Source organism: Ictidomys tridecemlineatus, chromosome 1 (assembly GCF_052094955.1).
Source record: "Ictidomys tridecemlineatus isolate mIctTri1 chromosome 1, mIctTri1.hap1, whole genome shotgun sequence".
Lineage (NCBI taxonomy): Eukaryota > Metazoa > Chordata > Mammalia > Rodentia > Sciuridae > Ictidomys > Ictidomys tridecemlineatus.
In genome coordinates, this window is record NC_135477.1 from 223,809,244 (window position 1) to 223,953,422 (window position 144,179).

Below are 144,179 nucleotides of genomic sequence, written 5' to 3' on the forward strand. Positions count from 1 at the left end.
TTTTCTGATGCAATGTGAAATTTGGCACTGCCACAGTAAAATTGCCAAAGCCTCATAGAAAGCAATATATATGCAAAATTAAAAACATTTATTTAATAAAGTAATTTGGAATTTTCATTTGATTCTGACTTTTGTAGGAGCAAATGTATGCAGTGAGGTCACTCTGTCTAGACAAAGTCGATTTAATTTTCTTACCCCAAATCAAACAAATTACTTATCTATGGATCTGGGTTTATTCCACAATATCCAATATTGTTAGTTGCACCTGGGTGTTTTGATTCCTACAAGCCACATAATTCAACTTCATTCTTACTTTATTGCCCTGATAACTGACCCAACTTCTAGGTTATCTAGAAATTTTACTTACTTCTAGTCATTTAACTTGATCATTTTTGTTTAACATCTGTGTTGATATACTATATTACTTTTAAAAAACAACAACATTGAAATAGATTTATGTAATTTTATTTTACTCATTTGTATCTATCTTATTTTATTGTTTTGTTTTAGTGCTACATGACGGTAGAATCCATTTTGACATAATTATTAAAGCATGTAATATATGTTATAATTCAGTCCTCACTACCTCCCCTTTCCCTCTCCTCCCTGGCTCCCTGCTCCCTTCCCTCTAATCTACTGATATAATTTTAAAATGAGATGAAGTTTTCAGTGATGATAAATATGTTTATAAACATTTATTCAGTCATGGTAAGTTGAATTGCAAAGATCATACTTAAAATGCATTAAGATTACAGACTTTAACATTTTATTAGTTATGTAGATAATTCTGTATTTTAATGATTAAGATTTATTTGCTTATATTACATATGAAAATGTACTAATTTTTCCTAGTTTTCTTATAATACATACAAAAATGTACTATTTTTTCTAATATTTGAAATTATTTTGATGTGTTTTATTGAAGTTGAGAATTTGAAAGTTTTCTCTTTATGGTGAATGACTGTAGAAAGATTTTTTCCACATAAGAAGCTGCTGTCAGTAATTTGTCATTCCATAACATAAAAGTTTAATTTTGAGAGAAAGATTTTCTAAAACTCTTATATGCACACAAGCAAATTTTCTCAATTGTGGTTCATTTCTATCATGAGAGTTTGGGCTGTGTTTGTCCTGTCCCACGTCCACATGACTGATATGTTGGTATTCTTTTCGCTTCTGCTTTTTTTTGGTGTTTCCTAGTATTCTGAAATTAGGTTCATTCCAAATAAGTTGTCATGTACAGTGATTCATTTTATCAGATTTTCAGAGTGCATCCTTCCAAATGCTGAGTAACATAATCAGATTTGAACATTCATGTGACTTTTGATATATATTAGGTTTGATTGATCTTTATCTCAGCAAATGCATGTGTAGATATTTAATTTTGCTGTTTTTTTGGTGCTAGTTGTAATTTACAATTATTATTTTGAAAGTTTAATATTTTAGATCATTATTTTTTTAAAAATATTTTTATTAATTCTTAGTTATATATTTATAGTGGAGTCAATTTTGACATATTTATACAAACACGGAGAATATCTTATTTGTTCACTTTTGTTAGTGTTAGTTTTCCTGTTGGGAGAAAGAAAGAGTAACTGGTAAGATCAACTGAACTTATCTATCCTTAAAGCCTCCACCGGCTCACTGAACATTTGAGTACAACCTTGGGAAAAATAATACTACTGGCAAGTTTCAGCATTAGTCCCTATATGGGTTTAAGTATAATAGAAATTAAAATATACTGAATGCTGCTTCATAATTATGCTATATTAAAGGCTCTCTTTGTGTTTTTTTATAATTGAATAAAAGTGTTTTAAATAGTTAAATTGAAATCTATTTTATTATATACTGAAAATTTGCACTTATATAATTGCAACTATTTATAAGTCTATCTGAAACTCCAAATATTTATTATCAGATTACTATTTTAGTTCGTGAGGTTATCACCTTATCTGGAATTTTGGTATTCAAAGTAAAATATATTCAGTAGACCATAAAATAATCCTGTGGTAGACAATATTTTAATATTTTGCATCCATAAATTTAGAATAAATCTTCATGTTTTTATAAAAAGAGATTTGATAATTGAATCCTAGCCCTTTGTTTCCTAAGTAATATGGTAGTGGTAAGATACAGACAATAGAGAAGTGCACAAAATGAAAATGGGTATTGTTCACTTATTTATTCCAAAAGAGGGCAGCAAAAGTCTGTTTTATATAAACCTTCTGACATGTGCTTATATCTTCTGGTCACTGGTTGTTTTTGAGTAATCCATTCCTGTTTTAAAATCATATATTCCTTCCCTTAAAACTTACAATGAAAAAAAAAAGTACATGACAAATTACATGAATTTTTGTGAAAAATATTTAGAAGAAAATTAAAACCAATCTAATCAAAAGCAGGAAATCTACAACATCAAAGGAGAAAGGTCTCTGAATTGCCATGTTTTTCTTTGTCTCACTTTTATTACATTCAATTAAAATTGGAAAAAAATAAGTGAAATTTTTTCTTTCATTTTTTTCTATGTTCCTGTGACTGAAATACATAATCACTGAAAATTACTGTATCAAATTATAAACAAAGCATCAACATTATTTTCTTCTATAAAATAACTGTGGATTTTTTAATAAAGTAAACATAATTTTAACATAATTTTTGCATTAAAAATAAAGAAAACCTTTTGACAGCAAAATCAGCTATGATTTTAGACAAAATGTATTTAAGTGCATTAAATGACTGGTGTAATGAGAATCCGAAGTAAGCTTGTGTCTGTTCAACTTCATTGTCTTGTGTTTTACCTATAAAAAAATTTCAGTCCTAAACTTGCACCCAAAGAGGAAACTGCATATTTTAAAAAATTATTTCTTATACACACACATTTTTAATACTTCAAACTCCTATTTTTTTTAGCTATTGGAAAAGTTTTTCCTTTTTTTTTTTTTAAAAAAGTAAAATGGCTAATTTAAAAAAACTTGAGCATGCAATTAGATATCTTTCTAATCTTGGGATTGAAACAGAGAAGTGGGAAAATGAGAGCTGTAAAATATCCAAATATCAATGCTTTTGAGCTAACTGAGAACCTGAATTTTACAGTCATTGACTAATACTTTCATGAGGGATTGTGAAAAATAAAGATTGAAGAGGGACAGTATTGAGCTGAAGTATATAGTCTTTGTGATGAGGATACCTTAAGCAGCTGTCCATGATAATGTTTATGAAATGATAAATTTATGGAATATTAACACTTTTTGTTAGTGAGTTAATTTTTTAATTTTTAGTTTCAGAATTTTTTAGAATTATTTTTTCTGTCATAAATAATTGCATATTTGGTTTTTAAACTGATTATGTAAAAATCAATCTATAGACTGAATGCTTCATGCACTGAGCATCCCATGTAAAGTAGTGCATACTATCTAGCACCCAGTCAATACTGTTATTGTTGTTATTATTTCCTTGTAACTATCATCCTTTACCTCAGCATAGAAATTTATTTTCATAAGTCATCTTGTAGAGTGTTTCTAGAGAATGAGGATAACCACAAGTTAGCAGGAGATTTTGCAAAGACTGAAGCACATACAGTTGCAGACAAAAATTCACTGAGCACATGTTATTTGACAGGCACTATACTAAGTACATTCTGTGGATTATATCACTGAATCCACAGAGGAGAAAACTGAAGTTTAATAGTAGAGTGACTTTTTCTTATGATGGAGAAACACTGAACGCCAAAACTTTCAGGTCAACAGAAATTAATTCAATGCAGGCCGTGGAGTTGAGTGGAGCTAAGTGTTCGCCCAGGCTCATCTCTCCAGAGCCTTGCTTCTACCTGGTTTCTTACTCCACTTCAGGTGCTCAGAGCCTTATCACTTTGTTCTTTCTCTTTTTAACACGTGTTCCCAGGAAAGGGACAGAATTTGGTCCTCTACTTTTAATACAAGTTTAAGCTACTATATTACTTCCCCATACTCTGCATTTTAAGGCTTATCTAATGATTGAAGTTTTGTCCTCAGTTAAGACAGTTTCTAAAACCTATCAAAAGATGGGAGACACTTGGTGTTTTGGGCAGTGTGGTCATGGTGGTGAAGTTTGAGGATTTTTGAATCATATATGCAATGAATTCTCAGGTAACAGATAATCATACACTGAGACCTAACAGTCCAGTCTACAGCACATGGTTCATAAAATTTCTTTTGGTACTAGGGATGGAAACCCTGAGCAACACCACCAGCCCTTAAAAAATGATCAAATGGTAAAATGCACATGTGAGCTATCTTACACATGTTGACCAATTTATCCCACGCAGAAGTCCTAAAAACTAGACAATGGTCTTATCTCATTCCTCTCTTATAATAGGGAAACCTGAAGCAGATGACAGGTTCCTCCAGGAAGAGGAACATGATGACACGTGGCAGTCTGACTATGGATTCTGATACTCTTTCAGTCTTCTCTCTCTGCTTCTGTCTTTTCTCAATTTCTCTTTTCCAAAGTTTCATGTCTTTAATATTCTCCAAATCTTACTCTCTGTCTACATTCTCTTTATTCCTTGGTCACGACTACTAATAAGAGTGCATACATTTGAATTTCTTACTGTATTTTCAAGCATTTACCAATAGCACCCCTGACTAATTCTTTTCCACAGTATGTCACCATTGTTATCCTTCTAAAAAATTATTGTCTTGTAATTTTACCTGCTTTAAAACAAGACATTAGCTCATGCCATTGCTTTTAAAATTTACTTTTTTTTGTGGGGGGGGGGGCATTCAAGACCTTCCTGGAAGGGACAAGTTCCTTTTTCCAGCATCAACTTCTGCCTCTTCTCCCATGGTTCCTCTTACACTTCCCTCAGTCCCTGCCTTCTCATGTCTCTGACCCTTGATTATGATGTTTTCTTCTGTGTACTTGTCTCTGTCTGCCTAGATAATGAATTTATCTTCCTATAAGCTTGCAGAAATTTCATGGCTTCTTCCTTAACACATTCAGAAAGAATTAGAGCAATTTCATGACACTTGATGTTTTCTTTTGGTTATCAAATTTTTATTTTGAGAGATTCGATGAAACAAAAATATATAAAACATAAGAAATAGAGAAGCATCATCAGTGAACTGTGGGCCCATCAATCAATTAACGAACCATTGCCATTTCCATAGAAGCTGTCTGGTATACCTCTTCCTTGATATTGAGTTGTCCCCCATCAAACATAGGCATCGTGTTAAATCCAGTCTTTATCTTTCTCTTACATTTAAAAAGAAAGTAACCAGGAATATATGTATCTTTAGACATGTAATGCACATCCTTTCTTGTTTTTGAATTTTAGTAAAATGGTATGTCTGAAGTGTACTGCTATTTATATATATTTTTTTCTCATGTGATGCTGGATTTCTAAGCTTGCTGATGGTACTGCTGATGGGTAGCAGGCAATTTATTTTATTTTGTAACTACTTCACATTTATTTGTGTATTCTCTTAAAGATGAATGCCTTAGTTCTTTTAAGTTCTTAATATCAATCACTCTCCTATAAACTTTTTAAATATTCCATGGATGAATATGTGCATATACATAGATGTGGAATTTCTGGGGTTTTTTTTGGTACAGGGATTGAACTCAGGGGCACTCCACCACTGAGCCACATACCTAGTCCTATTTTGTATTTTATTTAGAGACAGGGTGTCACTGAGTTGCTTAGCAGCTGAGACTGGCTTTGAACTTGTGATGCTCCTGCCTCAGCCTTCCAAGCTGCTGGGATTATAGGCGTGTACCACCAGACCTGGCTGGAATTTCTGGTTTTAAGAAATGTCTATTTAACTTTATAAGAAAGACTATTTCTAAAATGTATGTGTCAATCTACTCCCACCAGTAGTGCGTATTTTCTCTTTGCTGTATATAATTTACATACTGATTCTTCAATGAGCAGTGAATTCTCAAACTGCAGAGCTGAATCTCATTCTCACTATCATTTGTTCAAATGCCTAGCACAAAGCTTGGTAGATAGTGCAGCCTCCCAAGACACTGGGATTATATGTGTGTGTCACACCCAGCACCGTTGGAATTTTGATAGAAATTGCACACTGAATGTGTACATCACTTTAGATAATGTGGACATTTTCATAATAGTAATTCCTCTAATCCATAATGTTAAATTATTAAATATGCAGCAGTTTAAGCACCATTAAGGCAAAAATCAAATAAACAAAGAGAAGAGTAGGAACAGTGAGTAAATAGTTTGTTATTTATTTTTTTCCAGAGGCTTTTTATTTATTTGCCCAGGAAATGATTCCAAAATCATTTAGGCAAACTATAAATTGTGTTTGTCTTCAGAAGGATTGCTTCTTAACATTTATTAATTTACATGGGAAAATCATCAGTATTAAGAATGTTTTGTACCATTTACATACACTATTTTGATTCTAGACAGTTTAATATTCTTACTATCCATCTTTTAAGAAAAGATCTTATTAAATTTTGTGGAATTCTTTGGTGTAAAAGCATGCTTTTTAATTTTTCATATTTTGGTTCCACATCATTTTGGTAAAGGATTAGAAAGAGAAAGTGGACAGCATTTCCAGAGCTTTGTTTTCTAAACACACTTATATAATAATATTAGTATAATACTTTCCCTAAATTCCTTGTGAATTGAAAGATTTTAATATGATTACTCCTTAGACCCATTTAGCTGATGAGGACATGAAGACCTGAGTAAATAATCTGCTGTGTTCATTCTTTGGCTTTTGTGACTCTGATCTGGTTAAGTCCAATGATATTAGTCACCTAAAAAGAATATATATTTTTATTCCTAGATAAATATTTTATTGAGTATTACATAATCACTTCATTATTGAACATCTTCTCTGTCCACAATTACATGATTTTTTTTAAAAAAAATATTGGTTTTCATCTGGCTTATTTACTAGAAAAGTTTTGGGGCCTTTCCTTGTTGATTTTGCAGTCTCTTCTTACTGAGGACATTTTCAATTTCTAAACATTGATTGATATTTTATTTCCTGTTGGTGCTAACATATATAGAATGCATGCCCTCGAAAACAGATTTTGTGATGAAAAGAAATGGGTCACCCTCTGTACTTTGTCAATATACTTTGAACCTAAGTTTCTGAAAAGACTGAAACATCTGACTACCTTATGGAGAACATGCTCCTAGAGAGTCACTAGATTTCTTAGTGAGAAAGAACAAAAGTAAGCTCCATTCACGAAATCACACTAACATGTGAGACTTTATTTTCTACTTGATGTTTTTCATTTTCACTTGGGATTGTCTCTGTTTAATATTTAAATAAATCTAAACACTAGCTTTTGCAAAGGCTAAATTGTGAAATTGAATGCTCCTCACATAGGGGATTTTTAAATGTTTGCAGAGGCATTTTGTCAGCAGTTTTTGTGCTTTTTAAAAAATCAGTGTCTAATGGGATTAAGTGGGATAATCAAATAACAAATTAAGATCTGGATCCATGGTTTGGGTGCCTGTGGAGTACTTCCTTGATGAATATAAATGGAAAGTGTCTCATGTGTAGGGGTGGCAGTCACCATGCTACTGGGTAAGGCATTTCTGCTAAGTCAGCACCTTGGCATGAAATGGAGACTCATATGGAGGGGTGGACTGATATGAGAAGAAACTGACAAGGTTTCAATCTGGGGAAGAGAAAACGTCATGTGATATCTTGAGGAATAGTAAATTAGGAAATAATGAAGAAAACCAAGGACTGCAAATGATCTCGCTGAAATATGTCTTTAGTTTCTTAACAGTCTGCATGTGAACCAACTCTTCGACCAGTGACTTGCATAGTCCCTTGCTTCGGTTTCCTTCCACAGCCTGCCTTTATTTCCTTTCTGTAAAATAGAAATAAATGTTTTCTATTTTATTTTATTTTTAATTTTTAAAATTTGTTTTAATTTTGCAGTGTCCATCTCTGTTTTGTCCTAAGGGTTTCTTTTCACTATTAATTTTTCACTAAAAATTGTACTCACTTTTTCTTTTAATAGAAAAAATAATGTAGATTTGAGACTATTTAAATTATAGGGGCAACAAAGTTCAACTATTATCACCCCAAACCCTTTTTGTATATTGCTTTGTGTGTGTGTATTCAATATATATAATAGTTGTCACAATGTATTTATGAATATATTTTTTCAATAAAATTTATATCAAGCTGACTTTTATGCTTCAATTTTTCAAGAAAGTGTAAAATATTTTACACTTTTAATGTTTTTATCTATTTATTTTAATGTTGTATCTCTCTATCTATCTATTTATTTAGTGTGGTGCTGGGGATCAGACCTAGTGATCTAATATAATTTTAATATAGTTTAATGATTACTTTATTACTAGATATTTTTTCACCTTCCCTAATAATTCTTGTTCTTTAACCTCAAAACATCTAAAGACATGGTTATTCACTAGACTGAACTTACTATTACTAGCTATTTTTTCACCTTCCCTAATAATTCTTGCTTTTTAACCTCAAAACATCTAAAGATATGGTTATTCACTAGACTGCACTTACAAAGGAACTTTCTTTAGCCAGGAGAGGTGTTGCATGCTTGTAATCCCAGCAGCTCAGGAGGCTGAAGCAGGAGGATCTCAAGCTCAAAGACAGTCTCAGCAAAATCCAGAAACTAAGCAACTCAGTGAGACTCTGTCTCTAAATAAAATACAAAATAGGGCTGAGGCTGTGACTCAGTGGTAGAGTGCCCCTAGGTTCAATGCCCAGTCCAAAACAAACAAACAATCAAACAAACAAATAAATAAATAAATAAATAAATAAAAGAAGCTGCCTTTAGATAATATGGTAACAATAAGAAACGCTTTCATAGAAGTATTCCATATTTTTCTGAAATACTCTAAATTCATTTCAGCATTCCTTGTCCTTACCGTCACTTATATAATTGCTTATTTGAAGTTGTTCATTCTTCCTCTGAAATATATATATATATATATATATATATATATATTGCAAATCATTATTTTATTTATATGTATATATACATGTGTATGTATATATATACACATACACATATATAAAATCATTAATATTTTTAAGAAGCATTAATCTACAGATGAACTTTAAAACTTGTTAAGAATGGCTTTCCAATGAATACTGTATATAATGCAATCATGGTAGCCAAATAGTTTAAGTCTTTGTAAAGCTCAGAAAATAATCCTTTGCAGGCAACCTTTCCAGAAAAGTTAGTATATGCCTAAGGCCTGTATTTTCAAGTATATATTTTTGTTTTGAATATTAAGGCTGATAGATTGTAAGAAAGGGCTATAGTTTACAGAAAACAAACAAAATACTTTAACAGGATTTGGTCATATCACAAATTGTAAATTGGATAAAGTCTGGAGAACTGGTACACATTTACATGTATGCTTCTTCTAGAGTTTTACCCATACAAAATTCTATCTTAGTACAATACATGTAATAGAATAGAACAGAGAAGAAAGGAATAGCATAAAATTTGGGAACTGAAGATAAATAGAAATTATTTATCACTACATTCACTGATTAAAGATTCCTGTAAATATCTACCCTCTTGAAATATGTACCAGGACTGTGACTAATTTGGTAAATAAAGTATATCAGGAATGATATTGTAATAAATTCTGATGCCAGAATTTAAAGACCGGTTTATTCAATTTTTTGCTTTTTGAAATGATGTTGCATGCAGTGAGGAGATCTTGCCAGAAACAATGAAGGGCCCATTTAAAGGTAACCGAGGCCCCTCACCTACAGTCATGTAAAATTTCTCAACCTATAGGATCAACTTCTAGACACATGAGTGGTCTATCTTGGAAATGCTTCTCCCAGCCCAGTTGAGTGGTCCTAGGCAATGCCACACATAACAGAGGTGAGCCATCCTTTCAAGCCCTACTCACTTTGCAAAATTAGGAGCCAATAAATGATTGTTTCTTCAGTCACTAAGGATTGGGATGCTTTGTTATGTGACAATGAATAACCAAAACCATGGAGAAATCATACTGTAGAATAAGGTCAGGTAATGCAGGTTTTCATTTTTCATAGTTGTTATTAATCATATTAACCACACAAATTAGTGGGTATTGCTGTGACATTTCCATACAGGCATATATCCTTCTTTGATCATGCCCACCCTCCCTTGTCTTTCCCACTTTCCCATATCTTTCTCCTCTTCCTAGTTCCCTTCCTTGAAATTCTCTGTCCATCTTTCTTATTTACTTTTCATGTATGAGAGAGAACTTGCAATGCTGGTCTTCTGGGTATAGCTTACTTCACTGTACATGATGTCCTCTATTTTCATTCATTTTCCAGTGAATAAAATGATTTCATTCCTTTTAATGGCTGAAAAATTCTCCATTGTGCATACATACATACCACATATTATTTATTTTCTGTTGAAAGACACCTAGACTGATGCCATATCTTATGTTGTGATTATTGCTGCAATAAATGTGGTATGCAGGTATCTCGTTTGTATGCTGTGGTATACACCCAAGAGGCAGGTAGTTGGATCATATGGGAGTTCTACATTCCAATTTTTGAAAAACCTCCATACTGCTCTCCATATTGGCCCTACTTACAGTCCCAAAAACAGTATGTAAGATTCCTTTGTCTCCACCTTCTCACCAGTGTTTGCTATTTTTTGGAATTGGATATAGCCATCCTGACTGGGGTAAGTTTGACTTCCAATGTAGTTTTGGTTTGCATTTTCCTGATGTCCAAAGGTGCTGAGAATTTCTTCATTTATTTATTGTATATATGTACTTCTTCTTTTCAAAAAGTGTCTGTTTAGATCTTTTGGTCAATTATTGATTTGATTGCTTTTTCTTTTCTTGTTAAGATTTTTAAGTTCTTTATGTATTCCAAATATGAATCTTCTATCAGATAAAAAAAATTGGTAAAGATTTTCTTTCATTTTATAGGATGTCTCTTCATTCTTTGCTTGTTTTCTTTGCTGCGCAAAAGCTTTTTAATTTAGTGCAATCCCATTTGTCAATTCTAGCTTTGGATTTCTGAAGTATTGGCATCATATTTAGTAAATTCTTGTCTAGGCAAATATATTGAAGTATCTTCCCTATTTCCCTCTAGTTATTTCAAAGTTTCAAGTATTATATTAAGGTCCTCAATCAATTTTGAGTTTATTTTTGTCCAGATTAAGATATAGGGGTCTAATTTCAATCTTCTACATGAAGATAACCGATTTTCCCAGCACCTTTGTTGAAGAGGCTATCTTTTCTCTAATGTATGTTTTTGGCACCTTTGTCAAGAATAAGATTGCCATAGATGTGTGGGTTTATTTCTGATTCTTTATTTTATCCCATTAGTTTACCTGTTTGTTTTTATGCCAATACCATGCTTCTTTTGTTACTATGAATCTGTAGAATATTTTGAAATCAGACATTGTGATGCCTATAGCCTTGCTCTTTTTTGCTCAGGTTTGCTTTAGCTACTATTGTGTTTTGTTTTTCCTTATGAATTTTAGAATTGCCTTTTCTAGTTCCATGAAAAATACCATTTGCATTTGTTGAGAATAATGCAGGTTTTCTAAATCCATATTAGATATTGTAACTGCATCAGGAAACCTGATTTACATTTTGAAAGTTTTATGCCTGCACTATGCTGACTGGATTGGAAGTGTCATGGTGAAAGAATTCAAGCAGACTTATGGTGAAATAATTCAAGCACATTTATGAAGGTAGTTGTTTGCTGAAAGTTGATATGAGTTGGAAAATATAAAGTACATATGATGGAAAGAGAAAAAAAGTGGATAGACAGGTTTGGCAGGCATACCAGGGATAAAACTGAAGGTATTTGATGATAATTCTACACACAATATTGAGAATGCAAAGATATCTTGCTACTGGGTTTGTGTATTTGTCAGTGTATGCTCTTTGTTTTGGTCTGATTGCCTGGTTATTTAATCCAGGAGATATTGACATTGACTCTTGATGAAAAAGCCTGATAGATCAGAGAGACTTCTCACATAAGCTGAAAAATAGAACATACTGTGTTACAGATCAAATCTGGCTTCTTGGTGGAACATAAGAGGAGAGGAAACAAGAGCTATTTTGCCAGAAGCAAAACCTTACTCAGTGTGGTCCATGGTGCATTTTAGTTGTGTTAACGTATGATGCTAGCAATCAAAACTCTTATGAAAATGTAGGATGTGTGTTTTGGCTATTATTTAAGAGGATTCTCCAGCAATCCAAATAAGAGTTTATAAATAAGACATTGGGATTTGTGTTAAAATAAGGAAATAAATTCTGAATAAACCCAGAGATATTACGTAATTGCTAATAATTGCTAATCTAGATGTTGCTTGCAATTATTTGTTCATTCTTTGAGGAAACCACAGTCATTCAACAAATACTTATTGAATTTTCTGCTCTGTGTGAGGAATTGTGCTTGCCACATGTGCACACGTGTGTGTATGTGTGTACGTATGTGTGTGTGTGTGTATGTATGTGTGTGTGTGTATGTGTGTGTGTGTGTGTGTGTGTGTGTGTATAAATCCAATTCATGTCTACAAGAGTATCATACATTTTTGTTTCACTCAAGGTCCAGCAGGCCTGGGCTTTGTCACACTTGATAAAAACAACATGGATTCTTTCTTCACATCCTATACCTAAATATACCATTAACGAATGAGAATCATTCTCTTTCTGCTAAAGTTCTCATTAACTAAACTTGATAGCTCTTACTACTTAATTGATCTAAAGTTTCATTTTGATAATGGAAAGAGATTGTTCCTACTGATAATCAGCAAAAACTCACGTTTGCAGCTCACAAACTCTGCTAAAACAGCTGAACAATTTCCATCTGATGATCAAGTATCTATCAGTTGGAGTATTTGCAGGGCATTTGGACATTTTAATAAGATTAAATAAAATATTTATTTCAGTTGTAAAGATAGAAAAAAATGGTTATCACTTAGTAATGTCTTCTATTAAAATATTTTTTCAACTTAAATTATATATTGAACGCAGGCCCTTTTTATGCAAGGCAAGCACTCTGCCAGCTGAGCTATATCCCCAGCCCTAAATATGAGTTTTATTTTTAAAAAGATATTGTATTTGGAAAGTACTTATCATTTTAGATCCTACAGAATTGTATAATCTTTCAATGAAAGTATTGCAATGTATTCACCAAAGAAGGATATACAAAATTTTTTAAAAAAATTTATTATCAACTTACATAATACAAATTTAAAAAATGACTACTCTAGCTTATAAATTTAAGATTGTGAGTTCAGAATTTTACTACTAAGTTGATTGGTCATTGTGATCATCTCATTCTAATTACCTTATCAATCTAAGCCACTGTTTGTAGATAATACCACCAGCAAGATTTTTGTTTGCTTTCAAATCAATATTTCAAATGTAAAAATCAGGTCACAAGCAGCAAAACTGATTTGCCTAGATTGTATATAGGATAAGATTTTAAATTTCTATTCGTGATTCAGTTTCTTTATGATTTCTTGTTTCAAATTGACTTCAATTTCGTTTTCCTTTTACCATTTCTGCTGGAGAGATTTGCAGCTTACCATTTCTACTTAAATATCTAAAGTCTTAAATTTCTATACTGTTATGTGGATGTATCTAACAGCATATCAATTCAAATAACTTTTTATTAATCACATTTATTTCTATACTAGAGTTTCTGAATATGATGTTTTTGAGACCTAAGAAATTATTCAGAATATAAACAAGTATTCCTTAATCTGGTTTTTGAAAATACCTCATCAGGAATGCCCATTCATTTATCTGTGTCTCTAAGATATTGATTTTTTTTTTCACTAGTATAAGACTTGCATTATCTAGTCAACTGACATGGGTCACTGAGAAATCAGTACATTAGAACATTTTGCCATTATTGACCTGGAGAAATTTAAAAACAGCATTTAAGAGGTTGTTTGCTTCATATCCTATTAGGGATTCAAAATGTTCATTTCTCTTTATACATGTCCTTGGGTTTCAATTTAGAAAAGAATTTTACTGATGATAATTTGTTTCCTTTCTTTATCTGATTAAAAAATCAATCCTGATGCACTATGGCCTGCATGCCTGCGTGTATATGTAGAGATAACTTTTGCCATGCAAAACAGATGGAATGACAAGTTTGTCTCTAATAGGTATTGCTACCCAAGGAATCTGCTCACATGTAAATGGTCTCTCAACAAGAGTTAGCAATTCTCAGCTTCCACCCAGGCTGAAAGAAAATATAAATATATGCAGAGATGTTTTCTTTTCAATTTTATAATAATATAAGAAGATACAGTGTTAGTTATTAGTAATAAAAAGACCCATTTGGGGGCTGGGGTGGTGGCTCAACATACAGCGCTTGCCTGGCATGTGTGAGGCACTTGGTGTGATCCTCAACACCACGTAAAAACAAATAAACAAATAAAGGTATTGTGTCTGATTACAATTAAAACAAATATTTAAGAAAAAGCCCATTTCACTTCTGATTCTCTTCTTTGTTAATTATATGTATTTCCACAAGAAAAAAGTGATTCTTTGGAATATAACAGTTTACATGTAAATTTACCTGTAGAAATGTGCAAAAAATCTATGTCTATATCCCATTCCAGAACAATGAAATTAGAATGTCTAGGGTGATAAGCTTTGCATCACACCCCAGGTGATTCTAATGGGCAGACAGGTCTAAATACCACTGCCTTAGAATCTTCTTTGAGTTCTCCTTTGCTTAATTTAAATCATGTTTTTCTTGTCTAAGCAAATATCTTTCTTCTCTGGTCTAGAATATTCTGTTTTTTATGCTTGTCTAAATAACTGAAAAAAGACCTACCACCTTCATGTATCTACCTTGCTTTAAAAACTTTAACTCACCGAGTTCTTTTTAACTGAGCATATAAGTATTTGATTTGCATATGAATTTATTTTGCCTCCAGATTGTAGAATTCTTGAGATTAGAAAACCCAATCACTTCTCAAAACAAGAACAAAAACAAACAAATAAAAAGACAAAGACTTAAGCAATCATTAGGATTTTAAAATGTATTTACTAACCCATTGTTTTCCTCCAATTGAAATGACTATTTACAAAGAGTTTTTTTTTTATTTTTTATTTTTTTATTTTTAGGGTGACCAACCACCCCAGTTTGCTTAGAACTGAGGGATTTTCTAGATTAATTTCAATAAATACTTGGCAACACTGTAGATATGGAAGCCATCAAGACATAGCTCTTCAACCCTCAAGAAATTCACAATCTTGTTGACAAAGACTATCTACATTCATCTTGAGACCCTTGTGGCAGTCATGTGATGTGCTCTTTCAAGTGTAAATTAGTGAAGGTGATTTCTAGATTGATCTTTGTGTCCCCCACATGCTCCATAATTAATTCATTTCTGAATTTGATTTTTAAGGTGTTTAGAGAGGTTACTTAGGCAACCATCTGAAATAATTTTGCTGATAAAGACCATTGATCCGAAACAAAGAAATAGTGCCAAGTGACCTGTTGCTATCCTTTAATGATGTATTTCACTCTGTGTTTCTCTCTTACTTGATCTTTTCCAGTGTTTGGTAGAAGCAGGTGGTAACTAAGAAAAAACAATTCTTAAAAGCATAGTTTGTAAAAAGAGCCAAGGAAGAAATGGAAAAGGGTACATAGTTACCACTTTAAATAGTAAACTCTCCAAATTTTCAGATAAGGGGAGTATCAAATATGACTCCTCTCCTTACTACTATGACAAATTCACTTATGCTATTGAACTTCCTTGAACTTGCTTCTCATTTATAAATTTGCAATGGTCATTCTACCTCCTTCGTAAGATTCTTGGAAAGATTAAATGCAGTAATTTGTGAGAAGGATTTAGCAAGATTGCTAGCACAGAGTTAAAACTCAGTGAGTGCATATATATTATTATAGCTGTGATTCTTCTCTGCCTTCTTTTTCTGTCATTATAAAAAAGTGAAAAATATCACTGGGAATATACTTCATTAAATAAGACAAACATATGCACCGTGTTATTATTAGTCTATCTTTACATTCTCTCTGCTTATCTGCCTTCTTTATTGTTTTCTAAATATTATCATTTTTGTATGTGTGTGCTTAACAGATATCAAATAATTAGAAATGATCAGGTATTTTCTATATCTTCACAGTGTTCTTAGAAATGGGAAGCAAAACAACATATTAGTATAATATAAAATAGTCATATGAAAATGGCACTTGAAGGCATTGCATTGTACTAATTTAAAAACACTTAAACTTGGAAAACTGAGGCAACAAGCAGCATTTCATTGTTTCTAATCAAGGAATACCTCCCCTCTTTCAACAAATTAATTACGAAAATGCTTTTCATAATTATATACATACATGTATGCACAACTACATATATATATTTACACACATGTATATATATATATATATATCATATACTCATATATATACACACATCTATAATTTTTTATATTTAAATGCTTAAATTTTAAATTTCATTTTTAATACCATTATAAATAAGCTTGGAAGCAGCAGAGAATGCATAAAATGCCAAAATGCAATAGAACTTTCTTGATACCTTTTGTAAAGACAGAAAGAGATGGGTGTACCCTACCAAATGGGATAGAAGTGCTTGGATACTACCAGGATACATAGACTGTCTGATGTCCAAAACATGGGAACCAGGAGTGCTGACGTGGTTAATGGCAGCTAGCGGGGCAGTGCTGGCCTTCTGAGTCAGGGGTTCTGCTGCTGCTGGCCTCTGCCACAAACTCTATATATTCTATTTCTCTTCTGTCTTGAACTTGGTATGGAAAGCTCCATTCCTTGGATTAACAAAAGGAACCTGAATTAACTATGCTTCAGTTGTCTTATTTTTAAGATGACCTACATAAAAACCAATGCAAACAATACCTTTTAGTGTTCTAGCTATCAGATTTTAGCAGGGTGCTATTTTTGGTAGCAAAAGGCCTTTGACATTGCCTTGGAATTGCCTTCTTTTGTTGCATCAGCCTCAGGTCACTGGAGAAGAATTGAGGCTTTGAGGTTGACAAAGATGAAGAGGTGATTTGTGGGCCAGTGCTCAAAACACAGAACAGGTGTATGTGAGAAAAGCATGCCCCAACCCTAGTCGATGAGATGCGTAGGTACCTCTTTCCTTCAAGGAGCCCAGAATGTTCATGAAGCATGAAAAGCTTTCAATCTGTTTTTGACATCGAAAAAATAGCTTGTCCTAACTCAAGAGTTTCCCTTAACTGCCCAGTTCAGTCTGTCCATTTAGAGTGAAGTGGATAGATAATTGATTGGATTTAATAAACATTGTAGTCGGGGAGATGAAAAATAATTACATTGTGCTATTTAAAATCTCAATGCAGGTAGTTTTTTGTTTGAGGATTTTTGTTTTGTTCTGTTTTGAAAAAATTGAATTGCCATCAGTTTGCTTTGTCAAATACAATTGAGAGCTAAACAAAATCAGAGTTTTTTAAAAATCCTTAGCTTACTGAAACTCTAGGCTGCACAAGAGTTTATGGTATTAAATGAATATCTGTAGCCTCGAATAAAGCAAAAGAGCAGGTGGATTATCTGAGAATAGAGACAATTCCTTTTACTTTTATGAACTAATATTGATAAGTGCTCCACCACAGGAACTGATTGTCTATTAAAGTGTTCTGGCTATCTTTAAGGTCAGTTTCACTTTTGTATAATACAATGAGCTGAGTATTTATAATCATTCACCAAATGGAGAATTTTTCAACTCAATGTGTCCTGTTAGGTTGTTACACAGCTGTTAAGTTCTCTGTTTATTTTTCTATTTCCAAACTCTCTCACCTCATTCTGATGCTTGTCTTTGTATAATGTTTGACTCATTTGTTTCTAGAGACTTTGAACAGAATCAAATGTCTATGCCTTCTTACTGTATTTTAGGAGTATATTTTAAAATGTTCTCATCTGGTTGATTTTTTTCCTTTTGTCTGAATTCAATGATTCTCTATGATGCTGCAGTATACTGTTTCTCTATAATGCAAATATGTACGTTAAGTTTCTGAGTCCTAAGTTTTAAAAAAAAATGTAGTTGTAGATGGACTTGATTTGATTTGATTTGATTTTGATTTTTATGTGGTGCTGAGGATGGAATCCAGTGCCTCACCCATGCTAGGCAAGCACTCTGCCACTCAGCTACAGCTACAGCCCAGCCCTGAATCTTGAATCTTATGGCAGACAGGAACCATTGTATTAAATGCTTCAGCAATACTTGATGAGGCAACTGTATACAATGATTCATTCCCTAAGAGAATTCAGCAATCAGAAGCAGGGGTGAGGATGAGGCCAGGAAAAAATGCTACCTTATTATTTGGAAAGATGAAAGATCATCCAGAAAACTACAACTTGATATTAGATGGATCTCTGTCAAACTTGTTTGAAAGTTAAAGCTTATACTTCTACAATATATGTATTGGTAAGAATTTCAAACAGAAAAATCATTTTTTTAAGCAAAACCCAGACCTCACCAAGGTAAAGAATTTTAAGCCACCAGATTTTTTCTTTTATCTATTCCCCTCTAAACTTTAACTATAGAAACAGTCTCCAGTGATGTGCTAGAATTAGGCAGCATTTCAAAATTATATTTTTTCCAAGAGGTCATTTTGCTGTAACTCCATGCTTTATTTAGGTCTAATTTTATTCTTCCTTCTTTTACAAAGTTGTGGGTTGAATTCAACATGACAGCATGAGTAATGTCCCTTTTAAATTTGTATGAACATATGCAAATTTAGGGAGGAATTATTTATCAGAGAATGATATGTTTAAGTTTTTAATAAAGAAAAAGTTGAATAAGCATAATGAAAAACACTATATAAAGTCAGTGACAAATGTTGGGTGGATCATTTACTGAAGCAAATAATTTCATGTGAAAATTCTAATGCCTCCAGAAATATCATGCATATAGACTTCAATTTCTTCATACTGAAAATAGAGCCACAGATAATAAAAGTCTCATTGACCTTACAGTCAAATTTCTCTTTTGTGATTAAAGAGACATCATTCTACCAATGCATAGTTTTGGTGCTCTTCTGCTCAAATTCAAATTGAAGACCTGAATCATTGGCAAAAGTCAGAAATATTTTCCCGTAGGATCAATGGTCTGATTTGGGCTAAGTTGGTTATATCCATCTGTTTACACAGTTAATGCTTATATGTTTATCAAATATCCCCCCCCCATTTTCTCAAATTCCAATTTTTTCTCTTCCACACATTTCTTGGTTTTTGGATAGAAAGGCAAATGCACCAGAAATTCAATATACTCCAGCAAAAGAGTTTTACTTAAATCTCATGATTATAAACGTAAGTTTCATTGAAACTTACAGTTTGTGAAGAGCTTTTACCCTTCTATCTCTATTCTACCCATTAGACAACTACGATTACTAATTTTTTTAAAATCAGGAATAAGAATTTATATATATATACATATATGCTTGTCATGATTTTGTTTGGCTTAATGTTTTTATTCTGGTTTCTTTACTTCACATTCTAGCAGATATTTCTGTGGCTTAAAATTTGTAAAAATAAAGAAGAGACATTGGTAGTCTATATTTCTGGTACCTGTTGCTTTATTGATACTTTTTTATGCTAAATTTTCTCTTGAAACAGCAGTTTTTCAGAGAACAGTGGGTTGCTTGTTCCTCTTCCAGATCCCTCTGTGAGCCTGGAAAAATGATGTTGATTATTTTTTCTTTTTCTTTTTTTATTATTTATGAATTGATGCAGATTCAAGCTTTTGATTTTCTAATATGAACTTTCCCTATGGTTTTGAATTTACATTTAAAAGCCATATATGAACATTTATTGAAAGCAGTCTTCCAATAACAGTTATTTTCATAATGAAAAGTTTCATTTGAGCTTCAGAATGTTTTTTTTTTAATTTGATGCTTACTCAGAGTTAATATTTTATGAGTTGCCTTTTTATTGTGCATTCTGTAATTTTCATAAAAACCAGTTATACAGTTTCATTTTAATAGCACAATATTTGCTCTCTTGGGTCTGGCTTCTTTGTATGTATTGCAACACCTTCTAATTCTCTGATAGAATTAATAATCATGTTGTGGTAAAATTTTTGCTTTCCTAATCATAAGTCTTTTCCAAGAAGACTACAAGGCTCTTCAGAGTAGAGACACTATCTTACTTGTTTGTAATCCCTAAGAATCCTTTAGTAGTAATAATTGTGGTCTAGAAACAGTGAAGATTGTAGGCAATCAGAAATAAACAAACTTAATTTGGAAAAAGAATCCAGTCATTTTTCTTTTTGAAACAACTCTACTATCAGATTATTTGCATAATTTTTCTCTTCATGTGTTTTGTGACTTTTTCTTTCTCCTTTCTCTGCTTACAAGAAAACGAGTTTGAGCACAGGTAAAGAAAAAAAAATGAGGTGCTACAAGCCCAGGTTCTGGCCTTCTGAGAAGTTCATTATCTCCAGGAGATTACACTCCCTTCCATTCAGATCTTCTATGTCACACAGTCAGAATAGGGACTTAATTGCATAGAAAAGTTTTTTTCTGTTATGAGTTCTCCTTACAACAAAAGAACTTAGGACCAACATTTTCATACATGAGAGAGGGGGGAAAAGACATTCCTAATTCAGTCAGAAGTCATTCTTGGAAGTAAAGTGAAATCTCCAAATTTAGGTTAACTTTTTGAGTCCTATCAGTAATAGTAAGAAGGACTGTTTTGCAAGATACCATGTTAACAATAAAATTGAGCTGCATATTATTGCAAGCAGATTCTTCAGTTAGGATGTAATCTTTCAGGGCAAATTTAGAAGATCTTCTACCTTTAATCACTAACAATGGGCTTAGACTACACCTGGTCAAGACACAAGTCTACACCCAATCAAACTATATTTCAGTATTAAGAGAGATGCTGAAGGGGGAAAAAAGAAGACAATTGGTATTTGCATGCCTAATTTCTACTAATCTACACTGCAGATAGTTAGAGACTTGCAAACTTATGTAGAATACTATTTAAAACCAAATCCAGAATAGTGATCATCTTGCTCTCTGAGGGATGACAGAAGGCAAACATATAAATAATATTTTATGGTAATCTGAGACAGCATAAAATAATGATCTTTCATGATGGCATTTGTGTGATAGATTACATCTATTTATTTTTGTTTGTTTAAAGATGCATAAAATATTTCTTCTATATACTTATTTTTGTTCTGTAAATGGAACCCTAATATACTGCAATGAATTTCCAAATTTTACTTCTTTTGTCAAAAATGACACCTTTTTGGTAGTATAGTCTTAAGATCAGATAGAGTACTTTTATTTTTAATAACTGATATAAAAAAAACCTTGTGAAAATTCTATAAAATCAGTGGATATTATTTCACAATCAAATATATCCTAGCTTTTCTGGTTTTGCTGAATTAAGATTTGCAATTAAGATAGAGATAAACAAAACTTGATGCCTTCCTTTTATTGAAGTAGACTTGACAACACAGGATACATCCTACAATTAGAAACAGCTGCTTTTAATTTTTTTGGCATAAGTTTGAATATCTGTGACATTATTTTCCCGGCTTGCATGTACTGTTAAAGCAATGAAAAATCACTATTGGAAATTAGGCTTATTTTAATAGTCAGTGCAGGAACGTGGAATCAGAAAAGCAGTGAGATATTGTTGCATCTCTTATATAATGACATCTTAAAAATGTAAAAAGTCTAGTATTTAATAATAATACCCATTGGCACTCATTGATTTTGAGAATGACTCTTTGTTACAAAACTAAATTTAAATCTATCTGTGGTGTCTTGACATTAATGGCTGGATGAAACACTCATTCATGACCTTGTTCTGTAATTGACTTAAGTGAACTTATGGATCTAGGTCATAATTTATCATTGGGCACCAGTAAGGTTCAACGTAACCTAAAAGTCAACACAGTGAGTTTGAATATCTGATCTAACAATAATTATGAAGGCACTCTGGCCTTGACAGTGGGTAGATGGAATACCATTGTGCCAGAAAGACTCCTACCCTAGGAATTTGTTGGAACAAAGGAAACATGATGTATTTACTGTGGCCCAGAATGGGGACATGCAGAGCCCAGGACTCAAGGTGTTTCTATTGACTAGACCTTCAAAACCAGGGCCTCTAAGGAGAGACCAAGGGACCTGTTAGAGAAGAAATCTGTACTGGAGAGATCTTCTTAAATGAAGGGGATTCTGAAGAATGCAGAAAGACCCCTGTGTGCAGAAGATCCAGTGTAGAGGAGCATGGAACATCAGTACTGGATCCCAACAACACTGTCCACCAAGGCCTTTCTAGTTTTTATCTATCCTTCTTCCTCTTAGGTACTTCTCCTTAGGTGCAAAGTGGTGGTGAGGTAGAGGAGAACAGGAGAGACACAGGTCTAGGTGAAATAGACCAGAACCTAATTACACCCTCTTTCTCATTACAAGAGTTGAATCAAGAACCGATGATTACAGAAACATGGACTTTTTTTTAATGAGACAAGAAACTTATTGACTTTAATTTGTTGGGAAAATTATATGTGACAATATGGCAAAATTGGGGAAATATTAAAACAAGGAGGAAGAGAAGGACTAATATGTTAGAACTGGTTGGAATGTGTGTTATGGTTTAGATGCAGTGTCCCCCAAAACTCATGTGTGAGATAATACAAGAAGATTTGTAGGAGAAATGATTGGGCTATAACCTTAACCTAACAGGAAATTAATCCCTGAGGGTTTAACTGTGTGGTAACTGGAGGCAGGTGAGCTATGGCTGGAGGAAGTGGAGGTGCTTATTGGAGGCTCATTGGAGGCTATGGGATATATATTTTGCATCTGGAGAGTGGAGACTTTCTCTGCTGCCTGATCAATATGTGATTTTTTTTCCCTCTGCCACACTCTTCTGTCATAATATCCTGCTTCACTTTGAGCCCCAAGGAATAGAGCCAGCCTTCTATGGACTAAGAACTCTGAAATTGTGAGCCCTCAAATAAACTTTTCCTTCCCTAAAATTGTTCTGGTTAGATCTTTTAGTTACAACAGTGAAAAAAGCTGACCAAAACAACATGAAAAGGTAGAAAAAAGTTTATTATGGAGTGCTGGTTTTCAATGAAATGCTTACATTTATAGAGTATCTTACAACATCATGAAAATGTGCAATTATATTGTTTTGTGCTTTTTTGTAGTCATTGGTAAAGTAAATAGGCCAGTGTTGGCCCAGAGTCCCACTGACTTTCCAGGGTAAAAGGAAGAGGAGTTTTCATGTTTGGCTCCTGGGTCATCTCTCTGCACTTCAGTGAACTGCCTAGTCCAAATACCTGTCTTTATTTTCTCCATACTTTTATTCTTTCAAGGTTTACTTACCACATTTGATCAAACACTTAGTATAATGTGTGGCACATAGGAGGCACTCAGTAGATAATTGTTCAACTAATAACTGAATTAACAAATAAACAAATAGAAGAGTGAACATATGATTCTATTGGTCACAGTTAGCACCCCTATAGTTGCACTAACACACATGTCACATATGAAGTTTTCTTCCTAAAGATGGCAATCTGGACCTGACTTTGCCTCTTTAATACCATGGCTTAACAAGCACGATTTTTTTCCAATCATTATTTTGTTTTGTTTGAGGATGTTTGCTTCATTTTACAGGCTAATAGCATGTAAGAATCCATAAATTGAGAGTGTCCAAGTGATTTGCAGTTTTATTCTCCTTGTGGCTCAGTTTAAGAAATCTTGTAAATAGAAACATTAAAGAGGAAATTTGATTTTTTATACTGAGCATGAATCAGAGCCCTCTGTTTTGAATTCCTGTATTTTTTTCCCCTAGAAACAGTTTCCTTTATGATCAGTAATTTAGAAGTATTTGAAAATCTCAAAAAATTTAGCTGGTAGTTTCCTTTTTTACAACGGTACACCCTTGGTGATCTAGAAGATGGCAGTTTTGAAGTCTATGGTTTTCAACATCCCTAATTGACATTTGCTAGGTTTTTTAAATTTAGTTAACTCACTTGCACTAGTCAATGAGTTGATATAAACACTGATTTAATTCTGATTATATATTCAATTGGGACTTGTCATTCTGTGTTGAATTTGTATTTTCACCTCAGTGCCACAAATTTGTGCCAGGTTATGGATTGAAAACAGGAAGAGAATGAATGGGGAGGACTGCACATGTACAGGGTAACTATTACTAGGGAAGCAATTTCTTAGTAAACATTTTTAGTGATATTTTAATTTAAATCAAGGTCATTTTCACAGAGAAATGGTAGCATTGGAATAAATGTATGGTATTTTTATAAATGCAGAAGGAAGCTATGTGGATTATAAGTTTAAACAATAACTTAGCAATACATCTATACTAAGTTTGCAGTTTAAAAGATTGATTATGCTATATTTCCATTATTTTGTGTTACTAAAAGAGTATAGTCATTGACTTTTATCATCACAAGTAGATGAAGTTTATCCTATGCTCATATTTATATAGCTAATGAGTTTATATACTTAACAAAAAGTAGTAAGGGTTTGCTATGGTGTAAAGAGATTTAGTTTTAGTTCTTTCTTATGATACTTATTGTCTACATGATTTGGATACAGTTACTCTCAGTGTGCATCAGTCTCCTGGGAATCATACTGTCTATGTGGAATATTACCAGGTTAGCTTACAAAAAGAGTTTACCAAGTAACTAAAATTCACTATGACCAAAATAGAACTGAGCATCTATGGTGGGTACTTGCCAAATCTGGAAATGATTTTTAAAAAAATAAGGTATAACAATTTAGGATACTAAGATGTCTAGAGACCAGCAAAGTGATTTATTTTATTTCTGTGTTTCTATTCTACTTCTCAAAACCAGTGAGTGAACTCATTTGCAGTTACATTGGTTCTTATAACCATAAGGTATGGAGGTATGTTGATTTCTAAGTATAATAAATTGAATAATAATGGATGTTGGAGGAGGACAATGGTAAAAAAAAACAAATTAGTAAGTAGTTTGTGATTTGCTGGGCAGCATAAAAACATATGCTTTTTGAATGCTAGATATCTGTCATCATGAAGGAGTGCATTTTAGCACAAGGTAAAAATAAATGATACTTCACTATATTAAAATAAATCATTGCTAAAACATCAATAAAGTATCCTGAATTTTTTTCTTTTTTCAAAGTCATCATGATGAAGACAATCTGGCAGCTCAACAAAGAGAACTTCAGTGATTCAGTGTTGACTTCTATATTGATCAAATCAGTGAAACTGAGGATTTCTATGTTATGTTGCTAACAGTGTTTTATATAATTTATAGCAGAAACTTAAGTTTATGACCACCAGCTGGATATTTGATATTAATACTTTTCAAACAATTGATGAAATAATGTCCATGGGAATTAGTAACTCAAGTTATAAAATAAGGAAAAAACCCCAAAGAATTAGTTTCATAATTATTATAAAGTAAAACCATTTCTCTGGGATTGATATTGTACAGAACTGTTGCAAATTAAGTTCATAAATATTAATATATCTGTCTCTTTATATACATATACACACATATGTTATTTTTTATTTCATGTATGCAAAGACAATGTGAATTAATACAGAGCAGCTGCTTAAGTTTTTAAATATTGCATAAGTAGAAAAATAAAAATCTTTAAAACTAGATCTACTGCGTGTGAAATATAAAATAATCTATATTTATTTGAAAGCTACTATGTACAAAATAATGAAGTAGATTTGAAGCCTAGAAACAAGAGGCATAAATTAATATAGCTTTTTTCAAAATAACTAAGGAAACTTAAAAATAAATACAAAGTTGACTTGTTTAAATTGCAAAAAAAGGCTACTAATACCTAACACATATATATGTATATATATACATATATATGTGTGTGTGTGTGTGTTTGTATAGACACACACACACATCTAAACAACAAATTAAAGAATATTTTGCAAGATTAGTTTCACCCCCAGCCCCATACTCTCAAAGGCAGAATCTCTTATAGAACTCTACATACAAATGACCTCATGGTTTCCTGCCCAAATACTTTCCTTACCACCATTGTGTAATAACTTTTTGTTTTTATTAGTACCATTGGAAGGTGAATTTCTGTTCTGGTTTCATTAGTCCCATCCACAGTACCTCTCTTGTTTTCATGAAATTAGTCCTAGAATCTAGGAAGGTTGTAATTAGGGTGCAAGAAAACTTATGACAACTACAGGATAATTTGCAATAAGCTAATTAAAGTGCCAATTTCTTTACATTTTTCTATGGTTTGATATCATGTCAATTCCTTGAGGAAATATTTATCTAAAAACTGGACATAATACACAGTACATCATTTATTCTGCCACAATATTTCAGTATTTCTTTTTAAAAAAATTTTTTTAGTTGTAGATGGACACAATATCTTTCTCTTTCTTTCTTTCTTTCTTTCTTTCTTTCTTTCTTTCTTTCTTTCTTTCTTTCTTTCTTTCTTTCTTTCTTTTATTTTTAGTTGTATATGGACTCAATGCCTTCATTTGTTTTTATGTGGTTCTAGGATCGAACCCAGTGCCTCACACTTGCACGGCAAGTGCTTTACCACTGAGTTACTACTCTAGCCCTGGACACAATATCTTTATTTTATTGATTTTTATGTGATGTTGAGGATTGAACCCAGTGCCTCATATGTGCTATGCAAGCACTGTACCACTGAGCCACAACCTCAGCCCCTCTCTGTTTCTTTTATGACATAAACATTTTGGAAAATGTCTCATCTACATGCATTTTGAACATTTAACTTTCTTATACCTGAAGCAGGGCTTAGTCACATTTGACAGTTTCTAGTGCTATCCCTTCTCACAGGTCCTCCATGTGACTCATTCAACTACCTGTGAGACAGCTAGATCCAGCTGCTTGATTAGCTCTGCCAACCCTCACATCCCACATGGACTGTGCTCGTATGTCACAGTGACCATGTCTGTCACTGCATGATCCTCTGAAACATGTCTGTCACTGCATGGTCCTCTGAAACATCCCTGCTTGCTTTAAATGCACAATGTAAACTCCCCATTGGAAACCTCATTGGATAAATCACTGTGCCCAGTAAAGATGCTGGCCATGAGTCAAGTCTTTGTCTGTGTCTTCTCATGACTCCCCTGACCTTTGCAGGTGTTTTTGTTTGTGTATGTGTTTTGTTTCTTAGTTTCCCCTTCTTATAAGGATATCAGTCACACTGTACTGGTGCCCATCCTGATCACTTCACCTTAATTTAATTATCCCTTTAAAAGCCATGTTTCCAAATATATGAACATATATATTAATATTTTGGCATCCTGAGTGTTAGAGATTCAACATTCAAATTTTGGGGGCACACAAACCCATAACCCCTATCATTTATTGGGTATCTATTGCATAGCAATCTACTATAAGAAAAAAACTTCCCTTTCCCCTCATTTCTATCTATTGTTGTTTTATATATGTATATGCATTTTTATATTCTCAGCGTAGACTCAGATTCTTTACAAGTGAGTTATTTATAATCAAATGAATTTTGTCATTAACTTGTATGCTCAAATTGTTCCAGATTTGGCCTGTGGAAACACATTTAAGATAACTGGCATCATAGATTGGAGTTGTGTCTCAGTGGTAAAGTACTCGACTGGCATGTGTGAGGCACTGGGTTCGATCCTCAGCACCACATAAAAATAAATTAATGTACTGTGTCCATCTACAACTAAAAAAATAGAAAAGAAGATAACTTGTATCATTTTAACATGACCCTCTAATTTATTGCATCATTCTTTATTCTATGAAATGAAAATATATTCTGAATTTATCTCATACTTTCCCTGCCTTTGTACTAGAATCAGTGGTGTCTTGAAGAAGTCTTGATTCATTTTAGCAGTTAATAGAATTTACAAATAAAATCTGGCCTAAATCATGCATTATTAATCACAATATAAAAATATTGTCAAAACATATAAAATTAGATTAATGTTAATACAATTAAATATTGATTAGATAAATGCATATTTTAATAAGGCCAACTTTGTCAAAACCTTGGATTCATGTAGAAAAATGATCTTGATAGATAAACTGTATCTATCATGATAAAAATACTGATAAACAAATTTGGATAGAATAACTTTGGGGTCTTGAGGGATATAGTTTTCAAATGCAAACCTTAAGAACTACAACTCAGAATATTCACTCCATGTATCTAATATATAGAACTAAATAGTATCCTCTTCCTAACTGCTCTCCTTTTCAGGGCTCTGAGTCTTCATATAGATTCCTGATCTGCTTTCTTGGTAAATCAAGTTACAAATGACCTTTAGAGTAATGCACAACAGTCCTGACTAAAATGAGAGAATAAATTCAAATACTGCTCGACGAATAGGGAATACTGCTGACATAAGTTGTTAATAATGAAAAAACCGACCAGCAAAGAAACTCACTGATGTAGGATTTGTCTGAAAGCATATTGATTCTTCAGTACATTAATCCCTTATAGAGAAGAATTAATGTCAAAGAGTGAGTCATGGGCCAAAATATAAGATACTTTCAAATGCATTTTCAGTGCTTACAGTGTGCTCATCTGTGTCAACTCCTGCTTGTTAAACAATTCAGATGCTTTCTGGAACCTGATCCCATGATGCACCAAGAGGAAAAACACTTTTTTGAAGAAACTTCATTCCACTTCACCATTACAAGGCAGAAAAGTACCAATTAGTACCCTGGGAAGAAGTGATTTATCATTAATAAAGCTATCTTAATAGAGAAACACACGTTAAGATTATAAAAGCTTTTATTTATTGTACCAGGCACTGTCCACTTACATTGTCCCATCCAATTTGTACAATTACTATATTAGGCAGCTGTTTCTATTTCCACGTAGTAGTTGTGGAAACTAAGTTCTGGAGGTGCCAAGTAATTTCGTGTTTGCCTGACATCTTTCAAACTAAAATCAATGATTCAAACTAAGAGATGCAGTCTGTGCATTCCACCAGTCAGCATCAGTGCACCTCATAATGTCTGGGTATTTTCCCAGGGAATAAAATGATCAAAACAAATGTACTGTTCTTAAAGGCTTAATTAAGTTGATCTTAATTAATTAAAGATACGTGGCACTATTACCAATGACTTCTGCTTCCAAGAAAATAAAATAGATGTAAACTTTTATCAGTTCTTCTCACAAAGAACAGCTAAAAACCCTGAACATTATATGAAACAAAAACAAGATTCTGAAAAATAAAAAGAAATAGGCAGGTTGGCTGGAGATCTTGGAACCCATGTAACAGCAGAGGCTTTCTCTTTCCCTTTCATATACCAGTTTAGGTTCCAGAAAAACTGCCAACATGATGGAGGGGACTAGGGATTGAAAAAAAAAAGCCTTTGTCCCCAGTGAAAGGCAAGGACAAGGGAGCCCACCAAGAAGAAAAGCTTGTACATAGTAACTGGTCCTCTCTAGCTAATTACCACAGAAAATACTTTAGTTTTACTAGGACTTTCATTATCCCCAGCAACATAGGCCAAATGGGGAACCTAATTGGCCAAATGTTTGGAACAAATGAAAAATAAAAAAAAAAAAAAGTCTTGGCAAGGAAATAAAACTTAAAAAAAAATGAAATCTGAGAACTAAAAAGTGTAATAACCAAAGTAAAAGCATTCTAAGATCAGCTCAAGAGTAAGAAGGACAGGACAGGGAAGAGAATAAGTGAAGTTGAAGATAGAAAATTAGAATCAAGTATGAGAGCTGTAGACTGAAAAAGAAGGTCAAAACCTGAATAGAATCCAAGACCTGTGGGACCCTAAGAGAAGATCTAATTTTCATGTCACTGAAGTTATTGAAGAACAAATAGGGAGAAAGTAAAAGTACTAAAAAAATGCCAGAACACTTCTCAAATTTAGAAAATGGCATAAATTTACAGATTAGAGAAACAGGTTGAACCTGCTTTTGCTGAAAAAAGAGAGAGGTGACATTTTTCCTAAGGATGAGAAAAAATTTGAATGACAATGGATTTCTGATTGAAGATCAAGAAGAAAATGGCATAGTATTTTTAAGTACTAAAATAAAAATACTATCAAACCAGGAATCTGTGTCAGTGAAAATAATATTTAAGCATGAAGAAGATATTTCAGCTCTCTGAGATAAAGGCAAACTCAGACTTTATTGCCAGGAGACATATTCTAAAAAATAAAATAAAACAAAATTTAAAACAAGCTCTCTAAACAAAAGTGAGACAATAAGAAAAATCTTGAAAAATCAGGAGGGAATCAAGAATAATGGAAAGTGCAAATAAATGGTACATATAATAGACTTTCATTCACCTCTTTAATTTTCTAATTATGTTTTTATTTTTATTTTTTTGGTACTGGTGATTAAATACATGGGTGTTGATTCACATTCCCAGTCCTTCTTATTATATATTGCAAGACAGGGTCTTGTTAACTTGCTGAGGCTGGTCTCAAAATTCCAATCCTCCTGCTTCAGTCTCCCCAGTCACTGGGATTACAGGACTGCACCACTGCACATGGCTTCTAACTTATATTTGCTGGTAGAAACAAAACTGTCTGATAACATCATCTGTTAGATTACTCAACAAATATAAAGTATTTTAGACAACTATTTTATAAATAAGTAATAGTTTTGTAAATTAAAGGGAGTTAAATTCATTGCACTTTATTCAAAAGCATACTATATTAATAAAAGTAGACTATGATAAGTTATGTATTTATAATAGAATACCTAGAGCAATCACTAAGAAGGGGATGAAGAGATATACTAAAAAAAAATAGACAAGTAAAAATGGAATACTAAAAATGTTCAAGTAGCCCAAAGGGGGGCAAAAACAAATAAATAAAAACAAAACAAACAAAAATTAAGTGGCAGATTTAAGCACTAGCAAATCAATAATTACATTAACTACAAATGCTCTACAGAGCCAGAGATGGGAAAAATAGGATTAAAAACAAAATGAAACATGACTCAACAATATGATCTCTAAAATAAAATCACTTCATATATAGATTGAAAATTCCTATAGAATTCTCTTTCTAGAAATATGTAGGCAAAAAATGTACGAAGTATTACAGCAAAAAACATTCTCATAAAAATATAATTGCATAGCCTACATAAGAAAGGATAATAGCAATTATCAAGATATTAAAATATTGACTAAAAATAATAAAAAGTTTTGGACAAGGACATTAAATTTTCCTTAATATGGAAAATGAGGAAAAATAAAGAATGAAGTGATGCTTGTAGAATCTCTTTTTAGCAAAATATCCACATCTACTATATAAAAGAAATCTAGCAAAGGGAATATATAATTAAACTTATCCTTATCTATGAAAAAAGGGAGAATAAAAATTTGTTCAAAGAAATGATTATCTCTTTAAGCAAATATCCATGTTACACTGAAAAAAGCATGGATTTTCATTCTGTAAGCCTCATTTATTTTCTCAAAATTAAGACTTCAAGGCAAGGAAATATTGTGAGCATCTAAAGCCCATATTATTAAGTCAAATAGATGTTAAGGAATTGGGATGTTTGCAGTATGGAAAATGACATTTAAAAATGTTTGGACTACTTAAGAGCAAATTGCTGCTACTATTTGCCAATTCTGGGCATTTGAAATAGCTCCTCAGAGTATCTTTGCAATTGGGAAATTTCATTTTAACTTGACGATGTGTAGGTTCAATCTCATTTTAACAATTCCTCAGTATTTAGATGTTCTAATACCCATAAAAAGGGAATTTTTATCCACATGCAAATCAGTTATATAAGAATTTGAACTACCCCCAAGTACATTTAACAGATTTACACAATCTTTTTTTTTAATGTGTCAAATCGGGAAAGCAATAAATCTCTTTGATGAATAAATGATTTGATTTTAATGACCTCTTGAACCATTAGAAGCAGGGGTTTTAAAAATTTTACACAAAAATGTCTTGGATCTCAATTTTTGTGGAATAATTATTAAAAATCAAATAATTAGAGTTCTTTTTACTAAAGTTTTTTAAAAGTGTGAATCACTTTGCCAAAAAAGTAACAGTTTAATAATATAGGTTCACATTCAATCTATATGTAATTCAAGTAAAGCTATTACTTCTTTAAATAGAAATAACAAAGAAATAAGTACCTTTTAACATAATGTGTTGCTTGCTGTTCTTTTTCTATATTAAAAAAATATAAATACAAGTTGCAAATGAAATAAGTACCTTTTAGCGTAACATGTTGTGGGAGTATTTCAATTCCCATCGCTCTGGGTTTTCTCCCTCTTGTTTCTGTTATTGGATTCTTTTTCATCATGTACAAACTGTATCTTATTAATACTTTTCCTTTTTTCATTTTTTATTAACTTGAAGCATTAACATTATCTGTTTAGTATTTTGTTTTTGTTTTATTTTGTTTTAGTGTTTTTCATTGATTTTCTTATTTTTCCTGCTGGAGTTCCAGATTGAAACTTTTAAAAAAAATTGTAGTTTTTAATTTCAGATCTTTATTTTTCTATAAATCTAATAATAGTAAAGCTCATTGTGTGAAAGGCTAGATGAATATCTCAGAAAAAAATAAAAAACTAATTGTGGCCAGTCTTAGCTACTAAAAGAAACATAGCTCATATTTAATGTGATGATTTTTGTTGACTAAATTGTGAGGATTTGGATCATGAAAGTGACAATCACATACTAAATTGTAAGCACCATTTGTTCCTTTGAAGTTTGGCAAAGACGGTAACTTTGTTGAATTTAAGGTCTCACTAACTACATTATAGTTTACATTTTTCTAGAGGCAAAGAACTTTTAAAATACTATTCAAGGATTTCTTAAACACCTTTCAAAGTTTTATGAAATTATTGCCAGAACATTTTTTTGAATAGAATAATTTTTGCAACTTTCAAAAATTCACCATGTGTCATTAATTTGATCGAGAATGTAATACCTGGCTTATTTTTAATAGTGTATGCATTGGAGGTAAGTTCATACCATATAATTAGTTGGTACAATTCCTGAGTTTCTTACAAAGTTTAGACGTTCTTGGAGAGCAGACTGCCTTGCTCTGAATTACTCCTTGATGTATAAGACAGCAGTTTTCAGATTGTGCTAAATGTGAGTTACTCCATTTTGTAAAGCTATTATTTGCCATTAGATACTCCATTTTGAGTTTAAGTGCAGAGGTGGAAGGACTCTATATCTTGTTTGTACAAGAAACAATTACTTTATGCCCAGAACAGCTGTAAGGTACAAATTAATAAATTAGTGGTGCTAATAAAAATGACCACTTGTGAACTTATCAAATTTATCAAAAGCCCATGGATATATGGGTATATGAAATTTATATTAGAAAAACCAGGCCCATTAGATTATCAAGCACACCAGACCACCAAATGAAGTAAACCCCTCACTCAAGACTATAAAAGGAGAAGCACCCCAAGACTGGACATGGTGGCACCATAGCCCTGTTTCTTGGTCTCTCCTCATCATGAGTCTTGCCCAAGAAAATTGCCACAGTGAGGAACCTACCAATCTCTGTCCTTGGGCATCAGTGGAGGACCTTAACCTTGAATAAGTTCCTGTGCTTTGACAACTCTGCATCCTGATGAAGTTTTTCCCCTGTTTGGTAATCTTTTTTTTTTTTTTTTAAGAGAGAGAGAGGAGAGAGAGAGAGAATTTTTTTTTAATATTTATTTTTTAGTTTTCAATGGATACATCTTTGTTTGTATGTGGTGCATAGGGTCGAACCCAGGCCGCACACATGCTAGGCAAGCACACTACCGCTTGAGCCACATCCCCAGCCCATGTTTGGTAATCTTAATGTGACCTCCTAAAGTGACTCTTTGCATCTGTATTTGCTCTCTGTCTTTGCTCTCAGTTCAGACTACTGAACCCCTGAGGTTGTCTTAAACCTTTCTTAGCCTTTATGTAATACACACACACACACACACACACACACACACACACGTACATATATACATATATATTACATTGTATGTAATATAATGTGTATAATTACAGAACTGCCACTGGTGAAATTAAGTGTAGCCTCTGAATTTGTTGCTATTCAATAAATTCTGACAATTTCCCCTTTTTATTCTATTTCACTCTTTCTTGTAATTTATTGATTAAAAAATAAAGCTGGTTAATAAGGAGGTAAAACATCTCTACAATTAAAATTGTAGAACACTGAAAAAAATTGAAGAAATAATAATCTGCTCAATATCATTCCCCAGTGTTCCCCTTTCCTCCCCTCCTCCTTCACCCTGGTGCCTATTCTCTACTTTACTGATTACCCTTTGATTTTCATGAGACCCACTTCTCCACCATTCTTTTCCTCTTCCACCTCTAGCTTCCACATATGAGAGAAAACAGGTGACCCTTGGCTTTCTGAGTTTGACTTATTTCACTAAACAAAATGGTCTCAAGTTCCATCCAGTTTCCTACCAATGACATAATTTCATTTTTTTTTTTGGCTGAATAAAACTCTATTGTATGTATATATATATACTGCCCATGTCCCCTCAGATGGTGGAAACGGCATCCCTCTGCATGGTGTGGGCTGGTGGCAAATAAACCACAGGATATGGAAATAATTTTTTTACAACTCGGGGGTAAGATGGCCCTGTGACCCTAAAAGTCCTGCTTCTGTGATGGAAGGCTAGAGAGCGACAGAATGGGCAAACCCTTTATTTATAGGGGGATTAACAAAGGATTTTTGATAGAATGTTCTTCACCAAATAAGACAGCGGGTGGGTTGGTCAAGCCCCAATGGGTAACGTCCAGGTCCAGACTTCTTTGCCTATCAAAGGTGAAGCCACCTTCATCATGTAGCCCAGACAGCCAGTGTGCAATGCCAGACCAACACCCTCATGGCTCAAGGCTGAGAGAGGATGCTTAATATATCTCATGGGTGGCTCCCCACATATATACACCATATTTTCTTTATTCATTGATGGACATGTAGGCTTTTTCATAGTTTGGCTATTGAGAATTGTGCTGCTATAAACATGGGTATGCATTTGTCACTATAGTATGATGACTTTACTCAGGGGTGGTATAGCTTGAGTCATATGATGGCTCCATTCTTAGTCTTTTGAAAAACCTTAGGTTGAATATTTCTATAAAAATAGAGTTGCTACATAGCTTCAATTATTTGGTTACATGGTTTTATGAAAAAGAAAAGATACATGCTAGATTATCTCTCATAGTTACTAAAAATTAAAAGTTTAACTAATTGAAATTCCAGTGAATTCTTTAAAGTTTAACTGATTAAAACTCCAGTGAATTCTTTTTAAATTGAGAAGAAAGTGTTGAAAATGACTTTTCTTTACCTCTAAATAATTTTTAAAAGTGTTTTTCAAATTGTTTAAAAGTGGCCTTATAAAGTGAAATCAAGTGGAGATTTGAATTTCCTAAAGGAAAAACCTCACATTCTCAATCATGTTGCTGTTCTTTTTTTGTTTGGAGAAGGAGTACTGGGATTGAATTCAGGTGCACTCAACCACTGAGCCACATCTGCAGCCCTATTTTGTATTTTATTTAGAGACAGGGTCTCACTGAGTTGCTTAGCACCTCACTTTTTGCTGAGGCTGGCTTTGCCTCAGCCTTCCAAGCCCCTGGGATTCCAGGTGTGTACTACCATACTGGCTATGCTATTGTATTGGTTCTGCCCAGCTTTTCATATGGAAATGAGCTAGTGCCCTGGTGCCTTCTACTAACTAGTCATCAAACTTTACATTGATAATAGTAACTAATTTTTTTTCCTAAGGTTGCTCATAGTTCAATTTTAAAAATTTAGTTAATAATAATTTTTTTTTTTTTTTTTTTTTTTTTTTTTGTGTGTGTGTGTGGTGCTGGGGATTGAACCCAGGGCCTTGTGCATATGAGCCAAGCACTCTACCAACTGAGCTAAATACTTAATTTATCAAGTCATGTTCATGCCCTGATTTTATATATTTGTATCTATCAATAAACATTGTGATACTTGAAAAAAAATAGTTTGTTTATATCACCAGGGCTTTGGGGTTAGATAGCAGTATTGTTTATGTCTTAGATAAATGGTAGTGATTTTCCTGGGACAAGCCATAAATGTTATCATTGGTGCTACCTGAGTGTATCTTATCATTTATAATCATTGTTATTTCAAAGCATGTGAGGCCAAGTGCAGTGGTGACAAACTTACAAATTCAGACAAGTGAGTCTCAGCTATTTTGTGTATGCATTTTAGAGAGGCAATAATTAAACAGGAAGAAATAAAAAGCGATTAGTTTCATGCTGATTGTGTAAAGATTTCTCAGTTTTCCACCTTAGAATGCTTCCTATAATCTCAAATTTAATTGTATTTTTGTATTTTACAAACGATAAACATTAAAACTATAAAACAAGTCTATTTGTATGTGGAACCTTTGTAGTTTGAAAATGAAGTAGAGTTATTTGTCTTTTTTAATTACATAGATTGGAGCTAACAGGTATGTCAATTTGGCATACGATAAGCATAGTTTTATAAAAATATTTTTATTTATGCATTACAATGAATTGTTCTACTAGCAGCTATAACATTATAAAAATACTTAGCATTCAAAGATATGCACAGCTATATGAATAAATATAAAACCCCGTTATTCACATTCATATGTGTGTGTGTGACTGTGCCGAAGTACATAAAAGTCACTGTAAAAATCAGAAGCTTACATACTAGCCCTACCCTTTAGCAGCAGGTCAAAAGAACTTTTTAGCTCAGTCTCTGAGGATTTCCTTCTGTTACAAATATGAAAGTGGGATGTTAAAAAAAGGTCTAAAATTTAATAATAATAAAAAAGCTACCCAAGACTGCATTCTGCTTGATGGCTCCAGAGAGTAGAAAGAGATTATGTTAAAGCATAAATGGAGCTTTAACATTTTTAAATCCAGAAGGTCTAATCTAATCTAATCCTTTTCAATCCAATTTTTTAAAATGCAGCCTAGACATCAGATTAAAGTGAGTGCTTTGCTTTCTAGGCCATTTTAAACAGACTCAGCATCTGTGCTTTTGACCCTCCATGCTGCAGTTGAAAAAAAAAAGAAAAAAAAAACAGTGATTTAGAAGAAACGAAAATAGCATCAATCACGCATGTGTGTGCATAGCTTTGTGTATAGGAGTATGTGTGTGTACAGATACACACACATATATAAGTACATATGGACTTTGCTAGTATTGATTAAATAATTATTCTTACATATTTTTCAGGGTACAAAAATGATCATCAGAGTCGAGAATAGTTTATAAAGGTAATCTTATTTTTCAGTGAGACTCAATAGCTTCTGCCTTTCATCCATGCCTGCGCCAGTTGTTGCTTGATTCATCTCGGGTCTACTGGCTGTGGGAGCACTAGAGGCTGCACATAGTTTCCTAAGCTGGCTCCACTTCCAGCTCTTTCCAGTTTGCTTGAATTACCCTTTATGTGAAAGCCACTGCTGGGTTAATTACCTTTGATTTGCTTTCTTGCAATCCCCCAGCCAGCACAGGTCTGGGGACCTCAGAGGCTCACACACCAGGCCTCCTTCTACCCTGCAGTCTGGTCTTTAAAAACACAGCCTATTGCTCTCTTGCTGCATCTTTCCATGTTCATTACCGAAAAAATAAAAATAAAAATAAAACCTTTGCTGTTTGGTAATTCTTCGATTTATGCTAAAATCCTTTTATCCTCATTTTGGAATTAAAATACATTTATTTGAGTAAATAAACTCATAGGCTTCTCTACCATCTTTTCTTTGGTTGTGGTTTATTCCTACATTTGGTTCACTGCTTTTAATGACTTAGGCTTAAAATAGTTGACCATTGGAAGTCTGTATTTTACACTTGTTACCTCTTTGTGAGTGTGTGTGTGTGAGTGTTTGTGTGCTTTTGAGCCCCCATGCTGCAGTTTGAAGAAACGAAAATAGCATCAACCACAGATTGTGTGTGTGTGTGTGTGTTTGTGTGTGTGTGTGTGTGTGTGTGTTGTACTGGGGATTGAAATTAGAGACACTCTGCTATACTCACGACCCTTTTTATTTTTCACTTTGAGATTTGAGACAGGGTCTCACTAAGTTGTCCAGGTTGGCTTTGAATTTGTGATCCTCCTGCTTCAGCCTCTTGAGTTACTGGGATTACAGGGGTGCAGTACCACACCCAACTGTTTCCTCCTCTTGAAGCAGATTGTGAAACTCTTGTTTCTAAAAGATATATTTACTCAAACTGTGATTTTAAAGTACTGGGGCAATCTTTCTGCTAAAGATATGAAACACACTGTAAAAATTATTGATTGTATAGCCTGTCAGAGCCATTCACTGGTTACCAAGATAGTGCAAATCTCCCTGGTCTGAGTCTAGACATATGAAATGTGATTTGCATTTAGGGATGCACACAGGGCTTGGGGCATTCTGCTGATACCAACTTTGCATGGTATCATGCTCACTGAACTATGCCTTGATCATCTCTAGGAACTTTGTTAGTCTGAGTGTGACCTACAGAATAACTACTATGGCATTACCCAGGATTCTAGCAATAAAGCAGAATCTCAGGCCCCACCTTGGACTTACTAGATAAGGAAACAAGATCTTAACAAGACCCCCTAGATAAACCACCTGCATGTTAAAGTTTAAGAATCAGTCTGCTAAACTATTGTCAATTCTTGAAGATAGCCAATAGTGTACCCTAAGCACAGGTGCATTAAAGTGGATCTTTGTATCCAAGCCAGACAGTTTGTATAAAGTCAAAAATTTGGGGAATTAAATCAAAACATTTGCTGATTTCATGTTTATACACACACACAAATATACAAAAATATATAAGCATATACATATATATTAATATGTTTATATAAATTATATACATGTATAATCTTGTATTTTAATTACATTTATATCAATAATTGATTATAATTATACATATATTCATATAATTTAAATGTAAATGTAAATATAATCCACAGGAAAAATTCAGCAAAATGTTTACTATAATAGCGATAAGATATAAAGTGTAATAAATAAATAAAACAAATAAACTCTAATAAAGAGAGCTCTAAAGATTTTCAACCAATGTCCTACTTTATTTACTTCTGCTTATGAATGAACTTACCTTGAAAGCTGTCTGTACATTCAAAGAGCATAGAAAGTGAGTAATCAATGTGACAAAATTGTTAGGTTAATAAGGGAATTACAAACAGAGGATGTATTTGTCAAACTAACATTGTGATTCTTCTCAGACAGTCTCTGGAACAGATGTAATCTGAAACCTCTAATGTTTTCTTCTCTATTTGAAATTTAGATTCAAGGATTTGTCATTCCTGTATAAAAATCATTTTCTTTTTAAAAACACTTATTCTTAATATATTCTCAGCACTTCACCTAACATCAAAAAAGGCAAATAAGCCCCACCTCTACCTCCACCTGGACCTCCATTTCCAACTGCAAAGGCTGCAGCTCCTGTTTGCAGACCAGAACCTTCCCAATCTCCTCTGTGTCTAAATGGCAGAACCACCTCCCAGCTCCGGGATCCCTATCCATAAGTCTAAAGATCAAAGTAGATATTTTTCTTTTCCATGCTCCAAACATTGTTATCCATGTCCTACTATTCCCTGACTATGTGTTGCTCACCAAGTGATTGTTCAAATGAGTACCTCTGTTCTTAACACTTCAGGGCTTAACATCTCCTTGGCCTTTCATAAATTGTGGGATGAAATTTAATTTCCTGACCATGGTTTGCAGAACTCTCCTTATACTGCTCTGGTTCTCTACCCTTATCCTCCCTGCCCCATCCTCTCAAATATCCTAGAGTTCACTCACTCTAAATGACTGCATGTTCCCCAAACTGCTTTTCCTTTCCTTTGTGGCTCAGTCATACTGATCCCTGTGTAAACTTTAAAATAGCCTAGGGAAACTTTCCCAGAACTTCCAGTGATCAGTTGCATGGCTCAGGTCAGTTTATTCATTTTCATTTATAAAGTGAAGATGGTAAGTGTATCTGAAAGAGTTGAATAAAGATTGTACAAGAAAAGGTATGCAGATTGTCTTGTACAGTAAGCATTCAATATATTTTGTTAGCATTGTTATAATTAGTACCACTGTAGTCTAAAATGCAAGTCTGGCATTATATCTTGGGAAGTTTTCTTTCCTCAGAATCTAAATTTAAATTCCCATAGTTTCCAGAACACATCTTCTTTTATTTATTTATTTTTGACACAACACTTTTATTTTTATTTATTTATTTTTTGCCGCAGTCCTGCTGCAGCAAAATAACCGGGGGGTGACGAGCAACTTGTATACATTGATACAGCAGGAGTGGGAGTCGTTTATTGTAGGACAGGAGGTGTATATATACATTCCACACAGCCTATCTTAATTAACATAAACTAGATACAGCAGTCAACCAATAAGGAATCTCCACACTTAATGGCTCTCTGGCATTACTTCACAAACCACTCCCACTGGCAAAATGCCAGGTGCCATCCTGACTTGTTTACAGACCCTAACAATTTTTATGTGGTGCTCAGGATTGAACCCAGTGCCTCACACGTGTTCTACCACTGAGCCACAACCCCAGCCTAGAAACACTCTATCATAATATTTATTGCTGTGAATTTTATTAGTCAGTGTAGTATTCTGTCCCACTTCAATGCATAGTCTTTGAGAAGACTATGCTGTTTGTTTTTCAAGGCTAAAGCTCAGTACTCAGAATAACATTAACTAAGAACAGAAACTCAGTATTTATTGGTCACTCTGTATTGTTGCTCAGATGTATATATAATATATATATATATTTTTTTTTCTCGCAGTCCCAAATTAAGTTTAAGCTTCATACACTGTTATACAATGATTTAGTAGAGAAATGACTGAATTTTAAAACAAAAATACATAATTTAATTTTAAGGTACATAAACTTTGTGTCAAACTTAAAAGAAAAGCGAGATGGTAAAACATCATGTCCCTGAATGTGTTGTTCCCAAATACGTAGTCAGAGGAACCATGAGGCCTGGTCTGGCCCAAAATGTTTAGATGCATATTATCATGAAGGACACTAGCTTTCTCTCATGTATGCTGGGGATAGAGCAAATTAGTGCTGTCAGTAGAGAGCTGCTTTCTTGCAAGCATGCCAAGTTCTTTGGGGCGCTGTTAGACAACAGGACAAAAGAAACTAAGTTGATGCTTTCTTTTCTAAATGGACCTGTAAAACCCCACTCTCTGTAGTTCACAATAGAGCACCAAGGAGCAGGTAGTGCTCAGCTGGGTGGCTGACCCTGGATAAAGCATCATGAGGGGTAAGAGACTCCACTTTCTAGTGAGTTACCAGGGGCCCACATGGAGCAGAGATTCACCTGTTCAGCCCATTGCTACCAGACCTTCTCCATAAGCATGTTTCAATGAGACTTAGATCTTATCTGTTGGTATTTTACTTGATCTCTTGGCAACCTATCCCCTACCCTAGCACAACTGGGTGGTATATATTACTACTTTTTCTCCTAAATATGTTTATTTAACTTTTATAATGTTAGATACTACCTTGAAATACACACACATGCATATATATATATATATATATATATATATATATATATATATGTAATACATTAGTGTATACATTAGTAATAATATTAACATTATTTAATTTTAAATTTTAAGTTTGCTTATCTCTATCTTGAATAAATCAACATTAATTTAAAAATATTTGGCATAATAAAATGCAAAGTAAGTGGCCAAATTTAATTAAGTGTTGGACAAACGTAAGATATATGAAATGGTTAGAAGATGAATTTCTCTTATAATGCTGTCAAGTTAATAGCTTGTAAGAATTTAACTCATTGTATATAAAATATTACTAAAGATGATAGGGATGATTTAAATCAAGTTGCAATTCTGATAGATTTTACATTTCTGATAGCAATAGTGAAGATGATGCTTTGTCTTTGAGTTTACACTGAATAGCCTCTCTTTTGCCATTGTAGACAAATATCAAAATCAATTATGTGTACAAGAGTACTTTAAAAATGTTTTCAAACATATTTAATTCTTTCTGAATTGTTTTCATTTATCTACAAAGAAAAAAGAAGGAAGTATTGGGAGACTTTCGTACTATTTATAAAATATACTTTTGTACTATTTATGAACTATAATCATCTATCTGTCTAACCAGCTGAATAAACAGTAAGAGAGGTATTTAAGAACTAACATTGTTTTCATGATAATACTTAAGGGCAAAATATCATTGAAAATCTCCAGGGGTGGAGAAAGAAGACTTCAAAGAGAAAATAAAAATCTAGCCAAAAGTTTATTTCCTAGCTAAAATTTATAACTCTAAGCAAGCAGAGAAACTAAAGTCCTTCTCTCAAAAACACCTGTTGGATAACTTGAACATCTTGGAAGGGAATAAGTGTTCTAATAAACACTCATCATGAAAATGTCAGTCAGAAGACATTTGGGAAATTGTGGGGATATGCCAGTCATCAATGACTAGAAATAACATGCACTGATTAATATATTTTCCTAAAATATAGACGCCCAGTAGAAGAAAATTAAACTAATGTGAGAAATACAAATATTTTGACCCTTGGAGAACATCTTTGCATACTTCTACCTAAGGCACCTACATCCCCACTGACAGCTTGATGGTGCTACAAACTGCCATCTATTAATTAACCCAGCTGTCAGATGTCCCCTTTGACTCCATTTGCCACCTGCACAGACTGCTGCCAGGCAGATGACAATAAAATGTAAACTTAAACTCCTGAAGGAGATTGTAAAATGTCGCTGGATAGAGGAAAACAATATCTTGTTGCCCAACGAGAAAGCAGTTGTGGATGGGAATAGCCAAGGTTACCATGGAGACAACTTAGGAAAATATAAACACAAATGCTGAAATCTTCGGGGTTCTCTTCACTCCAGGGTATATGACTTTTACCATGTAAAAAAAAAAAACCCCAGGAACTTACCTAACATGTAATTAAAACAAACAAACCAAAAAATCACATTCTCCAGTTGTAGATAGAATGCCTTAAGAAAAACAAAAGAACACTAAAACATCTTCTGATTCTCATTTGGTGTTTTACTTGAGTGACAAGAATGAAATAAATAATTGTTGAACATTCAAGTCAAGAAGAAAAATTAAGTCTGCACTCGGCTTGAACTTCTCTTAAAAACTCTACACATCAATTTATATCTTTTTTTTTCTTTTTGGTTGTTGTTCTGCAAGTAGACTTCATCAAACAAATGTTCTCAAAATGAAAATAATTCAAAGTGACTCTTATTTCATTGGTCATGGGTTAAAAATGTTTACTTTTCACAGTGCAAACAAGAGAAGGAAGATTTGTCCAAATATTAAAAAAAAAAAAAATCACCTTTGCTTGGCTAAGCCGGAAGGCTTAGACATAAAAAGAGAGCTTGAGAAATCAAAAAAGAGTCAACAGGTCACTCTTGCATCCCTTGGCCAGGATCTTTATTTTTCTACCTAATGAGTTAACCAACCAACCACACTTGTGAGGCTTTGGCAGTGAAGGGAGGTTGGCTCTGATGTCAAGTAGAAAATGTGGTTTGAACAAAAAACCTTGTAAATTTTGGAACCTTCATAAGAAGGTTACTGTAATTTGTTTTCCCATTATATTTAGGAGTGTAGGAAAGAAAATGGAAAAAGTGGAATGTAAACTAAATTTCAAAATACCATCCATTATACTCTAGGTAGGAGGTAAGCAGAAGGAAATCATTTATCTAGTGAATTAAGTTGTGACACAAAAATATATGAAATGGGGCTTCATAAAGAGAAATTGCAGTGTATCGAGTGCTTAGTACATGTTAAACATTCTGCTAAGAATTTTGGATCTATCAAGTTATTTAATCTTCTCAACAAGCATTGAGTTTGAGTCATTATCCCCATTTTAGAGATGAGAAAACAGGCTCTGAATCTGTCAAATGTAACAATGTGAAACGACAAAGCTACAACTTAAAATCCCATAGAATGAGGGCAGGTTTTAACTAACATACTGCATGCCTACTTTAAAGCATGTTTCTCTTCTTCTCTTGCCAGAATTTATTCCGATTTTTTACTTTACTTGGTTTACTGTGCTTAAGAAATAGAAAATCTCTACCTGATCACCCCATGAAGGGAATTATTAATGAATCATTCAAGATAATATGCTTCTAAGTGGGTGAAGCAGGGTCAGAGAATATTTGAACAGGTCAGTCCAAGGTACTCAGAGTATGGGCTTTGGAATTCTGACTTCTACATATATTTATGAGCAACATTACCTACCTTTTCTAAACTTACTTTTTCATCTAAATGTGAGTGATGTTTTTCAGCCCCTATAGGATTTTTGTGCATTCATATATGTAAATAACTTATCTCAGGGTTTGTGAGCAGTAATTATAAGGACCCACCAAGTGAAAATCATGAATAAGCTCCAGATATGTAGATTACCAAAGTCCTGCAAAATGGCTAAGAGTTTGAGAAAATTATCTGAAATTAGTGCCTCAAACAGCAATGAAAATTTGGGAATCAAATGTACAGGGTTTTCCTGTCCTTATCTTTATTTGGCATAGACACATGCAAAAGAGTCCATGTAGAATACTATTGAGAAGATGGCCATGATAAGGTCTTCCTTGATATCAGGTGTCTTGGGTGGACCACCTTAGATGCAGGGACTGATACAGGATTTCTGTCAACATGAGTTTTGGAGAGAGGCACTCTATAGAAAATTAGGAAAGCAGAATAGGAAAGGAGAAAGAATGTGGGAATGGTGTGGCCTCATGTGAAGTGTAGCATCTCATTGAGGCATAAACTGCACATCAGACTTGTCCTGTCTTAAGGAAATGGATTGTGATTTGGGGCCTTTTGATAACCCATAAGAATCAGTTCTTGGCTACCAGGGACAGTGGAGGTTTAACCTCAAGGGGTTCTTGGGGGAGGTGATTCCTGCCAGCTAAGGGCAATTCCCTGGACTCCTTTGCTTGTAAGCCCTCTCGGAAGCTGGGGAGTGGAAAGATGGAAAGGAGATCTGTGGAAGGTGAAAACAGCCCCTAGCAGACAGAGGAAGCTATGAAAAATTACTCACTTAATCTTAATTGTAAAGAAGAAAAGGATCAAGAATAAGTGGCTTATACACACAAACACATACACACTCACATTCACACAATCAAAAATAAGGACTGGCAGGAGTGTGCCTATGAAGGTGATTACAACATCAAGGAAGGAATCCCTGAAACCTAAGGGCATCATCTTACAGGAACTGATATCATAATGGTCTCCTCAACCTGAGGACCTAAGACTCTAGAGGAGGTACAGGGCTGAAGAGAGAGCTGGACAGGGGAGTATGTGGGACCTTGCCTAGGCTTGGGTGTATGGAGCTAGGGCAGGGCTGGGCGGTGGTGGACATGGAAGTTGATCAGGAAAAACCTACTCTGAAAGAAAGAACAAACAACCTGGAAAGATTTGTGTTTCTAGTTACCTGAAAGTAACCAAGCAAAATGCTTTTGTTGGAATGACTCTATCTTGAAATCATAAGATGGAGGGACTGGGGAAAGGACACACCAAAGGCTGCTGACCCAGGTAAATTGTCTCTAGCTAGATTCTAAAGATGGAATAGAAACATGGCAATTTATGGTCTCTTTAATGTTGAAGTGCCATGACTTTTATTTAATCAATGTTACTTTTTCGTATTCTCTTCAGGCTTTCTTTCGGAAAATACCATGGTTTTGGATCTTTCCTTAGTATCTTCAAGGGTACATGGGAATATAATGCCTGTTTGGGAGTACATTTAGAGATTGAGTGTTATCTGACTAATCCTAGGATTTAGGAGAGTTAACAGGGGAACTGCAGCCAGAATGTCCTCATTGAGAGGGAGCAGAGCTGGGGAACTTGAACGTACAATGCACTCTTTTGTCTATTTCTTTCACTGCCTTTTTCCTTTGATTTCAACTCAGATGCCAATATGAAAGAACTAGCAGAGCATCATAAAATAAGTATTCATAGTATTTTCCTGGACTCTGGTATATTTTATATATGTGATTAATCACTTTCTAAGTCTCTGCTCCCAGCCTTAATACTTCTACTTGTCTTAAAATGTACTTTCTGAAGCACAAATTTGATTATAATAGGCTGAAGCATTTCAGTGCCTACTAGTACCCTGTGTTCCTCCCTAACCTCGTCTCTCATTGTTCCAGTTGTTCAGGACATTGCTCTCTCAGCATGGGAAGTTCATTACGCTGCTTTCTCTGGCTAATACTGTTCTTGCTTACCCTGGATGACTTGGCCCCAGTGTCACCTCTGCTCGAAAGTTTTTTAAAAACTATTTCCCCCTTAACAGCCTGGATTTTCCTGCAGTCTCCTTTATTGCACTGTCTTGTAATCACATCCTACCTGTTTGTCTCCCTAACTCTAAAATTGTTGAGATTATTTTTTAGTAACATGTTCCTTCCAAGATTTTATCAATGGTAGGCCTTGAATAAATGAATGAATGATTGCATCATTACACTTGTAGCTGCAGGAAAACATACTTCTTAGGACATAGAGGGATCAGCCATGCTTAAGATTTCATTTTTATTAATTAGATTCCTGCGTATGTGTGGTTTAACAATCGGAGAAACTGCCTTTTTAATATAGCATCATTTTATTAAAATCTCTAGTAGGAACCAACTTTTTGTTTTGTTGATTTTTAATTTTTCAATTTCAATTTTATTGATTTTTGCTCTGATTTTAATTATTTCCTGCCTTCTAATGAATTTTTGAGTAGATTTGTTCTTCTTTTCCTAAGGCCTTGAAATGTAATGTTAGAATACTTATTTGGTGATTCTCTTTTTATTTAATGAATGGATTCAATGCCATGAGCTTTCCTCTTAGAACTGCCTTCATAGCATCCCAGAGACAACTATATTTATGTGAGTTTATCAACAAAACAAAAAGTTGGTTCTTTGAAAAAATAAACAAAATTGATAAACCCTTTGCCAAGCTAACTGAAAGAAAGAGGGAAAAAATCAAAAAAGATGAGAATCACATGGCTATCTCAAAAGTTGAAGACAAATCATTTGACAAAATATAGCATCCATTTATGTTTATAACACTAGAAAAACTAGGGATAATAGGAACATACCTCAACATTGTAAAAGCTATGTATGTTAAACTCAAGGCCAACATCATTCTAAATGGAGAAAAATTGAAAGCATCCCCTGTAAAAACTGGAACAAGATATGGATGCCCTCTTTCACCATTTCTATTGGACATGTCCTGGAAACTCTAGCCAGAGCAATTAGATGAAAGAAATTAAAGAGATATGAATAGGAAAAGAAGAACTCAAACTTTCACTATTTGCTGATGACATGATTCTATATTTAGAACCCCCCCAAAAAACTCCACCAGAAAACTTGCAGATTTTCTATTAGAAAATAAAGACCAATGGAATAGAGTAGAAGACACAGAGACAAACCCACATAAATATAGTTGTCTCATACTAGAAAAACATATATTGGATAAAAGATAACTTTTTCAACAAATGGTGCTGGGAAAACTGGAAATCCATACATATCAGAATGGAATTTAGCCCGTGTCTCTTGCCCTACACAAAACTCAACTCAAAGTGGATCAAGAGCCTAGACTTTAGACCAGAGACCCTGTCCCTATTAGAAGAAAATGTAGGCCCAATACTCCATCATATTTAGAAACTGACTTCCACAATAAGACTCCTAAAGTGCAAGAAATAAAATCAAGAATCAATAAATGAGACAGTATCAAACTAAAAACCTTCTTCACAGCAAAGGAAATGATCAAGAATGTGAAAGAGAGCCTACAGAATGGGAGAAAATCTTTACCATCTATACCTTAGATAAAGCATTAATTTCCAGGATATACAAAAAACTCAAAAAGCTCAACAGAAGAAAAAAAAAACCACCCAAATAACCTAATCAATAAATAGGCAAAGGAACTAAACAGAGACTTCTCAAAAGAAGAAATACAAATAGTCAACAAATATATGGAAAAATGTTCAACATCTCTAGCAATTAGAGAAATGCAAATCAAAACTACACTGAGGGTCTGGGGTTGTGGCTCAGTGGTAGAGTGCTTGCCTAGCATGTGTGAGGCACTGGATTTGATTCTCAACACCACATATAAATAATAAAATAAAGGTTCATCAACAACTAATATAAAACCCACTATATTGAGTTTCCACCTCACTCCTGTCAGCATGGCAATTATCAAGAAAACAAGTAGCAATAAATCTTGATGAGGATGCAGAAAAAAAATGATACACTCATACATTGCTGGTGGGAATGCAAATTGGTGCAACCACTCTGGAAAGAATTATGGAGATTCCTCAGAAAACTTTGAATGGAACCACTATGTAACCCAGTTATCCCATACTTTGGTATATACCCAAAGGACTTAAAATCAGCAGATTACAGTGGTGCAGCCACATCAATGTTTATAGCAGGAAAGCGGGGGGGGGGGAGGGGGGGAACAAGGGAGAGAATTGAAAAACAGCAGATGAGGTAGAGAGGGAAGATGGGAGGGGAGAGGAGGGGGAATAGTAGGGGATAGGAAGGTAGCAGAATACAACAGTCACTAATATGCCATTATGTAAAAATGTGAGTGTGTAACCGATGTGATTCTGCAATGTGTATTTGGGGTAAAAATGGGAGTTCATAACCCACTTGAGTCAAATGTATGAAAGGTGATATATCATGAGCTTTGTAATGTTTTGAACAACCAATAAAAAAATGTTTATAGCAGCACAATTACAATACTAAGCTATGGAACCAATGTAGATGCTCCCCGACAGATGAATCAATAAATTGAGGTGTATATATACACAATAGAATATTACTCAGCCAAAAAGAAGGACTTTATGACATTCACCAGTAAATGAAAGGGTCTGGAGATTATCACACTAAGTGAAATAAACCAATCCCCCCAAAACAAAAAACAAAACAAACAAACAAAAAATCTCTTGTAGGAGTACCTAGTGCTTGCAAGGAACAAGTATGAGTGTGTGATCACTAATTTTACCCCAACTTTACTCCATTCTGTTCTCAACTTCTGCAAGATCTACTTTTTATGTTTCTTTTTGGGTACTTGGGATTGAACTCAGGGGCACTCAACCAGTGAGCCACATCCCCAGCCCTATTTTGTATTTTGTTTAGAGATAGGGTCTTACTGAGTTGCTTAGCACTTTGCTTATGCTAAGGTTGGCTTTGAATTCTCAATCTATCTGCCTCAGCCTCCCCAGCTGCTAGGATTACAGGTGTTGGACACCATACCCAATGAAATCTACTTTTTTTAGATTCCACACATAAGTGAGATCATGTTGTACTCCTCTTTTTGTGCCTATTTAACTTATTTTAAACTGTAATTGATGACCCGGTTGCTTTATTTGTTTTATGGCATAAATTATGTCTAAGTTACAGTAGACAAATTTTCTTGATTGTGAATAATTTCCTTTTGACTTACTTATTGCTTCTATAAAGTACCAGACACATACTACCAATCTTAAAAGTAAAACAGCATGTGCTGTAGTCAGGAGAGGAGGTGAGGTAGTTTTAAGAGTGATATTAGAATGTGGTTTTTCATGCCATTGTTTGCAATTATTGTTTGCAATAATATGAGTTATATTATTCCAATAAAAATATTAACAATAAAGCAACAGGTTAGCAATAGATCAAGAAAAATTAAAGCAGAAAACACAATGATCAAAGAGAAAAATAAAAATGAAAGTAAAGATAAGAATGAGGTTATTATATAAGAATCTGCCATGAAGTCTAATAGCACAAGTTGTACTCTTTGCATATACTTGTTTTAATATAAGGTTGTTTGAGAAGAGAAGAAATTGGCTTCTCCATAATAAGCCATTATATCTCCTAATAATTTTGCAATAAAGGATCCAGCAGAGTATGGTTAACTCTTCTCCAGATTTATTCTATAAATGCTGCAAAGTTCTTTCTGAATGGAGAGGCCTCCTGCTCAGTTAAACAAAATCACAAGGTGTTGAATGGCGGTTTCCCAAGCCAGCTTGGAAGGTCAATGCCATAGACAAGCCAGATTGGTGAGGAAGGAATGCAAGGTTTTAATGACAGTGCTTTTTATGGCATGAATTCCACACAGTTTGAGTCTCCCCTCAACTCTACTTTTAGATTCTGCTTAGCTACCATCCTTACAACCACTATGGCTGTTTGCAGAGAGTCCAAAACTTGTTTGTCTCCTCAAAACCTCTCCTTTCCCTGTGTTTGCCTTTGATAATGTGTGGTAAATGTAGCATAATGAAAGTACATACTGCCTGTAAAATCCACTTCCTTCTTGCCCTTCAAATTTATGCTCAAGAGGATTTAGATTTATCACCTTCTTACTGGACCCACATCTATAACTGGCATCTTTACTTGTTATTAACAATCTAAAAAAAATGACTCATGATCCCAGAATGCAAAAATTTGCATCCAGTATCACCCAGTTCTTAATTACTGTCCAGGAAGTGAAGGTGGCATATAAATTGCTAAAATTAATCATGGTCCCCACACCTGGAGAAAAGTAGTTGAAACACTTGAGCTGTAAGTCCAGATGGCACACCATGTTTATATAAGCTGTTTGCCTAGAAACTGAACCAGATTTGTAAACACTAAATCAATATTTGAGAGTTAGGTGCCAGCTGTTTTTCAGGATGCCATTAAGTGACTGGAGCTCATCGGAGGGCCTCAAATAAGAGGCATCTTTCCGCCTGGCCACTGTACCTACATTCCTCTGTTTCACAGCAGCCATGTGCTCATTTCAGCCATTTCCATAGGTCTCAACAAACTTAACACAGATTGTCACCATACTGCCATGAGTTTTTCTCAAGAGTTTTATTCATTTAGTGCTGGCAATAACTCACTAATGGACTGACTGTTTACTTGCTTGGCATCCTTTCCTAAATGCTCATTGACCAGTGATTCACTTTGACTTGCATGTGGTCTGAGTTTAATTTGCCATTTTACTGTTGCCAGGGGCTTCAGTGGTTTACACTTGCCACGCACCAATAAACTGTTTTATAATTGGAGAGATCTGTTGTGCTCCTAATGACACATGGCAGAGGGATCTTAAAAGCAAATTAATAATAAGAGCAGTTAAATGAGTATTTTATCAAAGTATTTGTTTGGGGACAGCAGAGATCAATATGTTAAATTTAATTCCAACAATGAAGCAATAAAAAGATTGTTTCTATGATTCCTAACTCATCAAACTAAACACTTCAGGAACAGCTGATGTGCTTTCCAAGTTTGTATGTTTGCATCTATTAAATTTGAATGCAGCTCCACCCAGATCTCCTGTATATTTTTCTTGTTCTATTAAATGGAAACTCCATGGATAAAACAGGATACTAATGTTTACAGGACAGTGTTGTTTGAAGTAGACAGACTTAATAACTTCAAATCTCTTTATTGCACTGTATTCTATGAAAATAGAAATTTTAAAACAGATTTTTTTTTGTTTGATAAACCATTGGTTATGTCAGCAAGTCACTTAACCCCTCATAATATATTTCCTTCACCAAAAGTAGAACAAAAGCTTCCAAGGTTGAGAACTAATTAAAATAGTATATGGGAAAATGCAGTTAAATATGGTAACTTAGGCAACAAATTAGAACTATTACTCATCTCACAATTTAAATGCTTTAAACATATGGTTTAAAAAATCATGCCAAAACCATAATCAGAAGAATATATTTTAAATTTATATAACTATGTTTATAGTGTTAATTCATTGTTAAATAATTAACAAATGCAGTGAGGTAAATATTTTAACTTGGAGTGTCCTAATTTAGTGAAGTTTTGATCAAAATATCAGCTTTTTGGTAGATGATGTGAGAAGATTGGGGTGATGATTGATAATATAATTGCAAATTTATAGAAAGAACTAAATTGGTAAGAGTATTACAGATGAATTTGACAAGCAAATAAGAGGGATTATTATAATATAAAAATGTGCTATAAAATCTAAAATGTTTAAAATAGTTTATAAGTGGTGTTGAATTATCAGATATATCAGAACTGAACAACCTTGAACAGGCATATATGATCGTGAGGTATGCAGTTAATCTGAGTGAAAAACGTAGTTATTTAATAAATGGTGCTAGAACACTTATCTGTATAAAAAAATTGGAGTAGCCTTGTGAATACCCATCTCTTGACATAATGAATTTTGGGGGGACTTCAAGATATTTATACAGTGGGTCCAAATAACAAATTTGGAAGAAAATATTGTATATAAGATATGGTGGTTAAAAAAACACTTTCTAAGCCTTAAATTAATACAAATCAAGGAAAAATATATTGATCATATAAAAAGTTAATAATAATTTCAATTTTTTAGAAAATTTCACATTGGAAAACATTTACAATTAGTAAAACAATCTTGCATAGCCTTAGTTTATAAAGAACTCATGAATATCACCAACAAAAACAAGAGTATACCAAGATAAATTGGGCCTTAGAGAAAAATGAATGATTCATACAGGGGAATGACAAATCCACTGTAAAATTATAATATACATTTTAAAAGGGCCATCAGATAACAAAACCTTCCTCCAAAGTTAACATCCAATTTTAAAGTAAATTTTGTAGTTACTGCATAATTTAAAAATCCAAGGTAAACATGTCCCCTCCTCACTTCTTCACAGCTCAACCATTCAGTCTTAGAAGATGAACAATATTTTTAATTTGTTATGAAAATTTTTTATTTATGTATTTTTGCTCATTTTCAATCTTAACTTTAATGAGAACTTGGTGAGGAAAAACCAAGAATGACAGTGTAAATTGTTGATAGTCATTTGTAATAAATTTGGCTAGCCAAACTTTAATAGTTTAATAGTTAGTAGTTTAATTGTGAACTCATTAATTTTTATTCCTCATTTTAGGAATCTATCTCAAAGAAACAATCAGAAACATGAGTGATGATTTGTGATTTAACTGCTAATTACCTCCTATTTATAATGGAGAAAAACTGGAAAATTTTAAAATAAAAATCACCACTTGAAATGCATTTCTTATTCTGCAAGGCAAGGATACTGTTACCCTCTAATTTCTGAAGAATAGACTAATGACAGTTCTTATTGTCTGAAAAGATGGAAAAAAGTTCTGGGATAAAGGTGGGGGAGGAAGCACCTGGAAGAGGAAGGATTTATGTGACTCTCTCTACTTCTCAATTTGTTCATTCATTAATTTTCTCTTATCCTCAATGTCCAGCTTCTTTTATTGCCTAGCAAAGTTCTGATCATTGACAATATGTTGGTTAAAAAGCAAGACACAAAACTCTCTTCCATATGGCTCAAAAATAATAATTATTTAAGAATTATATGATGACATTTTGCTTTCCTACTTTGACAAAAATGTTGTGATTCTTTGAGATTTTGTAACTCAATATAAACATTTATACTATACTAAACAATTTCCATAACCATGCAACCCCCACCCCAAAGAAAACTCATAAAAATGCAAGCTAATCTGGAATTCCTACCAGAATTGCATTATAATCACTGCTAATTTTGAAAGAACTGGTATGTGTATAATCTCCCTCTAGGACAATGTTATTAATAGCAGGGATTGAATGCAGGTTCTTATGCATGATAGGTCAGTGCTCTATCACTGACCTATCATGCATATCCTTAGCCCCTTTTTTATTTATTTTGAGACAGGGTCTTACTGAGTTACCCAGGCTTGTCTCCAACTTTTGATCTCTCTGCCTCAGTCTCCTGAATAGCTGGGATTACATGTGTACACCATTCCGGCCAGCTCTCAGGTCAAAATCTAAGCCCTAACCTGTATTTTTTTTAGCTTTATTTATATAAGTGATGCCTGATATCATGATATAATTAAATTCATTTCAATCAGTATATGCAAAACTAAAATATTTATTAAAACTAATAAAAATATTTAAAGTTTTTATATAAGGTGTAAGCATTCTTGAGCAATACAGCAACACAAAAAGAAAGAAATGGAAGACATGTAAACATAGACATACCTTATGATGTAAGAATTTTGGAGAAAGTAGATTGAAGGTGTATCATAAATAAAAATAAGAGGAGTTAATGATCATCATTTAATTTCCATAATTTTATGAGAAATAATAGATAATCACAAGAAACAGGAAAAGATAACTCATAAAAAAATTAAATGACCAGTAAACAAGAAATGATGTTCGGACTCCCTACCAATGCAAATCATAATACAAATATAACTTTACTCAAAATAACACAAATACATCAAATAGTAATGATAATATTTTCAGATTAGGTGCACAGGTAAATTAGTGGTAGAAGTAAAAATGGCCTTAACCTCAAATGAAATGAATCTCGCAAATATTTATTAATATTAAATATTCAAAACACTTAGAGATTCATCAATTCCATTTTGGGAATTTATCTCAACAAAATCCATTGATAAAAATCTATGCAAGATCTTATTGGTACAACCACACTATGAAAGTATAGTATTTTCAAGTTAAAACAGATGAAGTTTTAAAACTTTATTTGTTAACCTGAAAGATGTTCATAGTAGTCTTTAAAGAGGAAGAAATTTGAAATTAATTAAGAGATCCACTTTTTCAGAAAACAAATAAAACTTCCCTGTACCTGCCCATACAACTATTTAACCTATACAATTATTTCATAAATTGGACTTGTATGTAACAAATTAAAAATATGAGAAAGTTACTATGCCTTAGACTTATTCAATAATTGCTTTAATACTAAGTCATGTTACACTGCTATTCTTGCTGACTCCCTTTTTCTCATAAAAAAATTTGCAATATACCAAACACTTCAGAATATATTTACATTCACAATTTTCACTAGGATTTATTTAGTATATGTTTTATTGTATCTCTAACATAACCACAAATGTTTTTGTCTATTCTTTCTATAATGATATTTAATTAAATAATTTATCAAAACTATTAGATAAGAAGTTTAAATAATCCCATCCTCTTTTAGTGTGTTTTTATGTATTTGTACAATTTCTGTGCACTATTTTCTGAAAAAAGCAAGATATGTATCTGGAAGGAAAAGAGAATGAGGGCAATACCTGAGATGAAATAGAATGAGGTAAGCACCTTTAAAAATGGTAGATATTGCCTGTTTTTTAGGAAAACATATCCGTTAAGCCAATCATGTTAGTATTTCAGTGATCCTTTTAGAAAATTAGGCAAAAAGAACATTAAAGGCCATCTATTTATCTATTATTATTTGGTTACTGAGGACACCAAGATGTATTTTTTGCAGGTTTTTGTTTGTTTGTTTGTTTGTTTTAATTTAACTATGATTAATTTTTCCACATAATCAATAATCAGTTTGTATTTATACTTCAACTAACTAGAAATGTGGTTTAGAAGTACTTTGGTCAGAAGATCTTCTTATACACTGGAAAGACACTAAAGACCCCAAAGGGTTTTTGATGGCTTGGGTTGAACTGAATGATTGATTCTAAATTAAAAATTAAAATTCAAAATAATTATCTATTTATTAATTCTCCATAATCTAGTTTTTATTAAAAATATATTTTTAAAAATTGAATTGTAGATGATAGCTACAAATCTGATGTCTAACTCAAAAGAAGTCTAACTGTTGGATATTTGTATGTGCTTCAGTTAGTTGGAAGAACTCCACTGTGTGTTTGTGAAAGAATAAGATTAAAATATGAAAATAATATTTTAGTATTATAATGAAAATAATTTTGCCATCATTGACTTCATAAAATGGTCTCAAGAATGACACCATACTTTGTGACTGCTGGCCTAGAATATTAATTTTAGTAACCATTTGGGAAGAAAGAAATAGGCTGCATGTATAAAAACTAGATCATGCTTATTGGATACTGAATCCCTGGTATTTATTGATTCTATGAGAAAGAGGTACTGAGTCATTTTCATATGGGTTATAGGCAAGTGGATAAAAACAATAGACATTATTGGAAGATCCTTACCAGAATCAATATTATAAATAATTTTATAAACAATTTTATAATTTTATAAATAATTTTAACAGCTCCTTCATCTCTCTTTTATTTTCATGACTGTTAAAGGGACCATTCTGTTAGCAGAGTTAACTTACTGTGCCTTGACTTTCTTCAGGTGAGGAAAAGAGTCCCTTAGATTTCTTCAGTAAGAGGCAGAACTTCCCTAAAATTAAAAAGAGGGGTTGGATGCTGGAGGAATGAAACTAGGATAGTGAAAACTACTATACTGAATGAGGATTTCCCTTTTATATTCCCTATTGTTCCTAGACTAGATGGCTCAAGGTACTAGCTCCTAATAGATTTCTGTCTGGGGAACCCTGAATCTAATTCACACCTAGAAGATTGTCAGGTACTAGGGTTGCTGACAACCATGGGAGCACTTTACTGATGAAAGACAAAAACTTAAAACCTGAACAATGAACAAATTGTTACACATTATCTAAATAACATTTAACAAAGGGCTACCTTCATTATGAGGAAATTAAAGTTAATTGTTGGTATGAAACTGACCTCCAAGTCAACCTCTCTAGGAAGTTACCACTTATTACCTTAAACATTTGTCAAATGTTTTGTCCTGTATAATAACCCATCTTCTAATGTAAATGTCATTTGATAGGAGAAACCTGAGTAAAAAGATTCTTTGCTTAGAAACTTCTATTCACATTCACATTTGAAAGTTCAGAAACTTTCAACAGATACTTTGAGTGACATATTTACTGGAATGTGGGATGCCCCTACTTTGCAAACTCTTTTTTAATGGTAAATCTGTGATAAGAAGGCAGACTTAATCGCAAAGAAGGTCACAGCCTTTTTCACTTGCACCAGAAAGGTCCTTCTAACACCAGCAATTTTGAAGAGAATCAAAGAAGTAATTAAGCTGCCAATAATTATAGAAATCTCTTGCAGAATAAATTGCCCTTGCCCCCTATTTATTTTGGTCAAGAAACATCTTACAGGGTTTTATTTTTATGTATGACTGGTATGGTAAGTTAATCTTTTATTTCATGCTAAAATAAAACCAGGGCAGAAAAATGATATACTGAAAAAAAGAACAATGGCTAGTTTCTGTAATAAGTATTTAATTTTAAGATGTAGATTCACAACTACAAAGACTATAAATATCAGTGTTAGTTTATTATCTGACCTCTATATTGTTGGGAATCTATTTTAGATCATCCTCAATGGATACAGGACAATGGTAGCCATTAAAATACTTAATCTGCTTGTGTTAGTTACAATTTTAAATTCCTGCTTTTATCCCTCTTATTGTTATTGGAGTTCTTACAAAGTCAGAATATCATTTTCTTATTTTTTAAAATATTTTTTTTTAGTTGTAGTTGAACATGACATCTTTATTTTAGGTTTTTTATGTGATGCTGAGGATTGAACCCAGTGCCTCACACATGCTAAGCAAGTGCTCTACCACTGAGCCACAACCTCAGCCCTTAATTTTCTTATTAAAAAACAATCTATTTAAAATAAATATAAAGAGTAGTAATTCTTAACCACCAGGAGGATTAAAGAAAATGCCAGTTAGGGCCAAATATAAAAATGAGTCAGAGGAATTTGGGAAGGGGAGCTACATATAGTTTGCAATAGCAAATTTGATATAATTATTTTATTTTAATAAAAAAATTATTCTGCAATTCCAGCACTTGGGAGGCTGAGGCACGAGGATTGAGAGTTCGAAGCCAGCCTCAGTATCAGTGAGGTATTAAACAACTCAGTGCGACCTTTTTTTCTAAATAAAGTATAAAAAAGTGTTAGGGATGTGACTTAGTGGTTGTGTGCCCCTGAGTTCAATACCAGGTACCCCCCCCCAATTAATTTATTTAAAAATTTCAAATATTGTTTCAGTTATTGCTGAGGGCCATTGCCAAGTAGGAATGACGCTCAAAATTTCCTTGCCAGCATACCCCATGATAAATGGAAATTTGCTGTGATATTGCATGTGTCTTTGAGAAAGGTGATCCAAGGTGGATCCAGGTTTAAGGTGTATCCTGCAGGTTTTAGGAAGTATCCTGGTTTAAGATAATTTGGTTTAAGGTGTTCCTGGTTTAAGACAATCTGGGTTTTAGGGAAGTTTCAGGTTGAAGGTTATTCCTGCTGGGAATGGGGCGTTCCTGCTGCCTGAGTTCCCTTTGAGTTCTTCAGAAAGTATTTTGGGACATGAATTGTGCTGCAGAACTTGGATTTCCCCAGAACGTGTTTGTGTAGAGGCCGGTGTGAGTTCGGGAATAAAGAATTGCTGTTTGAGTCTACAAAGCTGTGGTGGCTCGTGATTCTGTGCCCAGCCAAGACTGTGGCAAGTTATGTTAAGGCAAATATAAGATCTTGTTCTTTTATCTATAGTGTACATAGTTTTAAACATGGTTGAGAAACTACAATTTAGAGACTTGCAATTTTATTGTTCAGAATGATGCTCTGGATATCAAAGGCATTGTAATAGTGACTTACTATGATTAAAGTTATTTAAGCTCCAAAATTCTCAGGTGTCCAGCCAAATGTTAATAATCATTGGAGCTACTTGATGGGACCAGGTAAGTTCATAGAATCCCCCATTTTTTGCATGGTTTGAAATCTTTCATTAGAAGAAAATTAAGAAGTTATGTGGTTATAGATGACCTAATAGCTTAAAATGGTCAACACTGACAAAATAGAATCAGAAGATTAGACACATTTTGAAGGAAGGAGGTAAATTTATATCTATGCTGTTTCCCTTTTAAAGATTTAAAAATTGATACAAATAAGTTCGTCACTTGTTGAAGGATGATATATGTACTATTAATACCTATTAAATGGGCAAAACTTCATAGACACAGAAATATAGGAATGAGAGTGAGTGTGGCCATTAGCCATGAAATAGATTAGAATGATTTAGGTAGACAAAGAAAAAATAATCAAAGGACACGCATGCAGAAGAGCACAGGAAGAAAATGAAGAATAAGAGTTAATTAACCCCATGAAGAGGAGAAGTCACCCAGAGGAAGTGAGTAGATTATAACTACCTAGTACATAGAGAAATCAACTGTTTTGAGTCCTAGACCCTTATACTTCAAGTGAACAAAATTGATTTAGCTAAATTCATGTCCCCAATCAATGGTAATACTTCCTTTTTAAAACTTTTTCATCCTTTCATCTCTAGTATCATTTTCTGGATACATTTTGCTATTTCTGGATTATGAGAAAGATAAATCTGAATAAATTAGTAAAGTGAGGAAGCCACTGTTTACAAACTTTTGTGATATATGTGTGCATGAGTCCTACATTTAAAATATATTTTTATAACATGAGTGTATATATTTATTTATATAAACATAAATATGTATTATTTAAATACATATTTTTAAATTTTACAAATATGTGCTTTCTTATGGAAGAGCTTGGAAAACTCTAATTGAGGTAGGCATGCTAAGAGCCACAGCCAAGTAATATGATGTATGGCACTTTTGGTTGCAAGGTGACGCCAGCTAGCCATTGAGATGATATGATTATGTGAATATTGAAGATATTGGACTCCTGCTGTTCACCTTGGCCTGCTACGGGACTCCTGGAGAGTTCCCATTGGTTGGGGAAGTACGGTAGGAGGGAATTCGGGGGGAGGTCCTTGTCCCTGGTTCCGGTAGAACAGGACCGGCTTGCTTCCCGGACATGTACCGGGTATTGGCAGCATTTTCAAAAATAAAGTTTTGTTCCTGCTTGAGTGGCTCGTGATTCTGTGCCCAGCCAGACTGCGGCATAGGCAAAGTGTAGAATTTTAAATATATGAAAATTTCTCAATGGGTTGCAAAAGGTTAATCATGGAACCCCATGTTTTTGAGTAGGTTTCTGTTAGGACATTGAGAGAACTGGGCTCCCATGAATGATGAGATGAAAAACAGACTTAAAAAACCATAAGATTAGTCAGTGATTTCTTTTCAGCTTTCTATTAAATTTTTAGCCAAAATATGAATTTTTTCAAAATTTGTTATGTTTAGATATGAGATGTTCCCAAAAGTTCATGTATGAGATAGTACAAGAAAATTCAGAGGGGAAATGATTGGGTTATGAGAGCCCAAATCTAATCAATGGATTAACCCACTGACACGTTTAACTGGGAAGTGACTGTAGGCCTCCAGGTTGCGGCTGGAAGAGGTGGGTCACTAGGGGTATGACTTTGGGGTTTATATTTTATTCCTGGTGAGTGGAGCCCTCTCTCTGCTTCTTTGTTGACATGTCCTGAGCTACTTTCCTCCTTCTGCCATGTTTCTTTGCCTTACCTGACACCCAGAACAAGGGATGTGTTCATTTGTGAACTGAGCCCTTGAAAGCTTCAGCTGTCAAATAGAATTTTCCTCCTCTAATTGTTCTTGTCAAAAGTCCCAGTGGCAAAGGAGTTGACTAAAATAAAATTCCTTTTAAAAAGTCTTAAAAGTCTAGTTTGTGAGTAATTACCACCAATTCATCAAAATAGGATGTTACACAGCTACTGAGAGTCTAGTGGGTTTGTTGTTGAGTTTGTTATTACTATGAACTGTTCTTCTTAGAGTCCTCAGGCTCTGGTGGTATGAATCTAATTAAACATTTTGAGTTTTAATCATGATGCTCTTCTTGTTGCAGACATAATTTGTGCCTGTTTTTTCAGATGTCTTTCCCCTTAACTTTTGTTAATTTTACTACCCTTTTTGCATACTTTATAGTTAACATATATTATTTAAAAAAGATATCTCCAAAATAAATTCCTTTTCTTTTTCTTGCCTAATTAAAACAAAATCTTTATTAACTTAATTTATTAACCTGAATTTAATCTAAATCATTCTTTCTGAGGAAGCCAAGCCAAAGTAAGATAACAGGAGAATTATCCATGAATCTGACTTGTGGCAAAGTGTGAAGAGAGCCCATTTGAAGGTTACTCTTTCTTCAGGATGTGGGTTACTCCCTTCCCTCTTTGATCTCCATCTCACCCTTCCTCCCCTTTGCACTTTCTCTTCCTTCTTCCCTCCTTCTTTCTTTCTCTTTCACTCTTTCTGGCTTTTTTCCATTCTCCCTGTCTTTCTTCCAGTCCTGGTTTCATACAACTGCATAGCAAACTTTCTCAGATGTAGTGATATGAAATAATAATTATTTTGATGTTTATTGATTTTGTAGGTTAGGAATCCAGGAAGGGCGTAATAGGGGGGTGGCTTGTCTCATTAACTCAATGCCTGTGGCATCATCTGGAAGGATTTCAATAGCTAGAAACTAGAATAATTTGGAGATTTGCTCACTCCCTTGCATGGCATTATGTATGAGTATGATCCCACAGCTGGGATTGAACACTTTACACTGAAATTCACAATATTCCGTGTTGCTTGAGCTTCCTCACAAAGTGAAGATCTCAGGATGATCAGACTTCTTACATTGTGGCTCAGGATTGAAAGAACAGATGTTCCAGAAATTATGATTAAACATTCATGAACTTATGGGTTGGGGATGTAGCTCAGTGGTACAGTGCCTGATTATTATACTCAAGGCCCTGTGTTCAATCCCCAGCACTGGCAAATAGAAAATCTTTATTCACAGGGCGCAGTGGTGCATGCCTGTAATCCCAGTGGCTCTGGAGGCTGAGGCTGGAGAATCATGAATGCAAAGCTGGCTTCTGCAAAAGCAAGGTGCTAAGGGACTCAGTGAAACCCTATCTCTAAATAAAATACAAAATATAGGGCTGAGCGTGTGGCTCAGTAATAGAGTACCCCTGAGTTCAATCCTTGGAACTCCTCCAAAAAGATTCACAAATTTTTGTGATCTTACATCAGCAAAGTTACATTGCATCATGTCTGCCATATTCTATTGACTGAAGCAGTCATAATCCTACCTGGATATTTAGGGAGGGGATCCAGACCCTCTTCTCTATGACAGAGTGTCAAAGAAAACATAATTTTGCTTTAAAACAGTCACCCTTCTCTCCCTTGACAAGCACTTGGAAGTTCCTGTCCTGTCTGCCTGTGCATGTAACTGTCCATAACAGTATTTTCAATGTAGTCTGGAGGCATTTCTGCACTGAACAGAAACCCTTAACTCATTCATTTCTGTGAAGTGAAATGTCTCATTCAAATGAAAGAGTAATAAACCCACTGATGTGGGAATTAAAGTTTGATTTTTTTTTCTTTTTTTCTTTTAAAGTATTCTATAACATTAGCAGGGAACCAGAGTAGCATTACAACAAGTTGGCATTAATAAACACTGCTTTAAATTTAGGACATCGGCCTCCAGGCTTCTCTGACATTGCTTTGTCAATGGGCTTCATGCCCTTGACCTGGATTGGGAGGGGCCACTGTCTTCAAGGAAGCTCTGGGCATGAAAATGGAGTCCACATAATTGAGCCATTGTTCTTTTCTCTTACTTTATCTTCACTAGCTATCAAGGGGTAATCTATAAATTCAAAAATTACATTCAATAACTGAAGTAAAAAAAAAAACAACAATATGAACTGAATCAAGAGAGGATTATCAGAGAACTTCCCTCTCTAATTTTCAACTGGGAATGACATGCCCAGCATATTTCAGAGGCTAGCCACTTGTGTTGTATCACTAAATAGAGACATAACAGCGAAACTCCCAACATCATTTAGACACTGTAGATTTCTCAGTTCAGTGATTTTGATGTTGATAGAGACAGACTTCCTTGAAAGTGCAATGATCTGCATGCCTTTTGATCACTGTCTTGGTGCAGACTAATATTATTTCACATGAAACGAGCAAGGCCCAGTTTCTATATTTCTGTGTAGAATAATTTCACATATGGCCTTTCAGGAGACTTAATATGTATGCTGCTAATGAATTACAACTGTTTATGGTTAAAATGTCTGTCTGATGAAAGATTAAAGGTACATATAAATGCATCTACAATAGGAAAGTTTGCTTTCTGTAGCATTTCAAACAACTCTACTAGGTACTTGGGTGACATGTCTGTCACTTCAAATGTATTAGTATTGAAATTGTAGCACTTCACAATTGAAGTGTATTACACACTCGAGATACAGTAAACTACTGTATTTGAATTGAATCATACAATCATAGATATTAGAGCCAGGAAAGACCTATTAGGTTATCATGTCCATCAACTGCCATTTGGCATTGTTATTTACAACACATAGTTGCATCTAAAGTTAAATGCCTCAAACAATAGGATTTCTACAATTGTGCCAAGAACATTATCTTTTCTTTTCTTTTTTTGTCTAAAGGACTTGCTCATTGAAACAATTTTTTTCTTATATTCAGCTGAAATTTGTTTTTTGCTCAATTTCACTCCAATGTTGACATATCCCAATCCTCATCCCTTAATCTTTCTTCTCTTTTATCTCTTCTTATAGTGTCACTGTTTTAAAAACTGAGTCATTTAAAGACCATATTTTAAACTTCAAAATTGTGATTTCCTTTCAGCCCAAATTATGTGATGCTTTCTTAGGTTAGTTTCTTCAAGAAGTGGACACAGAGATAAGGATGAGAGTACAAATGGTTTTATCCAAGACATGGTCAGAGATGATCAGGAAAGAGATGTAGGGAAAAGAAGTAAGCTAATAGTGAATGATCATTGCCATTGTAAATAAAACAAAATCTTAATCCTACTACATGTGTTCATGATTTGCATAAATTGTGTGCCTCTGAGAGACAAGGTACTTATACACAAACTCTTGTCAGCCATTAGTTTCAGGATACTTCCAGGGTTGGTTGATTTCTGAGCACTTGTAGCCTGCTCTGCTTGTATCATAATGGGTTGTGGCCCATGGAGAAGGCCTTCAAGCAATAATGGTCTCAACAGCAGGGCCTGAGCAATCTGGGTGGGACACAGAGTTATATCTGGTCATCAGTTAAATTCCATGTATACCCTTATTTTTTTTGAGTGTGTTTACAATTTATTTCCAAGTAATCATTTTCTCTGAATCAGAGGCATATTATTAAATAATACTGAAAGTACTTAAAAGATCCTTTTCTTCCTATAGAAAAGCAATACTTAATTTAGAAGATAATATATTATTTTTAGTATTGCTTGTTCAAGAATACAGCAAAACTCTTGCAGCTTTGACATTAATTAAAAAGATTAGAGTAACTCAATGTCTAGGAAATATACGTTAAATGGAAATATGAACACCTGTAGAAAAACATGTTAATATAAATGTAAGAGTATATCTATTGATATGTCAGTATTAAAGATATATATTTTTTCTTTTATATTAATCAGCACATTTTGTTTCTATTCTTAAGGCTAATCACTTAAGTGGTAAGATTCTGTTTTGTTAAATTATTTTCCAAAGTTTTATCTTTTGTATGAGAAATAATTCTGAAGTATGATGTTCATGGAATAACATGCATATTGTAACATTAGGCAAAACAACATAATTCATTCTCTTCAATTACAGTGGTCAGAAACATGATTAAAGTTTATTCTCATTTGGTGTAGTAATGAAATACACATAACTGAACCATATATGTCCAAGTATTTATCTATCCATCGGCAGTACTATATACATTTAAAAAATTAGACACTTTTCTTATTTTTTAAAAAATATTTTTAAAATTGTTGATGGACCTTTAATTTATTCATATGTGGTGCTGAGAATTGAACCCAGTGCTTCACACATGCTAGGCAAGCCTTCTACCACTAAGCCACAACCACAGCCCCCCAAATTAGACATTTTGATGAAATCATTTCAGAATGGTCTCTTTATTAGCCTAAACAATCAAAGGTTTTTAATATTGAGTCGTGTGTGTGCATGAATGTGTGGTACCAGAAATTGAACCCACGGTTTCACACAAAGGAAGAAATATTCATTAACAATTTTTTCTTTGGTTTTGGGGATTGAGCCCACAGGTTCTTTACCACTGAGCCATAATCCAGCTCTTTTTATCTTTATTTTGAGACAAGGTTTCACTAAGTTGTTTAGGGTGTCATTAAGTTGCTGAGGCTATCCTCGAACTTATGATCTTCCTTCCTCAGCCTCCCAAGTTGTTGGGATTATAGGCATGTGCCACTGTGCCCAACTCAATGACATTTTAACAAGTAAATGAATGAATATCCTTGTCATATATTTGAGGAACTAATTTTATTTTAAAAACTGCCTGAAGTTGAAAATTTTCTGGAAAAATCATGATTGTAATATTTCTGTAATCTCATTTCTGACTTTCCTTTTACCTTGTCTATGGGAAATTTAACAAAATGAATGAAGTCTAATCTATAGATAACCTAAAGAAAGAGGAGGAGATAAGTAAAACATTATTTAAAGTAGATAAAATGGATAGTTGATGGCATATTCATAAAAGTCCCTGGCTTTCATTCGTACAAGAATTTTCAGATTTTTCTCAGAGTCTCTGTGGTATTCAGGAAGCTAGTCATGACTAACATAATCATCTGGCTTCATCTTACAGTAAAATGTGAAGTGCAGAGGGTCTGGTCCAGCCTGCTCCAGCCACAGAGTCAATGATGTTTGATGTATCAAAGTTTTTCAACATCTCCAGAATTACCAAGAACTCAAGACATCACTTCCAGGATATGTGATTCAGCAGGTCTGAACTGGTCCCCGAGAATTTACATTTTTAGCAAGATTCCAGCTGATGCTGAAATTGATGCTGTTGGTCCAGGTGACAAACTTTGAAAAAAAACAGTGGTGTACATAATGAACAAAGGAGGAGAAATACTAAAACTATTGAAAGTTATGTTATGCTCGAATTCGGGACCCCCAAAAGACCACCAGAGACCATGATCTATGTAAGCAGCAAAGAGGTATTTATTGCTAGCTAGCTCGGCCCTCCGAACGCACACAGCAACTGGTAATGCTCAGAGGCCCCCAGCCCAGGGTTTGCAGAAGTTTTATACACTCTTTGGGGGAAGGCAGGGACTTCACATACTTCATAGCAAATCATAGCATCTTTTAGCAAATCATAAAACAACTCTAAAACATGATTAGCACATTCACTGGTGGGAACAAGTTGGGTAGGGGTGATTGGTTACTACAATAGGGGGATTCATTTGAACTGACTGGTTTAAGCCACCAGGGGAGAACATACTGAACTACATAGTTTCCCAACATGTTATCAACCACCATAAACTACTGGGAGGGTCACCTAGCATCCCAGGTATGTCCCCTGTCTCATGCTGATTGGTGGCTGCTAGGGGGTTGCTATGGGTCCCCATCTAGCCTGACTGAGTCAGGGAATCCTGGCACAGCAGATCTCTCCTGTTATTTGTAGATAAATGACTCAGCAGGGTGAGTATGTGCCTAGGAGGGCTCTGTGGGTCTTTCCAAGGACACGGGTCTGGCCCCCTTCCTTGGACAGGCTTTGCTCTGAGATAGAGGCTGGTTTTTCAATTTTACAAGTGAATAGAGGAAAACCCAATATAAAACAGAGATAGGACTATTAAAAGTAGGGAAAATTGTTCTACCTACATCATAGATTCTGTGGTCATCACTATATGCATCATTCAAATAAATCATTTATATTTTTATTTATAAAGAATATGGTGATATAGATACAGATACATAAATGCCACTAAAATATATATGCTTTTCTAATAAATCACAATTGATTAGAGACTAAGTTTTCCTAGTTTATTTTGAATTTTAAAAGTCATTATTTTTCTGATATGCCATCTATGTATGTTTGTAGTCTCTTACAAACCAAGTATTTTATTTGACACACAACAATTATTTTTAAAGAAGTTATGTCATTTATATTACTATTGAAAAGATGATCAACTGGTAAAACAAAACTGCTATGAGAAAATTCAGGTATTTAAGGAGGGAATAAAAAGTACCTTTCCATAAAAATCAAGTTGTAACAGAATGAGAATGCTTTTGGAGGCAGCAAACTACAGTGGCTTAAGCAATAAGGAAATTTACCACTTCGCACACCAAAAAAAAAAAAAAAAAAAAAAAAATCTGGAGATGAGACATTGCTGGGTTAAAAAGACTTAAGTATCCTTACTATGTCAGTATTTCACCCATCTTCCATTCTTTCAATCTTTCCTTTCAGCCATCCTTAGGGTTCTGGTTCTGACCTTATGCTTGAACACATGACAACAAAGACACTGTCATAGTTGTAGGCATCATCATTTCAAGTGGACTGACAAAAGAAAAAAAAAAAAAGAGGCAATTTCTCATTTCTTGGTTTTTTTTTTTTTTTTTTTGTTTACCCAGGAGTAAACTTTTCCCACAGGTTTTCTTAGAATCACGATTTTTTAAAAAATTCAGAATATATCAGTAAATTCATAAAGTGGCAAATATTCAGTGGCTGGCATGATATTTTGCTCATTCCTATTTTTGTAGGCTTATGTTTAGTTATAAAGCAACAAAATGTACTGGAAGTGACTGGAGGAAGGACAGAGGAGGAGAGAGTAGCAGAAGACCAGGTGATCACCAGGAAGCAGAGGTCATAGAAACAGATTTTATTGCTTTGGTGGAAAATTTCTCTAACCTGTCTTTAAACCCTACTCTATGCCTAAAATATTTCTTACATTCTGATTAGCTAAAACTTAAATTGGCTATTATCCAATAAAGCACTTTAGGATTGTTTTCCCCCAAAGATAATCCATTCCAAAGGAAAAGTAAGATTTAATTTCTAATAAATCTTCATTTAAGTGGTTCCTTTCCCCCTCCTTTTTGCAAATTATCCAATTAATGCATCCACATTTTCACTTAATTTGTAATGAAAAAAATTGTGTTCTTTTTAATTATTTTTTTACTTGTGTTGGTCTTTTTCTCTTTTTAATCTGGCACTTATTGCTAGACAAATATTCTATCTCTTTGTTTTATTATTACTATATCCACCAATTCAACCTACTTATCTATGCTTAATTTATCCATATAAAGGACCATTATTTTTATGCTGCTTCTATTTATACTCGAAAAGTCCCATATCATAGTATTTTTCCTGAAATTTGATTCATCTTTCAGTATTCTTCATCTCAGGAAATGAAACTCAAATGTAGTGGCTCAAGTCAGAAATTTCTTTTTTAAATCTTTCCATAAGTGTTTGTGTGATCCATCCATTTTCAAATCCTGATGACATTATCTCTTAAATATCTCCTAAATTTCTTTACTTCATTTTAATTTCCCTTGCTGCTTTCCTAATATTGCAGACTACAATCATCCCTCCCTTAGATCCTGCAAAAGCCAGCTACCTGTTTTGTCTCACCCTTGGCTTTTATCATTTAAATGGGGTCTTTTTTACACAGCCAGAGGATCTTTTCAAGAGTGAAAATCTAATCATCTGACTGTCTTCTTCCTTCTTGCTCATATTTCATCTTTTTCACCTGCTGCTTTAAAGTCCTTCATTACTATCCTGTATTTATTAGGATAAGAACTTAATTCTTGAACTTGGCCCACAAGACACTGTACCTTCATTAGTATCCTGTATTTATTAGGATAAGAACTTAATTCTTGAACTCGGCCCACAAGATACTGTACCAGAGACCTGTACCTCTTTTTCCAAACTCACCTTGTTTTCCTGTGCTTTTTCTTCTCTAACTACATTGGTCTTTTCTTAGGACCTTCCTCTCTAAATTAAGAAGAAATTCTTATGACCTCCATCATTTAGATGAATGTCAGGCATTCTTCGCATATCATCCCAGATGGAGTTTCCTTAAAGCCCCTTTCTTTGACCTTCTCTGAATGTCAAACTCCTATCTGCTTTCATGTTGCTATGCATCACTTCTCCACTTGTCATGGTTAGGGTTTTGTATTTATTTGACTATTTTGTCTTTCTATAGATTTAAAGGTCCATGAAGAATGGAATTATTTCTGCTTTTGTGGTTGATAATAGACATGTAATTTTGGACGAATGAGGAGAGGTAGGTTTTATTCTAGGTAGGATAAATCCTAATCCTGTTTCCCAACAGGTTTAAGTTTGTCCACAGTTCACTGCTCCTGCCATTATCATATTTCTTCTCATAAGATATAAAGTAGCATTTGGGAATGAGATCACCATTGTTTCAAAACTGTTATGTCATCTTTGTGTCACTTTGACCAAAAGACCTGACAAGAATAACTTATAGGAAGGAAATTTTATTTTGGCTCATTGTTTCAAAGGTTCAGTCCATGATTGGCTGGCTGAATCCATGGCTTTGGCCTGAGGTGAGGCAGAACAGAGTGGCAGAAAGTCATGATGGAGGAAAGAAGCTCAAGAGATAGCAACCAGGAATGAGGGAGGGAGGAAAGGAGGGAGGGAGGGGTAGAGAGAGAGAGAGAGAGAGAGAAAGAGAGAGAGAGAGAGAGAGAGAGAGAGAGAGAGAGAGAGAGAGAGAGAGCGCGAGCGTGGGCAGGCGGGGAAGAGAGGGAGAGATATTGAAATCTTCTCATCTGGGACAAAATGTGAACCCCTAAGGACCCCAATTACCTATTTTCTTCATCCAAACCCTAGATGCCTATATTACCACCCACTTAATCAATTTACGTGGTTTAATCCATTGATTAGATCACAGATCTCAGGATCTAATAATTTCGCCTCTGAGCATTCTTGCATTATCTCACACATGAGAATTTGTGGAATACCACATATCCAAACAATAACAAAAAAATACAGCTTTTATATGTTGAAGAGATTGAATAAATATAATAAAAAATGTAAAGACTGGAAACCTTACAATTGTAAAATATCCAGTTTGCCTCATGGGTTTAGAAATATTTTTTAAAAATAAAAAGATATCACCAGTTTGCAATGCAGGGTAACTAAAATAATACCATGTACTCAGAAGTGTCATAAGCAATGTTAAAACTAAAATTGTTATGAACTACTTCAATAGCATTTTAAATTATGTTTTTGAGTCATTCATATCAGATGTGCATAATTTTGCAACAAATTAAACTTAAGAATTCTTTTCTTGGTCATATTGAGGTTCAGAGTTAGCAATAGAGAAAGAAGCTTCTTATTATTCCAAGAGACAGAGCACACCTGAGAGACAGTCTGAGCAAATACGAGAGACAAAAACAGATTTTTTGTGGGGGTGGGACATGGAAGTGTGCAAGGCATTTGGTATTGGGAAAGTCAGATCTAGAACAATTTTCAACAAGGTAGATAGATGTTAGAAGTAGAAGGAAAGTGTTTTGTCCTATTGCATGAGAGATTTTTTTTTCTCCATTCTATTTCATGATCAACTTGATGTGACTGTATCTGAAAGAAAGAAAGTATTATTACTTCTTTCAAAGTTGAACAGCTAGGCCTTTGGGACTATTCTTTCTTCTCAAAGCAAAGGCTTAGGGCATGGTTAGGTTAAAAGATGGAATTGTTTGTAAAACTAAATAAAATAGGGAACACATTGAAAGTATAAATTTTTGTATGAATATAGTTTAAAACACTGTATCTAGTATTATAGCAACATGTCAATTGATAGTCATACTTTTTACTCATACACTGAGAAGCTCAAAGCTGCTTCTCTAAATCCTATTAATAAGCCTATGGGGCATTGTCAAAAGGAAGCTTTAAATTTGGAGACAGATCTTACACAGTTTGTATGTGAAATTTTCCCCAAAACTCCTATGTTAATGCAAGAATGTTAGTAGGAGAAATGACTCAATTGTCAGTCCATCCTAGATTGAATGGAATAGTAACTGCATTCAGGTGGGGCATGGCTTGTGAAGGCACCTTCCCTCTCCTCCCTTCCCTTTGCTGTTTCTGTTTCCTGGACACCATAAGGTGAGCAGTGTTACTCTACTACACCCTTTCACCATGGTATTCTGTCTCACTTTGGGCCTAGAACAATGGACTTGATGGACTAAGTCTCTGAAACTGTGAGACAAAATAAACTTTTCTCCCTCTACATTGTTCTTGTTAGGCAATTTGGTCAGTGTTAAAAACTGACTAACACCAGAATACCTGGAATAGTCTGCTAATTGGTAAATAGGACCAATGTGAGGGAGATGACAAAATACATTGGAGTCCCAAAATGTCATCCACTGACAGTGAAGGTCCCATGTGAAGTAAATTTCATGCTAAAAGAAGATTTATTTTTCTCCCATTGGCCTTTGGTATACTAGCAGAAGTACCAAAATTAGATTTCAAACAGCACATGATTAGGGGAGAGATGACGAAGGATTGCTTTTAGCACTGAAAGCTACTGGAAAAATATTTTACTCTCATTCCCTTTTGATGGTGGAAAGTTTATGGGAGAGAACATAAAGTTTTGACCATACTAGACAAATTTAGGCAGGTTAAAATAATAAGTAATATGCTTTCTCTCTTAGCTTGACAATTTTGATATAAACACAAATTACTTTAAAAAATTCAAATATGTGTATAATGGGTGCTTTGAAAGTAGGTGCTTTGAAAAAACCTGACAAGTTCAAGGAATTATTTTTGCTTTGAAAAATAAAAATATTAGACACGTTGGCTAAAATAATTTAGGGAAAGCACACAAGATGTTCTCTATTGGAAAATTAAACACTTTAGTAGCACACATATTATACCTCAGATGGTAAAACTGCAGAAAGCTTTTCACTATCTAAGGAAATTTACACCTACTTTATGTGGATTTTCCAATAGAAATAAAGTTTGTATCAAATTTCTTGTTCAACAAACACTTTGCCAAGTTTCTACTATATAGATGGCCCTGAAATGCTACTGGGAGTTCATTTACAGAGGAATAAAGAAAGGGTGTTGATAATCTAGTGAAGCAGTTAGTCCAATACATAAATAAGTCCATACAATTTGATAAGAGTTATTGTATGCACCTGGATAGAGCTCTGAGAAAGTACAAGATCATCATGTGACCTTGGAGGAAAGACTTCACCCAGGAAAGAGCCCAGTAATATCTGCTACATTCAGCAACAAGAAATTTATAAAATAGTGAATTGAGCACATAACAGGCAATGCCATTAGTGTCTAGATGAGGAAATTCACTATAAATAAGGGCTAGATTCTTTTACAATAAGTTTATGAGGGGGGAAAAAGGTAAGCAGGATGGGGGATATAGGAAAGATCAAGAGAAACTGAATCCCCATAAGCTATGCATTTGTAGAAACTTTAATGCAAAAGATTTTCTTACAGATTCTTATTTGATCCTCCACCCAAGCCCTATGAACTAAACCAAGCAGGTGTACAGTACTATTTCCCATCTTTCATGGTTGAGAAAGTTGAGATAAGAAGAGATGAAGAAACTTTCCTAAGGTCAAAACATTTCTTTGTGATGGACTGAGGCTACAGTACAAATTTCTCCTCCCCTTTTGTAGACCATACCATCTCAGGACCATATACATCCCAGGCTCTCTTTTTGTTTCAACATAAATTTTCTTGCAAGTCTTAAGAAAAGCTAGATATCTTCTCTCCACAAAGAAACATGTGCCTGGACGAGTGGACATGCACACACATACATACACACACACACACACACACACCCCTACACATTCTGAGTGTAATGTCATAGGATTAAAAAAACCCATCTAGATTTCAGAAGAGCCTGTGGTGGTCAAATAAGTCCTACATTCCATAATTATGAATGAGAATTTGAAGAAAGGGAACATCCCTACTTGCATAAGTAAGTTCTATGACTATGCAAAATCATTTCAGGATGAACTGCTGCACAATCTCCATGTGAATCCAAGTGAGAGAGTTCAGTGCTACTTTTGCCTCACTAATTGCCTCACTCACTGTATGAAGCTCACTGTCAATGTCTTGAACCTATACAGTGTACTCCTTCCCATATTCTGAGTTTTGAAAATCAGAAATGAAGATAATAAATACACACACACACACACTCATTCGTGGAATTCTCTTTTAAAATGAAGATCTAACATTCTTCTTTAAGGCTGGGTAATATAAGAATAGTAGAATAAATCGGACATTATTACCCTATGTACATATATAACTATACAAATAGAATGATTCTGTATAGTGTACAACCAGAAGAATGAGAAATTATATTGCATTATATATGATGAATCAAAGTATATTCTACTGTCATGTATACTAATTAAAACAAATTAAAATTTTTTAAAAAATAAACCCCATAAGAGGACATAAATATTTTGTTGAAAAATTAAAATCATGCATTTTCCAAGTAATAAATAAACCAAATACACTACTCATTGATATTATATTTATACACTAAAGCTAGTGGCAGCATCACTTTTTAGGTTCTAATTTACTAGGAATACTTTCTATATTTTAAATTTTTCAAAATAAATACAGATTTTAACAAAGTGAACTTTGTGGATGTTTTCAGGGTTTTAAAAGTGAATGTTATGATAGTGTGGTTAACCTTTAATTCCCCTTTTTTGGTTTTAGCTGTTATACTTAAAAGACTAGAAACTAACATTCATAAAATATTTAAAACATAATTTTGATTTGTTAAAACCAAAACAATGTCAACCCCATTTGGGAGAAAAATGACTTTCTCAGAGAGTTCTATCCAGCAAAAGAAATTCAGAAAAGTGAATCCTGGATCCAAACCCAGGCCTCAGACACCCAATCTCTGAAAATCCTAGAACATTCACCTTCAGATAACAACATCCTAAGCTTTCCACCCCCCTGCAATAACAAGATTTTCTCATGTTCTCTTTTTTTCCATTTAAATTCCCCCTTTGAAAACATTTTGAAAATAAAAACAAGGAAAATCTTATGGGGGCTCTTCCTGAGTTTTCTGTCCATAATCTACCTGTTTTAATTTCATGACATGAATTTCACTCTTAGAAGGTGAACCTTTGAACTTCTTGCTATGTCATCAAATTGAACTTCTGAACTTTTTCTGAGAGCCTATAAACCTGAATGTGAAAGCTGCATGAAATTGTTTTCTGAGGCCTCCCTGAGTGTCTGCATAGTGGTAGTTCTCTTGACTAAGGAGTAAAAGTGCAATGACGTGAAAATGTCATGTACAATGTAGAGTTCTAAAACTGTTTTTTAGGATTTTCTCTAAGCTAGCTATCTTTGTTTTAGCCTCACTTTTCGAACTATAAAAGTTGAGATATAATATATATCCCTTTGTAATTCATCAGAACACACTTGGGAATTGCAAAGACCAATTCAGAATAAAATCCATAAAGGGCTCTGTGCTCCTCAGAGATCTCCATGTAAATGCAATTACCTTATGGTTCTGCTACAGGCACTGCACCAAGTGTCCAGTGTCACCAGTCTTACTGTATGCTGTAGAGACTTGTATGGTATTTATAATGGTCTGTTGAAGTGAGTGTGCATTTGACATCCTTCAAATACTCGCTTAAGTCCTGCCTCACAGAGACTCAGAGGGTCATAAACAGTTTAATTCACACTTCTTTATATTTCCAGCTTCAGGGTAAAGTGCTCTATGCCCTGAGGCTGACCTTTAACTTCAAAGCTAAAATCATATGTAACTTAAAACATCTAAACTGATATTGCAATGAATAGAAATAAAACAATCTTCAATTACTCTGAGAAGATTTAGGAACACACACATACATACACACACACACACACATACACATATGTGTATGTGTGTGTGTGTATTCAACAATTTTGAATTTATTAAATACATTCACAAATACATGCATGCATACATATGTATATCCATATATATATATGTATATATATATATATATATATATATCCTTGCAAATACATGCATGCATGTATTAGTGAATGTACTTGATAAATGTAAAATTTTTGCATGTATACTAATTACTGTATAGAAAAATGATTGAAGGAAAGCAAGAATATAGCATGGATACCAGAAATAAAAGCATGTTTTCTATATTGAAATTTAATAATTAAAAGGTGATACTCTAAATAAAGTGAAGGTAAAATAAATCTATTAATACAACTTATTATGTGCAAATGTTAATGTATTTCCTTGCATCCCTATAGTACTTATAAGATATGTAAATACATGGTTTTGATGGATTCCTTGCACCGAATTTACAAATGAGTGCTCAACTGGCACTGAATATTAAATTGTGTTAACATAAAATCTTTGGATCAGTCATACTAACTCAAATCATTACTAAATTCAAAAATGGCAAAAAATAATCAGGTTGATTAAAATTTTACATTGATTATATAAATACATCTTGATTAGAGAGTATATCAGTTTATTAGCCACTATCATTGATAAATAACAAATATTTATTGAGTGTTGGCTGTTTACCAATACTCTTCTAGGGATATATGGGCAGTGGTTGCCAAATAGATCCTGCAGTCTCAGTGCTTGCATTCTTTCCTATTCACTTAACTGGGAGAATTTGTATATGACAGGAGGAATCAAAAGTAGTAAGTACTAGAAGGTAGATCACATAAGAGGTATGTACTCAACAACTAATATTCTCGCTAATTTCATATTACAAAAAAAGAAGTCAACCCTTTAATTTCTAAATGTATCATAATCATGTAAGAATGAAATATAACACATCCACTCAATTCTACTATGGCAATCTCAGAGGAATTTATGTATCATATCTTCTTATGTACTAACTAAGGAAGTGGATCAGATTACTCAGGGCAAGTAGTAGGAGTGCCTTAGTATCATGGCATAATGGCTTTTATTGAGCAATGATTATTCAACTCAAGGTCAACAAAAAGTATTTCTTAGTGAATTTCCCCCCTTTCTCTCTTTTTTTTTTGTGAACATACAAGATTTGTGTAACTATCTTGAAACTTCACAAAGCAAATACAAAACTAATTCAAGTATATTATGCAAAACCAATCTTCTCTGAGTTTATCAATTTTGATATTTAAACTGATATGCTTCTTTAGTTGAGTGACTAGACTTTCAAGCCATTAGCCCAGTCAAGAGGACAGAGAATTGCTATGAATACAGAAAGATTGTGACTGCTCCCAAATATCGTATTGACTTTGCATGGTGATGCAAAATCTTCCACTCTGACTAGCTAAAAACTATTCCATTGTTATTGTTACATTGAGTTAAATTGCTTGGGAATACACACACACACACACACACACACACACACACACTATTATTATTATAACATGTATAACATAGTATTTGCACAAATATAATTTTGGTGGTTGGGAAGAACCCTAAAGCTTGTCCAGGACTTGTAAACTTAAAAGAGAGAAAGACAATAACACTCAAGATCAGTGTCAAGGACACTAAAGAGAAAGAAAGATGTAGTGAGTCTGCATGTTTTCTCAGACACCTTCAGGTATGTTTTGCCAGGTAAGAAACCTCACCTGTAATGACAAAATTTTGGAGTTTTAAAAAATATCCATTGTTGTTTTTTGTTTTTAGTAGAATCCATTTTCTATAATGAAACAAGCATGAAATATATCTTAATATAATTAGTCTTGTGGATGTACATAATGGTGAGATTCATTGTGGTATATTCATATATTTACATAGAAAAATTATGTCAAATTTATTGTACATTTTTCCCCTTCCCTTCCCTTCATTCCCTTTTGCCTAATCCTATGAACTTCTGTCTAACCTCTTCCCTTCCTTCCCTTTTGTCTAACCCCACCCCCTTCTTGTGGGTTAGCTTCCACAAAACAGTAAAAACCTTCTGCCTTTGGTTTTGGGGAATTGGTTTAGTTTAATTAGCACGATAGTCTCCAGAACCATCCAGTTGTTGGCAAATGTCACAATGTCATTCTTATTTATAGCTAAGTAATACTCCATTGTGTATATATACCACAATTTATTTATCCATTTATCTGTTGAAGTGCACCTAGATTGGCTCCATAGCTTAGCTACTGTGAGTTGTCATGCTGTCTATAAATACTGATGTGGCTTTGTCACTGTTGTATGCTGATTTTAAATTATTTGTATATATACTGAGGAATGGGATAGCTGGATCATATTAGTTGGTTCTATTCCAAGTTTTCTGAGGCATCACCATACTGCTTTCCAGAGTGATTGTACCAAATCATAGTCCCACCATCAATGTGTGAGTGTACCCTTTCCCTCACATGCTGTCCAACAGTTATTAATATTTGTATTCTTGATAGTTGCCATTTTCACTACAATGAGATGAATTCTCAGTGCAATTTAATATGCATTTGCATTTATCTAATTGCTAGAGATTGTTGAACATTTTTTTTTCATATATTTGTTGACCATTCACATTCACATTTCTTCTTTTGAGAAGCTTCTGTTTAGTTTCTTTGCCCATATATTAACTGGGTTGGGATTTTTTTTTTGTGTGTGTGTGTGTGTTAAGTTTCTTGAGTTCTTTGTACATTCTGGAAAGTAATGCCCTATCTGAGATGCAGGAGGCAAAGATTTTCTCCCATTGTACAGGCTATCTGTTCACACTCTGCTGGATGTACATGAGGGTGAGGGCCATTGTATCCTTTGCTGTGAAGAAGCTTTTTAGTTTGATGCCATCCCATTTATTGATTTTTGATTTTACTTCTTGAGCTTTAGGAGTCTTGTTAAGGAAGCCAGTCCCTGAGCTAACATTATTTTTATTTTTTATTTGTTAGGTCAAAAGTGCACTTGTATGGCTAAATACAATTGTACCTACCTTTTAGTAAATTCTTTTCCCAAGGAAAATTACCCCAGAAAGTTTCCTATGTACGTTCTCTGTATCAAGTGAAGAGCTAGAGAGGTCACCTTTTGAAGTCACCCAAAGAATGGTTACATTTCAAAGAAGAGGGAGAAAGGATGTATCCTGTTGCAGGGGTATGGGGAAAAACAACTACAGTTCTTCATGAGAAGACTAGTCTATTCCATAAACAATTAACAAGGGAATTCAACAAGGATTTAAGGAGCTGAGGAACAGCAAAGGGGACTACTTTAGGGAGGTCAGATCCTAGCTCAAAAATGCTCTGGAAAGGACCCAGGGGAGGAATAAGGAAGGTGGTGCTGTGGAAAATGGAAGAAGAAACACTCTCCTCCTGCACAGTTTTGCCTAGAGCTGTCAGGGGTCTGCTAGTTGGAAAGTAGCAACAGAGCACAGGTCTCCAAAGAGAATCTCTTTGGCCTAGAAGCATGGAAGGATCGCTTTAATAGCATCCAATAATCCTACTATAGTCAATCTTTCCTCCAAAGATTGCAAAGGATTAGAGGCATTTTTTTTTTTAGAAAAATAGTATTCTAGGTTTTTCCTTTTAAGATAATAATTTAATCATACCATTTCTAGGCCTAGGAATAATAAGAATTTAGTTATCATTAGACAAAATCATGCTGAATATAAACAGTGTCTGTTTTCCTCCATGTTTTTATATTTGTATGCAGCGTTTGTCAGCATGGCAGCCGTGGTGATGATAAAGTGCATTTTTCTGCTCGGGTGGTTAGCCCTTTCATTTTTACAAGTGACAAAATAAAAATCTGCTGAAGAGTGAACATGCTGCTTTCACTGTGTCATCTCAGCCCTGCGGGTCATTTTATTATAAAAATGTAAAAATCCAGTCAATTTTATTTAATCAGCTGAAAAGGAAAAGTGTTTCCAGGTCATTAATCAAGTGCTCCTTCTCTGTGGGACTTGTCTCTTCAGAAACTGCCATATGAATCATTAATAAAGCTAGAAAGATTTTTTTTTCTGGCAGGTTTTTGAGAAACCTAGATGTTATTAATATAACAGAAGTAAAGTAATTTTAGGTCAACAAATAAAGCCTTCTGTAGCCATTGCCTATAGAACTGCACCTATGTTATTAAAAGCAGCTAATTCTTTACTTTCTAAACATTTAATTGTTAGAAATGTTGGGAAATGTTCAGCTGTTTAGATGGTATATGATTATATATTCCATAATTACATGTTTTCTTGAATGTTACCTAACCTTATATTTACAGTAAACTTTTATTATGTGAATTGATCAAAACATAATGAGACAGTAGGAAGAGATAATTACTACCAGATCTATAATAATAATAATGATAGTAATTAAACACAGCAAACTGCATTCACATAATGTCAAGCTTGTGCTTAAACCCATAAAAGCTACTGAAATAGAAGCTTGAAGTTCCTTCCTAAAAGAATTTTGTGGCTTATGCTTGTATTAGTTCACAGGGCTTTATTTTTAAAAGGAGGTCTTGACTTGCATGAGGAACCTTCTAGTACTTGACCAATAATGTTATTCTCATCAGAAATCAACTTCTGATTAACCTTTTACTTTTTAGGAAACATTCTTTCAATGAAACTATAAAAGTCAACAGAGAGGGGAGAGTGCAAGAGGAGCTGTCTTTCTGAAAGCTTATGAATTGCTGTTTCACAATCCTAAAGGAAGCTGGGGTAGTCGACATCAACAAATGTGCAATGGAATTAAATATTAAATGATCCCACACCCTTTCAACTTATAAATTAATTTTGTCCTTTAGGAACCACTTTTCTAATTTTTTTCTCATTCTCAATGCAACAAAATAATTCCAGAATTTATAGAAAATGTATGCTTTGGGTTACACCAGCATTTGTTGATATACTTTGTAATATTTACTTTATATTAATTATGATTTTAGGTATTGAGAATTAAATTTACTTATGCTCACACTTCCAGAGATTTTCTTATAAAATCTACGAAGATGATTTTCTCATACAATGTGTAAGATTATGATTCAGTAGTTAATAAATATACTCTTATTCATATACAATCTTTTGTCAAATGTATCTGATATTCTCTTACCATCCTAAAATCAGATTTGGTGATTGTTTCTCATATGTGTGAACTGCTTACTAAAAAATACTATATACACATATACACATATGTATATATAGCATATACATACAAATCTCCTTACATGTAAGTATCATTTGCATTGTTAGCTAAATAGTGTTAACAATTATTGCGCTTTCAAAAAACTTTAAACAAATTTCCTAAGTGTCTGTAACAACACAAGCACTTTAATAGAACTTACCATTGTTCAGAACATATTTGAAAAGAGTTCTTTTTTCCTACCAAATTTCATTCTTAACTATAAAAACCAAAAATGATTCATGTTGACTAAATAGTCTAAAACACTGAACAGTCTATTTGTACAGCAGATCATAACAATCAAAAACTAGAAATCAAATATCCAAAAATGAAGATTTAAAAATAAATATTAGAGTTGATAAGAACCATTTTCCTATGCTACACTTCTGATTCCAACCCATGAAAGGGGTGAGGGTATTATATAACACATAGCATTTGATGTATTTCACGACTGCATATAGAGAAATACCAAAGCCAGTCTAGATGAGAAAGGATTGGGTCAGTCAGGCAAGCCTTTCTGAATAAGGCTGTGATTAAACTGAGTCTTGAAGGACTAATAGAAGTTAGCAAGGACAACCAGGGTTAGAAGAGGGTGAGGATGAACTCATAGGAAGCAGTACATTTCAAGGTGCAAGTATGCAAAGCATGGCTCTATCAGAGGGTTCCAGTGATGATCAATTGGAGGAGTGAATGAGAGACCACTTGGCGTATATGATAGTTCACAAAGACAGGTTTTGCCTTTATTGTTCTCATTCTCAGTTATCTAAGCCTTCTGTTGATCCATTCAGGGTTAGGGGAGAGACTGTAAGCTCTGTGAGGCCAGTACCTTTATGTCCTGATGTATCTCCAACACCTAAATATTTGTCTAGCAAATAATAGGTAATCAATATTGAGGTCTTTTATTAATGAAGAAAGAGTAAATAAATATAGTTGATGTTTGGGCTATGAAAAAGAATAAAAGAAATAGGCCTAGACTCTTAAGCACAGGACAGATCACAAATGGTAGTGGATCTGGATTTCATTCTAAAAAATAGTTCACAGCAGTTTTAAAATATGGAAGTACATTAAAAGATTTGCATTTTAGACAGTTTTTTTTAGTTTTGGTAATTGTGTCAGCAATAGAGGAGGGTCTAGTAACCAGAATACATTAGAATTATAAATATAGCCTATCATATAAGTAGAATCATCTAGATTTCCTTAATAATCCAGCTTTCCAAACAATGAAGCAAAAGTTGTAGAAAAGATCTTGGTAGATATTGTGTTTCTCTGTATGCACTCTGACTCTCTATTCCTGATTTTTTAACAAATTTTTAAAACCTCTGGGCTAATGGTATAGTGATTATGCTTATAATAATATTTTTTCTGTTTATAAGTTTTATATTATGATAAATTAGATTTCAAGAGAACTTTTATTTGCTATTTTTTTCATAGTTGCTCATCTCTATGCAACTTTTTATTGGTTCAATACTAATTTTCAGTTTATGATGTGAACTAATTACTCATTACAAGAGGTTGCATAAATAATTAGTCATCTAGTGATTTATTTTGTATTTAGTTTCCCAATAACATGCATTTACTGCTGTTCTTATTTTCTCTATCTACTCACATAATGTAGCATTTAATTACATTTAATTTTTATAATCATATAGAATATATATTATCAGAGAAAAACATAATTCTTCTCTAATTTCTGTACATCTTTCTAGAATTCACAAATCCATAATTTACCATAATATTTGAACAATATCAGCAGGCAAAGAAACATGTATGACTTGTATGACTTTTGTGATAGTTTTAACATAAAGAGTATTCTAAACACTTGATTCAGTAGGGGTTAAGAAGCAATGAACCGTGATTTCAATACTTTGGTGAATTTGAGAAATTTGACTAACTGCTACCAGCTTTCCTTTCTTTGCTTGAAAAGTGATATTAGCACTTGGAAAACTTACCATCTTTGATGCAATTGGGAATTAACATGACATAATACAAAAACATTGTTAACATTTTTATAAGAATATGAAATTATTAGTATATTGGTCTCTGAATCAATTGTGGCAAATAGCCAATTTTGTCAACTGAAAAAAATAAGTTATGAAATTTATTCCCCCACTAACACATTTGGAAAATTTGTCCATTGGCACTCAGAGGATTCTGGGTCTTTTGAGGGGATAAAATTCAGCAATGTTTTGTCTGCATTAACCACTTTTTAAGTTTGAAGCCAATCATTTATAATGCTTACATTTCTACATTTTAATTTATTCTTTTAATATTCATCATCTATACATCTGATTGTTAATGTCAATAATATTAAAATACCATACTGATTTAAATTGAGATGTCATTGTTTCACTTGCTACAAACATCATTGATCATTGAGTACTATTAGACTTCTTAACTACAGACAAGCTATTTTGAACAAAGTATTCTTAAATTATCTCTAAGGTAAAGGAAGAATTTAAACCTGTTTATTTTTAGAACCAAATTCCATTCTTTCTGCTAATTATGTTAATTTGTGAATTGAGATAAAAAATTTAAAATTCTGAAGCTCAAAGAAGAATAGCAGAAATGTTATTTTGTTCCTAATCCCTGTTCCCTCCTGTCCGTCCGATCTTTCTTTCTTTCTTTCTTTCTTTCTTTCTTTCTTTCTTTCTTTCTTTCTTTCTTTCTTTCTTTCTTTCTTTCTTTCATAACAAAACTACTGACATTAGGCTGGGTAATGTGACTTCCTGGAATGATGAATACATTTTCAAGATATTCTTACCATTAGATAAGGCTAAATTCTGGGCAAGGAGGAGTGAATCATAGTGCTCTTACAAGTGGAAAGTATTTTTTACTCTTAAAATATAAAAATACAACTATTATATGATCCAGCAACCCCAATACTGAATATATAGCCAATGAAAAATAAATCAGTATGCTGAAGAGATAGTTGAACTCTGTTTACTGCAGTATTATTTACAGTAGCCAAGATACGGAGTCAACTTTATTCTTAAATAGATAATTAGATAAAATGTGATATGTTTTCATATATATAAATACATACATACAAACACAATGGAATATATTCAGCCTCAAAAAAAGAAAAGGAATCCTGTCAATTATGACAACATCAGTGAATCTGGAGGATATTATGTCAAGAAAAATGAGCCAAGCACAAAAAGGCAAACACTGTATGATTTTATATATATATATATATATATATATATGTTAATATATATATATAAATATATATATATATTTTTATATATATATATATATATATATATATATATACCTTAAGAAGAGCAACTCACAAAAACAGAGTGTAACCGTGGTCAACAGGGGTTGGTGATAGAAAGAGGGAAACTGGGATATACTAGTCAAAGAGATGAAACACTTTAGTTAGATAGGGGGAGTCAGTTCAAGAGATATGTTGTATGACATAGTGACTACAGATAATAACAGTGTATTCTCAAAAATTACTATGAAATTAGATTTTAGATGTTCTTAACACAAAAATTATATGAGATAATGTATACACTAATTACACCAATTTATCAGTTCCATGATGTTTATATATTTCAAAATATCATGTTGTATGTAATAAATATATCTTATTTTTATTTTTCAATGTAAAATAAATATTTGAGATTCATTATAAAATAAAATATCTGATTGTTATTTTTTTAGTTTTTAAAGGGGTGGATATTTTCTTAGTCACAACCTTGATTTTATTTTTTTTTTGTCAGATCAATTGTATGTATTTATTGTGTACAGTATGATGTTTTGAAGTGTATATACATGTGGAATGACTATCTCTGTCTAATTAACATTCACATTACCTCACATGCACATTACCTTATCATTTTTGCTGTAAGAATGAATCCTTAACATTCACTCTCAGAATTTTTCAAGAATATGATATATTCTTATGAATTATAGCCACCATGTTGTACAGTAAATCTCTTGAACTTATTCCTTCTGTCTTTTGAATAACATCCTTCCGACCATCCCAAGCACACAACCCTTGGTATCCACCATTCTACTCTCCCCTTCTCTACGATCAACAATTAGTGTTACACACTTGAGTGAAATCACGTAGTATTTGTCCTTCTGTGCCTGGCTTGTTTCACTTAACATAATGTTCTTCAGGTCCATCCATGTTGTCACAAACGACAGGATTTCTTTTCTGTGACTGAACAGTACTTCATTGTGTGTATCTTCACACATTCTTTATCAATTCCTCACAAAGGACGCTTAGGTCATTTTTACTTACTTGGTATTGTGAATAATGCCACCATGAATATGGGATTGCCATATTCCTTCAACATTCTGATTTCATTTCCTTTAACTATGTATCCAGTCATGGGATTGGTGGATTATATTCTAGTTCTATGTTTAAAATTTTGACAAAGCTCCATACTGTTTTCATAACAGCTATACTCATCTATATTCCCACCAACCGTGTACAAAGCATCTTCTTCTCCATGTACTAACAATACTTTTATTTATTTCTTCTTTTTATAAAAAACAATCTAATAGGTGTGAGATGATTTCTTATTGTAGTTTTGGTTTCCATTTCTCTATTAAATAGTGATATTAAGCATTTTTTTCCCATATACCTGTTGGCAGTTTCTATGTCTTCTTTTGAGATAAGTCTATTCTGGTCCTTCCCAGTTTTTAAATTAGATTATTTGTATTCTTTATATGAAGTCACTTCAATATCTTCTGTATTTTGGATATTAACCCCTTATCATGTGTCTAGTTTGCAAGTATTTTTTTCCCATGTTATGGTTGTCTCCTTGCCTTGTGGATTGTTTTCTTCACTGTTTTCCAGTTTGATGTCATCCAATTTGTGTACTTTTGCTTAGGATTTATTTTTTTTTATTATTATTTTTTTTATTGGTTGTTCACAACATTACAAAGCTCTTGACATATCATATTTCATACATTAGATTGAAGTGGGTTATGAACTCCCAATTTTACCCCAAATGCAGATTGCAGAATCACATCGCACAACCTTGATTTTAAAAATAGCTTTCTGTCAATAAAATTGTCTTCTTGTATAAAAGAATGCTTTTTTGTTGTTTATTTTATTCAACTTCACTGGATATATTTATATTTCTTGGGGATTTTAGCTGAGAAATACTGAAGACCTTATCACACTCTATTTTATAAAGAATAATCTCCACTTGCAACCAAACGGGAAAAGGCCCTAGAAAACTAGTCAATTAAGTAATTAAAAAGTAGTAGAATAAATTAAATTTAGGTCTTTTTGTAAAGTTTCCTTGTCATAAATTGTATTGTGTATTATTTCATTCTTTCAATATGTATTTGTACACACAGAGATTAGGTCTGTACTAAGCTCTGGAATTGGGATAATTATGCCAGAAATGTGAAATAAGAAAGACTTTTGTCTTTATGGTTAATGTGCAGATTCTTCCATTCTGACAGGCAAAAATAGAGTGATAAGTTACAGAAGTGCAGAAAAGCACTGTTTCTTGTTGATATTTTGTTTTATGAATATTACAAACAAAAATAAGAAAATAGTTTTAAATTTTTTGCAGTATTGTGAAACTTTGATTAGACAAAAGAAGTATCATTGCGATAAAAAAATACAAGTATTGTGGTGGCTAGAAAATGAGTATTAAGGAAATGTGTTCTTATTTATCACATAAGAATATGGCAAGAAAAATAGGTTGGCAAATGAACTTTTTCCACTTGTGACTGCTGGACAGAGCACAGTTCTGTGTGGGTAGAAGGGAATATATCACCTCAGACAGTGATTAACCTCTGAATATAACTATGTATAAACTGAACTATGTCAGACTTTTAACTGTCACAATAAATCTCTTACAGCAAAACTCACATAAATATGTGTCTATATAATAATGACAAATCTGCTTCCATTAGAAAAGCAATTTAATCTACACAGGTAGCAGGTATTTCACTAATTTTCTTAGAAGCAAAATCAATCACTTAAAGAACCTTCAATTTGGTGAGAAAAACAATTACTTTGCTCTCTTCCTTCACTGAGACTTTTCATCCCTTGATTCATGCTATAAATTGGCCCCTGTATAGTTGTTTTTTTCTGCTTGATGTATCTCTGAGTCAACTACCCACTTATTTGTTTCCAGTACTTATGTTTCCCTAGTGTCTGTCAGTATAGCAACTCTGTCTTTTTCCTCACACAGCCATGGATATGACACCCCTATCCATCCTATGGTGTGCCAGTGCATGGGGGAGTCTGGAAATTTAGGATGACTCATGTAAGCATGAAGTTATAATTTTGATTTTATCGAGGCCCTTTCTTTCCTGTTTTGATAAATATTAAATTTGCCTAAAATTGCCTCCCTATTCAGGTCTCCAAAGAAACTGCTCCAAATTTTTTCCATTTATTTTAAATTAAACAAACTACCTTATTTTTTGCAATTGTTCAGACTTTATTAAAAAGTTATCCCATGTGAACTCTTAATTTCCATTATTTCCACTTAAATCTTTCTTCAGTTAATTTGATTCCAGTATCTTCCTTCTTCCTTCTTCCTTGGAATTGCCCTGGGTTTGTAGCAAGTTATAAAATACTTCTCTACATAATATATTTTTCGAAATAATATTTTTCCAAACATTAATAAAGGCAGAAACAAGAACATTTCATTCAACTGGCTGAACTTGAATTTGTGCTATAAAGAAAGATAACTCCTTTTAGTCAAATATGTTCAAAAATATGCAAAAGGCTGTATATTGAGACCTTATAGCAAAAAACTGGCAGCAACCACATGTCCATAAATACAGCACTGGTTGAATGTGTTTAGATAAATCCATGAAATATGTGCAAGCCTACAAAGCAGTAGTGAATACATCTATGTTCTGACAATGGAAAGTTATTGAAAATGTACTTTAATAATAAAAATGAAGATATATTTTTAACAATATGATGAAGTATGGGCAGGAATGTTAACACATCATGTATTTGCTTATATTTTCAAAATAAAGTGATGGATGAAAGAATATTCTAAAATGTATTAAATTGTTGCTTATAGAAGGGAAACAAAGTACAAAGTAGAGGAAATAGAAATGACATAAAGACCTTTGGATATATATCTTGTTTCATTTTTTGACTTAGTATTATTTTATGTTTTATATAATTTCATTCAATTAAATCAATAAATAAAAATTAACATTAAAACTGAAATTAAATCTAAATGAATAAATCTAATTCTATTCCAAATTATTTTCAAAACCATACATTAACATATAATTTAACACTATACTAAATGTCCAATACTTCACCCAAAAATCTTGGTGAGTTATGAGGACACAGAGAAACAAAAATAAAACAAAATTGTAAGACACAAAACCTCTTAAACTTCATTTAGGCAGTATTATTGTTAATATATTTATTTAATACTAATTGTTGGTAAAAAGGAATAACATAAAGTCAATATAAATCATGTTAATACAGATACAAACTAATATTTTTGGTATAAATAAAAGAGATACTATCAAGAATCATATTCTACTTTCTCTCTCTGTAACAATTGATTAGTACACTCTTTTCTGAATTAATGTGGAAATAACTAGTAATGAACTTTAAATTCTTATAAAATTGCTTGAATTTATTTAGACATTATATATATATATATGCGCCTATGCATACGCATACCAGGAAACTTAAATTTGAAGTTGGAATATCATTATAAACTCCCAATTTTTTTCAGAAAATATATGTTTTTTGTAGCTCTGTCTACAGGAAAGATATGGATGTAAAAATTATAATCCAGGTCCAATGAATCCTCTTCACACCCAGATTGTGGCATCTAAATACAATTTTTCCACTCAAAGAAACTTGTTCTTTGGCTGATTCGAGATCTGAGTGCAGAAAATGGACAGAATTATTTTGGTACATATAGTTAAGTCTCCTAATTAAGAAAGCTATTAAGACCTCCACTTGTTTATTGTTCCTCTACCTAAGAGAAGGCATTGCTTTGAAGTACCTGGCAAATAGGTGTAAAATAAGACACTAACACCAAAGATTTTATGATTATTTTCTTTACTGAGCTATGTCATGCTTATCTTACAATCATACCAAGTGTATTAATGATTCAAGCCAATATTTCCAAAATACTATCATTTTTTCATTTAGTCATTAAAAATGTTAAGTTATTCTACATAGTATTCATATTAAATTTTCAAAATTCTGTGTGTTTTATATTTGTAGCATAACTAAATTTGGGCTGGCCACTATTCAAATACTTGATATGCACATAAACAATGGCTGTTGCATTAAATAGCAGAAGTCTCAACCATAACAGCATTGTAGTAAAGCATAGTGGAACTCTATGGAACTTTATGCACCACAAGAGTTTATATTAAAATCATGAAGAGTAAACTTTAGTGGAAAATCTAAGTATCATTGTATTATCATTCAGATTAATCAAATTACTATTGGTAGAATTATGGGCACCCCAAGAACCAAATTTTCTTTGCTTTTGTTGTCACTATGGAGTACTTATTGCAATTACTAGTCTGAATTAATGTGGAGTAAGTAACATAAACTTCCTTTCGTCTTTGTAATATTGCTTAAATGTGTTTGGAGCTTCAAAGCCTATAAAATATTTAAAAGAAAAATATTCTTATTAAATCTATAGAAAAGAGATAGGAAAGTCTGAACAGTATTTGAAATGAGACTTCTGAATCTTTAATTAACTATCTTAAATTCTCATGCCCAGTAAAAGGCATAGCAGAGCTTAGAATAACTACAACTTGCATGTTCTGAGTGCTGATCTGGTGAATCCCTACAGCACTCCTACAGTACTCTGCAGGGTGAGATCAATTGCCATCCTTATTTTACAGAGGAGGACACTTAGGGAGTGATTATGTAACTGCACTAGGTTACACAGACAAAGCATTTCTCCCAAAGTTTGATCCTAACCATAATTATATTATACCATCTTCATATTAGGTTCCATGCAATAACTTGGGGTCTGAATTCAAAATATATAAAGAATCAATACAATTCTATAGCAAAAATCAAGTAACTCAAATAAAAAATGTGCAAAAGATCTGAATAGACATTTTTTTTTCAACGAAGACATTAAAAAGCCAACAGATATTTTTTAAAAGTTCTTAAAGTTTGTAATTATTAGGGAAATGAAAATATAATATCATCTCATACCTACGAGAATAGCTATTACCAAAAACTTTTTTATAAGAGATAATGAATGCTGATGAGTGTGTGAAGAAAAGAAAATCCTTGTACAATGATGGCGAGGATATAAATTGGTACAGCCATTAGGTATTAGCAACATAGTATTAAAAACAGAACTACAAAATTATGCATCATCGTGTGTGTGTGTGTGTGTGTGTGTGTGTGTGTGTGTTGATAGGGGAAGGAAAGATGAAATACAGTTAGGTTCACCTACATGAAACCTTCTTACCGTCTATCATTGTCTGTTTTCCAAAAAGCTCTTTTCATAGGTACACATCTGAGATGTTAAAGAAGGAAGACTATCATATCATTTGAGATTTTAATTACTGTAGATGTTTTGCTTTTCCCCAGTAACTAAAGTCAGATTCTAGGTGGACTTATCTCATTTAGTCTCTGCCTATTTTCCTAAAGTCCTAGTAGGACTTTGAGTGATCCTTCTAGAACTCTCCATGTGTACTTCCTGCCCATCAAGTGGTGGGCCCTGAAATTTCTCTGAGGCTGTCTAAAACTTTCACATTCTGAATTCACATTGCAGATTTTCCATGAATGAGCTTCTCCTCCTGAGAGAGTATTGGCCCCATCGTCTTTGGAGCATATTTCCTCATCAGTATCAAATTGGATTGCTTTTGTCTTTTTGTTTGTGAGTAAATGTTTGAAACTCTTGAAGATTTCTTAGTCTTTCTCATTTAACAGAGAAAGGAAATAGCATCAACTACCACTTTTTGGACATGCCTGTTACAACCTGAGGCTCATCAATCCTTTTGCAAACTCCACTGCCATTTCTGGAAAGAGGAGAATTTGCTGTCACCAGGAAACCCCATTTCCACCTTGTGGAGCAGAATGCTAAGTGCTGGCATTTCAGGAACTAATGTTCCATGATTTACTTTGTGTTTTGTGACAACACATAACCAGGCCTCTATTGACAATCCCAATTCACATATTTCCTACTCTACAAGGGAGTTGCAAACAGGATAGTTGGATTCTCTTAATTTATAATCTGCTTACTCTCACTTATGTTCCAAGGATCGTAGAGAGCCTCTCTCCTAGTCATAGGCAAGATTATGCCACAACCAACACAGAAGAGGCACAGACTATTAGAAGCTGATCAACTCCTGTGGTTTGTTATTATGAATGTGAATAAATTAAAAGCCAATGATATGGTACTATGTAGTCTCTTTAAGTTTTAGAATAAATTACTATTAAAGAAAATTAAATAAAATATCAGAGAAGAGAAATTATATTCAGACAAAAGTACTTGGGAAAGGTTCTCCATCTACCCACAATACTCTTTTCTAAACCTCATTTCAGCATAAGTAATTCTCAGTATCCACTGGCAATCACCCTGCTCTTTGGCATACCAATGACTAATTCTGTATCTTTGGTATTTTCCAACTTAAAAAAAAAGAAGTATTTTCAGTCAACCATGATACTTATTATTTAAGTAGTAAATGATACCTTTTCAACCCTGATAAATTTTATAATTTATCATGCTTGTCATAATCTATATTTACAGATTATTTAAACAACAATCAACAATGAATTCTTCAGAGTATGAGCTTTTATTGTGCCTTTTAAAATAAATAGTTGTGTATGTATTCATTTGTGCAAATACCACTTGTTCCCCTCTGCTGCCATTCCTGTGACAGCAGTGTTCAGGACTGTTCCTTAAGTGATTATATTCTGATGGGAAAAGAGCCAAACAAAAACTGTCAGCTATTTCATATCCTTTCTAAAGCTATTTAGAAATACAAATTAACATCTAATGTGAAGATCTATAAATATGGGTGAGTGGTGTGCTATAAAAGTACATTTTATTTTATTAGCTTCCCGATGCTTCTGAAGAAACAGACTGAAAATTGCATGTTGAAATTTTTAAGATGGATCGTGTGGTTTTATGGAATTGATATGTGAAAAATATCATGGTAAATTTTAATGCCTAATAATAAAATTGGCCAAAATGCCCCAAATTAAAAATTTCAGAATCAAAAGGCATCAAAGAAACAAGATAAACTTTCATTTTTATATTTGGTTAGAAAAATTACGTTTTAATTAAATTCTTTGTTGCCTTATAAACTCAGAAAAAATTCTACTAAAAAAAAAAAAAGATAATCAGCTCATCTCTTAAGGTCTTAGGGGTTCCATGGCTCAGCTTCTGAGGATCCTAAAGTCAACTGAAAAGTGTTTTTTGTTTTTGTTTTTGTTTTTTTTTGGGGGGGAGGGATAAGGGATAAGCAAGTTTCTGACAGACCAGTTTCAATGTTTTATTTATTTGTCATTTTGGCTTTTCAATGGGTGTAACTTATAAATAGCAAATCATTAATATGCTGAGTAGTTTAAAGAGCTTTTAAAACCACTTGAGAATGGTGTAAGGAGGCTGTTCTTGTTTTCTTGCTGTGACATAGGAATGAGGGGGAAATATTAGTCACTGACATGTTGTAATAGGCATTGTGCACTTGTTCAAGTTCTCTCTGAAGGGAAGGTTTGTTCCCTTGAAAAGTATAGTGGAAACTGACATTACTAGGTTACATAAAGAAACATAATACTCTGGTTTCTAACAAACAACCTCTGAATGTTTTTCACAAAACTTGATACTTTCAGATAAGGTGAGGTAACTGACATTTAATGAGCTATAAAATGTACAAGTGCTTTCCTTTACATTTCTAACTTTGTAGTAGTATATTCGAAAGGATACTTCTAGTGGGAAAATCAATTATGTTTTTGGTTCAATGCTAGATAATGAAACTGTGATTGTACTAATTATGAGGAAGAATCTGTTCTTTTCTATAGGGAAATTATAGGTGTAACCCAGGGACACTGTTAGAGTCTACTTTGCCTCTCCCTCTAGGGAATAATTGTGCCTTATTGGGGATTCAAATTACTTTGTACAGTACTATTGTTGATTTATGTGGCAACAGAAACTTCTCCAAACTTTCTTGCTATCTTGAGATGAGAGCAAAGCCATGAAACATAACATCTCTGAGTGAAGTATGACATGTTAAATTTTATTAAATTTACCTCTAAATTCTTTTAAATGTCTTTGCTTTTTTCTGCCACAACCTCAGCCCAATTTACCAAGGTTTTACTATTCTGATCCTCCCACACTCACATTCACTCCCTTCCAATCCATCTCTCTAGACTTAACCAGATTAGGATTACAGAACGCATGCCTTATGGTACCATCTTCTATTCTATTCTACCATTCTCCACTGCTTACCTAAAAGCCCTCAATGATTTCAATTACTCTTGGGAGTTCTGCATGACCTGATAACTGAATTGACCTTGGTTTTAAATTCTATGTAACACACATTCTTTCTCTGTCTCTATCTGTTCCCAGTCACATTGGGCTTCATTTAGTTGTTCTCCTTCAGGCAATGTGCACATTCTGTTCTTTTCCTGGAACACTTTTCCTTTATCCTTTTTATCTGGTTAACTCTTACCAGTCATTCATCCTTGGGCTCAATCACCCCTTCCACTGGTAATCTTCCATACAGCCCCTCCTCTGCCACTATAATTCTCTCTTTCTTCAGAAGAATATCTGCTTATATAATTATTTATTTGGTTCTGTGACTATTTATGTCTACCTAGTGTAATGCTGGAACATTAGATGAAAAAATACCCACTCTTCATTTTTTTCCTTGTACTTGCTCATTTGCTTTGTACAATAGTAGAAAAGATTGCAGAACGAATGACCATGAGTACTCAAAAGAGCAAAATAACACTGAACCAAGAGATCTATTTCTCAGAAGAGGTTGACTAAAAAAATGATAAGTTTTGTATATTTTTAGTGAATTAGTTTTATTGATGAATTATAATTATAAATCATAATGATACTGATTGTGACATATTTATGTATAATGGTGTAATTTTGAAATAATTTGTGCAATGAGGTTTTTTCCAAGTTTTATGGAAAGGACTGTGGTAGCTGGGTGAAGAACTGAGATGTATGAAAAGTTATTCTCTGATTTAAGTCCTGAAGAAAGAGAGGAAGTGGGTGAAAACGTTACTTAAGAATATCAAGGTTATCTTTGTGCAGCAGTGTCTTTTGGAAAAGTCTTGGCCATTTGGAATGAAGAGAGCTGAAATAATTTCCCAAGAAGAGAGATTATAGGAATAGAATCATGACCTTAAAGCCTCTGCCAGAATGGAGTAATTAGAAATTTTCAGGTAGAAGAATAGCATTATAAGGAGAGATATGTATCTTGGAAGAGGCAGCAATTGGAAAGAATCTTCATCTAGTGTCAAGAGTAAATCCAAAGAGGAGCTTCATCCCTAAATTCTCTGTATGTGTTAGACTAAATCCGTTTTTTGTTATTCAGGAAAAATAAAGACATACGGAAGCTGTTAGAGGACTATTGCTTCCTTTGATTATCATACTTGATTTGAGCCTAGTAATAAATAGTACGAGCTCACACTATGAGCTATATCATGATAGAAATCAATTTTGAATTCAAATTGGAAACTTTGAACTGAAAGTAGGTCTTCTTTTCTTTTCTTTTTTTAGTGGTGGATAGACCTCTATTTCATTTATTTATATGCAGTGCTGAGAATTGAGCCCAGTGCCTCACACATGCCAGGCAAGTGCACTACCAATGAACCTCAGCCCTAGGCCTGGAAGTAGGTCTTGATCACACAGCACTGGAGAAAGAATTAGGCGAGCAAATAAATTTTTTCTTGTTTCCTTTAGGAAGAAATAGCTCAGTATATGTCAAAAACTAAGGGGCAGGTAACAGAGTGCAAAATATCTGCAATACATTTGTCTGTTTCTTCTGTAACCCCTAAGGAACTGTGCTTTTGAGCCATTATGTTTTAAAGCTGTATTCCAAAACCTTCATTGAAGTGCTTTGTGAACTGAACAAACCTACTTTAACCAGTCTCTTCCAGTTCAGCCATATCCTTAAGTACTATCTCAATGTCTTAGCAAGATAACAATGATGCCAAGGATCAAACCAGTGGCATTCTCTATAGTCAATGATAATTTTGTTGTTGTTGTTGCTTTGTTGTCATTGTGCCTAAAAGAAACTTCAAATTTCATCAAGAAGTATCTTACCAAGTTGCCTCACTTAATAAAGAAAATTGTTTGATTGATGATACTGGATGGATTAACAGAGATCATTAGAGAAAAATTGAAACTCTTTCTTTCTTCCAGCCTTGAGTGTGTACACTGAAATCCTCCATCTAGAGAAGGTACAACCTTGCACACCTTTTTTCTTCTTGAAAGTGAGAAGTTGCATCAATATTTTATTAATAATAAGTTAAATACTAAAGAACACTCCAAAAAGTGGACTCAAAAAGTAATCCCACAGCTTTGGTAAGGCACAGAAAGAAGCCACTATGCACAAAAGCCTACATATTTGATTATATTCTTGAACAGCTTCCTGGTAGTGCGAGATGAATAAATAATGCTCAAGAATATCAAATAGCTTCTTTACTGAAAATAGATAATTTTTATTCAATAAAAAATGATAGACCTGAAATGTAAAACTAATTTTGTCTGACTCTATATTTTATAACATATTGATCTTTCCTTGGCCTTCCCACACTCTAAAAAAACAAAATAACCCCCCTTTTTAAGCCAAAAATAAGGACAGAGATCCAGAGATAACAAAATAAAACTCCAAATATTACAATGTTAAAAAATTGCTTAATTGCTAAGATTTTCTTAATAGTCTCCCCATGATATGTTCTTTTGGAGAAACCCATTATTAACTGAGAGTCTGTTCTATAATTATGGACAGTAACCTATGGCTGTAGAGGCTTTGATAGAACTTAGAGTAATGATCACCACTGGAGGAAAACCAAGTGGACAGTGGATGTTCATTCCCCGAGGGAAAGTGATACATGAAAATATCTTCTTATCCGAACAGAAGACTCAAAACCCTCTTGAAAAAATAAGCTTCATTTTGGGCATTGAGATATTAGGAAGTACTTCAGAAGAAGGCTGATAAAAAATTCTGGGAGGGAAAGAAGGAAATATAGAGTCACTGATACAGAAAGAGAAGTGCAGAAAGAGAAGTACAGAAAAAGAAAGGGAGGTGTGAGACAACATGTCAAATACCGCAGGAAGTTTAGCAAGATGCAAAGAGAGGAAAAATACCTGAGGTTTGTTAAAACCTGCATCATTGATGACCTTGGAAAAGCCTATTTTTGTGTACTGATGAGGATAGATGCCTAAATTGAGTAAACATGGTGTCTTAGTGTGTTCTGGCTGCCATAACAGTAGATTGTACTGCCAAAACCATAGTTAGTAGGGCTTAAACAACAGAAACTTATTTCTCACAGATCTGGAGGGTAGGAAATCCTAGATAAAAAAATGCCAGCTGATTTACTACCTGGTGCAAGCTATTTCTGTCTTGCAGGGAGCAGCTTTCTCCTTATATTGCCAAATGTCCTTTCCTCTGTGTGTGCATATGAGGATGGAGAGAGAATTACCTTTTTATAAGGCCACTAAGTACATCATAAATGTCCCACCCTCATGGCCTAGTATAACCCTAATTTCCTAAAGGTCCCATTTTCAAATACCACCACCTTGGGGGTTGGACTTCAACACAGGAAGGGAAATGGGAATGGAATTGGTGGGGGTGGGAAAGGAAACAAATGTTTAATTCATAACAATAGACAGTTCACCGAGAAATTTTATTGAGCAGGGGAGCTGATAATTTGAAAACTGGACAAAGAAGAGGTAAGAGGCAAGAGACAGTTTTAGTCATGTTTTCGAGAGTATTTTTGGATAGGGAATTTTAAAAAATGCTGATACAATAGTGGGCTTGTATCAATAAAAAGAAAGTAGTCAGCAACGCTGTACGAAACAGGAGTCTTTTAGAAAACAGTATTTATCTCAAGCATGTTGGATTCCTTGTAGTCCTGAATTGCCAGTTCAGATATTAAAGTGCAGGCAATTTACAAGCTGTACTGCTTCAGTTTCACTTTTAGTTCTGCCATTGATATGACTTGAATATGTCCCCCCAAATGTATGGTTTGAAAACGTCATTCTCAGTGCAACAATATTGGGAGGTGGGGCCTAATAAAATCTATTCAGGTCACAAGGGCTCCACTCTGAAGAACAGAATGATGTTTATTGTATTAGGACTTGAGACTTCTCTAGCTCAAGTTCCTGTGATGGCTCACACTTTCTTTGTCCTTCCACCATGAGCAATGCAGCAATAAGGCCCTCACCAGATGCCATGCCTTTGACCTCAGACTTGCCAGCTTGCAGAATGGTGAGAAATATATTTCTGTTTTTTAAAATAAATTATTCAGTTCCAGGTATTTGATTATAGCAGCACAAAACAGATTAAGATAGCTACTTACTAGCCAAGCAATTTGGAAAAGTTACCTAATCTCAATTTCCTAATCTCTAACATGGGAATAATAATAATAATAATAATAATAATAATAATAATCTGGCCTTCATACAGTTGTACTTCCTAGAGATTATTAAAGTTCATGCAATTTGGTGTTTATTCTTGGCAATGCTCATCACTACAAGTTAATTTGGTTTTTCTTCAATCATTCCTTGAATATCAAAGTCCTAGGCTAATGGAGCGTTGCTAAGGGTGTCAAATTGCTCCTTATTTTGAGCTTATTCACTTTATCTATTTTTCCCTCAGACTTCTTGTCAAAAAAATAACAGAGATTCTAAACCAGTCCAGGTCAAAGCCAGCATCCCTCTGCCTGGCCATGCTGCATCTCTATCTTCATGTGGAAATGACCTTTGGTGAGCATGGCAACCTGAAATTGAACCCTTCCCCAAACCTAACAGCAGTTATAAGTGCAGGAGTCCCTTGACTTCTGTATTCAGTTCAACATAACTAGCATGTCTTCTCTCCTCAGGCAAAATTATTTATTCACCTCTTCTTCACAGAATTTCCCTTGGTGTTCTAGTTCATTTAGGTGTCCATAACAAAATACCAGAGCCTTGGTAGTTTATAATTGCCAAAAAGGTTTCTTTTTCACAGATCTTGAATCTGGGAAGCCCAAGACTGCATTGGAAGGTATCATGTCTAGTGAGGACCTTCTTCCTTGTTGATGGTGTATTCTTAGTGTTTCCTCATATAGTGGAAGAAAAGAATTCTGATCTCTTGAGACTCTTTATAAAGGCACTAATCCTATCCACCTTCCTGATTTAATCACCTTCCAAAGGTCCCACCTTTCATACTGGGAATTAGGTTGCAACATACATATTTTAGGGGGACAAAAACATCCAGATCATAGCATTGGGTAAAGACACCCCACTCAATCTCAAGTTCTTTCATTTCCCTTTATTTCCCACCTCACTTCATAGCCTCCTCTTTCCTTGCTACTCTGAGTTCCTCTGAGCTTCATTGGTGAATGACATGTGGATGAAAGACATAATGAGCTCTTCCATCCAGCATAATTATTGATAAAGCAAAGGATGAGAGAACTGGGAGGATCTATCTCAAAACAATTCTTCTGATGGTTTGACTGTACATTGTTAAGCAGGAACTGTATATTACTTGGCAGACAACCTATATTGATTATGAGTTGTACCAACATACATACAGAGACCCAGGCACACATTAGTGTGGTGCTACAAAGTGGATATGGGTCGGAATAGTTGTAAAATTAGGTAATGTTACTTACCAACCGTGTTTTAAAAGCTAACGTGGTGTGTGTGTGTGTGTGTGTGTGTGTGTGTGTGTGTGTGTTTACATGTGTATTTAACAAGCTAAGATTTCCTTTTTTTAATTTTTGATTAACATTAGTCAGGATTTTAACATTAGCAGCTCTTAAGGCTGATTATGCTTTGGACACCTTAGGATGTCAATCCTCTCCTCAGGCAGTCTTATGTATACCAGGGAGCCAAGAGGAAATACCTTGATTATAAAGTTATCCAGGTTATTTTCAAATAATTGCAAGTAAACAGGAAGCAATGAACTGACATTATCAGATATTTTTAAAAATGTAGTCCTATTGTTTCTGTTATTTTCAAAGCTACTATAGCAATTACAGCCTGTTTATTCAAGGGCTGCTTAAATTATACAAGCAAACTTTTCTTTTTTTCTTTTTCTTTTCTTTTCTTTTCTTTTTTCTTTTTTTTTTTTTTTTTGCTTGATGAGAGTTTTCTTCTACTTTTGGTCATACTGAGGAATTTGCAGTCAGCCCTCACCATGTAAAGGCGTGTCATAAGTTAGAGTGCACATTTCATGCAGGGCTAGTCTAGCCACCAAATCCTATAACTCTTGAAATAAGATGCACCTGCTGTTAAGGTCAGAAGGCTTAGATTTATAATGGGGGAAAAAGCCTATGGAATTTAATCTAAGTGATGGCTCACCATCTCCCCTATGTTTAATGCCTGTCTGTGAGATGATATTGACATTGCTGCCAGGCCTGCAAGTTTATCTATGACAGGAAGACAGGAAATACAAAACCACAGTAAAACACTGTACTTAGTCTTGACTATTTCATCATGAGAGTGAAGTGTCTAAACTTAAAAAAAAAATTAGAAGATCAACAAGCATTATCAAGAATCAATTTAAAGTGTTTAGTCACATGTGATAAGCTGTGCTATTAAAACATCTTGAAAAGACCTTAGTTCAATTTTTTAAAAGTCTTGTGCTCATCCCAGCTTGCTCAGTACCTAACAAGCTGCTAGCACTAATAATGCTAAATTTCAGGCTGATCCCTGCCAAATTCTTAAACTAAACTCATTCTTTTTAGATAACATTTATTCTAACCTGTGGGCATCTGGAATAATTAGATCTTAGGAACCTCGGGAACTCTGAGTTCTTTATCCTGTCTCCGTGTTGACTGTAAATTAGAAATGATCATAGTATTAATATTTCCTACCTCATCTGTTGTAAGAAATAAGTGGGATAAATATAAAAGGTGCATAATGTAATACATTCTCTAGAATAGTCTTGTGATACACAGTGAACATTCCTCTATCTTCATGACCTGTGGTGTCTACTAAAGATCTGATCTGGCCCATCTTTTTCCTCCATTACTCAAAGGAAGGAGCTGTTGGGAGACTGGGAGGTCTACAATCTACAGAGATTGTGGAGACATTTCAGATCGTCAACAAAAGCTTTTGGAGTTTTTTTTACAATCATTCTTACAGGGTGTGACCCAAATACAAGAATCTCAGTTGCCTTTGACAGTCAAATTGATGTCTCTTATTTTTATTTCTTTTACTTGAGCTTAATGTAAAATATCAGGAAAATTAAGATGACATTATTTATTTAGCGCATGATATAATGTTTTGTATACAATATATATCTACACGTTGATCCTGTAAGTCTGTATGATTCTAACTTAGGTAATCTGCATTTAAAGAACTGCATTTCCACTGCTAGTTACTATTAAAAAATGGAAAAACCAATTTAATTCTTTAAGCATACATCTTGGAAATCCAGTTGTTAGGAATACTTTTCTATTTTCTATTTCTTCCTGTCTTTTATTTTTTTAATATCTTTTTCGAAGCTCAATTTGCTACATTCTCCAGAATGCCTTGACTTCATTCTTGGCTTCCTTCTTTCTTTCTTTTTTCCTGGTCGTCACATAAATTGTCACAAATGAGTTTTGATAAATTATTTCTCTTTTCTGACTCCTGGATTCTGTCTCTCTTTGTTTGCTCTCTGAGCCTTCATCAACAACGTCTAGTCTGGTCTGAAAATAACAAATTATCCCTGAGGTCACAGAGTAAGACAGATTCTAAGAGGAGTAACCTTGCTTTTAACATCAGTATCAGTCTATCCCAGCAATGAGTGGCAGAAATTTGTAAGTTGGGGATAGATGTTTAAAATGCTGAAATCAGATGTTAATAATGTTTAGTTCTTACGTTGTCACAAAAATTGCTGTTTATAAGGTATTAATATTCTATTTTTACAGGTGAGAAAACTATGATTCAGAAAATTAATATTATTAGCCTATGCAAAAATTAATATTATTAGCCTATGCAAACAGAACTAATATTTTAAAAGTTGAAATCCGTTTGACTGTTTCCCATTAGTGTGAAATTCTACATTTGTGATATTAAGGAATATATAAGATTGTCATTAAAAAAATTAGGTTAATTCCATTAGCTTAATGTGCTATTTGACTCTTTAATATGCTCTAGATGATAGTTATGGCTTGAATTCTAAATTTCTCCCAAAGGCCCAGGTATTAAAATCTTGATACTCAGGGAGAGACTATTGGGAGGTGATAAAAACTTTAGGAAGTGTGGCCTTATGGTGAGGTCCTTAGGTCATTGCAGGAATGCTCTTTCTTCTTCTTTTCTCTGTCTCTTGTCTCATGATGATGTGGTTTTTCTCTTCTATACACTTCAAATATGATGTGCTGTCTTGCCACAGACCCAAATCACCGAGGGCAATAGATTGTGGACTGAAACCTCCAAAACTGTGATTCAAAATAAACCTCTTCTGTATACAAGTTAATTGCCTCAGGCAAATTAATATAGTGATGGATATATGATTAATACAATGGTTTCTTTGGATTCACTTTATTCTAATTACAAGAAATAAATAAAATATTTACTTGTACCAAAGTAAAAATAAAGTAAATAAGTTAATAAATAAAATTAATACTGTTGGGGCTGGGATTGTGGCTCAGCAATAGAGTGCTCGCCTAGCACATGTGAGGCGCTGGGTTTGATCCTCAATACCACATAAAAATAAATAAATAGAATAAAGGCATTATGTCCAACTACAACTAAAAATATTTTTAAAAATTAATACTGTTAATCAAGAGTGGTTTTGTTCCTTGAATGAAGGAAATTTCTTAGCTGAATACAGGAAAATCTTATGAACAGTGATATAAGAATTAGAACCAGCAACTGTGGCAAGCGGAATGACAGCAGAGATAGCCATCTGTCTCTCTCTCTCTCTCTCTCTCTCTCTCTCTCTCTCTCTCTCTCTTTCTCTCTCTCTCTCTCTCTCTCTCTCTTCTTCAATTCTCTCTCTCTTTCTCTCAGCTTCAATAAATGGTCTCTTGTCATTCCTATGTATGTCAGTTTTATTTGTGTCTGTCTGGATACTACCTTCTTGTTATTCAGTGTACACACATCTTACCATGAAATCTTTGAATGGAATTCTCATTCTCTCAGTAAACATGACTTTTTAAAGAAAATTGCAACAATAAAAATTTCACAATTGTGTTTTCATTGCAAATTCCTTGGAAGTAGAGTAAGATTGACCCTCATCCCAAATGATTATAGCCAGCATTTCAAAATCTTTTGCTAGACAAAGCTGCTCCTCAAAGCCACGGGTGAACAGATTTTACTAAAAAGAAGTAATGAACAGAAATAAAACTATCAACAACTTTCATATAATGTTGTATGAAAAAATAATGGTATTTAAGAATTTAGGTGTACTTAAGCCCTATATGATCCCCTGATTTCAACTTGGGCAAATTTAATTTTTTAGGCAAGTATTACAAGTTTCAGTACCTGGCTTCTAGTGAAGACTTGGTACTTACTTGGTCACCATATATGGGAGTTTCTGAGATTTAAAAAATTGTTTTAATAACCCACCAATAGAATTCAGTGACATAAAATATCTAGGAACATCACTTATAGTATCTTTTGTCAGGTGTTTTTATTATCAAGAACTGTGAAGAGTCTTAAAATTCTTTCTTACTCAAAAGCCAACAATATAGGGAGTCCTGATTTTGTCATTGGTTGCAGCAGGAATGTGATTTCTAGCTTAGAGACAATTTTGCTACTCATAGCAATAGTAGTACTCCAAATCAGCATTTGTACTGTTTGTTTTTTTTTTAAGCCTCTATTCCCAAAGGGCAATGCAAAGTAAGATAAGTGACATCTGTTCAAGCAGGGACTATGCTATAGGGGAGGAATTTCGAGTGTAGGAAGTCCAACTGTTTTGTATTGGTTTCAGAGGGAGATATTGTCTTTATTATAAGGAGCAGAAACAACCCTGCTTTTTTCCAAAAGTACTACTTTATCTTTATCTTCCAAGGATATTTTCTTCACAAACTTTCTTAGAATACTGTCCACAAAAAGGTAATTAACATTTCTTCTTACTAGATGTGCAGTCCAAGGAGAAGCTAATAAAGATTTGTCTACCAACCAATCATTGTAAGACCATCAGTTTTGAAAGAATTGACAAAATCCTCCCAAATGTACAAAATCCTGTGAAAGAATGGACAGGAAATCTCAAATAGTATAAAATAAATCTATGTCAGCCAGTTTTTGTTCAATCAATTCCTAATATTATTTTCTTAGTGAAGCTTTTAAAAAAAAAGATGTCATGAGGAATACCTTATTTTATAATTTAATTAGATCAAATTAATGTTGAGAGATATCGATATGATATAAAAATCAATCATTTTTTCACTGATTTGATCTCATCAGTAATATATAAACTCATGATATAGGTAGCTTTATTGATTTTTCAAATCAGTGCCATGTAGCTACTATAAGTATGATTCTTGATCCTTTAAAATTGGAGTTCTTATCAGTTTTTAATTCATAAATGTTCATGATATAAATTAGTCAGAATTTATGTAACAAAATGACAATAATTTATTTTACAGTTATATTGCATGGTATTTACTAAATGTGTTCAAAATGTTTAGAACCTCACAATGCCTTGAGATTGAGACAAGACAGGCATTCTTGCTTTACCTTAAAGGATGAGGTAAGAAGCAGAGAGCTCAGTGACCTACCTAAGCAAGTTCACAGACCCAATTAGGGACCTAGATCCCAGTGTCCTTAGTTCTAATCTAGTTCTATTTCTACTGCCTTGTAGAATCTTTCCCTTAAAAACAGCGAAAGTGGAAACTAAATTATACACAGGAACAAAGAAAATGTTCCTGTAGTCAGGGCTGGAAATACATTTGTATAGCAGCATGTTGAAAATTTGGTTGAATTCATGGGCACTTTACTTGAAGAGGCTCAAGGATATAATCTCTTTCCTTAATAGAAAACCTATTGAGGAAGTAATTCTTTATGCTCAAAAGATCCAATGATGGAAATCACAGAAGAACTCACTAGGATCTCTATTCAGATGTGAAGTAGGGACTAGAAAGAGGTTGTTAGTGCAGCCATCCCGCAGTTCTAACATAAAGGTTGAGGGACTTTGAACAGATGACAGGAGTTTTCCAGGAGGTTTTTAAATAGTATTGTGGTTTTTAACGCAGCCTTATACCCCACAAGACTCTTCAGAAACAGGTGCAGAGAGTTATGGTATCCCTCAAGCTTTAATATTATTGATTATTTAGCTTTTTACCTACAGTATATAAAATGTGCAGGTATTTTAATAATAAAAATTAAGAAAAAACTTGGTACTGAAAACTAAAACAAAAATGATCAGATGTGTATGTTATTATAATCAATTAGCTATTTCCAGATGAAGTAAAACTAGAAAACATTTTAACTCAAAAACATACATTGTAAAATTAAATATGAAAGAGACTGTTGTTGAGGCTCAGTGGTAGAACACTTGCCTTGCACAGGTGAGGCATTGGGTTTGATTCTCAGTGCCACATAAAAATAAATGAATAAATAAATAAATAAAGATATTGTGTCTATCTACAACTAAAAAAAATATCTTAATAGTTAAATATGAAGGAGGTAACAAGGATTGGCTCATGATGTGTGTGCCTGTGTTTGTATGTGTGAGTGTGAGCATGCATGTGCCTGGATGTGGCTCGCCATCAAAATTGCCTAAGATTTAATGTGAAGATTTCTTATTTTTTGATATGTATGAAAGTAATTTATCAAATTAATTAGTTTAGACTTCAGAAGGAATAGAAAGTCAGACCTAACCTCTTTTTTTTCAAGTCCCAGATCTTTGTTGACAAATTTGTTTTATTTAGTTAGTTTTTAAATATTTATTTTTTAGTTTTAGGTGGACACAATGTCTTTATTTTTATGTGGTGCTGAGAACCGAAGCCAGTGCCTCACACAAGCTTGGCGAGCGCTACCACTTCATCCACATCCCCAGCACCCAGATCTAATCTTGAGGGGATAAGTTATCAGATAAGTAGGCTGCTCTCTGTTTGCTGAAAATAAAATGATGGAAGCTTTGTGCTGACTGGATTGAGGAACCTGGAGCCACAGCCTGGGGCACTTTAGCTCAGTAACCTGAAGGCTAAGTCCTCCACTTGGGCAGTGAGGTTCTAGTAGGAGAGAGGTGTGTCAAAAGGAACAGTGAAGACTGTGGTAGTTTTGTGGGCTGAGCTTTGAGGTTACCATGGAACCTAGTTACACATTTATGTTTCTTTTCTCAACTAATTATCACAATAGTTCACGTGAAAAGTATTATTATTGCCCTTGATTTGCAATAAACTCAGTGTGCTTTGCTTAGAATCTGATATTTGACTCCCAAACTCCAAATCCAATCCTAAATTTAAAGTACCCTTTCAATTTCATTAGTTCTTGGGTTGAGCTATTTTATATGTTTAAAACTCAACTCTCATTATGGCTTTTTTTAAAAATTAATTATTCTAAAGTCTAGATGATTAAAAAACAGTGCTAACAAAAGAACCATTTTTAAGTGTGATGGCAGGTTGTGTGCATGTGCATGAGCAAGTGTGTGAATTAACTTTCCTTTTGTCTTTTTCATCATGTACTGGAATTATGTCAGAACTTATTCCATCTAGAAATTAATATATCATGTAGTTTTTAATATCTGTTCTATGTTCTATTAGCTCAGGATACTGTAAAAGTTACCACAGACTGGTGGCTTAAGCCACAGAAATTTATATATTTTCTCATAGTTCTGGTTACTGAGAAGTCTAAGACTGAGGTGCTGCTGGGTTGACTTCAGTCAGGATGCATTTGCTGGCTTGGGAAAGGCCATCTTCTCCATATTCTGACATAAGACTTTTCTTCTGTGTGCATTCAGAGAGAGCAAACCTGGTGTTTCTCCCATTTCTTGTAACACTGCCTTTGAAATTAGGGCCCACTAATGACCACATTTAGCATTAATTAACTTTAATTAACTCCTAAAAGACTCTGTCTTCAAATATATTCACACAAGTAGTTAGGGTTTCAACTTAAGATTTTCGGCCAACACAATTCAGTAACTAATAATTGTGTACTAATGAAATATTTCAAATAATGAAAGGATGCTAATTATGATGTATTTATATATAATGAATGCATGTGATATTCATATGAACATTTATGTTTAATACTTAATAATTTTAGAATATTAGAAGATGAAAATCATTTGAAAAATTTCCTAAGACCCAAATGAAGTTAAAAAAAATAATATATCAATCAGCTGGGTGTAGTGATGCACATCTGTACTCCCAGTGGCTCAGGAGGTTGAGGCAGGAGGATCTCAAGTTCAATGCCAGTCTTGGCAATAGTAAGGTACTAAGCAACTCAGTGAGACCTTGTCTCTAAATAAAATACAAACAAGGGCTGGAAAAAAAACCATCAGTGATATTTAACAAGGCATACTTGAAAAAAGTTGAAGTAAATGTTAATAGCACAAACAAAACTTATTTTAAAATGTCCATTTAAAGATTGAAAATACTTAGAATAAGCAATAAGAAGAACATATGGCCTTTCTGATTGTAATTCTAAGATTTTCTATTTTTAAGTTCTCATAAATTGGAATGGTATGAATATTTTATGTTATTATGATGGTAAGAAAACATGAGCAGAACATCCAAGAAATATCAAATAACATGAAAAGACCAAAATTAAGAGTTATTGGAATAGGTGAATGAGCAGAGATACAGACCAAAGAATGCAGAATCTTTTCAATGATATAATAACAGAAAACTTCCCAAACCTAAAGAATGAAATGGAAAATTAAATAAAGAGGCTTACAGGACCCCAAGTGTACAAAACTACAGCAGACCCACACCAAGACACATTATAATGAGAATGACTAACACAGAGAATAAAGATAAAATCTTAAGGCTGTGAGAAAAAGAAATTGAATTATGTATAGGGCAAAACCAATTCAGATCTCAACTGATTTCTCAGCTCAGACCCTCAAAGCTAGGAGGTCTGCGAATAATATATTTCACGTTCTGAAAGAAAACAGATGCCAACCAAGAATTTTATATTTAGCAAAATTAAATTTCAGATTTGAAGATAAAATCAAAACATTCCATGAAAAAAAAATATTAAAAGAATTCACAACTAGAAAGCCTACACAACAGAACATTCTCAACAAAATATTCTACGAGGATAAAGTAAAAAGAAAAAGTGAAAACCAACAAAGAGAGAATGTACACTAAAGTGACATTCAACCAAATGAGAAACTAAGACAAATCAAAACCAGAAATAAAACAAAATGACAGGGAATACAAATCATATCTCAATAATAACCTTGAATGTCAACATCCTAATCTCATCAATGAAAAGATATAGACTGGCAGGTTGGATTAAAAATAAAGACCTAACAATATGCCCTCTTCAAGAGATTCACCTCATGAGCAAAGACATCCACAGACTGAAGGTGAAAGGATGGGAAAAAACTTATCACTCATATGGATTGCATAAACAAGCAGGGGTTTTCATTCTCATTTCAGATAAAGTAGATTCTAAACAAAAGTTAATCAGAAGAGACAAAGAACAACATTTCATACTCCTTAAGGGAAGTATATATAAGCGGGACATAACAATTATAAATATTTATGCTTCAAACAATGGAGCATCTATGTACATCAAGAAAACCCTTCTCAATTTCAAGAGTCAAATAGACCACAATATAATATTACTGGGTGACTTTAAAACACCTCTGTCACTACTGGAGAGATCTTCTAAATAAAATCTAAATAAGGAAACTATAAAAAATAGAATCAATAATTTAGACTTAACAGACATATGTAGAATATTTCATTCATCTTCTCAGCAGCACATGGATCCTTCTTAAAATAGACCATATCTTATGCCACAAAGCAACTTTTAGTAAATAGCAAAAAAAAAAAAAACAAAAAAACAAAAAAAAAAACAGAGATAATGCCCTGCATTCTGTCAGACCACAATGGAATTAAATTAGAAATCAGTTATAAAATAAAAAATAGAAGCTATTGTAACAAGTGGAGACTAAATAATACACAGTTTAATGATGAATAGATAGTAGAAGAAATCAAGGATGAAATAAAAAAATTCTTAGAGGTAAATTAGAACACTGATCTATCAAAATCTCTGGGACACAATGAAAGTAGTACTAAGAGAAAAGTTTATTGCATTGAATGCATCATTAAAAGAATAAAAAGTCAACAAATAAATGGCCTAACACTACATCTCAAAGCCCTAGATAAAGAAGAACAAATCAACACCCAAAGCAGTAGAGACAGGAAATAATTAAAATCAGAGTTAAAATTAATGAAATCAAAACAAAAGAAACAATTGAAAAAAAATTGAAAAAACAAAAGTTGATTCTTTGATAAAATAAATAAAATAGATAAACTCCTGGCCATGTTATTTCATGTTAATGAATTACTAAAATACAAGATGAAGAAGGAAATATCACAATGGGCACATCTGAACTACAAAATGTAATTGGAAACTATTTTGAAAATTTATACCCTAATAAAATAGAAAATATCCAAGAGATAGACAAATTTCTAGAGATATATGACCTACCCAAACTGAATGAGGAGGTCATATATGATTTAAACAGATCAATTTCAATTAATGAAAAAGAAAATGCCATCAAAAGCCTACCAACCAAGAAAAGCCCAGGACCAGATGGATTCTCAGCCAAGTTCTAAAAGACTTTCAAAGAAGAAGTAACACCAATACTCCTCAAGGTATTCCATGAAATATAAAAGGAGGGAATCCTTCCAAACTTATTCTATGAGGCTAATATCACCCTGATACCAAAACCAGATAAAGACACATCAAGGAAAGAAAACTTCAGACCAATATCCCTGAAGAATATAGATGCAAAATTCTCAATAAAATTCTGGCAAATTGCATTCAAAAACACATTAAAAAGATAGTGCACGACGATCAAGTGGGATTCATTCCAGGGTTGCAGGGTTAGTTCAACGTATGGAAATCAATAAATGTAATTAATCATATTAATAGACTTAAAAACAAGGATCATATGAATCATCTCAATAGATGCAAAAAAAAAAAAGCATTTCACAAAATATAGCTCACCTTCATGTTCAAAACACTAGAAAAACCAGGAATAGTAGGAACATACCTTGACATTGTAAAAGCTATATATGCTAAACCCAAGGACAGCATCATTCTAAATGGAAAAAATCTGAAAGCATTCCTGCTAAAACCTATAACAAGATAAGGATGTCCTCCTTCATCACTTTTAGGCAACATCATCCTTGAAACTCTAGCCAGAACAATTAGACAAAAGAAAGAAATTGAAGGGATACAAATAGGTAAAAAAGAACCCAAACTATCCCTATTTGCTGATGACATAATTCTATATCTAGAAAATACAAACAAAATTCCACCACAAAACTTCTATAACTAATAAATGAATTCAACAATGTAGCAGGATATAAAATCAACACCCACAAGTCAAACACATTCCTATACATTAGTGATGAATCCACTGAAAGAGAAATCCATTCACAATAGCCTCCAAAAAAAAAAAAAAAAAAAAAAAACCCTGGAAATCAATCCAACAGAAGAGGTGAAAGACCTCTGCAATGAAAACTACAGAACATTAAAGAAAGAAATTGAAGAAAACCTTAGAATATGTAAATATCTCCCATGCTCCTGGATAGGCAGAATTAGCTTTGTCAAAATGCTCATACTACCAAAAGCATTATACATATTTAATGCAATTCTATTAAAATCCCAATGACATTTTTCATAGAAATAAAAAAAAGCAATCATGAGATTTGGAAAAATAAAAGATGTAGAATAGTTAAAGCAATCCTTAGCAAGAAAAGTGAAGCACGAGGCATCACAATACCAGACCTTAACCTATACTACAGAGCTATACTATCAAAAACAGCAAAATATTGGCACCAAAGTAGACTTGTAGACCAATGGTACAGAATAGAGGACATAGAGACAAACCCACATAAATATGGCTATCCCATACTAGATACGGGTGCCAAAAACATTCACTGGAGAAAAGATAGCTTATTCAACAAATGGTGCTGGCAAGACTGTAAATCCATATGTAGCAAAATGAAATTAAATCTCTGTCACCCTGCACAAAAATAAATTCAAAGTGGATCAAAGTGGATATTAGGCACTAAACAGAGACCCTGTGCCTAATAGAAAAAAAAATATAGAGCCAAATCTTCACCTCATTAGCCTAGGATTTGACTTCCTTAACAAGACTCCTAAAGTGCAAGAAGTAAAATCAAGAAACCGTAAATGGGATGAATTTAAATTTTAAAAAAATCATATAATCATTAAAATTTAAAATTAATATAATCATTTAAATTTTTAAATTCGTCTCAGCAAAGGAAAAAATAAATAACATGAGAAGAGATCCTACAGGTTGGGAGAAAATCTTTACCACATTCACCTTCAATAAAGCATTAATCTCTAGGATATATAAAGACTCAAAAATCTTAACACACAAAATAAATAAATAAATAAATAAATAAAACAAAAACAAAAGACAAATAACCTAATCAGACACTTCACAAAAGAAGAAATACAATTGATCAACAAATTTATGAAAAAGTGTTCAACATCTCTAGCTATAGAGAAATGCAAATCAAGTACTCTAAGGTTTCATCTCACTCCTGTCAGAATGACAATCATCAAGAATATAGGCAACAATAAATATTGAAGAGGAGGTAAGGAAAAGGTACAATCATACATTGTTGGTGGGACTGCAAATTGGTGCAACCACTATAGAAAGCAGTATGGAGATTCCTCAGAAAACTGGGAATTAAAATGCTATTCATTTGACCCAGCTAACCCACTCCTTGGTTTATCTAAAGGACTTAAAATCAGCATACTATAGTGACACAACCACATCAATGTTTAACACAGCTCAATTCACAACAGCTAGCCTATGGAACCATACTAGGTGTCCCTCAATAGAGGAATGAATAAAGAAAAAATGGTATACATACTCAATGGAATATTACTTATCTTTAAAGAAGAGTAAAATTATGGCATTTGCCAGTAAGTGGTTGAATTTAGAGAATATCATGCTAAACAAAATAAGCTAATCCCACAACACAAAGGCTGAATGTTTTCTCTAATATTCAGATGCTAATTCACAATAAGGTGGGGAGCACTTAGGGAAGACTATCATTACCTTAGATTAGATAGAGGGAAATGATGGGAGGGAAAGGGCGGGAATGTGGGGATAGAAAAGATAGTAGAACAAAACAGACATTATTACTGTATGTATATATGTGACTACATAATCCATATGATTCTGAAACATGCACACTCAGAAAAATGAGAAATTATATCCCTTCTATGTATGATATATAAAAGTACATAAATGCATTTTACTATTATGTATAACTAATTAAATAAATTTTAAAATAATATATATGAATGTTAAAAGAAAATGTAATAATTCTCTATTGTCTTAATATTTGAAATATTTAATATATAATCATTAAAAATTTTAAATACATTTATCTTTTTAGTGGCAGTATACATTGGTAATTGAACAGTTAGTCTATAGTTTATAACTTTGGTTCAAATCCTAATTTCACCTCTTACTAGCCATCTAACTGGGAAATTTGCTTAAACTGTCCATATTCTCATTTTCTCATCTGTTAAAGTGTGGAAAATAATAGTGCATACTTCTTTGGATGTTATAAAAATCAGTGAAATAATATCTGTTAAGCATGAAGAATAGTAGCTTGTTCAGTTCATGTTACTACCCATAGTTATCACTAAAAAAAATTATTGGTAGATCAATTTTAGCATTAAAAAACATCCACTAAAGTCTGCATACATTTTGAACCACTTAAACATATTTTAATTATAAATTTATCTATCTCTCTCTCTCTCTCTCTCTCTATATATATATATATACATTTTGAACCACTTAAACATATTTTAATTATAAATTTATCTATCTACTATATATATATATATATATATATATATATATATAGAGAGAGAGAGAGAGAGAGAGAGAGAGAGAGAGAGAGAGAGAGAGAGGATTTTTAAATGTTAGCATTCTGAGTATAAACAAGTTATTTCCTCAGATACTGAGAATTGAAATGTTACTCAAAATTCTGAAGATCTCTTGGGACCTGTAAAAACACGTGCATATAAAGAATATGGATTCAGAAGGGTGGTATTAAGTAGCATAGTCTGTTATAACTGGGCTCTTCTGTCCCTTTACAATCATTGGTAAATCCCTTTGCAGCTAGTTACATTAAGGATTTGAAGCATAAGAAGAGTCAGGCTTTACCACTGTGAAGTACTGAGGTGTCCTCTCATTAGCTTTCCTGGACTTCTTAGAATAGGCTGGTGGTTACAACTAAGTGTGTAAAAATCTAGACATTTCTAAGGTTTTCAAAACTCCTGGGAGTTCCTGAAACCCTTTCAATGGATGCATGAGGTCAAAACTGTTGTCCTAAGGAATTCAAGGCATACTAGATATTTCTTGCCTCTTCTACTGAGTTGATCTTTGCCCTGATGATATAGAAGCACTTGTGGGCAAAACTGCTGGTACCACAGTAGGAATCAAGGCAATGAAACCAAACTCTAGTTCCAGTTTTACTTGAGTATGTTTTCCATGAAGAGGTAAACACTAAAAATCTTATAAAATTCTGACTCTTGAGAGTTCTTCATAAATGGAAAGCACTGAGAATATTAAAAAAAAAACAAAAAATTTTTGCTACATATTGCAGTATAATGGTTGATCCCAGGGTAAGAATTTATGTGATCACTTGAATTTCAAGCTAAATAGGTCACTTTTTTTTTTTTTCTTGGAGCATTGTTTATACTTGAAAAAACAGCCAAAAAACTGTACTTTTCCAGACCCGAATTTTGGCAGATATTTTTTTTAAAAATGAACAAATTGAGCAATCACTTTAAGGAAAAGTACTGACAGTATCTGTTGTCGATTTGAGATTATATATATATGTATATATATAATCTCATATATGTATATATATATTATAAAATATATAAAACATATAAACATATATATATATATATATATATATATATATATATATATATATATACTTTAAAGCAGTATCCCCATCTTGGACTTGACACTTTCTTAATATTTAAAGATTTTTTTAATCTTGTCTGTATTAATATTTATAAAATTTTTAAAAATTATATAATTAAGCTTGTCAATAAATAGAACATCTTCATATTTCAGTGTAATCTAAATTTCCAAATGATTAGTTCATGATATTACAGAACATACATGGGTAAATAAAAGATTACTTTAAAGTGAAAAACAGATTAACATGAAAGGTACACAATTGAATTTAGCATAGCATAGTAGTCAATGTTTATTTCTATGAGTTCAGATTCCACATTGTGACTAATCATTGGAAATTACTTCAGGGTATGTTTTGGAATAGTATTAAAGAAATACATGCATGATTATCTGAAAAAGATATTAAAATGCAATTAAATTTTCCAACTCCATACCTTTGTAAAGCCAGACTTCTTTCATACATTTTTACAAATCTAACCCATTCAATTAGATTAAATGTCGAATCAAATAAGATAATCTATCTTTTATAAACTCAAATATTAAAGCTATTTTCAAAAGTGTCATGCTATTGTTTTCATTAATTATTTGGTTGGAGAAAAATATTATTTTTCACAAATAATTTTCTTTGTAGTAACATGCAGTAGTTTTATTACAGTTACCTCTAAATTAATTAGCACATCAACATTAAAGTCTTCTCATATTTCACTTCCATTGTGTTAAATATCAATAGATACAGAACTCACAAGCAAAGCTCTTTGTGGTGATCAATATTTCTTATGAGAGAAAGGGTTCTGAGACTGAAATGTTGGGAGTCATCTGATGAATTTTAGATTTTTCTTTTAGTTGTAAATGGACACAATATCTCTATTTATTTGTTTTTATGTGGTGCTGAGGATCTAACCCAGGGCCTCACACATGCAAGCCAAGAACTCTAAGACTGAGCTACAACCCCAGCCCTGTCTGATGAAATTTGAATCTTTCTTGAAAGCTAATCCCTTGATATTGATGGTGGATATATTGGTAGGGCTCATCTTCATTTTTTTTTCTGTTTTTTTTTTCTTTTGTTGGACTAATCACTGGAAATATCAGAACTGAATGGAAAATCTTCCAAGGCTGCTGGACTTTCAGAAACCTTGCTATTTAAGAAATGTATCTCTCTCTCTCTCTCTCTCTCTCTCTCTATATATATATATATATATATATGTGTGTGTGTGTGTGTGTGTGTGTGTGTGTGTGTGTCACACACACACACACACACACACACACATAACATACCTCAGAGCAGTCCTTGTATTTACTACATGTCTGTCCTTGAACAATGAAAGCTTATTTAATATAATATTTACATCCTTTTTGTTGTTGTCCTATAGACTAATGAGATGATTCTAGCAAATCCTTAAGACTCACATTTGAAATTCCAAATTAAGACATCTGAAAATTATATTAATCAGTTGAAAAATTGGGAAGCTGCATTAGCCTCAGTACATAATTATGTTTCCAGTTTTGGCCAGAAAATGAACTTTTCAATGTATAGGTTTAAAAAACAGTCATCTGGGGACATGTGTACTCATTTGTACCAACAGATACATAGTAACGGAAATACAGAAAAGGAATATGAAATGTTTGAGAAATTATTATGAGAACACCTGCCAATAAATTATGCTTTCTTTTTGTTGTCATCAAGGATGTATCACATGAGGTAAGAAAGTTATTGTAAACTATCACCTTCCCTGCTCCAGAGGAAATAGTGCACCTCTTCCCACTTCTAGGCAGACATTCAGCTTTGACATCAATTGTATTCATCTCTCTCTCTGTCTACTGGCTCCTAGACTGAATGATCAGAAGTATGCTTGATTGCTTGGTTACTAAAAGAATATTTTAAAAAAATCAGGTAGAAAAGTGGAAATATTTAATAAAATATCTGAATATCTAAAACAGAAAATGAAGGCATCTTTAGTTAAACCCTCTGCTTTATTCTCTCTCAATGTCCTGAAATATCCATTTCTCTGTGAAGAAAAGAATTAAATTAAGGCATAAATGCAGGAAGACAAGTCACTTCTCATTTTTCCAGGTCTTAAGACAGCATTACTGTCTACTAAAAACATATGTTTAATTTTTTCAAAAATAAAATTTTGCTATTTTAATGTCAAAAGCACAGGATATTCGTTACAAGATGACTAGTTCAAACTGTAAATAAAGGTTGACAAACTGAGTTTTTTGTTTTCAATTGTGCTCCTAGATTTATTTTACTTTATTTGTACCAAAATTGAGGTATTGATCTTGAGTGCTCCTTATCTTATAAAATTTAGCTGTGTTGAAGAAATAAAATAATCTGGTTTTTCTTCCTTTGCATAATCAAAAAGATTTTACAGGAAGAAAAAGTATGAAATCTGGTATTAGGTAGCCTCCACCACAGCCATGAATTATGTTGTATTTTAGACAGGAGGATCTGGGTATGAGAAAGACTTAAAGAGCAGAGGGACGCCCCAAATCAGAATGCTTTGGGGGTCTCCATGGAAGGTCAGAAGCATTGAGTGTGTAATAAGCGGGGGGCAACACAGCAGCCATTATCTTCCCTTTGACAGAGCGGCTCACTGACCTGGCATGCTGGCAAATGGAGAGGAAAACTCTGCTCCGAGATGTAAATTCCCCATACAGGTCCCTCATGAATATCTTGTCTCCAGGATTCAAGCCAGTGACCTGGAAAACAAGGTTCCTCCCCAATCAAAATGACAGGCTGAGCTGGTTTCCTGTTAGGAAGACTACGAGGTGTGTAAAAAAATTATGATTTCTGAGGGGAAAAAAATGAGATGTCACACAGAGCAAAATATTACTTTCAAATGGTCCTCCGCAGTTCTTTTGAATGGCAGCTGTTAAGAATTCAATTGTGTGTGTGACACGCTGGAATCCAGAATGGAAGTTCTGTTGGGGGCAGGAATGAATAGAAATTTTCAATTTAAATACTCATTTGAGAATATTTGAATATCTGTCATTCTTTGTAGCCTAAAGGTTAATTCTTGAAAAAATAATTTCCATTAGTAACACAAATTCTAACCTTGTCAAATCCTCTTATGTAATGCATCAGTGCTGAAAGGCATATCCTTGCAAAACTGTACTATTAAATGTGTAATCCTGGTTTATAGACAATGTTTTCCTCCAGAAGTTTCATTTATTTATAAGGTACTTGTTAATGGAGAATTCATTATGTTTACTTTCATAGACAATATGAAATAATCATTAATTATCAACTGTTGAATATAAAATATATCAAAATGAAAAATAAATACCATGTATTATATAATCCATTGAAAAAGATGTGTCTAATTTCTGCAGAAAACATTACCATTTAAAAGTACTATACTATGTATACTGCAGTAACACCTTAGGTTTTGGTTATATTTTAGAAAAATATTTAATTAAAATGTTCTACTAAATATTAACAATATCATGTTTTCTACTTTAAAATAATAACATAAAACTGTAAATCAGGACAAATGAATGTTTTGGTGATACTATAACCTATTTAATTAATCATGTGCTCAGTAAAATAAAATTTTAAAAAGGAATGTATGTATATTTTTCTTAGAGAAATATAATTTTAAGTTCCCTTTTTCATAAGTTTTTTTTTCATGTGGCAATATATAAATCAATATTTTTAGTACATTATTTTTCAATCTTATAAGTTTCTTTTTTCTAAGTTATTTTTAATTTACATATGAAATCATATTTGTGGTGTATAGTGTGTTTCAAATACATGTGCACATTATGGAATGGATATTTCAAGCCATGTAACATTAGTATACATCATTTTACATACTACTTATTTTGTTCTGAGAAAACTTAAAATCTCTCAGTAATTTTCAAATATACAAAATGTCATACTTGAAAAGATAAAACAAAATCAAAAATGAATATTTTGGGAGGTGTTATTAGGAATTTTGTACATACACAATTGTACATACACACAAATACACACACAGAGACAATTTTCCACTTTTACTTCCACAAGAAATTTCCACTTCCATATATTTTAATTGTATTTTTCTATACTTTTGCATTAAGTATAATCTAAACAAAAATGACACTCAGTATTTTTTATCATCCTTTTCTCAGAGTTTGGAATAATCTTCCAAAAGATTTGTCCATCTCATGGAAGCCCATGAGCTCTATCACTGGTATTAAGAATGACTTTGATGTTTTGGAGTTATTATGAGCTCCTTTTGGAAGACTACAATTTAAATTTGCACACAGAGCTTAGAGAGAATGAATGTGTTAATGAGATCCAACAGTGGATTGCACACTCAAATTATCATCAATTGTGCATGAAAATTTTCCAGGCTATTTGTTCTGAAAATAAGCACTAAATTATGCATTCAAGTTAGATTCAGGCATAAAAATAGGTTTTCACAAATATTTTCAAATGGCAATTTTTGCGTGTGCAAATACTATGCAATCATGTTACATGTGTTTTCTCTTTACTAGATTAAAATCAACCTACACACCAGAGCATTCAGTGTCAAAAAATATAGGTAGATTTATTTTCCATTCTGAAATTATACCCTGGAATAATAAAATTCACAATTGCTTATAAAACTACTGTAAGCATAACTTCTATTTGTTTCAGCCACCAAAATATACCTTCAACCTAAGGAAACTATAGTTAAGTATTCATTTTTCAGTAAACATTGATAGTGGTGATAGTTTCCATGAATCTACATCTGATTTTTTGAATGATTTTAAAATACCAGAATATTCATCTTCTCAACTTCCACATCGTAATAACCAATAAAAATTTAGCTGGAAAGGTGATTTTATAATTATATTTTAGCAAAAAATTGATATTAGGATATTGAAATGGCAAATAAATGATTTTTCTCTTTGGCTAGATCTAAAAATTTCCAAACCCAAGATTGTTAATTTTACTCAAGAAATCATGGTTAAACTATAGTCAAATAATAAAAAGTCCAAGTTAAATTTGATCAAGGGATGACTCATTCTTTGCTACATTTTAGGTCAGAGTTAGATAAATCTTCTTTATTGTTACCTCATCTGTGCATTTAACAAAGGGTCCTAAACTTGATAGCAGATGTAGATGAGATGGGACCTTTGCTTTGTTTGAGGAAGAAATGGGTGACCAGTGGTAACAGCATGAACAGCAGGGTATTTTACTAAATTCTGAGTTATAAGTCTCACATATTTATTCAAAGGGTATCTAATTGGCCTATTGCCATTTAGGAACCTGTTATTGGGAAATGTTTGAGCTAGAAAGGACCTTAGAAGCAGAGTCTGATCTCTCCATACTTACTGACAGCTGTAGAGGTTCCAAAATGATTTTGGAATGGCTCAAAGTCGCACACAAGACTTCAGTGGCTTCCTAATAAACTTGTTTATACTTCAGATTATTCTTCAAAGTTCATTATGGTTGAAATGGCAAAAATACTGTCTTCGCAATGGTCTACTTAGTTACAGGGCCTGGTAGTTAATTTACAGGATATAAATATTCCAAACAGCCTTGCTATTATTTTGATGGTCTTAAAAAGATATTTCATATTCAGGGAAAGTGTACATTAACATTTCATAGTAGGTGAATTCTGTTATTGGTACCATCATTTTCATAACCTGTACTCTTCTCCTGACGAGTTTTCTTTTCATAAGAGTGAATCTTTCCTTTGGACTTTTCACTCCTCCTCCCAAAAGTTCACTGCTTGCAAATCCCCCTAGTGACACTATTATCCATGACACACACTCTCTGGGCTGACCTCCAAAGTCAGACTGTTCTTTGCTATCTTTTCCCTCCCCTCAGATTAAAGTGTATCCCTAGGTGGCTGTCTTTGCCAAGGGTTGTTTGACTGTAAGAAACTGAAATCCATTCCAACTAATCTAAGCAAATGGACATGGCCATCTGTCCAAAGCCAAGAGCAGAAATTGTAGCCACACCGTATGTGGAACTGGGAAAAGGACCTGGGAGGCCATCTATAATAAAAGCAATTATCCTGTCCATCTGTTTTTCCCTGAGCTAGCATGTGTATACACTCTTCTCTCCAATGCATCTTTTTATCTTCAGAGTACCCTTTGCTTATTTGCATCTTGACTTGCCCTGCAATATGACCTCTCTACTATTTTGAGTCTGCACACTTTACTAGTCTGTTGCCTGCATTTGATTTACCTGATCTCTAAACATACCAATGGTAGTTTTCTCTAATAACCCAAGAAGCCCAATATAGCTTCTACATTGTATGTCCAGCCCAGAATTAGTCAGCTATATCAAGTGGAAAGGAGGGAGGTGGGAGGGAGAAGGAGAGAGAGAGGAAGAGGGAGAGTGAAAAGGAGAGGGGGAGGGAGAGGGAGAGAGAAAGGAAGAGGGAGAGTGAAAAGGAGAAGGAGAGGGAGAGGGAGAGGGAGAGGGAGAAGGAGAGGGAGGGAGGAGGGGGTAAAGACTTGGAAAAGGCAACTCTGTTATTAAAAAGAACTCTAATTTTTTTTTTCTGCACAGATATGTTGTCTTTTGTTAAGAAAAGATTTAAGATTTTAAGGCAAGTTTATTAAATAATTTTTATTAGTGTGTTTAAGAAGTTCTTGAGCATATTTTTATATCATTTTTCTTATTGTATTTTTCATTTTAATGTTTTATGAAGCCTAGACAATAAGCTCTAATATTTTCAAGGAGCTGCACTGAAAATTATATAAGTGAAAGCATCTGGGTATAGGGCAGTTGCCTGTGAAGGCAACTGTCTCTGTTTCATTTATGCAATTATCGTGTATGTTTCTCTTAAGTGTTACACATGGGGAAGGGATCCCCCATGAAAAGAAATTACAAATAATTTTAAAAATTATGTGTAGGATAGATGAAACGTCCAGAAGCAGCAGAAAGCCTGATATTTTGAAATTCCTAATCAAAAGTCTCTTGCTGTAATTCAAAGAATGTTATTAATAGTTGTTTTGATGGGCATCATGAAAAACTGGTGGAAAGGTAGTACTGCTATAGAGGTTTCATATAGAGTCCAACAGGAAAAGTTTTGATTTGAGAGATAGGAGACCTAGATTTTAGTCCCAATTTGCCATTTACTGATTTAGGGTTCAGCATAAGGTTCTCTTTCTTTTGGACTCATGAGAAACGGGTAAGTGAATGGTTTATAAACTTAGTAACTCATGGAATCACATTGCAGTGGTGGGCAGTTGGGAGGAATGTCAAAGCAAAACCCAACAATCTCAAAATATCTGGGAGTGGTGCCCAGAAATGTGTATTTTTTTAAAGCACACATTTTCTTTTTTCTAATGTAGTTGTCATTTAGATTAGGAAATTCATTTAGCTGATCTCTCAGTTGAAAATCTAAGAAACTAATATTCTTAGACTAACCTTTTCTCCTGAACTGCTCTGTTCAAAATGGAATCTGGGATTGCCATACTGAGTAAAACCAGACTTCCCTTGGGATAAATTCACACATCTGCCATTATTTTCTCCCACGGAAGCTAATAGAGATGTCTATTTTCCTAAAGCTTACCTCAGTTGAGGATCCAGCAGCTCTTCAACCATTAATGTTTTTTGATTTCTAGTTTTACTATGCTGCTTTCACTTCACAATGTTGTACCTTTACATTGTTTACAGTTTCTAATTCTCTTCTAGGTCTTAATTTTAAGTTTACACAGACTTCTGACAGCATGACCTTTCCCAGATACATTTCTTTAAATGCCCAGTCTCATTTATGCAATTATCTTCAATGCTTCTCTCATGTATTACACAATTATACAACTTTCTTATATTAAATAGAAGAACTTGGCTTATTTTTTTTTCATTTTACTGACATGTTGCAGAAACCATACCTTATTTATTTTTCTATTACCTGTGTCTAACACATTGCCTGGAAAAAAAAATGCATGCTTTCAAAATGAGTGAATGAAGCCCTGAAAAAATGCTGCTGCCATTATTTTTACCATCTTCACCACCACCATCACTGCCAATATATACATCTAAGGGCTTTGTGTATCTATTTCCATTTACTTTTCTTTTTTAAAAGTAATTTAAAAAAATATTTTTTTAGTTGTAGATGGACACAATAACTTCCTTTATTTTTATTTTTATTTTTTTTGTGGTGTTGAAGATTGAACCCAGTGCCTCACATTTGCAATGCAGGCGCTCTATCACAGAGCTACAGCTCCAGCCCTCCATTTACTTTTCAAAGAACAAAATGAGAAGTATTTACCTACTTTGGTCTCCCCCCTTAACCCCCTTTTTATTTTCAGATAAGAAATTTGGGCCTGGCATAAAATAAATGGATCAAGGTCAACATGTTGGTAAGCAGCAGAGCCAAAGTCTAAATCTAGTCTGACTTTGGAGCCCAAGGTCTTAACCACAAAGATATATGTCCTCCAACATTTATTATAGTTGCTCTGCAGTCTGGAGGAGTAAAGATTTGTTAGACTGCTTTGGAGTCAAGGTCATCAAATTATTCACAAAAAGAGGAGCAAGAAAGACATTTGCTGCTTTCCAATCACCATTCACCCAACCCTAGATTTTTTGTCTTTGTCTCCGCTTTTTCTTCATGGCTGCATTTATGTGCAAACTGTGGTCAAGGCAAGATGACAGTGATTCTGGTTTATATTGTGAAAGTCAGGAAAAATATACCATTCTGCCTATAATACATCAACCAATAAAGAATTAAAACAACAAAGCGAACAAAAATTTCACATAACCACCACTGTTTGCTAGGTAATAAAAATATGGTAGCTAATTAAAAATATTTAGCCTACGATTTCACAAACAATAAACAAATGCAAATACTACTATTGGTAATTTCTGGCCAGTACTGGTTAGCAATCTTTAAAACAGTCTCAATGACCTTTATAACTGAGGCAGACCTTGATTTACTGGTCTCCCTGCAGTCATTCCTACATGTGGTCTTTTCTGTCTGCCTGGGGTCCCAGGACGATAACGGCAGGAGAAGCAGCTGAAATGTTTTGAAAGATTACCTTGTCTCACATACTTTACATATTTCAGTTCACTTCATCCTCAAAATGACCCTGTCAGTAAAAACTTAATATTATTCCTGCTTCACATGGAGAAACTTGAGGCCTAGAGAAATCACATAAATCAATATTAACATGTAGTTTGTAAATGGAAATCCTTCTGATTTCAAAGCCTGGGATATTGGTAATCACTTTGTCATACCTATCACAATTCTGCCACATTCCAAGTTTCCCCAGCTTTGCATGGGCTGTTGCCTTGTCTTGCATACCTTCCCCATTCATCCACCTGGCTGTCTTCCACTTGCCCTTCTGAAATCAGCTCAAACATTACCCTTATGGAAAGCTTTTTTACCAACCCTTCTACAAACTACTTCTATTAAGTTATCTTGCTCCTTGTCTTCTTTTCCTTCTTTTTTTAATACCTTTATTCTATTTATTTATTTTTATGTGATGCTGAGAATTGAATCCAGGTAAGCACTCTACCTCTGAGCTATAGCCCCAGCCTGCTCTTTGTCTTCTTGTTTAGCAACATTCTACTATTATACTTATAAAATCATATTAAATTTTTCCCACAGTGTATTGTGGACTCTTCAAGGACAGGAATAGTATATGCTTATGCTCTCAATATCCATCAAAGTGACTGGCTTACATAAATTTATACGTACAAAACAGATAAACTCAATTTTTTAATTCAAAAATACATATATATATATATAATTGCAAATTAATTATCCAGAGATTATTAACTATTAAATTTAAACTATATACAGATATAGTTTAAATTTAAATCTAACTGAAGAGTTGAAAAACAGGATACAAAATTACAGTCTAGTATTTTATCCAGATACATCAAATATTAAGCTTTCTATGTATACTTTATCACTTTTTTACTTCTATCTCTAGCTCTGCCTCCTTCTCTCTCTCTGTATATATGCATGTATGTGTATGTAATATATATATATATATGTGTGTGTGTGTTTCTCACACGCATTTAAGAGGGAATGGTAACTATCTGTCCACCTTATGTATATGAGAGAAAGACACCAAGTTGCTGATATAATGATATAATATCCCTTTCAATTCTTAATTACTTCAGTATATATTATCTAAAACAAGAACGTTCTCTTATATAACTATACCACAATCATCAAACGAAATTTAGCAGTGATTTTTAAATCGTACATTATTTACATCATTTGCAGTCAACATTTCAACTCTGACTAGTTACACTTTGGTGTTTCTGATGGCTCTCAGTTTCCAGTCCAGTATCATTCACTGTCTTTAGTTATCATCTCTCTTTAGACTCCCTTAATGAGGAATTGTTCCTGGCTCTTGTCCCCTCTCTTACTCCTCATCATATAGTAGGGCACATACCAGTTATATCACCAAATGACTGATGGCTTGATCTGATGTATGGCTTAATGTTTCTTCTTTATTAGATTAAAGTTATATATTTTTGACAAAAATTTCATAGAAATCATACTGTACTCCTCACTGCATCACACTGAGAGGCACATTTTGTTTTAAGTTTTTTTGTTTATTTTGTTTTTATTCACATTTTTGGCAATGCTCACTTTTGATCATTCCTGTAAGGTGGTATTCTCTGTTTCTTCACTTTAAAAAAAAAGTAGTTAATAATCCCTGGATAATTAACTTGCAATATGTTAGAAGATCCTTTAAAAATCACGTATTTAATTCCTCCTTCAAATTTTACATTTTTGCGTGATAAAGATGGAAAAAAATTTTACATTTTTGCCTATTAATATTGTGTAATGGTGATTTTACAATTTCACGATTCCTTGAACATTTATTTGTTAATATTCTACATTAATACAATTTCTTTTTTCTTATTATTGATTAATTGATTTTAATATATACTCATGGGTTTTTGTTTTCTTTCAAGCTTTATTAGCAGAACAAACAGTTTTTAAAAGATAAAATAGTTTTATATTTGGCCAGTGGGATGCTCCTAAACTTGGAATTCTTTTGCTTATTCCATTGACATATTATTCAAGTTTCTTTTTGCTACTTCTCCTCTAGGAATTTTCAGAGTGAGCAAAATTTTAATGTTAAGAGAGAAGGTACCCTGGGTGGGAGATGAATGGTTTCCTGAACGGCAGGAGCTGTGTTCAGTGGCATGCTGCAGTTGGTTGAGAATCAGTAGTTTGTGTCTCTTCCTAGCTTCCCAACATCAGTCTGTAATTTGAAATCAGGCACAGAAATATTCAGCTTTCCTCCTCTTCCCCAGGAGATATAGTTGTAACTATCCAGCACACTGCTGGCAATGCTCAAATTTGTTCGACCACTTTATTCTTGGCAAGTCAGCATCCAGAGTAGAAGTTGGTGTAGCTTTCCTTAAAATCCCTCTAATTCCACATGGATCTCTTGCCTTAGAACAGAGTTTGAAGGAGTAGGATGTCAGAATGAATGGGAGACAAATGGCAGCTAGGAGTGAATTATCCCATAGACCATCCCTCCCAAATGTGTAAAATAGGAGTCATAACCCCAGAATCATGTGATAGAAAGATGTCATTCTGATTCTAGGAGCTTGACTCTTTGGGGTCTCAGAGGGCTGTGTGCCTGGAGCTGAGGAGGTCCCTTCTGAATGGGCAAATACAATTACCCAGCTTCAATGGATGTAGTTGCCATTTAGGTTCACTGATTCCCCTTCCCCTCAACCTTGCAGCCCCCATGCCAGGTCTTTGTCTCACTGAAGCTCATCACAGAGAACTGCCCCAGATAACTACAAGTTAAAAATGCTTGGGTGATTTTGTTCAGGAAAGTGGGGTCTCTATCAAATTCTTATTTAAAATGAGTGTGCCCAACTGGAACATTTATTTATCTCAGATAGATAAGCAAGCTGAGGCTTGTTTTCATCAGCTCCAAATTTGCTTTGACACAGGAATGTTGACACTACAACCCAGACTCAAATTTGATCACATGCTTTTACCGAAAGGATGGCTAGCAGTTTGGGATTTCTCTAATGTGACAGTACTTGAGTGTACTATACAGCTTTAAGTGTAATAGCATTTGAAAGGCTTGCTCTACACTAAGAGGAGTTGTAGATTCTTGAACAAATGCAATTTTAAGTGCTGTGCTCTTCTCAGAAAAGTAACTAGGTATATGAAGGCTTTAGCCAAATCTACAAAAGAGCACTCTCTCTCAGTCTGCAGTTTGCAGTGGTATGAAGTGTATGTATACACATTTTTTTTTTCACTTTCCTCTTGGTCTTGTGTTAAACAAGCTGTATTTTCTCTTATAATGATTTCTAGAGTAATTTAAAATGAAAACAGGGAAAGTTTTATTCAATTTGCTTTATTATTTGAATAGGATTGTGTTCTGACAATCTGCATGTGACAAGAAGAGGTATAGAGGAATATTAAAGGCTGTCACCTGCTATTAAGTTGGAATTTTTGATGAGGCTCAAAGATAGGTCTCTATGACCTGGAAAAATAAATCAAGGTCACCATTTGACTCATGCAAAGTCTTTTTAGCCATTTATATTGCAATGTAATTATAGCAAACTGATGTGCAATCCTGTAAAAGATGTAGCCTAGTCACACTGATACATATGCATTGTGGGATGAATAAATGAAAAGAGAAAACACTGTGCCAAGGAAATTGCCTATATTATTCATTTTGAGAAGGTTCTACATATTGCACAGCCAACTTAAGCATGAGTTTCTGGATCCCCATTCTTCAGTGATATTCAGGTTGTGTTGTTTACTAGCATTCACTTATTGTTGTGATTATTAATATTTGCCCTTGAAACATAGTCCTGTTATTTTACCTGATCCAAGAAATGAGTGTTGTTGCAAAACTGAAACATTTTAATTGTAATTTTCAAACCTTCAAGGTACAACAATAAACCTTATACCAAATACTCTGTAGAATATATGTTGTGATTTCCTTTGCTGCAATGACTTTCAGGTGTTGTGGGAGCAGATAAATGGTCTTATTTCTGGAAGATTCTGTATTATTGGTCCCAGAGTTAGATTCAGTTTGATAAAGTCAGTCAGTTTTTATTCTCCTAATCTAGGAGTGGTAGTATAAATCCCCAAGCAAAAATGTATTTGGAGTTAGGTGAGCTGTGGAGGCACTTTCTTATTTCCAATAATTTTATCCCTTGGTTGAAGAGAAAAGAGTTGACTGGCAGGAAGTTTGCCTGAAATATGAAAAAGACCAGTCCAGAATTTATTGGTTAAAAATTATAACAAGATAGCTGATTATTTTTATTCTTGCTCTTAATCAAAAGTTGCTCCTTTCCCTGGTTATTCTCTGGAGAAAATAAACAAAAAACTTTAAAACTGAGAAGTGATCAAGGAGCAGAGAGCTATAGACAACAAGAACTGAAATTAAAATTTCTGTACCTGAAAAGACAAAAAATACAAGACATAGGTGGATAGGGGTTTCCTCCCTTTCTATTCTAGGGGACTCCAGTACATTGTTGCACTTAACTTATTCAATAGTTCAATGCAATGATGAAATATTGAGCACATATTGAATTTTTATAAATCCAATTCTTTTTCATAGACACCAGTAAATATATAATTGAACTCTAAGTTTTTCAGTTGTTTAGAAGAAATTCTACCTTTCAATATGCATGTATATTCCAATCTCAAAGTCTTTGACTTTGCTCTTTGGGTTACATCCTCAAAGTTTTATGTGATATCTCCTTCATCTAAGACTGTCAGAATTCTCTGCCTAGTTAGTATCATGGGGAAGAAAATATATAACTATATTTTCATATATATATGTATATGTGTGTATATATATATATATATATATATATATATATATATATATTCTGTCCTCCTGTGAACATTTCTTTTCACATTTTCTCTAAAACCTAAGTTAAAAATTACTAAGTTAATTTTCTTAGAGCTCCTTTTATAAATGAATTTTCTAAATAAAAGAAGTTGGTATTTAATTTATAAAGAAAAAGTTTTGGCCATTTTCAAAGATGAGTTGATATTTTTAAAATCATTTTTGAAAATTATTATAATATAATAATTAAACTTATTTTATGGTATATTACAACCAAACTCAGAAGTTACAAAAAAATTGTCTTTCATTTCTTGCTGATCAAATTTTAATGTTGTGTCAAACTTAATTGCCGACTGTGATCTCAAATTTGTATTCCTATCTTAAGAAGACTACTAGTGGTTCTGGATGTCATAATGATGATCTAGCCACATTTGACTGGATTAAAGGAGGCAACTTATTTATTCATTGATTTTCTCAAGGATATTCATAATTCAGTGGACACCATACTAAATGTTCAGATAAAAGAAACGCATCAACCAATAAAATAAAATGAATTCTCATTTCTATAAACAGTTACTTTTTCAGAATACCTAATGTACATGTTCTAAAGTTTGGCTTAAAGGAGATTTAGTTTCCAGGTGAATGGGGAGGAGTGTTTAGCAACACATTTAAAAACTGAAGAGATTGTAAAGCTGAATCACATCCAATGCTGCAGAGTAGCATAAATAGGATTGTCTTTCTGTGCATTTTTAGTAGTTAATATGCAGATAGAGCACTTTTATGGAATTAGTTTGGCTTCTGTTCAGCTTCCAGCAATATCAATATTAAGTCTCTAGTACAGTTGAATAAGTAGAGGATTAACATATTTCCAGATACAGTTTACTATGTATCTTAATGGTTGATTTCTTGTACTAAAAAAAAAAAAAAAAATCTGATGTTACTACACAAATTGCTTCACTCTAAAGACACAGAAAATCATCGTAGCCATTTTAGATACAAATCCATTGAGTGGCTTTAAGAAAAAAAGAATAGATTTCTTTATGCATTATTCTAACATGATCAGTTGTTCATATTTTCTAAAAATGGCAATTTCCAGATACAATGAATATTAGCTTTGTTATTAAATCATTAAAATATCTCAGTTATTATTACCCCTCTCTATTTTTATTCTTATTTCTTCTTCCTTTCAGGCAAGTAGGTATAACAAAATATACATAACTGCTGTCTGTACTGTTCCTAGAGCAAGTTCTATTTTGCTTGCACTTCATCTGCAATTTTCCTTTTGAGATTTGGCACATTATATGTAAAAATTAGAATATCTGCCACTAGTATTGTAGATTATGCCAGACAGAACCATCAATACGAAAAAGAAAAATAAACCACTGCCTTTTGTAGATCACTCTTCAGCCAATCACAGTGACAAAATAATTGTAGAACCAGTAGATTAGTCAGACCACATGGGCACAGGACACTGAGTTTGACAGAAGCAAATGTGCTATTAAAGAAGTAGCCAAGTAAGAGCATGCTGACACTTCTTGTGCTGTCTGGGAATATAGAATGCTTTCTTTGAGAGAATGTCAGGGCACAGTGATTACCATAATTAAAACATACATATATGGCACATTTGTAACTGTTTAAAGATCCAGCATGTAAAGATTAGACACAACTGGAAATCTGCCAGAGTGACTGTGGCCTAAGGATACCACTGAGTTCAGGTATTAAAGGTAACGCCCATCTAAATAAGGCACAGCTCTAACCTCAAAGATTCTGCTTCATGAAAAACATGGTGCCAGAATCTGTTTACTCACATATGGTGTGAAAGAAAACATCAGCTCATTGGCTTCATTCTGTTTTTTTTTTTTTTTTTTTTAACCAGGCTGCAGAAACTGAGACATTTTGATTCTTATGTTTTATAGAGAAGCCAGAAAGCATTTCTCTCTCTGTGAGACTCTAGCAATAAAACAGTCTGGAAAGTCACTTTAATTATTATGCAGTGAAGGTTGAATTGGCAAGTATCATGTCAATTAGTGCCTGGGCTAACTTTCAACTTCCAGACATACCAATATTGTGTAAAGCTCTTCACAATTGTGTGTACCCTGTAGTTTGTGGAGGTTTATTTATCTCTGGCACCTGGGTAAAAAATTTTTATATGCACCAGTTTGCCTCTAAAATTAGCTTTCAAGACAAAGAAAAAAATGTGTGTTGGTGGGTATGTTTAATTAGTAGACTAGTTTAATATAGAGTATGAGCAGTGTAATGTTTTAATTTATTTAATAATCCAGGTAAAAGTACAAATTTATTTTCCAAGAATAACTGCTCAGGTATATTTCTAGTATTATTTATTAAACAAATTATACATGAGGTTGAATTATGCACACTAAATTCAAGTAATTATCTGTTGTAAAAATAATTTTCTTTAAACTTTCCTTCATCAAAAGATAAATTAAGTCCGGGTAAGGAGGCACATGCCTGTAATCTAGTGGCTTGGCAGGCGGAAGAAGAAGGATAGAAAGCTCAGAGAGCCTCAGTAACTTAGTGAGGTCTAAACAATTTAGTGAAATCCTGTCCCTAAACAAATAAATAAGTAAGTAAATAAATAAATAAGCCAAGTGTTTAAATGCACCTGGGTTTAATCTTTGGTACCCAAATAGTAATAATAATAATAATAGTAATAGTAATAATATATAAATTAATTTTAGTCACTAAACTACATTTGTTAGAATTTTAAAATATTTTAGAGAGAAAGCATTCTTTGCTCATGGCAAATAACTAGGCAATTGAAATATTTATGAAATGTTTGTATAAGTGATTATCTAAGGGGGTGATAACTTACTTTAGGGTGTATTTTTGTTTTTAAATGTGATCACCTTTCTTGAGGTAACAATGAATAGCATGGGCAGTCCAATTATCATGTAAGTTTAGCTTCCCAGCTAAATTGTCAGTTTCCTCCTCAGACAATTCCATGTCTCTTCTCTGGCTCAGAAATTTCTACAGCTTAACAGTTTATTTAGACACAAGCTGAAGTAACTCCGAACTGAGTTGTAATTAAAGGCTTCAGTGGGTCAGTGAGAATCCACAGGTAAATGCCCAAGCCTTCCTAGGTTCTTGTATGACAGTTCTGAGACATAATTCACTTGGTTTCTCAAAGGATGTCCAATGGGTTGTACCCTATTTACACACAGCAATATCCCACTTATTAACTTGCCTTTTCTTCCATTTTCTTCTTTGCTGCATGTATGTCTTCTTTGACACAAACTCTTGTTTAATATAAATCAAAATGCAGAGGGACTAATTTACTGGAGTGTAAATATCTTTGCTCCCTGTATAACACATACATATATATACCCATTTATGTAATGCCTTCTTTGAAGGCATAGGTGAATTTTGTTAATATCAATCAGAAATGGCAGTCAGCAAATTTTCTTGGCTACTATCAAATTAATTTAATACATATTTACATAAGTAAATAAACACACAGAAATTTCTCATTATCACCAACTTTGGCCATATTTTAAAACAAGCAATCTATGGGTATATTACAGACTAAAGAAGTAAATTAAAAATTGTATGGAAGCAGAAGAAAGATATGATTAGACATAGATATCTTGACTACATGTCAAAAATGATTATGGCTTATGGCCAACAAAAGAACAAAAGTTAACTTAAACAACACAATAGGAGGGAATTGTTTAGGAAAGGGACACATGTCTGCAAGCATCATTGGTTTCAAAAAAGGATAAACAATTTATGGCAGAGTAGAATTCATGCTATTGAGAGTTAAGATGTATTTATTATACTACTTAATATAATGGAAAAGTGTGTAATAGGTTTTGGGCAAAAACATTTCAAATTGTTAATAGGTTTAATGTGGAACTCAACTCATGGAAATAGTACCTGGGAATGTTCTAGAGTGGATCAACTTATTTCTTAATGATATTGAGCAAATGTGGTTCAAGTGCAATTAGATTTTTCAGCATTCTTATATTGAAAACAAATATGTTAACACCATTTAAAGTTGAAGGTATTGAAATTTAAGATAATTAGTGACCTATCATCAATATGAATCTCAGTTAAAGCTGTCCAATATATTTATTTATTTAACAAAGATGCAGGAATACTAATTATTTTCAGTATCATGCTGAATTTTAATGATATGTTACCACAGACATAATATTTACCTTCATATACATGCATACTCTGATAGTCAACAAGACATTAAGCAAACAGTTACAAAAATATGGGTAAATCTACATTTATACAATTTGGAAATAACGCATTATGTAATAAAGGCCTAAAACCTGGGAATTTAACCCCTGTACCAAATTCAGGGAAGGATCCATGAGAAAATGATATTTGAACTAAGACCTAAATGATTAAAGAGACATGATTCTAACTGAGAAGGTAGAAGTATAAGAGTCTGAAAACTGCTCAGTTTGTCTCTTGAACAAATCACTTGGTTGTGAAGTAGGGAACTGAATGTCTAACCAGTCAATGCTACTAACCAATCAGTAGACTTTGGCAAAGATAGTTCAAAGGGCTTGAACAAAAGAAAACAGTCACAAATCTGTAAATAATGATGTAGTTTTTAGAGTATGGGAAGAAAAGCAAATGGAGAATGTCTGCCTGTTTTCCAGTGGTGTTATTAGATGAACAACGGAATTATATCAATATTCAGAAGCAGGAAAACTATGATTATCTTTTCAGGTGATATCCGAGTTTGGTTTTCAGTAGATTGACTTTGAGAATTTATTGAGATACCCAAAGGGAGATATCAGTAGGCATCTGAATATTTACGATTCTGGAAATTAAATAACAGGTCAGTTTCAGAGATCTAAATGTCAAATGTCAACTCCATACAGATTATAGTTAATTTTGATGGCATAACTAAGATTGTCAAGAAAAGGAGTATAGAATGGCAGAAGCAGAGGCCTAAGAAAAAAACTGTAAAGACCTCTTGATATTTTCTATTAGAACAGTGCTTAAATCACACTGTGAAAAAGAAAGTAGTGAGGTAGAGAGAAACCAGAAATAGTATAATTACAGTAGTCAAGGGGGGAAAAAGTGCTTCAAGAAAGTGTAAATGTCAAATTCTTCTGGAGGAGTAAGAGAACAAGTAGATTTCCTGTTTGCCTTGGTAGCAGGCAAGCAAGAAAGAAGTGAACTAGAATCTTGCTGTTACCCTTTTATATTCATTCTCTAAACAGGATGGAGTTTTAAACCACCCCACATGCATATAATATAAATAGTATCATGAACTTCACAGACATATTGTAAAGATTAAATGAGATAGTGTTCCCCTAGTGCTCAGCAAACATATACTACATTGATTGAAATTTCAGCAAGGGCAGAGGAGGACTGTGGCTCAGTTTACAACTTCCCTATAACCTCCTCCACATTCCTGATAACCAAAAGAAGTTGAATGCTGATTCCTACTGTTAGGTAAAGGTGTCAAGTGCATATAGTATAAATTGCTCCTAGAAAGATTCAAGTAGCTATTGATTAAAATAGCTATGGTTGTTACAGAGCTAATTACAGATAAACTGCATTCAGCAAGTGAACAATTCAGGGAGCGAACAATGGCTCAAGGATGAAGCATTTTCCTGATGCTGTAATCTTCTAAGCTACTAGTGCTTCCTCTAGTCCTCTCTCCCTCATGATCCATGGTGACCTCCAGTTGAGGTCAGGACAAGTCACTGGAGTGATTTCAGATAGCTGCTCCTGACTAAAACTCACTTCTTTTTGCTTCATTCAATTGCCAATTGGTGCTTGAGACTCTTATGCGGCCGCACCCTTTTATTTCCCCCATGATGTGGCCCGATTCTTGGGTAATGGTAACTTCTTTATGTACATTCTCATGCTCATGTATATTAAATGTACTTAGTGGCATCCAAACAAATTTGCTAACTGCCATCTCTGGTTGACTAAGAATATCCACCTTTTACTTCAAAATAATAATTGCTGATATAGGTTGATTTCTGTACTTTTAGTTGTCCATATAAATCATTGGGAATCTTGTTAAAAATTCTATCTCAGTCTTCCTTGTTAAAGTCTGATTCAGTAAATCTTGTTTAGCATGCAAAAATTTCAGTTATCAAATGGCCACCAACATAATTCTGATGCATATTAGTACAGGAGGTATACAGGCTTAAAATTATGGTCTAGCTAACTGCATATACTGAGTGGAAAACCAAGCTCTGTCACTTAGTACCTATGAGATCTTAGGCAATTTACTAATGTTTCCTTGTATGTAAATTGAAGCTCAAAGTAGTAGGCACATCATAGTTGTACTGTGAAGCTGAGGTATGTTGATTATATACTTATTATAGTGCTTCACATACATTGATTGCTTATCCGAGGCCAAGTTCCTCAGAGAGCAAAATCTATGACTTGAATTTGATTGAAGTTGTTTAGGAGAGGTGATTTTAGGAACAAAGTAAGGAACGATGCAGAGAGGAGAGGGAGGTAAGTCAGCAGAGGGTGAGATAATGAGCTGGTTACTACTGGGGAAAATGGGATTCAATAGCAGAATGATCTTTTGAGAAGTACCTAAGAATTGTACCACCACAGGAAAGAGAGACTGAGGAATTTATCCAGCCACTCCTGATCCTCATTAATTGAAATCTACCCTAAAGAGGTATTTTGCCCTCATTTCTGGGCTGCAACTGTGTATGTCTGAGCATAGTCACGTCCTCCTGGACTCTAGAGAAGGCCTCACCATCCAAAGCAGAAACACCACTGGCAATATGCAAAAAGCTGTCAATCAGAGCTGAGCTGAAATAAGGGAGATTAGAGTTATGTGATGGGTATATCACAGGCATTTGTTATAATTGGTAAATACAAATGATACATTATTTACTCAGTAAATGTTAGTCATTATTAGTCATTCATTGAGCCAGATTTTTTACATGCTTATTTCATTTACTTTTGCAGAAATGCTTTATTACTATGTTAATTTTATAAAAACTCATATAACTGGAGAAAGTTATTAAAATTAAAATGTTCTTTATGTGAGATGAATGTGAACAATGATAAGAGAGAAATATATGTATATACACACACACACACATACATGAGAGAGAGATCATATATATATTCCCAGAAAGTGTTTTTTTTTTGTGTGTGTGTGTGTGTATGAATATATTTCCAGAATTTGGGCTCAAAAATTTATTCTCAGAGTTTGGGCTCAAAAAGGACTTATGGGTATGGTGCAGCATCATATTTTAAGATACCAAAATTGTAGAAATTACGTATTTACTAATGATACATTAGAAGCTGTGCCAATTAGCTTTCCTGCCATTTACAGTTAACTCTTTTTGGATTAGGTTGAATATGGCTGACCTAAGGCCTCATATTTTTATCTCCTTCCTCTTGGCATCTCAACGAAAAAGTTCCTGTAGCTGAGATGGGTTATGAAATCTGGGTCCAGGAGAGATTTATAAGTAAACACTCTTACCTCAACTTAATGTTGGAATTTGAAGATTATGTTGAGTGATTTAGTTTGTCAAATAATATTTAAATTATAGAATTGGCTGTTACCCTAAAAGTCATCTAATTGGCTTACCTCCTAATGAGCAATTCTTTTTAGCAAAATGGCTAAGATCACAGCTTAAAAACAAAAGTCAAAATTATCTTTGAAGCTAATAAAACCTAGAGGAGTATGAAAACAATCAGTAGTCATTAACATGTAATGATTTTGAAGGGCTGATGTTGGTAAAAAAAAGATATTCTCTGTCCATTTTGAAACAAAAAATATCGATAGAAGGAGCTCTTATGAAAGCCTGGACTTACTGACTGATCATCTTGAAATAAAAATAATTACTTGAAAATAATAGCTTGTTTAATTAATATCACAGAATAATACAATGCAAGATATTCCTTGTGAGATCTTTCATATTCCAGCACAGAGTTGAAACAATAGCCCAAGAGGAGCATTTTTTTTTCACTTAAAAGGTTATTTTGCTAAGATTGAAATGTGAAATCACTGATATGCTGAGGAGTGATTTTGAAGTGGGACCTGGTGCTGTGTCTGCACTTGGGCTGAGCAGACCAGCTGTGCTAGTTGTTCTGTTGGAAGGAATACCTGCTGAGGCAGTCACTGGCGTGTGTTCCTTAATTTCTTGAATTATCATATCCTTATAATCAGTTTCTGAGCCATGACACCATTATGAAGACTGAAATCCTAGGTTCCAGGAGAATTTCTAAGAGAAGTAGTTTGAAGTGGAATATTTTATTTAGCCTCTTATCATCCAATGTGGTGTGCGTATGTGTATGAATTTATACATAGATGTATATACACATAGGTTTTTATGTTTGTCTAACCTAAGCCTTGAGCCTCTTATGTTAATTTATCATAATGAGGTTTGAGACCCCTAGATGGTCTTCAAGTAGTTAAGTAAAAAATATTATCTCACTTAAGAAGACTGAATCAGAGAAAATCTATTTGGATTGTACATACACTAAGAGAAGAAAAAAGTCACGCCATACAGACACGGCAGGGTCCAAAATAATGGATATACTTTTAATTCAAAATGACAATGATATTCTTTACATAGTTTAATGATTAATTCTGTTTGCATGGGAGTACATAGATAAAATCACTCTGTCCATAACAACCATTTTTTAAAGCCACTATTACTTTATATCTCCTCTATATTCCTAAATCATTAGTTGCCATTTTATTCTATGAAGTTTAGCACTTCATAGAGATATTATGGAGTTTTAAAATTAGAATTTCAAGTTTTCAATCCAGGGACAAAGGTAATAATTATTTTAATGTTAATTCATATTTTATAGAACATTTTGATAGGGTTAAATAATATAGTCTGTCTTCCTTGCTCCATACTTTTTGGTTGCAACTACTGATAACATTAAAATTTATGTTGTCTAAAACTTAAAAATCTCAAGCATGGATTAGACGGAACATGATGGAGTGATATAATCAGAGATGAAATGTCCAGTAGAGGTGCCCATGTTCATGGAAAATTGCATGCTTAAATTAGGAGCACAGGGAGGCTGATGTGGCAAAGAGACACCCATGTAGAAGAGTCAACAAGTCATTTTCCATGCTCTGCTGAGCAAAATGTCAAGATTTCCTCAAGCAACTTATGTTTACTTTCTCATAGTGACCTTATGAATTTATTTAAAGGCTCAAATAAATTTGGTGGTAAGAATCTGAAGTGAGCAACAGTAAAATAAAAGGCTCAGATGTTTGTGCATATAATTTGGAGTGGACTTAGCTTTGAACTAAATATGAAGTTGAGAATATCAATTTTTCTGAATGCAAGTTGCTATCTATATGCTGATGACCCACATATCTGTATTTCCAGAGCAGCTTTCATTTTATAGCCAATTGAATAAGTCCATGTAAATGCTCATAAATAATTCATGCTAAATATGTGATAGTGAGAAGAAATTATTTTCCTATTAATCCAATATCTGCTCTACTTGTAATCTCCATCTTGATGAATGACACCCCAAAACATAAAATTGACATCTTAGAGAGTACATGATTTCTTCTCAAAAGAAGGATATAAGTCTAACATTCTATTATCTTTCTCCAGCTTCATTTGGAAATCATCCCTGGATAGTACAATAGTTTATAATTTGGCATTTTTACCACTTATAATTATTATGACTTATATTCATGGATTTAAAAACACATGAGTACAGTATCTTGTGTTTCTTTTGTATTCTAAACCATATCCAGACAAGCTAATCTAACCTAAAACTTTGCTCTTTTAAGAAGTCCTCAATCATGGTTCAGTGGTTCAAGGTTCATGATAGCAGTGAAATTTACCTAGACGTATTCCACTGTTTTGTCTCCACCATGTCTCAAATTTCATTTGCTTAAAAATAAAAATAACTTTTAACAAACCAGCTAGAACCTAGAAATGGAATTTGGAGAGTTGAGGCACGTGTTGAGTCCTGCCAATGTTCAATTTTAAAAATCCAATGACCATGTCAATACTAAAATAAAAACAAATGTATTCAGTATGCCACTGTAATATTCTTTACTTATATATACATGTGAGTCCCTAAAAATGCAATCTAATATAATATCTCTGTGGAGGTTGATTTTTCTAGTCATGCTGTCAAATTTTAATTCATCGTTTACCAGCACTTCTGAGACATTAATGAAGCATTCCTTAACCAGAACACCAGTGCTCTAAGCACTTTGTCAGTATATACATGCTTTGAAAATTAATTTTTATAATTATAAAGAAACCAAATGAGGTTTTTACTGGATAATTTTAAAAGGATTTATTTGAAATAATGGTATTAGAGTAAGAAATATATACATTTTTTCAACAATTCATTTCACTTTTCAAACATACAATTGTTTAACTGTCATTATAACAATTAGAAATATGATTCAGTGAAAAGAAAATGAACTTAGAAGTTGGCAAGCTCTTGCTTTTGTCCAGACTAGGCCACTAACTAGATGTGAAGCTTGAGCAAATTATTTTTTTTTCTTTTTTTTTTTTTTTTGAGAGCAACTATGAACAGAGCAAGGAGGAAGAGCAGGAAGAAAAGACTAACATTTAACAGAGTCATGAGATGGGAGGGAAAGGGAGAGAAAAGGGAAATTGCATGGAAATGAAGGGAGACCCTCATTGCTATACAAAATTACATATAAGAGGTTGTGAGGGGAATGGGAAAATAAACAAGGAGAGTAATGAATTACAGTAGATGGGGTAGAGAGAGAAGAAGGGAGGGGAGGGGAGGGGAGGGGGGATAGTAGGGGATAGGAAAGGTAGCAGAATACAACAATTACTAATTGGGCATTATGTAAAAATGTGGATGTATAACCCAGGTGATTCTGCAATCTGCATTTGGGGTAAAATTGGGAGTTCATAACCCACTTCAGTCTAATGTATGAAATATGATATGTCAAGAGCTTTGTAATCGCTCTTTTCCTTAGATAACAAGCGGAAATAATAAAGCCTAATTATTAGGGTGCCTGATGGTTGAAGGTAACATATATACCTACCTACTTCATCACCAGTATCTCTAATTCAACCTTATCAGGGAGGGGAGATTGAAATTGATCTCCAATCTAAACTAATTTCTGCATGGTTTCATTTTTTCTCATATGTGGCAAAAGGCTTGTAGAAGTCTTCTGTATTTATTTGATGTCTTGCTATTCCATTGCAAGAACTTCAGGTTCCTAATGCAGAAAGATCTCTGAATTGCCTCTTCTTTAAGGCATTGCTATGGTAGCTATAGTTTTCTGAGCTACACTCACTCTACTTCTTAATTTCTTTACATAGTACCATGCATAATATTGCTGTAGTAAATTCAAGTTTCTTTTCTTTCATTGTTGAATTCTACAACTTACTATAAATATCAACTTTCGACTTTTTAAAAGTTTTTGTTTTCATGTGGAATTTGTCAATTATTTATAAAACTGATCATTTCTTTCTTTTTTTTTCTTTTCAAATTTCATTGGAAGACATATGCTCACTATAAAAACCTGAAACATAAAAATAAGAATACAACAATCTCATTTATGTACACCACTCAGGAATCAACCAATTTTATTATTATCTCTATATGCATACATGAGCAGGTGCATATCCAAAAAGAAAGATCAACAGAATAATAAAATTTGATATGTAAACAGTAATAAAAATTATAAGAATTCAAGTAGATTATAAGTGATTTTAAAATAAGCAGAGTAAAATTGTACTTAAATGTAACATAGAAACAAAGCCAAAGGAAGAAAATCTGGAACAAATTCTATACTTCATAAATGCTTTATTGAAGTTTTTGTCATCAAAGATACATTTCTTCTAAAAGTTTCTAATATTAATATGAGATGCCAGTAAATGGAATCGGTTTTTTGAATATGTATTTCCTAGTGAACTCTTCATAGAATTTTTCTATCCTCTCTCCTCATGGAGGATTTAGCCACTTGAAGTTTGCAATTGTGACTTTTAAGCTGTTTACTTCTTCTGGATTCCAGCCTTGTCTCATTCCCTAAAATAGCATTCAAGGTCCTAAGTTCTTATAATTTACAGGTGTACTCAAAGCAGCTCCACTTGCGAATTTGGTTGTTCTGCACTGTTTTCATTTCCACCCCTGAGAATTTCATTCAATTTGTTTTGCTTTTAGCTGTACATTTAAAAATGTAATAATTTTTGCAGCACTTCTACATATTTTAGAACTGAAGGACTTTTAGAATATTAAGCCTGCCAGAGTTGTAGAAATCACATCTCTGTAACATTTTCATCTCCATCCTCTGAAGTTTTGGTTCCCGTTTTAGTTTCTATTCATTGATTAAATTGCATTATATATGTTCTTTTGTATCTTCATCTGTATTTTCATTTTTATACCCATTGTAGAAGATTCTTTTTGAGAGAGAGAGAGAGAGAGAGAGAGAGAGAGAGAGAGAGAGAGAGAGAGAGAAAGAGAGAGAATTTTTTAATATTTATTTTTTAGTTTTCGGTGGATACAACATCTTTATTTTATCGTTATGTGGTGCTGAGGATTGACCCAGCACCCCGTGCATGCCAAGCAAGCGGGCTACCGCTTGAGCCACATCCCCAGCCCATTGTAGAAGATTCTTAAAGTTTTCAGAACACTAATAGATTTATTTAAGGCACATTTTAAAAAGGTAACAGAGGATTATTTGATAGAGACTAATGGGGGAAAGTAACAATACCTTAAACAATATATTTCTCTCTCCTGTTAAGGTCTGGAGTGGATGTTCTAGGCTTGCAAGATTATTCTCTTCCAAGAGACCTTTGTTTCTTCCATTTTTTTCCTTCTGGAACATAATAATGGCTACTTCTCTGGCTGCTATTTCTAATTTTAGAGTGTAGGACAGAGTAATGAACAAATAATTTGTTTAAGGTAGAAAGGAAACACACTAATAATTGTGAGAAAAGTCCACAGAAATGGTCAAATGACACTTTGGTTACATATTATTTATTGAAACTTATTTTGTATCTTGCTACAAGGAAGACAGATACATGTGAACTTTATTCATTATCTAGGCAAAAAACTGGGGATGTGGCTCAAGCGGTAGTGCGCTCGCCTGGCATGCGTACGACCCGGGTTCGATCCTCAGCACCACATCCAAACAAAGATGTTGTGTCCGCTGAAAACTAAAAAATAAATATTAAAAAAAAATTCAAACAAAAATTAGAGTTCTTCTGGAGATATGAAGAACAGGTATTGAAAGAGCAGCTTCTAGGCCCCATCTCTCTCTTTTTTTTTTTTTAAAGAGAGAGTGAGAGAGGGAGAGAGAGAGAGAGAGAGAGAGAGAGAGAGAGAGAGAGAGAGAGAGAGAGAGAGAATTTTTAATATTTATTTTTTTTAGTTCTCGGCGGACACAACATCTTTGTTTGTATGTGGTGCTGAGGATCGAACCCGGGCCGCACGCATGCCAGGCGAGCGCGATACCGCTTGAGCCACATCCCCAGCCCCCCCATCTCTCTTATGAAAATGAATGTTTCCCAAGAAAAAGACTCATGACCCCAACTCTTGACATTCCCCCAAATCATTTCTCAGAAAATATCTTTAATGTCTTCAATCTGTTGACTCAACATTCATTTGCTTAGGTTGCATTTTTCTTAAGCAGTGCATATATATCCAGAGTACTTCCACAGGGACTTTCCTAAATCAATCAGTATTGTTTGAATTATTTGAGTAACATCTCTCAAAAATTTAGCCATATCCTTACAACACTGCTTTTATTCCCCTTCCCCACAGTTCTTACCCTGGTATTGCCATATGTTAAAATGATGCATATTTGCTTAATTTCAGAAGGAAGACAAAAATAAATATTATCAGTCAAAAATTAAGACTCATATTTTAGTTTGTGGGAAATTGTGTATAGCAGGTTCAGAACTCTTTTCTGGTGTTTTTTGAGGAGTGGAAACTTCTGTCTGCTTTAATGGTTACATGCCAGAAAATAGAGTCGTAGTAAGCTAGGACCCATGTAAAAAGGAGATCTTCATTAATTTTTGCCAGGTCCTGGGATGACAATTCTACATGTATTTTGCTTTTAATTCTTGTACCATCTTCTGTAGTAGTTAGTAATATTATCTTATGTCACAGAAAAATAAACTGAGATGAGCAAATTAAATTGTGAAAACGTCACAGAGCTAATGGGTGGCTCAGCTGGCACTGGTTTCACAAAATCCTACTACGAAGCCCTGGCTCTTAGAACTCACAGGCCCTTCTTCCTCTTACTGGACATGACCATCCCAAGGCCCACAGAACAATAACCAGAGTTCTACATATATTTGCATATATTGGGTTTCAGGATTCTGAAGACAAATGTTCATTATTTTTTAACCTTATATAACATTGTATGAGAAGCCCGGTGTTTACTTAGCTTCCTCAGTCTAAGTGAATAAAACAAAACAAAACAAATAAAAAATAACTTTCAATTTTGATTAGTCAACTGGAGACAGCTTAGAGAGAACATCTACTCAGGGGGCATTTTTAAATGTACCATCTGCAAACGATTTAATGTGTTTTCCATGATTATCTTTGACACTTTTAATAATTAACAAAGACATTTATAATATTTGAAAGGGCTAAGATACTCACTTTCCTAGATGATGAGAGAATTTGAAATTATGACCATCGTCTGATTGGTTAATGGACAGGAAGTGGTGTACTTGTGTGTCATTGATAAGAGAGAAAAACTGAATCAGAATATTTCTTAAGATATTTGATTGACCAAGATCATATACAAAATATTGTATTCATTTATAAATCAAATGTATTTGGGAACTTTACAACTTCTTAAAATAACTAAGATGTTGTCTATTAAATCACCATATTATATTTGCTATATATTATGCAAGATATATTTTTGTAAATAAAATAAGATTTTTGTGGTGGTAAATAGTAAATGTGATGATAATCTTGTTTTCCAGTGCAGACTCAATTTCCCTCTCTGAACTGAGCCAATATTATTTGCTCTTATATGTCCTTTAAGAGATATTTTGTATATGTATGAGAAAGTATATGCATACATTCTTTTTAAAAATACTTTTTGTAATAAAAATAGTAGCATATTCTATGTGTCAGAGAATGAATTAAGGAGCATAGAATTCAACTTAGGAAGAAAAGATTCTCATAGCTTTAGTAGCTTAAGAAGAAATATTCTCATTAAAAGATATAGATAACTTCTAGAAACTTTGCAATGTTTGAAGACACGGACCGTACAGGGATACCCCCAAAGCCATGCTTGGTCTAGAACTGCAACTTCAGGAGATAGTTCCATTGGTGGCAATTATGAAGTCACCAAGGTCATTACCACCATGATTTTTGCCTCTGTATGGATTCACATTACCAAACGGCTGCCTTCCTTCCCTTCTTTACCTGAGTATAGTTTATTCCAAGTTATATTCATATGTTATAAGATAATTTTGTTTCCTACATGAATCACAGCTGAATAATATTGTCACTAAGTTGCTGAGGCTGGCTTTGAACTAGCAATCCTCCTACCTTAGCCTCCCAAGCTTCTGGGATTATAAACCTTGTACCACTGTGACCTGAAAATTCCTAATTCTTAAAACATATCAAATGTAAGGCTTGCAAGGTGGTGCATGCCTATAATCCCAGGAGTTTCGGGGGACTAAGACAAGAGGATCACAAGTTTAAAGCCAACACATAGCAACTTAATGAGGCTCTTTCTCAAAATAAAAACAACAAAAAAGTTCTGGTGAATGTGGCTCAATAGTTAAGCTCCCCTGGGTTTGAGCCCCAGTAGCATGTGTTTATGGTGACACCTCAAATGCTGTACCTGATCAGGATTATATGTAAGGGATACTGTAAACCAATGAGAGGGCAAATTCTCTACTATTTATGCAAGTTACATAATGAAAAGAGAAGATATTTTATAATGATTACTAGAAAGTGATCAAAATATTCTTTCCTGAGTGTCTTAGTCTGTTCAAGTTGCTCTGACAAAATATCACAGTGGCTAGTAAATAACAGCAGTTTATTTCTCACAGATCTGGAAACTGAGAAGTCCACAATCAAGGCCCTTACAGATTTGGAATTTGGAATAAGTACCAGTGGATTTCTTAAAAATATATGAAATAATTTCAAAAGTTCATTTCTATTAAGTTTATTAATCTGCTCAATTTTAAGCATTGTTCTTTATCCTAAGAGAATGTCTGTCCCAATTTTAGTGGCACATTAAAATCATAAAATGTTTTTTATGGAAATGGCAGTAAGAGGCAATTTAAATATATTAATACTTGAAAAAACAAAAAGTTGACAATGCTATGTCTGTACTATAATTACTATTATGGTGGTGTTTTTTTGTTGATATTTACATTTTACTTTTTATGCTTTTTCATTTATTTTTAAATTACTGATGCATAAAATTATACATAATGGTGGGATTCACTGTAACATATTTGTACATGCACATAACATAATTCTATTAATTTCATTCTCAGCATCTCTCCTTGCAAACCCTTCCTGCCTCTTTCTGATTCCCTTTCTCTACTCTACTGGTTACATTTTTTTAAATCCTAGAAGTCTAGGCATTTAGAGTGGTAACATTTATATATTTTATATAAGCTTTAAATAAAAATCCAGTCGCACATTCAATAATAATAATGAATAATAATGAAAGGGATCACTTACTGAATGAGTCCTCATTTAATGTTAATTTAACATCTAAATTATTTAAAATACCAAGAAAAAGGCATATAAATCGATACAAATATGACATTCTACCAACTTGAATATTCTACTCTACAATATCACAGGGACTAATATGAAATTCACTTAGCTTACAGTGTGGTTTCTTAGCATTGATGCCTCTGATGATTTTAAGCTAAGAGAGAACTTTAGATTCATGGTACAAGAAGCATAAACGAGAAGAGAAATGTCACTTTCAGAAATACAGCAGAGCAGTTGTTACATCCTTGTAATCTTGATGGTGTCTTCAGGAGACTTCCTGGTATTAAACTCCTCTGGAATCAGCTTTCACCTGTGGGACCTGACAACAGATTGTGGCAAAGTCAGACAGATCTCCCTGGAGATCACAATGCTCTCGGTCACCATATGGCCTGAAAGGGCTCTTCATATGTTGCAATATTTTGCAGTAGGGACTCTTAGCTAATCTTCAGAGTACATTCTTAATCTCATGAACCTAATTATCTGTGAAGGACAGTTTAAGGGGTCCTCCTTAGAATTATTCATACTAGTTCATGCTCCTCTATCAGGGGGTGCATAGAACTCTCATTATGCAGTGATTACTTTTTGGCTTGGACAGTGTATTCTAAGAAGGATTAAAAGGATTATTCATCTCCATGGTGATCTGTGCACCCATTTTTGTTCATAAACACGAACATATTCGATTCACTCATATTTTCTGACGGACTTAGGATTCACATATTTGATAAACGTTCATGTTTCACCTATGTAAAGAAGCTGTATGAAAATATTGAGTTTCCTGCTAGACAGCAATATAAAACAAATGGTTCTTGAATTATATGGAAAGTTTTGCTCTTAAAAAATAAAACAAAATACAATAAAAAGTTTCTCACTGTTGTTTAATGTTATCAAAAAATTGAGACATGCATTGTGTTTTAATTTCTCCTTCACAACTCTGAATATTCTTTCTTTGTAACAGGCATAGCCTCTGAGGCGACTGTCCCCTTTGATTTTCGCAGCTGATGCTGTGATTCTTGATTATTTATCATAAGATGTGATATGTAAATGAAGAGGAAGCAGAGTAAACACACCACTCAGCCCTTTCTTTAAGAAGGGTACTTTCCACCTCCTCATGTTTATTTCCATAATAAGATATTTCAAAGTAAAAAAATGCCATGGCAAATATCCCCATTCCTAACCAGTAAATATTCAAGTAGTAAAAAGGAAAATTTCACATTTTTTAAATGCTTGATTTAATTTTGTGAAACATTTTATATGTAATTAAAATCATAGCAATCTGTAGCTCTGCCAGATAATCACATAAATTGCAACTTCTAATAAATATCATTCAGTAAAAATGAATAAGCAAATATTGTTTGCTGACGATAAGTTCTTCCTGTTGTGATGGTATATTGGAAAATGATGATAATTTAAGTAAAAATATATTCCCCCAAAGTAAATTAGGTAAAATATTTTAAATAATAAATGGGGTGAGCTAAATGACTTAAAGGCCTTAAGACCATATTAAGCCACCTGTATTAATTTGTTGCTTTCAACAATTTATCAGGGAACAATACTCTCAGAAAAATTTTATACTAGAAATTAAATACTCAAGTTTGAGGGTTAAGAAATAATAATCATTATGTTTGAAGAAAATGCATAGCAATAAATTGATTAGTGCAATAAATAAACTTTCAAAATGTTAATAGCTGAGCAGACACAAGCAGAATTCTTACATCAGAGATTCTTTTGCATGGAATACAAAAGGCAGACAGGAGAGCAGTCAGTAATGGTGCTGGGACCAAATAACTCCAGACATTACTTAGAAAGACATTTTGTTCCACCTCTACTTTCTTAAATGAATCTTTAATAGGTTCATTTGGTAATGGACTGAAAGGGGGACAAAGCCCTGATCTTCACCTGCACTGCTCATTCACCTGTACAAACAACTTGAACTTGACTTCTTTCTAAACAGTTTCCCAGTAACCTTCCCAATGTACAGCTGCCATATATAAAGCATGAGTTCTAAAAAAGAAGGTCCTGCTGTGTTATGAATCACAGTGCACTCGACCACACTTCAGCAGGTGTGGGATAAAAAGAATAAGAATAACTTCT

General features: G+C 33.5%; 2 long non-coding RNA genes across 3 annotated transcripts; both read right to left on the reverse strand.

Moving 5' to 3' along the window:
• Positions 1–19,550: 19,550 nt before the first annotated feature.
• LOC144366868 (uncharacterized) lies at positions 19,551–114,680 on the reverse strand. 2 transcript variants are annotated; one of them, XR_013426012.1, is made up of 3 exons: positions 114,533–114,679; positions 114,298–114,398; positions 19,551–19,647 (listed from the first exon to the last, which is right to left on the reverse strand). It is a non-coding gene; the product is annotated as an uncharacterized LOC144366868 (long non-coding RNA). The 2 variants fall into 2 exon arrangements; XR_013426013.1 differs by lacking the exon at positions 19,551–19,647 and adding an exon at positions 56,002–56,071 and having other exon boundaries at positions 114,533–114,680.
• Positions 64,289–66,986, reverse strand: LOC144366865 (uncharacterized). Its single transcript, XR_013426010.1, has 2 exons — positions 66,849–66,986; positions 64,289–65,512 (listed from the first exon to the last, which is right to left on the reverse strand). It is a non-coding gene; the product is annotated as an uncharacterized LOC144366865 (long non-coding RNA).
• Positions 114,681–144,179: the final 29,499 nt, after the last annotated feature.